Below are 144,179 nucleotides of genomic sequence, written 5' to 3'. Positions count from 1 at the left end.
TTCCATCTGTTGGGCATTCCGTCGGGGGCTGTGCGTCCGGTTTATGGGTCGTGCGTCGCTGCGAACGGGGGTAGCATGGGTATCGTGGGTCAGGTGGATGCTAAGATATCTATTGGGGATGTGTCGGCCTCGGGTGTTGTGTTGATATCGAGATCTTTGGCGGTTCCTTGTTTGTTAGGCACCGATTTTTTGGCTAAGATGCCCATTTTGATCAAAATCAATGAGAATTGTATTGAACTGCCGGGGGGCCGTCAAATCTCGTTTCTGCCGTCGCCCTGGGGGCGACCTGCTTCGGCCGTACAAGTGCAGGCGCTGTCCGTCGCATCTGTGGACATCCCACCTGGTACACAGATGCTTATACCCTTGCGGTATCGGAAGCCCCTGCCTGATCGGCTAGGAGCAGTAGGGGTCTTGTTGTCACCGTCCGCCACGATAACAACCGGGTTGGCGTTAGTGGGGGCACAGACCATCGTCCGGCCGGATCAATTACCGTTTTTACAGGTGCTTAATGCGGGGGGAGAAAACGTCCGTGTCCCGGCCGGTACGGTTGTGGCACATGCCACTACGGCGTTTGCGACCCATGATTGTCCACATAGCCGGGGAGTTGTTGCTGGGGTTTCCGAGCCAAGGAGTTCGGATGATCGTTGGGTTGCTCATTTATGTGACGAAAATTCTTCCCTGTCCATGGAGCAACGTGGTGCGCTGCGTAAATTGTTGTTGACATATTCCGATGTGTTCAGCTCCGATGATTTGGATTTGGGCCGCACTTCCTTGCTTTACCATCACATTGAGACGGGCGATGCTGCCCCTATTCAATTAAATTCGCATCGGATGAGTCCTGCGGAGCGAGAACACGTACGGGGGGCAGTGGAAGACATGTTGGCTGCGGACATTATATCGCCATCTAACAGCCCATGGGGCGCTCCAGTCGTCTTGGTTAAGAAGAAGGATGGCAAATTGCGATTTTGTGTTGATTTCCGCAAATTGAATAAGATATCGGTGGCAGATGCGTACCCCCTGCCGCGTATGGATGACTCCCTCGACGCATTGTCGGGGGCTAAGTTCTTTTCCACACTGGACCTCTCTTCGGGATTTTGGCAGCTTCCCCTTGACGAGTCCTCACGGGAGAAAACCGCATTCCGTACGCCGCAGGGGTTATTTCAATTCAACTGTCTCCCGATGGGATTGAATGCGGCCCCTGCTACATTTCAAAGATTGATGGAGCTCGTTTTGACGGGGTTGCAGTGGGAGACATGTCTTATATATTTGGACGATATCATTGTCTTCAGCCGCACATTCGATGAACATTTGACGCGGCTGGAGACAGTGTTCACGAGGATGCGTTCTGCCAAATTGAAATTCAAACCAAAGAAATGTCACCTACTGCAACGGTCCGTCCGCTATTTGGGGCACATTGTGAGCGCTGAGGGAGTGTCCACGGATCCGGAAAAGACGGCGTGCGTCCGGGATTGGCCGACTCCGGCCACCGTGGGGGATGTTCGGCGGTTTTTGGGATTTGCCTCGTATTACCGAAGATTTGTGCCGGGGTTTGCGACGATTGCGAGGCCTTTGCATCTCCTTACGGGTAAAGGACGGAAGTTTGTTTGGGGACAGCCGGAGGAGGCGGCCTTTCGGAGTCTGCGTGATCTATTGGCCACGGCCCCAACATTGGATTATCCCGATTTCGATCACCCATTCATTCTTGATACGGACGCGAGTGACACAGGTATTGGGGCGGTGTTATCACAGTCTAAAGGGGGTGTAGAGCGTGTCGTGGCATATGGTAGCCGAGTCTTGTCTCCTGCGGAAACCCGCTACTGTGTCACTCGCAGAGAACTATTGGCGGTTGTTTTTTTCCTACGGCAATTTCGACCATACCTCTACGGTCGTTCTTTTATTGTGCGTACGGATCATGCGGCCTTGCAATATGCCCTTAAAATTGACCAGCCATCCGGACAGTTGGCACGTTGGTTGGACACGCTACAGGAATTTTCCTTCCAAATTCAACATCGGAAGGGAGTGCGCCATGCGAACGCTGACGCACTTTCCAGATTACCGCGGCGCGCCCCTTGTAAATGTGAGTCGGGGACGCATAGGTGTTCGCCGATTCCAAACCCCCCTCAGCCGCTTACGTTGGCCGTCGAGAAGTCGGACACTCCGATGGAACCGGGACCGGCTGACGGGGTTTTGAATCTGCCGCGGTCTGTCTGGATCCGGGAACAGATGATGGATGAGTCATTGGTGTCCTTGCGGAAGCGGTCTGCTAAGGACAATGGGAGTCCGAGTACGGCTGTGGGGCCGCAAACCGCTCTCCGAGATGGTCTGCTTATGTGGCGGGAGGGGTTCCAGGAACGTTGGCGCCTGGTGGTACCAACGTCCTTGCGATTCGAGTTGATTAGAACCCTCCATTGTGACACTCTCTTACATTTAGGGGTGCAGAAGACCTTGTTGACGTTACAACGTCATTATTTTTGGCACGGCATGGCGACAGATGTCGTAGGGCACGTGCGCGCGTGCCCTGAATGCGCCCGGCGTAAGCCGCCTAAACATCCTTACGTGCCGCCTCTCCAGTCGATTCAGGTGTCTCGAGTCAATGAATTGGTGGCACTGGACATATTGGGACCCTTCCCACCATCGGCGAGGGGAAATAAATATTTGCTGGTAGGGGTTGAGTATCTCTCCCGTTGGCCGATGGCCTGGCCGTTGCCCGATCAGTCGGCCGCGGCCATCACCGACGCCTTTTTGTTTGGGTACATTATGGATAAGGGGGCGCCGGAGAGACTCCTCACGGACCAGGGCCGAAATTTCTCTTCTAAATTATTGGCTGAAGTGTGCGCAGGCCTTGGGACTAAGAAGATACGGACATCTCCATACCATCCGCAGACGGATGGTATGGTTGAGCGGCTGAACAGGACATTGTCTGCCATGCTTTGCCATACCGTGAGTGAACAACAATCAGATTGGGATCTGCACATCCCCGGAGTGCTTTCGGCGTACAGGATGACGCCCCATGCGGCTACAGGGTATTCGCCGTTTTACCTTATGTATGGTCGGGAAAACGTGCCTCCGGTGGATGTGCAATTGGGTACTGGGGTGAAGGGACCTCGTAAACCACTCCCTGAATACATTCAGGACACGGTTCGCCGGGTTACGGAGGCGCGGGAAAACGCCCGCGTGGCTACGGCCAAAGCCCAGGCCCGGAACGAGCGGTATGCTCGGCGGTCTGAGGGGGAGTGCCCCTGGAAGGTGGGAGACCTGGCCTGGCTCCATTGCCTGTAGGTGCGGCCGGGGACCTCTCCTAAATTGCACAAACCTTGGCATGGTCCTGTGCGCCTCATTGAGGTTCCCAATCCACAGTCGGCGCGCGTTCTGTTTGGTTCTCGCCGTTGGTTTGTTCATACGTCGCGGTTGAAACCATATGTTGCTCCCCTACGTGATGCGTCATCTCCCAATGTTGCCTTGCCGGGGTCTGTTGCTGCTGACTCTGACTCTTCCCCGCCTGCGTCCATTGATCTTGCTGGAGCGCCTGTCGTACCTGTTCCAGACAGGCCGACCGTGACACCGCGGGGGAGGAGTGGGCCTGTTCGGAGGGCGCCTGCCAAGGCTGCGGGACCTTCTAGCCCGGCGACCCTTCCGACCCCGCTGCAGGCGCATTCGCGGAATATGACCAAGACTGATTCGTCAGGGACACGAGATGTCGGTGGACTTCCAATCGCAGCAGGGGAATTACCCCCTGTCATTTCTCGTGTTCCATCGCGTCCCCGTTCTACAAGCGGGCCGCCGACCGTCCGGGACGGGCCGGCGACCCGCACTCGTTCCAAATCGCTTACGTTTCGTTGATTGTATGTTGTTATTGTTCTTGTTCTTGCCGTCGTATTTATCGCATGCTTCCGTACGTTCGTCGATGTTACTTGTGTGTTGTTCTTGTTGTTATATTGCATGCTTAGTGTCCTTTAAGGGGGAAGGTCGGTTCACCGCATTACGCTTTGGTGTTGTTCAGCCGAGGTCGGCTGGGTTTTTTCTATGGGGGAGGGTGGTGTAATGCGGGCGAAAGCGACCTTCCGGATGTGACGTCACGAGGAGGCGGAGCCAGGTGACGTGGGTGAAAGGTAGGGGGTCCTTAAGCGCGTAAACCGGAAGGAGGAGTCAGTCGGGGTGTGAGCGGAATAGAGTGAGGCCACGCGGGCGAGTGTGGAGAGGGGGGGCGCCGACGACCATCGGGAGCCAACCCCGAAGATAAGAGGAAGCTGCGGAGTGGTGTGCAGCTGCAGAGGAGACAGCCAGGAGGGCTGCGTGTTAGAGGCAGCGGTGTGGCTGCCAGGAGGAGCTGCGGAGAGAGAGAGAGAGGGGGCTGCTTGTTAGAGGCAGCGGTGTGGCTGCCAGGAGGAGCTGCGGAGAGAGAGAGAGAGAGAGCAAGAAGCTGTCAGAGCTGCGGAGGGAGAAGAGCAGCAGCGAGTACAGCCAAGGGGGGCTGTGTGAGAGAACAGCAGCGGAGCTGCTGTTGTGGATCGGGCCGACATTGGAGTCAGCACCGTGGAGAAGCTACAGAGTAAAGACAGCCGTGTGGGTGTACAGCACGAACCGAATAATAAAGGACACTGAGCCAGACATCGTGGTCCAGTCGTTTATTACACAAATAGCTGCGCATTCCCTCCCGCGTGCTTGTGACGGCGAGCGTCACAGGTCGCCACACTCCCCACGAGGTCGTCCCCTACACAAATATTTATCGCGACGTTTTCTCATTTTGGTACGGACGATTTTCTGGAACACTTGTGTTGTCCCGGATGACCTGTTTTTTTTTTGTGGAGTTGGTAACTTCAAAACATGCATCCTGACAAGACTGTGCGTGTGCTTGTATAGAGATCTAAATGTCCAAATGAAACGCTCTACAGCCGTATAAGAGCCCATTCAACATCTGTCCAATGTTGATATTATCAGCAAAATACTCTTCACATAAGATGTAGTACCTTCAAACCGATCAACCTATGGGCCTTACATACAAATAGTATCCAGCATGATAATTGTTTTTTTACCCTTTAATCTGACAACAAAACTGACACCTTTTTTACAAGGAGTCATGTTTGCATTGACCACAATACCTGCGGTCGGAATGCAAACAAAAAACACAACTCTGATAATGTATGCACTGTCCTTGAAATCGATTGGTCCACACCCGAGACAGCTTTTCTTATAGCCTAGTCTCACATGGTGTTGGACCAGATGACGCCAAAAAAAAGGTGTCAGTTTTGTTGCCAGATAAAAGGGTAAAAAAACAATTATCTTATTTTGCTACTGGCAAAGGAGGTTCCAATGGTGTAAAAGCATCCAGCATGATTTGTTTTATTAATCTCAGGAAAAGTTTCAACATTGCGATATTAGGATTCCACTGGAGCTAGGCACTTTTTAATCTAGATTGAAAACTAATTTATTTCTAACTGCTTGTTGTGTTTAGTGTTGTTGTATTTTCCCCACATCTCCGATTAGCGCGGTTGGCTAAGTACGATGCGAAAGAAATTCAAAGTACATACATACAACATTCTCACATTTCATCGGCACAGTGACGCCTGTTTGACACGTATTTCTGGCCTGCCGGATTATTTTAAGCAATCACGCTCAACAATAGCCCACGGGGGGTTTATTCAGCACGAGATAGCTGTGCTGTCGGTCATTTATATTTATTTCCATAGGGGAGAAAAAATAATCCAAATCGGAGGATAGATAAAAGGCTCAAGTCTTGAACAGTGGGCGACAAGGGAGGACAGGGTCACGGAGATCAACGGAACGCAACGTGAACTTCGTCACCGCCGCATCTCCTCCTGCTCGCTGGTCCTGTCGCTTGCGCCGCCGTTCCGTGACCTGTCTTGCCCATCGGCCCCCGTCACCTTCGTCGCGATGTGTCCGCCCCGAGCACGCTTTCCGTCGCGGTGGGCACGACGTCCCCTGTTGCGCGTTCGTTCCCCAAAGGAAGGGGCGGGTGTGCGGCAAACGAAACCGTTGCAATCCACGTCAAGAAATCGGACCCTGCTTGTAATTGCCGGCGAAACGTCGTACTCGAATTGTAAATGTTGTGTGTGTTTACTCTCCAATACACCGGTGTGCTGAACTAGTCACTAATCGGCACGTTTTGTTCACGTGACAACCCTTATTCATTGGCTGTGGCGGGTGGTGGCGGGTTTAACGACACATTGATATTTACGCGATCTAACCCCAAAAACCTCTATTAGAAATGCCATTGTTCGCTAAAGCCTATGTGTTTAACCAAATTTAAAACACGGAACATTTTACGAATAACTAATTTTTTTTTAAACTCCAACAAAAATCAAATAATAAAATAGACAACATTTAAAGTTGTCCTTCCCCCGCACCTCCGATTGGCGCGGTTGGTTTACATACGTTGCGAAAGAAGTTCAACATACATAGGTACATACATAGACACATTGTGCATTAGCTAGGCACACTTGACGCAAACATGTGTAACATATGCACTGTTAGCTGGTCCCAGAAACAAACTCTGCCCTCTCAACACGCTTTGAAAGTTTAACAATCGCAAAAAAATGTTCACCCTGGGTGTCAGACGGGGGGGAGATGAAACAGCAAAAATCTGACAGACGTTCCACCAAACAGGAGCAGAGTTGAAAGGCGAATCTGTCCTCATGCAGACAGCACCTGAGCATTGGATCCCGCAACGGAGGGGGTTGTGTGGAGGGGTGCCAAACGAGTTCCACAAAACGCAGCCGTCGCGAGGAAACTGCAGATCTCCCGAACCGCGCTCTGTGTGAACTTGTCTCATTGACACGTTCACAGGCAGTGACGGGACGGGGAAGCCGTTTAGATGTTGCCCACTGCTGGTGAGAAGTTGCTCACTGCTGGTGAGAAGTTGCCCCCTGTTGGTGAGAAGTTGCCCACTGCTGGTGAGAAGTTGCCCACTGCTGGTGAGAAGTTGCCCACTGCTGGTGAGAAGTTGCCCACTGCTGGTGAGAAGTTGCCCCCTGTTGCTGAGAAGTTGCCCACTGCTGGTGAGAAGTTGCCCACTGCTGGTGAGAAGTTGCCCACTGCTGGTGAGAAGTTGCCCACTGCTGGTGAGAAGTTGCCCACTGTTGCTGAGAAGTTGCCCACTGCTGGTGAGAAGTTGCCCACTGCTGCTGAGAAGTTGCCCACTGCTGGTGAGAAGTTGCCCACTGCTGGTGAGAAGTTGCCCACTGCTGCTGAGAAGTTGCCCACTGCTGCTGAGAAGTTGCCCACTGCTGGTGAGAAGTTGCCCACTGCTGGTTAGAAGTTACCCCCTGTTGGTGAGAAATTGCCCACTGCTGGTGAGAAATTGCCCCCTGTTGGTGAGAAGTTGCCCCCTGTTGGTGAGAAGTTGCCCCCTGTTGGTGAGAAGTTGCCCCCTGTTGGTGAGAAGTTGCCCCCTGTTGGTGAGAAGTTGCCCCCTGTTGGTGAGAAATTGCCCACTGCTGGTGAGAAGTTGCCCCCTGTTGGTGAGAAGTTGCCCCCTGTTGGTGAGAAGTTGCCCCCTGTTGGTGAGAAGTTGCCCCCTGTTGGTGAGAAGTTGCCCCCTGTTGGTAAGAAGTTGCCCACTGTTGGTAAGAAGTTGCCCACTGTTGGTAAGAAGTTGCCCACTGTTGGTGAGAAGTTGCCCACTGTTGGTAAGAAGTTGCCCACTGTTGGTAAGAAGTTGCCCACTGTTGGTAAGAAGTTGCCCACTGTTGGTGAGAAGTTGCCCACTGTTGGTAAGAAGTTGCCCACTGTTGGTAAGAAGTTGCCCACTGTTGGTAAGAAGTTGCCCACTGTTGGTAAGAAGTTGCCCCCTGTTGGTAAGAAGTTGCCCACTGTTGGTGAGAAGTTGCCCCCTGTTGGTAAGAAGTTGCCCACTGTTGGTAAGAAGTTGCCCACTGTTGGTAAGAAGTTGCCCACTGTTGGTGAGAAGTTGCCCACTGCTGCTGAGAAGTTGCCCCCTGTTGGTGAGAAGTTGCCCCCTGTTGGTAAGAAGTTGCCCCCTGTTGGTAAGAAGTTGCCCACTGTTGGTGAGAAGTTGCCCCCTGTTGGTAAGAAGTTGCCCACTGTTGGTGAGAAGTTGCCCCCTGTTGGTGAGAAGTTGCCCCCTGTTGGTAAGAAGTTGCCCCCTGTTGGTGAGAAGTTGCCCCCTGTTGGTGAGAAGTTGCCCCCTGTTGGTAAGAAGTTGCCCACTGTTGGTGAGAAGTTGCCCACTGTTGGTGAGAAGTTGCCCACTGTTGGTGAGAAGTTGCCCACTGCTGGTGAGAAATTGCCCACTGTTGGTGAGAAGTTGCTCACTGTTGGTAAGAAGTTGCCCACTGTTGGTGAGAAGTTGCTCACTGCTGGTCAGAAGTTGCCCACTGCTGCAGAGAAGTTGCCCACTGCTGGTGAGAAGTTGCCCACTGTTGCTGAGAAGTTTCCCACTGCTGCTGAGAAGTTGCCCACTGCTGGTGAGATATACGCTGCCAAGCTTGGTGGTGTTAATTCGGACGCTGTCTTTCCGACAGCCCTGTTCTTCACCTGAGGACGGTTGCTTGTGCTGGTGAGAAGTTGCTCGCTGTTGGCTGGATTTCGCTCACTTAACGAGTTTCTGTCCACAGAGCGTCACAATGAGTCGGTCGATCGCGCGTAGTGGGACTAAGTGTGCGTACTCTCATCTCTTCCACTGTGGCCAGATGTTGACTCTGCAGGAGGTCTTGGGTTCGATCCCGACCCTGGCTCCCGCTGTATATTTGGAGTGTGCGTGTCTCTCTCGCCGTTGATCTTGGGGATTTTTACGCGGATCCTCCGGGTTTTTACTACACATTTAGAATCAACATCGCGTGTCTCGAGTATTTGGCTGCTATGCATGTCCACACGGTAAGCCGCTTGGTTGAGCTATCATTTGTGGCCAACCTCCTGGTTACACCATCCCACAGGGGATTATTGTGTCCGTCGTGCAGGGAGGGGCTGAGTGGGGAGGGAGGGGCTGGGTGGGGAGGGTGGGGAGGGGCTGGGTGGGGAGGGTGAGGAGGGGCTGGGTGGGGAGGGTGGGGAGGGGCTGGGTGGGGAGGGTGGGGAGGGGCTGGGTGGGGAGGGGCTGGTCACCCCGTGGTGCCCTTATAAAACTCAACGTTTAACCTACTCACGCCGGCTTGTGCCCGCCCTCACAGTCGGGCATATTTGCGGAATACACCACGCCGCCGTTGACCCTGGCCATTGACCGAGCAACCCAACGTTCCAACCAGCTCTTTCCGCAAGAATTTGTGTTTTTATCTGGCCAGCGTGCAAATGCGCTCCAGAGAGACTCTCTCAGAGATCGAGCGGTAGGCCTCCCCGGAGGCAGTGGCACTAGCAAGCAATCGCAAGACCGCACCTTTACCACCCAACAGGAGGGGCTCAGGCCAACTCAGTGAAAGTGGCCAGCCATGAGTAACGAATTGGGGCCTGCTGGCCGACCTACGGAAACTGATGAGGTTGCCTTGGTGCTAGGACGGGGCTGCCATGGCCAAGGGACACCTTGGGTGCCGGCAGGGAGCCCGGCGTTAGGGCCAGCGGCATGCCGGTGCCTAGCCGAGGAGACGATGTATTGTGCGGGCACGGGGGGGGGGGGTGGAGAGAGAGAGCAGCGACGGCGGTGGCCATGAAGAAAAGGCAGACGGAGTGAGGAGAGGTGCGGAAGTGACAGCTTGGAGCTGTGTGCATTTTGGGAGGCTCGTGTATGATGGGGTGTGCGTACACACACGTTTGTGTGCGTGGGGGGGGGGGGAGCGGTAGCGTACGAGCCCGGCGACCCGAGTTTGATTCACCGTTCGCGGCCAACACCAGTGACAATTATCTGAAACGGCCCTGGGCCTTCCCTAGGTCGACTCGGCCTTAAATGAGTAGCCGGTGCGATGTGTAAACATCGCCACTGGGGAGACAAAGGCGGCCGGGCGTGGTACTAGCTACCCACCCCCTCGTGTGCCACAGTGCCGGCCTTCATAGATGCTCGCTAACAGCACTTGCCCCAACAGTCTGTTCAAGCTATACTGGGGATCTTTGTCTGTGTGTATATCGATCTAAAAGACTGACTCTCTTGTCTCATCCGTACTGCGATCAGTACGGATGAGACAAGGTGGCTCAGCGGTAGAGTGAGTGGCTCGAAATCGGAAGGTCGCGAGCTCAATTCGTGGTAGGAGGTTGACTCAGCACGGCAAAGTCACCGGGGTCAATGAAATGAGTACCGCTTCGTGGTGAAGTCAACAAAGTCATTGTCCTACGGAGAGACCAACCCCGTGCTGTGTGATTGTGGAATTTTCCATCATTGGCTCTGGGCTGTATACAGGAGACGAGCACCCTCTGGATGGACTCTCTAGAAGTATAGGGGCTCTCAAGAGCTTCCTCCAGTGGCTCTCTTGGGCTAGAGTTGCTCCATAGAGCGTTGTCCATTGGTTCTCTAAACCTAGAGGGGCTCTTAACAGCTTCCTCCATTGGTTCTCTAAACTAGAGGAGCTCTTGAGCTCCGGCTAGTGGCTATCTAGAACTAGAGTGGCTCTTTAGAGCTCCGTCTGGTGGAGGCCCTCTGCCAGCAGTGACGTGAGCAGGTAATTACATGGCAGTATATTTACCAATTATTGGTGATTATTGAGACCATCAATCTTCGGTAAAGTCACGTAGGTATAAAATAAAATAAATTAAAAAGAAAACAACTAAATTAAATCACGACGTCTTCTTGGTTCTTTCGGTAAAGTCACGTAGAAGGGAAATAATAAAATAATAAAAAACATTTCCCTTCTACGTGACTTTACCGAAAGAACCAAGAAGATGAATCCCTGCAGTCACGAAAGCTTTAAATCGAAATTTTTATCACGACGTTTCGAAGGCAACACAAGCCTTGCCTTCGAAACGTTGTGATTTAATTTAGTTGCTTCCTTTTTTAATTTATTACATTTTTTACCTACGTGACTTTACCGAAAAAAAACAAAGAGTATGGATCCTTGCAGTCACGAAAACTTAAAATCTAGAACCATAAATCTTGCTAAAATTCGGAATGTTTGTTCCTTGGAGTGGAGCCCAGGATGTGTATTCAATAGCTCAGGCATACTGGCTCAGCTTTCTGACAGAGCCATTTAGTGGTAAAGTTCAATGCTACTCAGCCACCTCACAATTGTGGAAAACTCTGGATCGGTTTGGACTTTCCGGATCGCATTGACATAGTCAGGCTTTTTCAACAACTGCTGATGGATTACTGGATCTGAATGCATTACTCGGTGCTTCCCATCCCAAAATAAATATAAACTTTTACTAACTAATTATTATTTTACTAGGTAAGGCCCACTGAGCTATGTAACTCTTTTTCAGAAGCAACATAGCCACAAATGATAGCTCAACGAAGTGGCTTATCGCGTGGAAATTTTACAGCAGCCAAATGCTCCAAACGCACGTTGATTCTGAATGTGGAGGGGAGGAAACCCGGAGGAGCCGGATAAATTTTCACACGACCACGGGGAGAACGTGCAATATTGTAACAACTTCAGAATTCATCATTCAATAAATATCTCGAGAAGAATGAACCCAAAAACGCGCAGGAGTCATGTAGGTTCGAGGCTGCGTGTGTGCACGCTTCATTAAGCATATGTCCTTTGCTGTTGGTTCACAATGGCACAACAAGTTAACTGTCAAAAGTTCCACCCCCTTTTCGGTACAAATCTTGACAGAGGCTATAGCAACATTTCAAACAAAACGGGCATTCATGTGTAGCGCCAAGAACACTAAACACTACGGGCAGTGCATTTTGTTACTGGAGCCGCAAATAAAACGGTTCTGACAATTCTGTGCTGTGGCACGAATAAAATGGCAGAAGGCATATAGTGCATAGGACATATTAAAAATAACATACTCTTTGTCACAGACATCTCTTAGACACACTTAAGCGGTTGTGCTTTCGCTACGTTGTCCCCACCTGAAGAAGGACGCTTATGTTGCGCCCGAAACGTCGTGATTTAATTTATTATTAGATTTTTTTTACCTACGTGACTTTACCGAAAAAACTAAAGAGTATGAATCCTTGCAGTCACGAAAGCTTCAAATCTAGAATATATAAAAAATAAACCCTCTTTAAAATAAAAACATGTCTTATTGTACATTGTAAAATTCATGTGGGTTTACTCTCCCACACGCAGGTGTGCTGAATTCGTTTTGATTACGTGACAAAACATACTAATTGGCTGTGTCGGTGTGGTGGCGGGTTTAACGACACATCTATATTTACGCGACATAAGCCAAAAATCTTCTATTATGGATAATATTGGTGGCTAAAGCCTACTACGTGTTAAACTAACATGGTATTCTTTCTGCGTTTATGTTTCAGTGTCTTAAAGAACGCTTCCATAGTTAACGTAACAAAAAAATCAGAGGCCCTCTGTTAGTTACACCCTACAATTGGTAACAAAACGGACCAACTACAGTAGATAAATAAAGATTGACCCTTGATAGTGAACACGTTCCTGCGGAGGGAGCTGGTAGGAACGTTGGGTTGCTCGGTCAATGGCCAGGGTCAACGGCGGCGTGGTGTATTACGCAAATATGGCCGACTGTGAGGGCGGGCACAAGCCGGCGTGAGTAGGTTAAACGTTGAGTTTTATAAAGGCACCACGGGGTGACCAGCCCCTCCCCATCCAGCCCCACCCCACCCACCCCCCACCCAGCCCCACCCCACCCTCCCCTCTCTATCCAGCCCCACCTCTCCCATTTATGGATCCACGATGGACGGACGGACACAATAATCCTGTGGGCTGGTAGAACCAAGTGGTTCCAACCAGTAAAAATGTTATTTTTGTCTCTCTCGTTTTCTCAAAGTTATGTTGAGCGAGGAGTTCACGCAATAACCCGGCGTCGATCGATGGTGTACGGTCAAGTGTGGACAAAGCTCCGTCTGATTGCCTCAGCTCAGAAGAAATTTGAGCGGCAATAATCCACACACAGAATTATCCCCCCACCCCCCCCCATTACAACCATCAAGGCAACGATATTGACTGCTACTTAATTACTCTTCTGTACACACTGAGAGTCATTTCATTGCAAACACGTACTAAAATCGATCGCTATTTTGAGCAACGAAAAAGGATTTTGCCAATGCGAGCATTATTATTACGGCGACGCAAAAAAGGGCAACGGTGGAAAACAAGTCAGCAGAAATTGCCGCATTCAATTACGTCCGTTACCCCGTGCATTAATCAACATCACATGGCGCACTACACCACGGTAATAGGAACATCTGCTCTCGAGTTGGTTGTGATGTGCGCCGACTATTGTGCGAGAATATTTGATGGCATTCGATTAGTTTAAAAAAAAAACATGCACAAACACACCCACAAAAGCAACGCGTTTAAGCAGCACTGCATGATGCGTTTATGCAAAATCTTCCGTTTCATCGTCTCACATTGGAAGCCACTGCTGCTCGACAGCAGCGTCAATGTTACGTCTCGACGCGGCGCTTTCATGCTGGACGGGACGGCACGTGTCAGGCGTAACCGCAACGCGTCTTTTACGTGTGCTGCTTAAACCCGAAATGGATAGGAATAGAGAGGCATTCTTTATTCAAGGCGACCCAGACTTGCAACGGGGCGTCTTGGTTTGTTTTTTTAAAGATGTGCTGTGACCTGCATTAACGAGATAAATATTCCACCGGGTGAAGTAAATCAACCGCAGCATGTAAATACATTTACTCCACGTACACACCGCTACCCGCTCGAATCAGCAAGCTGTTTAATGTGCTGTGTAGCGCACACAAAGACAAAAATCCCCCGTATCGCCTGAACAGACTGTTGGGGCAAGTGCTGTCAGCGAGCACCCATGAAGGCCAGCACGGCACACGAGGGGATGGGTGGCCAGCACCACGCCCGAACGCCTTTGTCTCCCCAGTGGCGATGTTTACACACCACACCAGGTACTCATCTGAGGCTGAGTCGACCTTGGAGAGGCTCATGATCCGTTAAGATAATCGTCACTGGTGTTGGCTTGGAGTGGAAATCGAACTCGGTTCGCCGGGTTCATTGCGCAGCGCGCTAACCGCTGCGCCACCGCTCCCCAATAGACTGTGAGGAGCACACGCACGCACACAGACACCGGTTTCTACTTTGTGCTTGAGTCTGTTGCGGATGAATGCTGTTCGTGGAGGGGCCACATATTCGTGCTATCACGGTGAGCGAGAAGGTCGGTGTGACCATTACAATTCCCAACCTCACTCTGCCACCTTGCTATGAAGTCGCACAAGCTCTTTATCGAACATATCCTAAAACCAAACTATTGTTTTTATTTTCGCAGGTAAGGCCCAACTGAGCAATACAGCTGTTTTCAGAGGCGACCTGGCCACAGATGATTGCTCAACCAAGTGGATTATCAAGTGTGAATTTATCGAAGCCAAATACTCTAGACCCGTGTTGATTCAAAATGTGGAGCAAAAAAAACTTGAGGACCCGGAGAGAAATCCACGCGACAACGGGGAGAGAGACATGCAACCTCCAAATATACAGCAGGCGTCAAGATGAGGATTGAACCCACGACCTCCTGCATACCAGGTGAGGTAGTTAACATCTACCCACCGTGACCTTCATGATGCTTGTAAGGCCGAATGGAGTGAATACGACGTCATGAGAATAAGCCTACAAATAAACGCCTCGTGAAAGACCCGACGACGCAGAAGATGCCCTATCTTTGGTCTTCTCGCGAAGCTTCTGGGCCACAGCCCCTAGACCGCATCCACTGCATAAACAACGGCGGCAGCAGATGCGGATCGCTGGAGCACAACGGAAAATGTTAAAACTCTCCAACCGTGGAAAACAATCCGACTCAATGCCCTCTTCAGAAATGCCATTAGCGTGCGCATATATGTTGAACTTCTTTCGTACCGTACGTAGCCAACTGTGCCAATCGGCGGTGTGCCACTCCACTACTCCTGACCCAATCGTTTGGCTCAACCACCTCAGTGTAAAATAATAAGTAATATTCAAAAAATAAATTAAACACGCTTTAATGAAATGTGCCGTACTCGTAATGGCAGAACTCCACGACTCCAGGAAGTGGCCGCAAACCTTGCCATAGCGTAAGGGGCCGTGGTGATTTACAGCCAACGTCAATTGAGCGTGGACAATTCGACCCAAGCCGAAACATAACATATAAAAAAGAATATTAAAAAAATTACATATTTTTTATAGAATATAGTATTGTCATCAGTATGACATAAGTATATCAAGTTTGCAGTCGATACCACATTGGGAAGTGTGTTAAAATTGAGTTACAAGATTTGAGGATACGACAACAACAACAGACAGATAGAGTTAATAGAAAGCGTCTAAAAATATCGTTTAAAAATTTGTATTTTATATTTTTTTATGATAGAATATAGTATTGTCATCAGTATGGCATAAGTATACCAAGTTTGCAGTCGATACCACATTGGGAAGTGGGGAAGTGAGTTAAAATTGAGTTACAAGATTTGAGGATACGACAACAACAATAGACAGATTGAGTTAAATAAAAGCGTGTAATCATAGCTGTTGCTCTACATCAACGTGAGCCTTACGCAGAAGAAGAAGAAGCTCACTCAACACGTCACATCAGTTTTGCCAACTAAGCGATGTCGTCACCAGATCTAGCGACGCCTTTTACGAGTGGCACGATGTTGCCAAAGCAACGAGCGACAAAATCCGGAGACATTTTTGGTCGACGGCATTGCGCAGATTCACTAGCGAGTCCGGGTGTGTGTTAAAGATGCCGTGTCAGTCCACTGTGTATAACCCTGAGCAAGGCCGTAGCCATGGAGTCAACATTGGGGGGGACCAAATCTTCTAGGGGGTCTGGGGGTCCCCCCCCAGAAACAAATATAAATTTGAAAACGAATTTCCTGCCATTTCCTGCCTAAAATATTAAAAAATTCACTAACACATGGGATGGACTTTTCTTAATTACAATAATGTCTAATAGTGTATTGTATTAAATTGCTCTGTTTAATCTTTTTTTACCTTTTCTTGTTTCATTGTATGTAATGGCAGAGATTAGGGATTAATAATGTACAACCATAACCACAATCATATAAACAGAAATCTATTTTATAGCAATATATTGGGGGGGACATTTTGAGCATCTTTGAATATTAGGGGGATGTGTCTGCGCAGGGATGTGTCCCCCCAAATATATATATTATAATTACGGCCTTGACCCTGAGTCCATTTATGAGTAGGACAATGGAAGAAAAATGTGTTCTTACAGCAGATTAAATACATTTACAAAAAAAACACATGGTATCGGGTTGCTGTTGTTGTTTTTTAAAGAAAATAAATTCCCAATGTTTCACTTGGTAGGCCACAGGCAGTCAATATCCTGATCAGAATCCGAATCTTTATTTATCCTGGAAAAATCCGATGAGCTCTTTTTCACAGATGTCCAGTAATAGAATGCAATCAAAACCTGTCCTCGTTATTGACTGCCCAGCCGAGTTTTACTAATCTTGTCGATCACGTCGCCGCGTTCGTGTCGCCGTGCCGCTTGTGTGGATATTGCGTCTGTGGCCAGAACTCTCTTGATGTCGCTCTCATCACATCACCCCTGTCTGGCGGTCTGCTCGCATTAACTCTTTGCTTGTTCCGAGATGTCTGCAAGTTGCAGGGTGGCGTGTCCCGTTCACCAGCTGAATCTCGGAACGCGCAAGCGGTTGGCGTTTACAGAGGCGTAGTAGCACCATTGTTTTTTAAGGAATTGTACTCACCGCAGAGATCTGTGGCGACACGATGATAGCTGGCGCAAAACTGTACCATACCCCCCCCCCTCCGCATGGCCTTCTGGGAGCCTCGGTACATCTTCCGACCTAAAGACTTACCAATAAAGTTATTTTAGTTTTTCTTCCGAGTCCGTTCCGATGGTGTACACGTACGTCATCGGAACGGAATCAATGACGTACACGTACATCATTGGAATGGGAAATGATTAAACTTCACATCGCCATGCAAATTGAACTTCCTCGCGAATCCGTTACACCCAGAACTTTGCCTCTTCGATCATACGCTTATTTTGTGTATACCATAGCAATATCCCTTGCCTGTCCTTCAAACAGATCACGAGATGAGCACCGATGAGGCACGGGTGCTCACATGCCGTTTACAGCCGTGAACCAGCGGTGGAAATGGCTCTTTCCTATTCGCAGGGGATCAATCTATCCATAAGACGATTGCTGTTGATGTCCCTACAAATTTGCACGGACGATGGGCTGAGTCAACCCCCCAACCTGGATGTGAACTCTCAAACTTCTGATTGTGAGCCGCCTGCTCTACCGCTGAGCCACTCGTACCAAGATTTATCCCAAATCACACTTCTCAAAGATATGTTAGCTATCCTAGTTGCAGCAGGCTAGTAAGGATGAGAGAAGCCTTCAGAAATAAGTTGTGTTCACCTTCACAAACACATTTCTGTCCACCTTTCATATTGGCACTGAGAGAAGATAAAAACAATATATAAACACACTTTAGAGGCAAAGGGGTTAATAGATGTTTACACTGTGTGATGTGTGTTCAAAGGCATCTCTGCAGGAAGCCGGGGTAGTAAATGACGTTTAAATGTCACTACGAGTTGCAGAGGGCAAACACTGCCTCTATTTCGTACTTCAGAACAACATATATATTTTTTCAAACTAAAACAGCAGTCTAGCGCTGAATAATGCACATAAAACATACATTATTCATCTCCTCGAGGCAAATAAAATATTTTTCTGGGAAACTTTCTTCGGAAGTTACGTTGTCCATTTCCAATGGACCCCTTGGATCATTCCAAATGGCAGACGAGTGAATATTTTAAAAGGCACAGGTTCAGTTCTACAATCGCTTGCTTTACCCCAACCTGCTGCTGGAAGGGCACTACAAACGGAGTAGAACACCTGTTATCTATGCCATTGTGTATGGAATCCTCTCGAAAATGGGTCATCAAATGTAACTTTGCAATATCCATGGGTCGAATCATTCGAGGGTCACACCACCTTTTCCACTGTAGAACAAACCTGGACGTATTCCTCGGTCAGCCTCCAGGGTCTATCAAAGGCCGTGCAGTTTACTGTGATACGGGTTCAACACTTTTACCGGTACCGGATCTATATTTTATTTTCCCATCGTTTTTCCAGACTTGTATAATTCTTCATGGCAGGTGCACAGCTAAATCAAGAGCATCGGCTTTAACATTAGGATTGCCACCTTTGAACCACTGCAGACCAAACCCCAGGCTTATTCCTCAGCCTAGGTCTATCCAAACTGCGCAGTACACTGTAATAGAGTTTAAGACAATTGTCAATAGCAGATCAAGGTGCAAATCAATGTCTGCCACCAGAACACAGACATCAATAACCCGAACTGTCCAGGTCAAACGCGGACAAGTGGCAACCCTAATTCATCCCCCTTACTTTCAATTCCATAATTACAATAAGCGCTTGTACGCACAACACAATACAGGAAAAATTACTGGAATATGGAGAGCAGGTGTGAACACAAGATTACCTGCAATGTCCTGCCAGGCTTATTCTATACACTAAGACGAAGATCCCCCGTTTCGACTTAACAGGCTGTTGGGGAAAGTGCTGTTAGGGAGCACCAATGAAGGCCTCCACGGCTCACGAGGGGGTGGGTGGCCAGCACCACGCCCGGCGACGTTTGTCTCCCAAGTGGCGATCTCTACACATCGCACTGGGTACTCATTTGTGGCTGAGTCGACCTAGGAGTGGCCCAAGACTGGGTTCAGAACATCGTCACCGGTGTTGGCCGTGAGCGGGAATCGAACTCGGGCCGTTGGCTTCGCAGCGCACAAACCGCTACGCTATACCGCTCCCCATCATTCTATACTCAACGTACGCACACATCACGATGCCGCGCGATGCAAGTGCCCCCGGGCTATCACAGCTGCAATGCTTCTGCTTCAGTATCTCGTCCGATAGAAAATGAAAAGCGAGTTGCGGTCTCAAGCGCCGTGCGAATTCCCATCCGAGTTTTTTTTTTTGCGCAGTCATCAGTGCACCAGGCCAAGGCTAGGAAACCCGCTCGCCCATAAAAGACCCCCCGCCTCCCTCCAACCGCCCCCACCAGCCACAAGAGACAGCGGCGTTCATTATTCACTTGTCTACCTCGAGGCTGGAGTCCAAAACGTTCTAAAAACGATTCTGGCCGAGAGCAACGACGCTGGACTGTACGAGCCCACCGCATGCCGGGCTTGTGCCCTGCAACTTGCTTTACGTTTCGATAAGTGGCTGCGATGGGCGGGGAGGCGGTTAGGTAGCCTTTCTCGCCGTAGCTCCACCTGTTTTAGATAAATAAACGTTTTCTTTTATTTTACCAGGTAAGGCCCACTGAGCTATCCAGCTGTTTTTTTTGTTCAGAAGCGATCTGACCATCACAAATGATAGCTCAACAAAGTGGGATTATCGCGTGGAAATGTATACCAACCAAATCCTCTGCTCGCGTGACGTTGATTCTAAACGTGGAGAGGAAAACTAGAGGACCTAGAGAAAATTCCACGCGACCACTGTGAGAGAGAGGGACATGCAAACTCCAAATTTACCGGCGTCAGGGTCAGGATCGAACCCAAGACCTCCGATATATCAGGCGAGGTAGTTAACATTTCGCCACCGTGGCACCCCATAAACATAATCGATTCCATCATGTAGGGGAAACGGACGTTTTTAATTCGCATTCATATGTGATCGAGAGAGCTAAACGCCAAAATCAAGGACCCTTGAAGGCCCAGAAACCGATCGGACGAGGTATTCGAGTGTACCAGCTAAACATTGAAGGACGGAGGAGAAACAGCAAAAAACCACACAAACTCTCTCCTGAAGCCCTCTCGTCGTGGCTATCAGACGTGGACATTGGCATCTAGCTCCCGAACATATTGCCACCATGGGAAAGAATAGAATAGTGGCTGCAATTCAATCACGTGCTTTCATGCGTGTGGCTCTGGGTTCCTGAATATCGTATGTGAAAGAAAAAACGCTGAGAGGTGTTAGCACCAACATGAGAATGCGTTTTTCAGCTTTTGAAACGCAAGGTCAATACGATGTCACGATAAGCAGGAATGCTGAACTGTGGCCTATCGTTGCTTATCGTAAAGTCTATCGACTAATGTGTGCACATAGCATTGTTACATCGTGATGAAATAATACTATTTACATGATAATATTAACGCTAAATTTCGATGTAAAGCTTTCCTGACTGCAGGGATTCATCTTCTTGGTTCTTTCAAGTATATTGATTACATTAATGTATTTTATATTTTAGTTTTAGTATCAGTTCACTATATGGTAGTCATTATATAGTGTAGCGTATAACCATTTACTTAATGTTAATAGCTCAGCTTATTGGATAGTATTTTGAGGACGTTGATTATATTGATGTAGTTTATATTTAGTTTTTTCACATAGGTGTATTATATGGTAGTAGGGCATTTGCAGTTTCTTTAGAATCTCCTTTTTTTCGGTTAAGTCACGTCTAAAGATAAAATAATTAATTAATAGCATATTACGACGTTTTGATTGCAACACATGCAATCATCATCAGGCATAAAAGAAATAGCAACAAAAATCTAACTAGAAAACTATAGACAGACATACAAGCAGACAGACATCACAAGGACACACAGAGAGAGAACACATCGGCACAAAGAGAGAGGTCGTTTCTGTGACGGTCCCTTAAATATAGAGAGGGGGGCGGGGGCGGAGAGAGGGAGGGGACAGAGAAAAAATTAGCATATCAATGAGTGGATGGCAACGTGATGCTGCAAGTAAGATGACGACGCGGCACGGCAACGCAAGCTTGAAAATCAGGAGAAAGACACACTAAAATTAAATAACCTAGTAAAATGTCGAAATATAATGTAATGCAACACAGAGAGTTGGTCAACACACAATTAACGCATAGCCCGGTTGATTACGTATTTCAAAGATTGCTAAGTTAAAATTGAAGTGTGAAAATTCCAAAGAGAGGACCCAGGTAGAGAGAACAGACAGCGGTAAGCAAGATGACGACGTGGTACGGTACGCAAGCTTGAAAATTATTTTATCTTTAGACGTGACTTAACTGAAAGAACCAAAGAATAATTCCTGCAGTCACAAAAGCTCCAAAATTAAGATTGAACCACTTCTACGGGGAAGTTTTAAGCTTATCTTTTTTCTCTCTCTCTGGCTATTTGTTCTCTCTGCCTGTGTCCTCTCTTTGGAATTTTCACACTTAAATTCTAACTTAGCAATCTTTGAAATACGTAATCAACCGGGCTATGCGTTAATTGTGTGTTGACCGACTCTCTGTGTTGCATTACATCACATTTCGATATTTTACTAGGTTATTTAATTTTAGTGTGTCTTTCTCCTGATTTTCAAGCTTGCGTTGCCGTGCCGCGTCGTCATCTTACTTGCAGCATCACGTTGCCGTCCACTCATTGATATGCAAATTTTTTCTCTATCCCCTCCCTCTCTCCGCCCCCCTCTCTATATTTAAGGGACCGTCACAGAAACGACCTCTCTCTTTGTGCCGATGTGTTCTCTCTCTCTCTGTGTTCTTGTGATGTCTGTCTGCTTGTATGTCTGTCTATAGTTTTCTAGTTAGATTTTTGTTGCTATTTCTTTTATGCCTGATGATGATTGCTTGTGTTGCAATCGAAACGTCGTAATATGCTATTAATTTATTATTTTATCTTTAGACGTGACTTAACCGAAAAAACCAAAGAATAATTCCTGCAGTCACGAAAGCTCCAAAATTAAGATTCCTCCTTTTTTGTTGCCCACACAATGCACGAGCTTGATACGCGGTGGTTTGGCTGCTGCAGCTCCTTACGATTAAATGTCCCTCCCTTTATCACTGCTAATCCTACATAATACACGAGCATAATATGACTTTGAGACCCCCCCCACCACCTACACATTCCACAAGGAGTGACTAATCCCATATCTGCATTTTCCATGAATATGCTTAATTCCGGTGTTGATATGTAAACTCCTTTGTCAAGGCGCTCTCCTCCACCGACACGCTGCCAAGCTTGGCGGTGTTCATTGGGACGCCGGCTTTCCGATAGCTCTGTTTCTTCACCTGAGGACGGCTGCTTGTGTTGTGGCCGAAAGGTTGTGAGAATTTTTATTTCATGATGTTTTATTTGTATTATTTCCCTTCTACGTGACTTTTCCGAAATAGCCAAGAAGAAGAATATTAACGTTATTTGTAAAATTGCAGACTGGTTGGATTTCGTTTAAACGGTGCTAGCTGAGCGGATCTCGGAAGCTAAGGCTGTGTTCAGGCTGCCACTTGACATAGAGCCACGTGTTGACATACCGAGGAGCACCCAACAAGCTGAAATAGAGGATGCATCGTATCATGGAGAACAAACGGTAATACCCTCAAGAACGTCAGTAAAATGCACACTAATCCATCGGGACTCAGATAGATGAATGTGCATATTTCATATGGAGTACCCTTGCCAATGACAGCCGGTAACCCGGCAGCATCTTTTGTTTGAAAATCTTTGACTCTGCTGGTGAAACCCGCTCACAGTTTGCTTCCTTCAATAAATTATACCGCTGGATAATATTAGTCTGGAAAGCAAATATGTATGGATGTTTAATTTATTTCGCATACCGGGGGAAGAATAACAAACTAAACACTAAAGGCTGATGAACGAAAACATTATTACGTGTGTAATGCGGGCGTAAGCGACCTTCCGGAGGTGACGTCACGGGGGGTGGAGTCATGTGACGTGGGGGGAAGGTTCGGGGCTTTAAGCGGGTAAACCGGAAGGGGAAGGCAGTCGGGGTGTGAGCGGAATAGAGTGAGGCCACGCGGGCAAGAGTGGAGAGGGGGGGGCGCCGACGGCCATCGGGAGCCAACCCCGAAGATAAGAGGAAGCTGCGGAGTGGTGTGCAGCTGGGGAGGAGACAGCCAGGAGGGCTGCGTGTTAGAGGCAGCGGTGTGGCTGCCAGGAGGAGCTGCGGAGAGAGAGAGAGAGGGGGCTGCTTGTTAGAGGCAGCGGTGTGGCTGCCAGGAGGAGCTGCGGAGAGAGAGAGAGAGAGCAAGAAGCTGGGAGAGCTGCGGAGGGAGAAGAGCAGCAGCGAGTACAGCCAAGGGGGGCTGTGTGAGAGAAACAGCAGCGGAGCTGCTGTTGTGGATCGGGCCAACATTGGAGTCAGCACTGTGGAGAAGCTACAGAGTAAAGACAGCCGTGTGGGTGTACAGCACGAACCGAATAATAAAGGACACTGAGCCAGACATCGTGGTCCAGTCGTTTATTACACTGGTGTCGGAAGTGCAACGGCATGTCGAAACAAGTGAGGAAGAAAGTTAATCCGGCGCCTGCATCGGCTTCTTCGTCCGACGACGACGAACTCCCCCCAACCACGGATCCTGTTGGGGTGGTGGAGGAGAGCCCGGCTGAGGCGACCACGGGAACGGGAGTGGAGGATGTTGGCGCGGTGGCGGGTCCGTCGACATCATCAGACGCGAATCAACGATGGCAAGCGATGGCGGTACAACTGGAGGCACTTAAGGACGTCCTGGCGCATCTATGCCATCTCGTCGCGCCAGGGACGATGGAGGATGCAAGTGGTGCTCCGCGGGCCGCCACGTTGCCTGTCCTGCCGCCGCCATTGCCCACGCGGCAAGAGGCCGCCATTTTGCGCGCTCCGTGGCGCCAAACCGCCATCTTGGCCACGCCGCGGGCCGACGCCATTTTGAATTTGCCATCACAACCACCACCATTGGAAGACGGCGGGAAGAGGAGTCGGAGTCGCCACCTTACAACGGTTAAAGAATTTTCCGTCGGTGGGGACTAGAGCGCGTTCGCCTGCCGCTTCTTGGCGGCGGTACGCACAGCAAGATGGACCGATGCGGAGGCTTTGGAGGTGTTGCCGACTCTCCTGGACGACGAATCTGTCCGATTCTTCCGTTCCATAGCGACCGATAAGAAGGCAACTTTACGTGGTGTTTTTCAAGAAATGGCCGATGCTTATGAGCCACCAGATGATGCGCATCGGCGATTCGCTCAACGACAACGAGCACCAGAGGAGTCGCCCGTGGCGTTCAGGGGTGCGGTGCTGGAGCTGGCCATGGCAGCTTATCCTGAGACGCCACAGGACCTGCTTGAGCCTCTCATATTAGGGAAAATGTTGGAGCTGTCTCGGGATCTAGGGATCCCCATGCCTGTGTGTGGGCATGAGAAGCTAACTTCCCGGATGGCTGCTAAGTGTCTCGATGCGCAATTCAACCTCCGTCGCTGGAAACAAGTGACGGCGTGGACGGGGGGGCCCGTCAAAGAAGGGGAGGCGCTGGGGTGGAACCCTGCGCAGGCCGTCTATGTTCCGGATGACCGGGGCCCTCAACAACTGACGGCCGCCTCCGCTCCATGGACGGGACGCGGCGGGCCGAGACCGCGCGCGGTGCTACCAGAATGGGGCCGTCAGGAGGCGAGGCCTGCGCTTCGGCGCAACGAGGCCGAATGTTTCCGCTGCGGGCGTAGGGGCCACTACGCCAGAGACTGCTGGGCCCGCTTCCCGGCTCCGCCGCAGCAGGAGGCCTCGGCACCGGTCAAGTCGGCTAAAGATCCTCCGAAACAGGCATGTCGGCACGCACCAGACACTCGGCAAGGCTTTCCACCTCACCCACCACCTGTGTTGCGCGATCCTATTGTTGTTGTTAAAGAAAGGCCATCGACGGGGCCTTTTCATTCAGTTACGCAGTGGCGCAAATTGGCACGGAGAGTTGTCGCGGCCGCTACGGGTTCGTCCACTGTACCGGGGTCCATACAAGGTGTGGACGTGCGCATTTTGGTTGACTCGGGGGCGTCTGCGACTATTATATCGGATGTCATTTTCCATCTGTTGGGCATTCCGTCGGGGGCTGTGCGTCCGGTTTATGGGTCGTGCGTCGCTGCGAACGGGGGTAGCATGGGTATCGTGGGTCAGGTGGATGCTAAGATATCTATTGGGGATGTGTCGGCCTCGGGTGTTGTGTTGATATCGAGATCTTTGGCGGTTCCTTGTTTGTTAGGCACCGATTTTTTGGCTAAGATGCCCATTTTGATCAAAATCAATGAGAATTGTATTGAACTGCCGGGGGGCCGTCAAATCTCGTTTCTGCCGTCGCCCTGGGGGCGACCTGCTTCGGCCGTACAAGTGCAGGCGCTGTCCGTCGCATCTGTGGACATCCCACCTGGTACACAGATGCTTATACCCTTGCGGTATCGGAAGCCCCTGCCTGATCGGCTAGGAGCAGTAGGGGTCTTGTTGTCACCGTCCGCCACGATAACAACCGGGTTGGCGTTAGTGGGGGCACAGACCATCGTCCGGCAGGATCAATTACCGTTTTTACAGGTGCTTAATGTGGGGGGAGAAAACGTCCGTGTCCCGGCCGGTACGGTTGTGGCACATGCCACTACGGCGTTTGCGACTCATGATTGTCCACATAGCCGGGGAGTTGTTGCTGGGGTTTCCGAGCCAAGGAGTTCGGATGATCGTTGGGTTGCTCATTTATGTGACGAAAATTCTTCCCTGTCCATGGAGCAACGTGGTGCGCTGCGTAAATTGTTGTTGACATATTCCGATGTGTTCAGCTCCGATGATTTGGATTTGGGCCGCACTTCCTTGCTTTACCATCACATTGAGACGGGCGATGCTGCCCCTATTCGATTAAATTCGCATCGGATGAGTCCTGCGGAGCGAGAACACGTACGGGGGGCAGTGGAAGACATGTTGGCTGCGGACATTATATCGCCATCTAACAGCCCATGGGGCGCTCCAGTCGTCTTGGTTAAGAAGAAGGATGGCAAATTGCGATTTTGTGTTGATTTCCGCAAATTGAATAAGATATCGGTGGCAGATGCGTACCCCCTGCCGCGTATGGATGACTCCCTCGACGCATTGTCGGGGGCTAAGTTCTTTTCCACACTGGACCTCTCTTCGGGATTTTGGCAGCTTCCCCTTGACGAGTCCTCACGGGAGAAAACCGCATTCCGTACGCCGCAGGGGTTATTTCAATTCAACTGTCTCCCGATGGGATTGAATGCGGCCCCTGCTACATTTCAAAGATTGATGGAGCTCGTTTTGACGGGGTTGCAGTGGGAGACATGTCTTATATATTTGGACGATATCATTGTCTTCAGCCGCACATTTGATGAACATTTGACGCGGCTGGAGACAGTGTTCACGAGGATGCGTTCTGCCAAATTGAAATTCAAACCAAAGAAATGTCACCTACTGCAACGGTCCGTCCGCTATTTGGGGCACATTGTGAGCGCTGAGGGAGTGTCCACGGATCCGGAAAAGACGGCGTGCGTCCGGGATTGGCCGACTCCGGCCACCGTGGGGGATGTTCGGCGGTTTTTGGGATTTGCCTCGTATTACCGAAGATTCGTGCCGGGTTTTGCGACGATTGCGAGGCCTTTGCATCTCCTTACGGGTAAAGGACGGAAGTTTGTTTGGGGACAGCCGGAGGAGGCGGCCTTTTGGAGTCTGCGTGATCTATTGGCCACGGCCCCAACATTGGATTATCCCGATTTCGATCACCCATTCATTCTTGATACGGACGCGAGTGACACAGGTATTGGGGCGGTGTTATCCCAGTCTAAAGGGGGTGTAGAGCGTGTCGTGGCGTATGGTAGCCGAGTCTTGTCTCCTGCGGAAACCCGCTACTGTGTCACTCGCAGAGAACTATTGGCGGTTGTTTTTTTCCTACGGCAATTTCGACCATACCTTTATGGTCGTTCTTTTATTGTGCGTACGGATCATGCGGCCTTGCAATATGCCCTTAAAATTGACCAGCCATCCGGACAGTTGGCACGTTGGTTGGACACGCTACAGGAATTTTCCTTCCAAATTCAACATCGGAAGGGAGTGCGCCATGCGAACGCGGACGCACTTTCCAGATTACCGCGGCGCGCCCCTTGTAAATGTGAGTCGGGGACGCATAGGTGTTCGCCGATTCCAAACCCCCCTCAGCCGCTCACGTTGGCCGTCGAGAAGTCGGACACTCCGATGGAACCGGGACCGGCTGACGGGGTTTTGAATCTGCCGCGGTCTGTCTGGATCCGGGAACAGATGATGGATGAGTCATTGGTGTCCTTGCGGAAGCGGTCTGCTAAGGACAATGGGAGTCCGAGTACGGCTGTGGGGCCGCAAACCGCTCTCCGAGATGGTCTGCTTATGTGGCGGGAGGGGTTCCAGGAACGTTGGCGCCTGGTGGTACCAACGTCCTTGCGGTTCGAGTTGATTAGAACCCTCCATTGTGACACTCTCTTACATTTAGGGGTGCAGAAGACCTTGTTGACGTTGCAACGTCATTATTTTTGGCACGGCATGGCGACAGATGTCGTAGGGCACGTGCGCGCGTGCCCTGCGTGTGCACAACGTAAGCCGCCGAAACATCCTTACGTGCCGCCTCTCCAGTCGATTCAGGTGTCTCGAGTCAATGAATTGGTGGCGCTGGACATATTGGGACCTTTTCCACCATCGGCGAGGGGTAATAAATATTTGCTGGTAGGGGTTGAGTACCTCTCCCGTTGGCCGATGGCCTGGCCGTTGCCCGATCAGTCGGACGCGGCCATTACCGACGCCTTTTTGTTTGGGTATATTATGGATAAGGGGGCGCCTGAGAGACTCCTCACGGACCAGGGCAGGAATTTCTCTTCTAAATTATTGGCGGAAGTGTGCGCGGGCCTTGGGACTAAGAAGGTACGGACATCCCCATACCATCCGCAGACGGATGGTATGGTTGAACGGCTGAACAGGACATTGTCTGCCATGCTTTGCCATACCGTGAGTGAACAACAATCAGATTGGGATCTGCACATCCCCGGGGTGCTTTCGGCGTACAGGATGACGCCTCATGCGGCTACAGGATATTCGCCGTTTTACCTTATGTATGGTCGGGAAAACGTGCCGCCGGTGGATGTGCAATTGGGAACTGGGGTGAAGGGACCTCGTAAACCACTTCCTGAATACATTCAGGACACGGTTCGCCGAGTCATGGAGGCGCGGGAGAATGCCCGCGTGGCTACGGCCAAAGCCCAGGCCCGGAACGAGCGATATGCGCGACGGTCTGAGGGGGAGTGCCCTTGGAAGGTTGGGGACCTAGCCTGGCTTCATTGTCCACAGGTACGTCCGGGGACCTCGCCGAAATTGCACAAACCCTGGCATGGTCCCGTACGCCTCATTGCGGTTCCCAACCCACAGTCAGCACGCGTCCAGATTGGGTCTCGTCGCTGGGTTGTGCATACGTCGCGCTTGAAACCATATGTTGCTCCCTTACATGATGCGTCATCCCCCAATGTTGCCTTGCCGGGGTCTGTTGCTGCTGACTCTCCCCTGCCTGCGTCCATTGATCTCGCTAGAGCGCCTGTCGTACCTGTTCCAGACAGGCCGGCCGTGACATTGCGGGGGACGAGGGGCCCTGCTCGGAGGACGCCTGCCAGGTCTGCGGGACCTTCGAGCCCTGCAGCTCTTCCGACCCAGCTGCGGGCACGGTCACAGGACAAGCCCAAGACTAACTCTTTAGAGACACGGGACGTCGGTGGACTTCCAGCTGCGACAGGGGGATTACCCCCTGTCATTCCTCGACTTTCATCGCGTTCCCGTTCTGCGAGTGGGCCGCCGACCGTCCGGGACGGGCCGGCGACCCGCACACGTTCCAAATCGCTTACGTTTCGTTGATTGTTGCTGTCTTGTTATTTTTTTCTTACAGTTGTATTTATTGCATGCTTTTGTACGTTCGTTGATGTGAATTGCGTTGTTGTTGTTCTTGCTGTTACATTATATGCTTAGTGTCCTTTAGGGGGGGAAGCTCGGTTCGCCGCATTACGATTTGCTATTGGTCAGCCGAGGTCGGCTGGGATTTTTCTACGGGGGAGGGTGGTGTAATGCGGGCGTAAGCGACCTTCCGGAGGTGACGTCACGGGGGGTGGAGTCATGTGACGTGGGGGGAAGGTTCGGGGCTTTAAGCGGGTAAACCGGAAGGGGAAGGCAGTCGGGGTGTGAGCGGAATAGAGTGAGGCCACGCGGGCAAGAGTGGAGAGGGGGGGGCGCCGACGGCCATCGGGAGCCAACCCCGAAGATAAGAGGAAGCTGCGGAGTGGTGTGCAGCTGGGGAGGAGACAGCCAGGAGGGCTGCGTGTTAGAGGCAGCGGTGTGGCTGCCAGGAGGAGCTGCGGAGAGAGAGAGAGAGGGGGCTGCTTGTTAGAGGCAGCGGTGTGGCTGCCAGGAGGAGCTGCGGAGAGAGAGAGAGAGAGCAAGAAGCTGGGAGAGCTGCGGAGGGAGAAGAGCAGCAGCGAGTACAGCCAAGGGGGGCTGTGTGAGAGAAACAGCAGCGGAGCTGCTGTTGTGGATCGGGCCGACATTGGAGTCAGCACTGTGGAGAAGCTACAGAGTAAAGACAGCCGTGTGGGTGTACAGCACGAACCGAATAATAAAGGACACTGAGCCAGACATCGTGGTCCAGTCGTTTATTACACGTGGATGCACAATGGATTATATTAACATTTGAATTTACCCGTAATGCTGCAGGGAAAGGCATAGTGAGTTGATATCAGAAAGTTCAGTGGTCTCAACGCTGCAACCCATGAAAAATACATTGTCATGGTTTTATTTTAATGTATTATTACCGGCATGTATGTTGGCTAGCATTACTTTTTGGGGCTAAACATATTTGAACATCTATCAGACAGTAGATAGAATATGAAATCTAAACTGAAGTGTACTATTGTAATATTTTTTAACATCCACAATAATGTGCTTGTAGCGTTTTCATATAGCTTTGCCATGTAACTAATGCAAATCCACCTCCAAGGGGTGGTCAGGGCTGACACCACTGAAATCCCTGGTTTATAATCCAGGCAGTGACTAAACTGGGTTCTCAAGCGTAGAGAGTTGACTTTCGCAGCCCACTCACCAATGAGAGAGAAAAAAATAAATAGAAAACAACACATTTCATTCTGCATTTAAATTTGGTTAAGTTACAGATATAAAAATGTAAAACATCCCTCATTGATCGTCATGCGACAGAGACAACTCTCTGGTGGCAAAGCGGGCAGAGAATTGCTGCCCTCTACCGTGTGGACCAGAGGTCAAACTATAAGGGATATCAGAGGCAACTCCGTGATATCAACTTCTGTGGGCCATTCTCCTACATGAAGGGTTGGCACTGCTCTGAGAAGAGTTCTCGCATGGGTGCTTCGTCTCTTGAACTGTAACCGAAAAACTAATCTCTTAAAATGTGTGCATAAATAAATACAAATAAATTCAACTCCCCTGTGTCCTTCCATAATTCATGCCCATTTGATTCCAGAATAAATTGTTCTAGTCTCATTCATATTGTATATTTAGTATTCTCTATTTAGCGTCCTCGTCTTCTTCAAGCCATTAGCCTCAAGGATAACGTTTTCATCAAATTTGCATAAATAGAAAATAATGTATTCTAACACACACACACACATCTCTGTAAGTATTGCAAGCTTAGGAATACATTTACCCTTAATCAAACCATTACATATGCAAAATAAATCGTCGTGAAGTAGTTGTTGGCAGCAGTTAAGCGATGTAACATTTATGTAATTTCATTTATAGATGCATTTATGTCCGACTGCGAGCACGATCTTTATTAACCAAATACAACATTACAGCTTTTGCATTCTTGCAAGAGTTTTTTGTTCAGCATTGCCTTGTGGTGATAATTCTTACTTATTTACGGACTACTTAGCTGCCGACACATTGAGAATTTAACTGACTATAATTGAACATAGTCATTAGCATAATTGATTATACATGGTGCGATGCTTTCAATTTGACAAGAACATATCAAAATGCTGTCATACGCATTAACGAATTACATGATAGACCATACAGGCAAGAGCAGTCATGGACAGTAATTGAGAAACGTTAGCTCATGTACATATAATTGGGTTGAGTGGTGGCAGAGTGGTTAGCGCACTGTGCAATGAATCTGAGGACCCAAGTTTTGATTCTAGATCACAGCTCACATCAGTGTGCACGCTTGCAATAATCGATTTTTGGGTTAGGAAACTTAATTATTCCACCAAATATGTGTCGTAGGAGCCTTAACAAACGTGACGCAACCAAATATTAAATTGTCACGTGCAAGAAGTGTCTTTAACACGCCAATTGCTATTGTTTTAGCTCGGCGGCAAGCTGGAGAGCAATTCTCAACTGTCTCTAAAACTCATAATACATGTTTCTTGGGTAATATCGCGTAATATTTATAAATATGTCGTTAAACCGGCCACCACCCGATTGTAAATGTTGTGGCTTTCCAACGAATTGGCACGTTCTGTTTACGTGACAAACCTTACTAGTTGGCTGTGTCAGGTGGTGGCGGGTTTAGCGACACATTCATATTTTTACGCGATCTAACCCGAAAAACCCGTATTATGGACGATATTGGTCGCGAAAGCCCACGTGTTGAACTGCCTCTAAAACTCTTGGAACGTCTCGTCCTGCCAACAATCAAAGACCACGTGACGAACTTCACCCCACAACGCCTGCCCTTTGCGATCTGCCTACTGCCATTGGTGACCCCGACTGAGACGGCACAAGTCAAGATCCTCGATGGCTCTCTGCCCCCTCATCGGATTCAGGCTCTCTCGTCGCTCTGGGCCGACCTCGACATCCTCCACTGCTTTCGACATCATCGGCCACGCAATGTTTACCTGCCCATTTGGATAGCGTCTCGTCTAGCTGGCAGACGCTCCTTCGCGGAGATTGGAAACTCGGCCATCCTCTTCTGCCTCCACATTGTGTGTGTGCGTGTTGAGGTTCTTTCGCACCGTACGTAGCCAACCGTTCTAATCGGAGGTGCGAAGCATTGGCCACTGGAGGACCGCAAGCGCAGGCTGAGTTTGACGTCTATATGTGCGTGCGTAGGGGTTCGCTTTGTCCCTCACATTAGGAATCGCGGGTAAATTTAATTCATTTATTTGCTTATTTCTAATCTTAATTGTAAACTACTCAGAATACATTTATGAAGATGCCCAGTTTGTGGGGGTCTTGCCCCCCTCACCCCCCGTGCCCCCCCCCCCCTCAAACTCTGCCTATGACCGCATGGCTCTGTTCTCATCCCCGTACTCTTGTCTGTGAATGTTTCACCACATCGGTCGCCTCATTGACAAATTCAATATCAGAAACTGCAACTTTGCCAAAGGTGTCCAGAATCTTACAGCCATAATTGCTGCTCGGAATGTACAGAAGCTGGGAGTTTGCACCTCTAACCTGGAGCAATCGTTCTGGTCGAATGATCTTCTTCTAAAAACTCATCTAAATCCAAAGTATTCTTAACGGGGACGAGGCAGCGATTCAATGCGGTCTTCGCTCATTTAGCAGCTTCACATTCCCTATTGCCGTACAAATACTGGAGGAAGGGCCTTTGCTATTGATGCCCCCAGGGTCTGGAATGCTGTTGCCAATAAACTGCAACTTGAATCACTACTTATGAGATCTTCACTCAAAACTGCTCTAGAGGAGTTGTACACCCTTAGCCAGAGGTGGGACAAAGTCATTGTTATGCAAGTCCAAGTCGAGTCGCAAGTCATCAAATTCATGACTCGAGTCTGACTCGAGTCCAAGTCACATGACTCGAGTCCACATCTCATAGGTGGGACAAAGTCATTGTTATGCAAGTCCAAGTCGAGTCGCAAGTCATCAAATTCATGACTCGAGTCTGACTCGAGTCCAAGTCACATGACTCGAGTCCACACCTCTGCCCTTAGCTGCCACTGCAATTTAGTGGCCTAAAATACAATGTTTCGCCCAGGATGATCGCTGCAAAGTATGCAAAGTATGCTCTGTGTTTTGATTTAGTGTGCTGATTTTAAAGGTGCATTGAGAAATGGTGATACTCCGACTGATGCTCCTACTGTTGTGGAGTGAGTCATGCAGCCAGCTATGGCTGCAGAGTTTGGTAGTACATGTTGTTTACGTCGTTTATTGTGAAAATTCGGTCACAGTTCCTATGACCACTGTTTCATTGCTTTTATGGCTTTATTTTGGTGATTTTCGAAAAGTTTTTTGGTTTGGCCATGTTTGTTTGTTGTAGTACAGAGTTAGACTGATGGCCTTAATCTAAGTTGTCTTGTGGTTGTTGTTGTTGATTGACTTGCATCCCACTGGGATATTTGCACAGGGTTGGTGTACGGTGATTTTTTCTGCAATATTTTGCTGTCTTTTCTTGGATTTTCTGTTTGCACATAGTCACTTTAAGATGTTTTCTTGTTTATGTTTTTTGTTTGTTGCGGTTGCACCCGATTCAAGAGCCGAATGGCTCACAGGGCTATACCTAATAAATGAACTTTGAACTTTGAACACTTCCTCAATTATTATCAATTTCTGACTCTACTATCAGTCATCCACCCTCTCTCAAACAACCTTGATGTGAAACTTGACCGACACTCAACATCATCTGGAACATACAGCCAATGTTTTTCCCTCCACATGTTGAATCAACATGCGTTTTCGAGTATTTGGCTGCTATACATTTCCACGTGATGAGACCACTTCATTGAGCTGTCAATTTATGGCTTCTGATGAAGAGCTATACAGCTCAGTGGACCTTAGCTGGTAAAATAACAATAGTTAGTCATATTCTTGGTTCTTTCGGTAAAGTCACGTAGAAGGGAAATAATAAAATTATAAAAATAAAATATTATTAAATTATCACAATTGTATTATGTTTTATTTGTATTATTATAAAATACAAATAAAACATTATAAAATTATCACAATTTAATTATGTTTAATTTGTATTCTTTTATTTCCCTTCAACGTGACTTTACCGAAAGAGCCAAGACTATGAATCCCTGCAGTCACGAAAGCTTTAAATCGAAATAGTTAGTCAGTTTATTGTTAATGGACCCTTCCCTCTGAAAAATCTGGCACAGCACATTCCTCAGTCTGCTTGTCGTGCCATGATGAAAAAATGTAGCCACCGATCGTCGCTCCTGTCATCTAGAATGCCGTCTCTTTTCTTTAGCGGCATCAGCAGCAGCGTGTAACGTCGCGTTCCACCTTCAGGGGGCACCGAGAGATGACGCGCCTTTGAGCAAAGCTCTGAGCTGGGCTCCACTGGGGCAACGACTGCACAAAAGACACAAAATGGCGAGGATCTCAACAGGCAAAATGAGTCGTGGCAAGATTCAGTAACGTCTGGAGAAGCAAGCAAATCAGCTGCAAGACCAAACTTAGCATCTTAAGAACATGCGTGTTCAGTACAGCTTTGTATGCCTGTGAGGCTTGGGAATTTGAAAAGACTGACAGAGATAAGATGTTGGCACTCGAAATGTATTGCCATAGCAGGATACTGCTGCATCTAAACTGGACCCAGAGAGTGACCAACGTAGAATAAAAAAGGTTGCGCACAGAAGAAGACAATCTGATGATGCAGGAAGTCGTGAGAAGGAAACTGGTACTATCTGGACACTTATGTAGGATGGACAACAACGGGAACATTTAAAGTGCGTTGTTCCGAAAAACGGAAGGAACTGGAAAGAGAGAAAGACGTAACAGAAAATGGCTTTACCATTGGAACCTCCTTTGCCAGTAGCAAAATATGATAATTGGTTTTTTACCCGTTTATCAGTTTTGTTGCCAGATAAAAGGGTTAAAAAAAACAATTATCATTATCAGAGAATGGCTTGATGACGACATCAGAGATTGGTCACAGAAAGATGTGCGCACTACTTGAGCATATTGCCACTACAAGACAGAGAGGAAAGTGGAAACGAATGACTAAATGTTGCAGTGGACACCTACGGGGCTATCTGCCCATGGGATGGTGATGATGATGATGAGCGGGGTCTCCGTACCTCTGACTCACACTCAAATTTGAGTCCATTCGAGGAATTGTATCCTTTCCAAAGTGTATGATTATTTTATTTTAAACTATTAACAGGCATTCACATTATATGAAGTACAATCATTGTCATTTCAATTAAATATTTTATATTTTTAATAACAACACACCATAAAACTGATGAATTGTAGTAGATGAGGTGGGAAACGCAGGGTTATTAAAATGCACAGTGACTCCCATAGTGTTACATTTAAATTGTGTAATTTAATTTACCGGCAAAGCAAGTAATATAAGTGCAATAACAACTTTAATAATGTCGACAAGGTTTGGCGGTAAAAGGCAATTGTATGTTCTACAGCTCAATGATAATACTCCATTCTCTTTATCTGAGTCTGTAAGATAAATGTTAAGTCAATTAAGATCTTCGCTCAGGGAAACCGGAGGTTTCAGCATCCAATATGTGTAGTGTATAATACGTGGGTGGCTTACCAATGTCCTGTGTATGTCCCATTATACTCCTCTTCCACTGGCATACACGAGCCGTGCCAACGCGGGGCCATCACAGCGCGCATGCTTTTCCACTGGCTATTTTCCTAGGTGAGCCAGAACCAAAACCGTGACGTACGCTGGCCTCACTAGACATCTGAATCTGGCTTGGAACGAAAAGTGGGAAAATCGCTATACGAGCACATTCGCTTAATATGCTCAAAGTGGTTCAAGAGAAACGACGTCATCCATCAGGGTTGAATTTAGTCACCGGTGATGAACCTTATTGGACACAATTTTATCGATACATTGCGAGGTAGAAATAATATCTTTGTAATCGTGACAATATTGTCCGGTGGTGGAATGTTAACGACGAGAATCTTGGAATAAAATTACCACATGGCCTCAAACTAAAAAACCAACACGGATCAAGCCTGCTGTTGCAAGGATTAGCACTCAACCTTTCCGACTAACCTTTCTCTGCTTTCCAGAATATCAACGACGACCTTTATCTGCAGTATTTACACCTGTCAATGATGTTTGGAGAGGGACAGGTTTTTTTTCCCATCAGAGCTTTTATGAAGGTGGCCGGCGGGAATATGTCGTAGGTAAATGTCGGCCATTTTTTTTCTACGTGAAATAACGCATCGAGAGGAAAACATCGACCGTCCAATCTCATCGGAGGCATCAGCGTTGATGTCCGACGTATAGGAACCAAAACGTCGATGTCTCCAATATAGCCATGCTCTTTTTAGCCCATCCCAAGGGTTAACTTCACCCACCGCCCCCCCACACACTCTTCCCCCTTCATCTAGTAAACGTGCCAACGTTGAGACAACGTTGGCATATGTGGTTGGAACCATTGGTACCAACATTTCTGTTTTTTGTTTACTCACTCGTGTATATCAATGATCGCCATTAGATATCGTATCTCGTGAATGGAGATGAGCATTGCCTTGAATTCCCACTCCCTACAACTCTCTTTTGTGCAGGGAGAAACTCCAGCTCTCCAACACGTGGGTTCGGTTCCTGCCACGCCTTGGCTCTTGCACGATGTTCCGACGCTTTAGTTGCTCCGTGCGCTGACTGCGAGAGATTATGTGACGCTCTCTCAAAACGGCAGCGCAATTGGTTTGGTTTCCACGTGCTGCTTCTTCCGTGACGACTTGCACTGTAACCATCCGCCGTGTGCATCTGTCATCGTGTTGTGCACTGTGTCACACAACACATGCGTAATGTGCTATTCAAGGAAAGCTCTGCAGCAGCCGCGTCTGTCACTGAGGTTAACTTCGGGCTATATTGAGCACTGCGTAAGGAGCTGCGAGTTACATGAACGTACGGGCAGTGAGTGTTTTCGACAACACAGAATCTAGGATCTTTATTTATACTGGAGGAATGCAATATGTGTATACAGTATGTGCAAGATAAAAACCTTCACCCAAAAACGATCTACGAAGAATTCAAATATAACTCAATCTCAACGATGGGATTGAAGCGGTGTCACAGGAGTGAGCACGCTGCCCTATGAACCCAGCGGCGACCTGATGAGTTTGATCCACAGCTAATATCTGAAGCTGTCTTGCCTCCTGCCCTTTACCAACCTGCACTGGCCAATGTGGTGAAGCAAGGTCAAACAACCCAAAGGACCGACACGGTATGGAGGAGACCATCATCCAGCAGTGGATTTACAGAGGACTGTATTTAGCTGTTTTGATTTTACAAAGTATTGTACGAAGGGAAAATATATCCTGGTGGAAAAGAATAACTAACATATTCCCCAGATTGTAAACTTCAATATTTGTTGTCAGTAACTGTTTAACAAGCATTTTTTAAGATATGCCAAAGTTGCACTAAAAGATAAGGGAGCCAGTGACACGCAAACTATAGTACACTGTCTACGGTTATTTCTACAGTATTTTTACCAGAGTACTTTTAAAAACATATTATGTACCTATATTGTGTTGCATAACCCTCGTGATTTACACAGCAATCTGACATTTTTTTGCTTTCGCAAGTACATTTATTATAGTATAAAAGCAATATAAAAAAATTCACTTGTTTCAATGGAATTACTGTATTAACAAAACCCATTAAGTAATTTATGTATACTCTATATTAAAAATATATCTTGGATTTTGATTTATCAGCCCTTTGTGAATCTACGACTGGATTCCTATGGAAATCCACCACTCTTGGTTTCCTTTCCTATACCTTGCACTCCGATCGTGTTTTGTATTGTTTGTTTGTTGTTGTTGTTGTCATAACTTTCTGGCCCACACCTACTGGACATGTGAGAAAATAAAAACTCCAAATCTCATTGGATTTTTCCAGGAATAAATAAAGATCCTGATTCTGGGTGCAGAAGGTCCTCACACAATCATGTACGGTCATAGACGTTGTTTGACCATACTTCACCAGTCTGGTCTCATGGGTTGGTGAAGAGGGGAAGATGTGCCATGGAGCGATTCGGATATGATGTCATTTGGTGCGAGTCATGGCCGGGAATCAAACTCAAGTAAAAAAACAATTCACCAAATACAAAACCCTTTTCACATTTTGATAGCGTTTCATTTTTGTGAGCGCTCAACGACGGAACTGTATAGTCTAACAAAAATCGGTGCTGTTCTCGAGAGAACTGATAGGTTTCTCTCAAATCAAACAGTGAGTAAAGAAAAACTAAATACCAAGGAGAAGGCTGCTTAACAAAATAGGAACATGAGACGAGAGAACATCGACCGTGTGTGGATTGATGCGCGGTGTTGAAAACATAATAACTACACGGCCAGCTATCTAGCATATACACATCTTTCATCATCGCCGGTATTAATAATCTCTGCGCCAGGTCACGCTGATGATGCACCTCCGACAAGTGGCACCACTGCATTTAGCCACGCGTGAAGTGTGCTGTAAATTGAGAGCCCCCTGCAGTTAAGTGGTTGTGGTTGTTGTACTTAAAGGTCCTCTGGATGCTACCTTAGATGGGCTTCCCCTCCCATTGGAAACGTGATAAGCTGGGCGAGTGTAAATATCACTGCGCGCTGGGAGCTGGGACGACGCAATACGGTGAGGCCCTGCAATTGCTTTTCTCACGTGTTCACCATAGGAGTGGGGGGGCTCCACAAGAGGGAGCTCTTGAGAGACACTTTTAAAGGTGTTTTTTTTTGGCCTACTCTTCCACGCTGGCCAGATGTCTTGGAAGAGGTGAGAGTTCCCGCGCTGTGCCCCACTGCACGTGACCTGCCGATGTTATTTAGTAAACCTGCACTGTTTTTCTTTTCAAATGCCACGTGCAGGGAGGCTCAAGCTGTCGACCCTCCGAATTGCAACTTTCAGTGTGCCGACGATTACGCCACGGTATTATCCTGGGTTGATTGTTAACAGCACCAAAATACAATGGTATACTGGTAGGAACCTCCTGGTTACACCAGCCCACAGGGGATTATTGTGTCCGTCCGTCCGTCGTGCAGGGAGGGGCTGGGTGGGGAGGGTGGGGCTGGGTGGGGAGGAGAGGGTGGGGAGGGGCTGGGTGGGGAGGGTGGGGCTGGGTGGGGAGGGGAGGGTGGAGAGGGGCTGGGTGGGGCTGGATGGGGAGGGGAGGGTGGGGTGGGGCTGGGTGGGGAGGGGCTGGTCACCCCGTGGTGCCCTTATAAAACTCAACGTTTAACCTACTCACGCCGGCTTGTGCCCGCCCTCAAAGTCGGCCATATTTGCGAAATACACCACGCCGCCGTTGACCCTGGCCATTGACCGAGCAACCCAACGTTCCTACCAGCTCCCTCCGCAGGAATGTGTTTTCGAGACGCAATGGAGAACTGTCTATATATATACATACTGAACCACACAATTGCATTGGCATTTCATTGTTCACGTTTCAAGTCGAAGTAGCAGCCATGCGCATGCAGGCACTGTAGAAGAGAGTGAAAACAAGTTTGAGTATAAGATACAATTATTGCACGAAGGCTATTTCGGATCCATCAAGTATCTTTACATGCCAGCAGTGAAATAAAATTAATTAAATTTCGCAGGTAATTAATGAGTTCAATTGAGTTTGCTTAACCAGGTGAGAACACTCGAGCCCAGAATGGTTCCAACTGCAAAAGTTACCCGGGTCACCAACAGGGCAAAGCAAAACAATACATCCGCACGAAAACAATTGTTTTGCCTCGCGAGGAACAGTAAATATTACAAACAGAATTCCCTGCTGTGCAATACCGGTGCGGGCAGATTAACCCCGGACTGAACATTAGCACAAATTACAAAACGAAGCAGCAGAAACATTCCAAAACAGATATAGGGTGACAATAATGTGCACGTGTAAACACATATATGTGCTGTCAAATGCGACTGCAGTTCTCATTTAAAAAAATAATCGGCAGCTCGGCATCAAATTGTGATTTAGGTGGGAGAGTGACCAAAGGCATTTGTGAAGAAATGGAATTCCAGGTGGTTGTGGCAATACCAGAGAGTGAGTGATAACCATATGAGTTTTTACGTCCACGGTAAAGTGATCTTTTAGTACTGGGCTACGCCTGAGATGTTGAGGTCCTTTGGTCCTGAATGAACACTGTGGATATGGTTAGGGACTACGTTCTGCGTGTATGCATTTAAGATTAACATGGCCCCAATGAATCTGCGTCCGAGTTGAAATAATCGGTGATATCCAGCCGCGGAGTAAAGGTCACGTTGGTGAGTGGGCAGTGGTGGCTCTGCACGTGACTTGTAGTAATCCAACACTGTGAAGGCGGCAGCAATGGATGGTGGGATCACACAAAGGTTTGTAGTACCGCTTCCCCTGAGGTGCCATATCCTGGCTTGCCAAGAGAAGGCAGTACAGCAAGTGGACTAATCGTCATCTGTTTCCATGTGTATGGAGATGGAGTGTTCAATAATAATAAAAATATGAAATAATTTATATTTTACCAAGAAAGGCCCACTGAGCTGTATAGCTCTTTTTCAGAAGCGACCTGGCCACAAATGATAGCTGGACGAAGTGGCTTATTATGTGGGAATGCATAGCAGCCAAATACTTTAAACATACGTTTCTAAATGCGGAGAAAAGACCGGAGGACCCAGAGAAACAGCCACACGTCCACGGGGTGAACATGCAAACTCCAAATATACAGGCATCAGGGTCAGGATCGAATGCACGACCTCCTGCATACAAGGCGAGGGAGTTAACATCTCGCCACCGTGCGCCCCTTCGCACGCATCAGTTTTCTCCAGTTGCTGCGGTTTCTTCCCATGCGTATGAACACTAATCGTTAATTGGCTGAAACAATCTCAATATAAAAAACCAATGCAGCCGCAGGACGCTCCTGAAAAAAAGTTAGACGATTCAGTGTGGCTCTCCTGGACAATAATAACGATTATTAGTAGTAATAGTATTGTACAGTGGAGTAGTTCGTTTTCAAGATACAGCATTAGGTAGATGTAAAGATAAGATGTCCTACATCAAAATGTAACTATATTGCAAAGCAACTATGTCGAAAAAGAATTGTGAATCCTGACAATAACCCAAAAAAATGCCACGCACTGGGTGGCACATTTACGATACAATACAGTTCTGATTTATATCGCGTCTAAATACAACCGCATCTCGGGACAATAAAGCACAAGGGGTGCAATTTACGTTATTTGGCAGCCTCCTCGCGGATCCAACAAAGCAAGTGGCTGATCTCCAGCCAGACTGCTCCATCCCATTCACGTCGTGGCTTGGGGGACACTTAGCAAGTCTGCCAAATATTCGCTAATGTATCCCCCCCCTACCCCCCACAAATAATCATGAGCCATGTGCTCGATAGCCCCCACAAGCAACACCGTCCCGATGCCGTCATGAGCCCGTCAAGGTGGCACACCGCACAGCGGCGGCGCTCACCAAAGTAGCTTCGTGGCTGGCTGCTGGCTGGGCTCCTTTCCGCCCTAACAAACAGGCTCAGACTGTGATTGCCTGCCCTGGAGCTCTGGCCACACTCTGTCACTCTCTCAGGCCCAGACTGTGATTGACTGCACTGCAGCTGGCCACACTCTGTCACTCTCTCAGGCTCAGACTGTGATTGCCTGCCCTGGAGCTCTGGTCACACTCTGTCACTCTCCCAGGCCCAGACTGTGATTGCCTGCACTGCAGCTGGGCACACTCTGTCTCTCTCCCAGGCTCAGACTGTGATTGCCTGCACTTGCAGCTGGCCATACTCTGTCACTCTCCCAGGCTCAGACTGTGATTGCCTGCACTGCAGCTGTGGCCACATTCTGTCACACTACCAGGCCCGGACTGGCCCATGGGGCAGCAGTCCATGGGGTAAATTCCCGGTGGGCCGGTCCATTCCAAGGGCCGGTGGGCCGATCTGTGTGGGGAATTTTCCAAATGTGATCAGAGTTAAAAATATATTTGAATATTTCATTACTGCTTATTTACGCTCTCAGCCGGTAATAAGTCTGCCATATTCGGCATCCCAAAAGATGATTCCTCACTGGCCCATTTGTTCTTTTGAGCCAGCCCAAATGGGCCACTGAGATCGCATGGCAACATCACGCGAATACGTCGTCACATCGCAGATCAGACTACCAGTCCCCAGTTTGTCGCACAACCCATTTGAAAAAGTAGCTTGAATTTGGGCCAGTGTGTTAACAAATGCCTGGGCCGATTTTTGTTGTCCCAGTCCGTCACTGCCAACGAGAACTCAATAGTTTAAATAAGTATTGTACATTTTCATGTAATATTGTAATGAATATTGTATAGTAAATAAAACATAAAATCAAGTAAGATGAATAGAAAAAAATCCGTTTATTTTCACTTATGTTGAGTCCCGATGCTGGATTGCTTGTCGGAAGGGGGGCAATGAGTCACCACATACATGGGGCAAGCGCGCACGCACACACACACAGACAAACACACACAGGCAGACACATACACAAACGACAACGATCCCTCGTGTATCCTTCACAGGCTGTTAAGACAGGTACTGTTAGCGAGCAGCGTCTATGAAGGCCGGCACGGCACACGAGGGGGTGGGTGGCCAGCACCACGCCCGACCGCCTTTGTCTCCCCAGTGGCGATATTTACTATATCCTACACCAGGGACTCATTTGAGCCTGAGTCGACCTAGGGGAAGCCCCGGACCCATTGAAAGAATCGTCAGTGGTGTTGACAGCTGTCTCCTATTTTGTGCTGCAGAGCAACGGATTCTCTACCAGTACGATGAATAAAATATATATTTTTAAAATTTATCCTTTTCAAGCCACGGTGTTTTGAACGAATGTGTTGAGTTTTGTTGTTGTTTGCACACCCTGCAAAAGCGGCAGCATCACCACCAAATCATTTGTCATACCGTCTCCACGTGTGTCTCTCTTCCGCTTCCTCCCGGTGTCTCTGTGTCGCTGCGTCTCTCCTCTCTCTCTGCCTCTGTCCATTTCTCGTCACACTCTGTGTGTGCCGCTTCTCTCTGTGCTTTCTCGTGTTTTGTGTTTAGCTTCATTGAGGCAACACATTTTCACAAATTATTCAAAAAACGAGAATCAATACGAAAGAGACAGTTAATAAGCAAAAAAAATTCCCGTGTTTTTGTGTTCCCCTTCCCCGATATATTGCACGGGTGATGTCCGCATCATACCAAGAGACGAATAACACATTCGAAATCTGAAATGAATCCATCTCTCTCATTAAGGTATATCCTGCATTTGTGAATCGCCAACAATCATCAACCTCCTATTTGCTGCTTTCATGCTTCCATCGCTTGCCATGTCGTCCTCAATCATGTTTGTGGTCGTGTTCTCTGGTTTTCCCCCACGTGTCACAATGTATTTCACTGTACGCATCGGAGGTGCGAATAATGGGCCATGGAAAGCATTTTTCTACTGGACTTCTGAAAAAAACACTTAGAGTGGCCTCCTTAAGCTTCACACAGGAAAGAGCGCACACTGAGAACGTCCCACGGCTCTCAGACCGATAATTTGAATTCTCAGAGCTGTGATTTAATCAAATAAATGTACTCAATTCAATGATGGCTTTTTTGGGCATCATTGGTGACCGGATAGAGTCTATTGACTCACTCTAATTGATGACCTGCTGCTTTATCACAGGCAGCTGCCCAGATTCCGACTCAGGAGCTCAGTGGTGCCAGCTCGGGTGCTCTGACCTCTTGACATCTGAGCCACCCACAGCTGCGCACGTATGGCAACACTGATTAGCAGCATTGGGTGAATCTTTAAACTTATTGGCTCAAATGTGTTTTTTGGGGTTTTTCGAATAGTTATCGAGGTACTTTTAAAAGAAAAGAAAAAATAATTTCAGCAAAAAATGTCACCAAGTGAACTCTTTCCGCGAGCCATCGAACCTTTTGGCAGGCCATCTAACAAAAACGGCCACTGCATCGAGCACTTTCGGATGCGCTTCTGCAGGCGTCTGGAACGCTCTTCCTACCGATATTAGGAAGCCACTGGAGCTATGCACTTGTAAATCATCTCGATTGAAAATGTATTTCTTTCAAACTGCTTTTTGTGTTTAGTTTGTTGTCCTTCCCCCCACCTCTGATGAACACGGTTGGCTACGTACGGTGCGAAATACATACAAAGTAATTTCCCATAATTATTTTAACTTAAAAGGGGCAATTAAACATTAATTCTAGATCGTTTAAACATGTGAAAAGTTTTTGAAATTTAAAGGCATAATTTTATAGTAGAAAAGGCAAAGTGATTTTAGGTCTGTTCAGACGTAAAACTATTAAAAGAAAGAAAATTCAAATTCATTTACAGAAATTATGTGTATAAATCTCAGCGACAGTATTTCCAGGGGAAATTGTCAATGAAAGTAAACCCTAAGGGAATTTCTGCTATTTCCATGACAGGAAAATCCGTAGAAAGGGTATTCCATGACATTGTATCATACAGCAGCAAATGTGAAGTCAATCTTGTGTCATGCAGGGTCTCATTAATCACTTCATTTTGACAGGAGACATATAAATCTGACAGCGGCATTAGGCCATGGCATTGTTGCTGCTTCACAATGGCCGTGGTGGGTGATGCTATTGCGATGCGATTTCACGCTTAGAAGTTTATATTCAGAAAATTCATAATGTGATCAAATTCACGAAAAATAAAAAATAAAACGCATGATAAATTACAACCGCACAATGTTCTGATGTCATTGTGTCACATTGTAGAATGTACAAATCAGAAGTTAGACGGTGCAAATTTCTCGCAGTCCTAATTACTTATATTTGTATTGTTCCATTTCATATGGCCTGCGAACTTTATGCAGCGAAGCCTATACTAGCAAAGTGGCTAGAGGTGGCAGTATGGTACAACAATAAATTATTGTATTCATCTGTGTGGCGCTTTTGAGCGCTTTTATTGTAAGTTATTTTCCAAAGATTCTGGTTTCCTTCCACTTGTGCAAAATACTCAAACGTGAATTAAACCCAGACATAAATTAAACGCAGACATTAATTGAACCCAGACATGAATTAAACCCAGACATTAATTGAACTCAAGCATTAATTAAACCCAGACATTAATTGGCTCAAACATGAATTAAACCCAGACATTAATTAAATCCAGACATTAATTAAACCCAGATATTAATTGAACTCAAACATTAATTAAACCCAGATATTAATTTAACTCAAAGATGAAATAAACGCAGACATGAATTAGACCCAGACATGAATTAATCCCAGACATGATTTAAACCCAGACATAAATTAAACCCAAACATGAATTTCAACTCAAACATGAAGTAAACTTAAACATCCAAATGCCATATCCTGCAGAAAAAGTCTTGAATTTTGCTTTCCTCGATGAAGGGCATTTCTATTACATGAACCGAGGTACTGTCTTGCTTAAAAGTGGACGCAATAGTTTTGGGTTTTAACACAGAATATTGCGCTTTAAAACATGGTGTTCATGATAAACATGTCATGGACAGACAAGTTACATATTCTATCGCAAATAGCAAGGTACAAACATAGTATTAAAAAAATATTTTGAGAAAGCCAAGTTATATATCTTGTGCATGTAATTAGAAACAAGAGACTGAATATAACATTGTGACCACATGAATTATAGGTGCAAGAAGCCGAGGAATAAAGTGAATTAAGTACATAAGAAATTTGAAAAATTAGATGCAACTGCGAGTATTGAATGCAAAGTTCTTGGAAGGCAATGATCGCTAACGTATTTGATGAAGAGCATGGCGCAGAGATAGGGATAGATTATTAATCACTGCCTTGGTAGCAGTGTGTGCCATAAACCACACGGATCCCCCACTCACTTACTGCAGGGTTTTCATTAAGCTATGCACACAGCTCGTTAATGTACTGTAGAATTATTATTATTATTATCAAACTCAGAATCGGTATTCAAGGCAGAAAAACAACAGCAAGTACAGTACCAGACTACACAAAGACAACACATGGTCCCTGAATAAAATTGAAGTTACAAATTATATGTATCACTTCGGTTGCATGTTTTTTTTTATAGATTTCCCTTCCATAGAGTTACGGGTGTGTCCGTGAAGCCGTCCAGTGCTACATTCTGATGTACTGTAAGTCATCACCATCAGCCATATTCTATTCACTGCTGGATGAAGATATCCCCATGCCATCACCATCTGTCATGGTCTTGGAGTGCAATAATCAATTTCTTTCCTACACAATAGCCGATTACACCTCTCCATAGGATGTATAATGGTTTACAATGATCACAGTGAACAGAACGATTGAATACATAGAGGCTAACCAAAAAAAAGAGCAATTTAAGTTTAGGAAAGGTTTCTCTACCATTGGCCGCATGCATTCTATCATGCAGATTTTGGAAAACGACTAATTAATATCAAATATCATTATGTCCAGCCTTTGTAGCCTCAGTGGAACTTGATGCAGTTCTACAATCTCTCACAAACCCAGACCAAAATAAATTATTTAGAAATAATAAAAGCCATTTCTAAAAATGGAACAGCTCACACAGAGACCACATGAATAAAATAGTCAGACAAGGAGATGCACTTTTTCCAACGTTATTCACATATTAAACTGACCGATTACAACAACCTCGTACAGAAAATGGCAGACGATCTTAATAAAGAACGCTATGAATCATTCAACTAAACAAGGCAGATGAGAGATGTTTAGGGTGATTTTGGAACAGTGAAGGACTGTAATTATGAAAATCTAAATAACAGTATACAAAAAGGAAGAAGGTTTACACAAGGTGAATTTTTCTAAGACATATGGATGAAACATGGACGTTGACAAAAGATTCGAGAAGCTATACCATGAACAGAGCATAGGAGTTCCACTGAGACAGGAAGATAAACACGTGGATAAAGTGAACATACAGCAATATCACAATCTAAATATATATATATATATTACCAAGTAAGGCCACTAAGCTATGTAGCTCTTTTCAGAAGTGACCCGGCTACAAATGGTAGCTAGACGAAGTGGATGATCATCATGTGGACATTTATAGCAGCCAAATACTCGAAACCAGCGGTCCCCAACCTTTTTGGCACCAGGGACCGGTTTCCTGGCAAATAAGTGTAGTTAAATCTTTTTTGCATGGTTAATCACATCTTCCCAATGATTACTCAGTTTGTAACCGTCATCACGGTTGAAATTATGTCTGTGTTTGTATATTTGTATGGCTTCGTGTACAAATCTTATTTGACAGACAACTATTACAGTTTTACCATGTTTAGTGGTTGTCTCCCTGTCACAGGTTGATTCACAAACCGTACCTCTCCATAACAAAGGCTCACCCTCTTAAGCCTCACCTTACCATATTAATAAAAAGTATGCGGCCCTTGCCCCACCACCTTCTCCAACCATTATATAAACGGAGTGGTAGCTCCTGCAATCTCTTATTTACTTGATACAGCTGTCGTGGCTGTGACGGTCCCACCTGAAGACGGAAGCTTGTGTTGCCTCCGAAACGTCGTGATTTTTATTTTATTTTACTTTTTTAATGTTTTACCTATGTGACTTTACCGAAAAAACCTAAGAATATGCAAATATACAGACATCGTCAGGGTCGGGATCGACCCCACAATCCCCTGAATTCCAGATAGGTAGTTAACATCATGCCACCATGGCATCCAATCCACCGGTTGGCAAAAGTAAGTGGGCTTGGGCTGGATGTGTCGCTGGCAGTTAGACTGAAACGGAATGGCAGCCAAAAGAGGGAAAGTGCCAGGACCATAGACAACTAACTGTGAGAGGTAAAAGAGCTGGTCCATTGTCCCATGACCCTGACAGAATCCACATTGTTCGTCCTGAATCTGAGGCTCAACCATCGGGTGCAGTCTCTCTTCCAGCACTCTGGCATAGGCTTTTCCTGGGACGCTGAGGAGTGTGATCCCTCTGTCGTTGGAATCCACCCTCTGGTCTCCTTTCTTTAAAATGGGGTCCACGATCCCAGTTTTCTGATCCAGAGGTAGTACCCACCTTACATGCGACATTGAAGAGGCGCTTTCAACAACTCTGGGTGTATATCGTCCACCCCAGCAGCTTTGCCGCTACTAAGGCCCTCGACTGGCACAGAAACTTCAGCAGCCGTGATGGATCCGACCCCCAAGCTGTTTTCAGGGCTGCCTCCTGAGAGGAGGGCATGCACACCGGGTTGAGGAACTTCTCAAAGTGTTCCTTCCACCTCCCGACTGTCTCCTTAGTTTAGTTAAATGTTACGCCACCCTTACTGAGAATTACCTGGACCATGTCCCGTTGAGCCCTCCTAAGACGTCGAATAGTTTGCCAGAGCATCTTTGAAGCTGCCTGGTAGTCCCACTCCATTGCCTCTCCAAACTCCTCCCACGCCTGGGTTTTTACTTCAGCGACTACTACTGCTATCGCCCCTCTGGGCAAGCCAGTACCTCTCAATCGGGAGACGTTTTCCGTGCATAGCTCAGAAAGCTTCCTTCTTCAACTTGACAACTTCCCTCACCACTGGTGTCCACCAGCATGTCCTAGGGTTGCCGCCATGACAGGCACCAACTGCTTTCACGCCACAGCTTTTCGCAGCTGCATCGATAATCGAGGTCCTCAACATCGTCCACGCGAACTCAATGTCCATAACTTCCCCTAGAGTATAGGATAAGTTTTCCCGGAGGTGGAACTTGAAATATTTCTGCGCAGGGGCTTCCACCAGACATTTCCCAGAAAACCCACACTATTGGTTTGGGCCTTCGACGTCTATCTGGTCAGTGCCCCAAGCGTCGGATCCAACTTACCACCAGGTGGTGATCAGTTGACAGCTCTTCCCCTCTCTTCACCCGAGTGTCCAGAACATACGGCCTGAGGTCCGATGATACTACAGTATAAACTCAATCATAGACCTTCAGTCCAAGGTGCTCTGGTACCAAGTACACTTATGAGCATCCTTGTGTTCGAACACGGTGTTTGTTATTGACATTCCGTGACTAGCACAGAATTCCAATAACATCTCACCATCTGAGCTCAGATCAGGGGGGGGGGCATTCCTCCCAATCACGCCTCTCCAGGTATCTCTATCATTTCCCACGTGAACAATGAAGTGGCCCAGTAAGACTATGGAGTTGGTAGGCGGCACTCTGTCGAGCAATGCACCCATCGTCTCCAAAAAAGGCCAAATACTCTGAACTGCTGTTTGGCACATAAGCGCAGACAACAGTCAGAGTGTTCCTTGCTGAGACCCGAAATCTCATTGAGGCAACATTCACGTCTACTGGGACAAACTCCGAATGAACAGCACCCAGCCAGGGGCATGTGAGTATCCCCACACCTGCACAGGGCCTCTCACCAGGGGTTACTCTGGAATAGAAGAGAGACCACCCCTGATCGAGAAATTTGCTTCCAGTGCCAATGCTGTGTGTGTAGATGAGACCGACTATATCCAGTCAATACCGTTCCACCTCCTCCACCAGCTCCAGCTCCTTCCCCCCCGTGACGTGACATTCCACGTCTCAATTGCGAGTGTCCATTGCCAAGGTCCAGTCTGTCCGAGACCATCCCTCTCCCTGCCATAGTGGCATCGCTCCCGCCCCTCATCGATCATCCTGATGGTGGGCCCACAGGACGGTGCCACGTAGCCATTTCGGGGCTGGGCTCGACCAGGTCACGTGGGGTCACCCGGCCACCAGGCACTTGCCGGCGAACACCACCCCCAGGTCTGGCTCCAGGGAGATGTCACGGTATACCTTGTCCGAATGAGGTTCTCAAATTGTTATATTTCAGAACAATTCATAAGGGGCTTTGTTTATACCGTTATTTGACTGGAACCTCCTCCCAGACCTGTTTGCCAAGGGAGACTATACCAGGAGTACAAGGCTCCAGGCGACATTGCTCTGAGGGTCATTGGAACACATAAACCCCGCCACCACGCAGTGCCGGATTACCCTAGTAGCAAAAGTAGCTACATATGCTACGGGCCCGCACTTTCAAGGGCCCCACGCGAAATGCTTTCAAGCTATCAATTCCAATTCAGTGATTCTGAACTTGCTCTATTACTATAGTACTATACTGCCTTCAACTATCATGAACCACTGGGTGTTATTTGGCTGTATAGCTAATGGAAAAATACAATTGCTTTACTATGCAAGTATAATATGTGTTTTTTATTGTTCAGGGCCCCTTTATAACATATGCTACAGGCCCCGCACTAGCTTAATCCGGCACTGCCACCACGATAAGGTTACGATCCTTCGGTGGGGCCGAAACGTCGCCTATTATTCGCGTCTTTCCTTTGAGGCCACAATGTTATCGAAGAATGCGTTGGGTTTGCGTTAATTCTGCTTGCGTGGGCTCTGCGCTCTCTCTCTCTTTGACTCGAGGCTCGTGACGTCGCCTCAGTGCAAGTTGGCAGCGCGCCAGATCGGTCATCATCATCTGGCACGTGCGGGAGAGAGAGGGGGGAGCGATCGAGGCGAGCGCTTATTCATGCGCGCACATTTGTCCCGCTTACAACATTGCATCATTACTCATGTGGTGTGGAAGGGTGTGCATTGGTTAGCGTGTGTGCGCCGGCGACCCGAGTTCTATTGCCGCTCACGGCCAACACCCAGTGACGATTATATGAAACGGTCCTGGGCCTCCTCTAGGTCGACTCAGTCTCAATGAGTACCAGGCGCGGTGTGTAAACATCGCTGATAGGGAGACAAAGGCGGCCGGGCTTGTTGCTGGCCACCCACCCTCTAGTGTGCCGTACCGGCTAAGGTCCTCGCTAACAGCACTTGCCTCAACAGTCTAGTAAGGGAGGCTATACGGGGGGTCTTTGTCTTTGGTGTGAAGCGTGTGGGTGAGTTGTGGGAGCGGTGGTGCACCGGTTAGCGTAGATGTATTCCAATTCACGACCCCAAAAATAGGTAATTTAAATTGAAACTCAGCCTGAAATGAGTGCTTGGCGAGGTGTGTAAACATCAGCACTGGAGACAAAGGCGATTGGACGTGGTGTTATTCAACCACCCCCCGTGTGCAATGTGCCGGCCTTCATAGGTGCTCGCTAACAGCACTTGCTCCCAATAGTCGGACGAGGGATGGACGGGTGATCTTCGTCTTTGTGGAGCGTGTAACAGAAAACATGCGTGATTCATAACTCTATTTCATAATAGTAGACTATCCATGTTTAGCGGTTTCATCATTTATACCTACCGCCTTCATCATTTCAATTACACATTATACAAAGGCACTAATAGGCCGCGCTCGATGCAATTTCTGACGAAAGGTTATAATTAGCGTAAAGTTGTATGTATATTTACATTCGTTAATTGGTGAATTCATTACAAGGGAAACCCTTTCTAGGATTGAGATACAGTACTCCTCCTGGACCGCATGTCTCCAATAGGTTTTAAACGGTTACGCCGTAAAATACCAATTTGTCTAACACTACACCACTCGCATTGACAAGCGTGGTGGTCAAACTCCCTCCCCCACCCATCCTCTCCATTGCCGGGGAGATGGAGTCGTCATCCAAAAGTGCATTACCAGAGACTTGTATCCATGCCTACAACGTGTGCATGAATACGAAAAGGCAGAATCACGCGTGTAGCCTCTGGCAGAGCAATTGCCATCGTAAACACGCAGCGCGACGTGACGGGCGCGGCCAACCAACGATGTTTGTCATTTTTGTTCACGTGGACATTGCATAGCTGGTGGTTTATTTTAGGCTGAGTCGACCTAAGAGAGGCACAGGAGAGATGCGCACGTAAACCATATGTGGGGGTTGGTAAGATCGAGGTGGGGTCGGTGGGCAGCACTGCTTCAGATATTAACTCGTGCCACGTTCAGCACCTCGACGCGAATGGAACTTTAATGGTAGGTTTTTACCCTTTTAACTGGTACAAAACTGACACCTTTATTCAAGGCATCATGTTTGCAATGACCACAACACAAGTAGTCAATAAAGCAAACAAAAAGAAGCAACTCTGATAAGGATAATAATATGCACTGTCCTTGAAGTTGATTGGCCCACACCCGAGACGGCTTTCTTTAGAGCCTAGTCCCCATTGGTGTAGGGCCAGATGACACCAGAAGGCGTACAACTCAAAAACAGTGCAATATCAGAGTATTGAGAGTTCGGGGTAAACATTTACACTATGAGATCTCTTTTACCAGTGGCAAAATATAATGGTAGGTTTTTACCCTTTTAACTGGTACAAAACTGACACCTTTATTCAAGGCATCATGTTTGCAATGACCACAACACAAGTAGTCTACTTGTGTTGTGGTCATTGCAAACATGATGCCTTGAATAAAGGTGTCAGTTTTGTACCAGTTAAAAGGGTAAAAACCTACCATTATATTTTGCCACTGGTAAAAGAGATCTCATAGTGTAAATGTTTACCCCGAACTCTCAATACTCTGATATTGCACTGTTTTTGAGTTGTACGCCTTCTGGTGTCATCTGGCCCTACACCAATGGGGACTAGGCTCTAAAGAAAGCCGTCTCGGGTGTGGGCCAATCAACTTCAAGGACAGTGCATATTATTATCCTTATCAGAGTTGCTTCTTTTTGTTTGCTTTATTGACTACTTGTGTTGTGGTCATTGCAAACATGATGCCTTGAATAAAGGTGTCAGTTTTGTACCAGTTAAAAGGGTAAAAACCTACCATTATATTTTGCCACTGGTAAAAGAGATCTCATAGTGTGAATGGAACTTTGTCAAGGTGCATTCTGGGTTCTTGGCGTAACGCGCTAACCGCTGCGCCACCGCTCTCCTCAGCAGGACACAAACATCATACCCAGTACAATACAAAAAAACAACATTGCTGCTTCGAATACTGGACTATTAGTGCAATAACGTTAATTTAAAACCGCATAATTGGAAGCGAAATGTATTTTGTCCGTCAGTAAGTTAGTTATGTTCGGTCATTTTATTTACACATTATACGTTACCAAACATAGTCAAATACTGTATACGCGAAACATTCTGTGTGTATACAGTGTGTATATATTTAGATATATAACAGCAGTGGTCCTAAGATAGACTGCCTCTCGCCATACGGATGTGGAATATCCACTGATGACTGCACCCCGATGACTCGAGACTCCTGAATGGCAAACAACAACGACACTGAGATTCGGGACGACGACGATGATGATGATGACGACGACGGCGATAAACTTCGACACTAACCGTAGCAGACAACGGCCACCACCGACCCAGCCTGTGCAGTCGCGTACCAATGTGAACAGATGACACACGACTGCCGCGGACACGCGTAACTCGTTTCAGACGATAAATAAAGGCCACCTTATTAGCCGTCCGGTTTCGCTCTTAGACTAAAAACCTCGTCTCACAGAAAGGAACGCGGTTGGTGGGGGTGGTGAGAGGAAGCGAAGTTTAACACGAGTAGGGCTTTCGCGAGCAATATCATTCACAATAAAGGTTTTTTTGGGTTAGACCGCGTAGATATGTGTCGTTAACCCACCACCACCACCCGCCACGAACAATTAGTAAGGTTTCTCACGCGAACACAAACGTGCTGATTAAGTCACTGGTTCAGCGCACCGGTTGTGCGTTGGAGAGTAAGACCCACACGCATTTACAATGCACCCACGTTTCCCCGGTGTATTGTCAACTCTGGCAAGATCGCTCGATGAAGCCCGCTGTAATCGCCAGCGAACACGTCGCGCTCTTAATTGTAAATGTCGTGGGTTTTACTCGACGCAGCACCCAGGCGGTGTGCTGAAGTCGAAACTAATGAGTTCAGTTTACGTGACAACCCCTTACTAATTGGTTGCATCGGTTGGGTTTGATGGGTTAACGACACATGTATATTTACGCGATCTAACAACACACATTTCTATTTACGCGATCCAACTCCACCGCCAAAAAAAACCCTCTGTATTATGGAAGCTAAGCTATTTCGAAGCTAGAGAGGAAATCTAACTCCCCCCGCCTCCCACCTCCCGTTAAATGTGGCATTAATCGGACACGCTCATCCCAAGAGTGGGGGTAGGGGGGGGGGCAGTTAGACGCAGCCTCGAATGCTCGCGCTGCCTACTCAGTCGGCTATAAACGCCGCTCATCTATCCCAGCGTTGCTCAAATTAGTTATCGCCCAGAGCTCCCCTCGCAACCCCATCCACGTAGACCCCCTCCCCCCCTTCTCTGGTTCATATCCCCTCGGTTCCATCCATCCAGCACCCCCCTCCTCCACCCACCCCGCCTCCCCCCCCCACAACCAACGCGCTAAAAGGACCACCCGACCATCACCAACCACGACCGCCCCAATACGATCGCGGCGCGGTTGATCTCAGCAGCTGTTGTGTACGGGGAAGAGGCTTTGGGTGGGCGCACGCTGCCCCTCGGCCGCAGTTTCCTCGTCTCCGTCTTTGTCTTCATTCTGTAATCATCACCCACCCGTCAACCCTTTCTCTCTTATCTCTCTCCCCGCCGCGGATTCAGGCTATTCACGTTTCCAAACGTCCGTGTGTATCTCTCTCCACGTCCCTCCCTCCCTCCCTCTCTGTCCACCCTTCCCGAACGTTAATCGTATTCATTCCTTAATGTCAACGGTTCAAAAATGTTCGTATAATCTGTGTCCACGTCTCTCTCTCTGTCTCTCTCGCTCATCCTTCCCCTTCATCTCTGGATGTCCACTGTCCCGAACGTCGCTGCGTCTCTCTCCCCTCTGCCTCTCTTTCCCCCTTCCAATCCGTGGCCCGCTGCTACTGCTGTGCTTGCGTCCCACTCTTAACACCACACAGTCGTCTTTGTTCAGATCCAGACTACCCCGCTCGCTTTCCTCTCCACACCGCTCTCGCCCCGTACCTTCGCGTCCTCTTCACCCTCCCCATCCTCCTCGCTCAAATCCTCTACTTTTAAAACCTATTTCTCCCCCCCACACACACTCTCTCCATCCCATCTCCCCACAGCCCGTCTGCCTGCCACTTGCGCGGCTCCGATCTGATGTCCGAGGCGCCCCAGACCCACAGCGCGCATCCGTCCGCCCCCCTCCTCCCTCCCCATCCCTCCCCAACCGCATAGTCAGACCCCCCCCCACCCACCACCAGCACCACTCCCTGCAGCGTAACCCCACTTACTCGCCCCGGTCATCCCCCGTAAGCGGCACTGTGATGCCTCCGTCTCCACTGGACGGACGCCTTCTGGTGGCCGCCTCTTCGTACAGCCGCTTTAGCAGCTTCATCAGCATCACCAGCAGCAGCGGCGGCGGGAGCGTGATCACAAGCAGCAGCAGCAGCAGGACAAGCAGCAGGAAAAGCAGCAGCGTCAACAGCAGAACCGTGCTCACATCTCAAACGCTGGCGACCCAGCAGCAGCTGAGATTCAAGCAAACGTCTCGTCGTCGCATCCTCGCGGTCCACTCGAACGCCACTACAGCAGCGGGAGCATCAATATCAGCAGCAGCAGCAGCAACTCCAGAAGCAACATCGTCACTATTAACAGCAGCAGCAGACATTCGCCGGCAACTCCAGGAGCTTGGCGATAGTTGTCCCACACCAGGTGACGAGCAGCGCTCCATCAACTCCACCGTCTTCTGCACCACCACCACAACCACCTCCACCACCACCACGGTCCACTGCCAGGCGAGGCAGATCAGCGTCAGCTACACGCGGTATATGCCCGCCACCAGGAGGGGAGGTCCCATTCGCTCGCTGTCCTGTGGATGCAGCGGCCCCAGCAGCTGTTGCGCCGGCAGCGGCAGCACCCCCAACGCGACGTCGTGCGTGGAGCGCTCAGCCAGTGCCGACGTAGCCGTGGTACCGTCCGGACGCCCGGGGCTGGGATTCCATCATCATCACCACCATCACCATCATCAGCAGCAGCAGCAACTTCAGCAGCAGCAGGATCACCACTATAACCATCGTCTCCAGCATCAGCACCTGTTTCAACACCACCAGCATCAGCAGCAGCAACAGCAGCAACACAATCATCTGCATTATCATCATCACCATCAACAGCAGCAGCAACAGCAGCCGGCCGTGTTGGCCTTCTTGCCGTCCACGAGTGGACACTATGGACCTGAGGGTGGTAGAGCATTGGGCCAGCAGCAGATCAACATCTGCCCGTCGTGCTCACGCCTCCTGCGGGACTCGCAGCAGCAGCAACAACAGCAACAACAGCAGCAGCAACAGCAGCAGCATGGCATCGGAGCCGCTCGAGTCGGGAGCTCGGTGGTCGGTGCCTCCAAAGGCTCGCTGTCTTCCACGCTGGCGCAGGACGGCAAGGGCACCAGCAGTACCAGCAGCAGCACCACCAGCAACGCGAGCGGGGCCATCTCCGACCATCAGCCGCCGCTCGCCCACCGCAATTCGTCCGCCTCGTCCGCGGCCGCGTCATCGGCGTCTTCGGCTTCGTCGTCGTCGACGACCACCCCGACCAAGACGTCGTCGACAGTGTCCTCGTCCTCCTCCTCCTCGTCCTCCCCCTCCTCCCAAGCGGAGCCGCCGGGAGCGTCGGCGGTGCGAACCATCTGGCCGAACGAACTAGCCAAGAGGATCGCGAGGGCCACGGCTTTGAACAGGCGGAGTCATCACCACCACCAGCACCAGCAGCAGCATCAGCAGGAGAAGCGCCGAGCGGGAGCCAGGCGCTTCGAGCAGACGCGGGGCGATGATGACGCGCCAGACGATGACGGCGTCGTCGAGGTCGGAGGAGCCGGTGGACCGGTGATCATCGACTGCAGGCCCTTCATCGAGTTCAACAAGAGCCACATCCGCGGCGCCGTGCACATCAACTGCACGGACAAGATCAGCAGGAGACGGCTGCAGCAGGGCAAGATCACGGTGCTGGACCTGCTGAGCGCGCGAGGCGGTGGCGGTGGAGGAGGAGGAGGCGCGCACTTCGGCAAGGAGCGGGGAGACATCGTGGTGTACGACGAGGCGACGAGCGAGCCCGCGTGCGTCCAGACCTCGCAGCCGCTCCACCTGGTGGTCGAGTCGCTCCGCAAGGAAGGCCGAGAGCCGCTCATACTCAAAGGTAAAGGAGAGACGGTGATTTTCGTGGGCGGGGGGGGGCTTCCCTTCTCGCTCGATATCATCCGGAACAGCGTTGCGTCGGATTCTCAGCGGATGAAATTGAGCACTGATTGTCGGTCGCTGATTGTTTTCGGTCGGAAGCCAAATCAACTCCACCACTCCCCCGGCCCCCCTTACTGAAAGTTGAGCCCCCCCCCACCAACCTTTTACATTGTCAAGTGAAAAGATGTTGGTGTTGTTGTTACAGCTTTTGGTCACACACACAGGAGGGTGGTGATCGCGGCGGCGGCAGCGTGCGTTAGAGACAAAGGCAGGTCGGATCATTATGCGGTCTGTTTCGCGTTTTAACCTTTACCGCAGCCTTGCGCCCCTTAATACACATGGGTTTGATGAAACAAAGTAAGTTGCTACTCACGTGCCCGTCCTTAATTTGTGTTTTCGACTATTTACCTTCGATAACAAAAAACCTGCCCATGTCTCGCACGCCCCAGAAAGGGCATCTTGCACCCCCCCCCCAGCGTGCACCCCAGGTTAAGAAGAAGAACCACTGCCCTAAGCATTTGTTTGAAGCTTGTTCATCACCGTGTCGTGCCCTCCCCGCCTACCCCTGAGTTATATGTTTTTGTTGCTATGCCTCCTCTACCCCTCCATCTCAACGACGCCTCGCACTTGCGGGGTGGGGTGCATGTGGCCGTTGTTGGGTCGACTGGACGTTCGGTCGGGTCACGTGTTCGCGCGCGTCACCTCAAACCGCCGTGCGCTTTATGCGTGCACGTTGTGCTGCTTACTTGAGAAATAATCGCTGCGTTCTTCTAACATTCACTTTCGCGGTTGTTGGAGGGTTTTTTTTTGGGGGGGGGGAGGGGGGGCTCTGAGACGTCTGTCTGTACCACCGGTATTGGACTTTTGTCCCCAAATTGGGGGGGCGGGGGAGGTCTGTGCAAGTCCACCACGACGACGATCATGAAGTCGGAAGTAGCTGTGTGGAGAGCCACTCGTGCTCCAACCCTCGTGTTTTTCTGATTAAAATAAAAACGTCAGTTCATCACAAACTAAAGACAAAGTACCGTAGTGCGATTGTGGCCATGCAACCAAAAGCTATGGCCAACATTTTTGTAAACCAAAACTCCACAGACTCTCTCCTGAAGTCATCGTGTGGCTCGCAGACCTCAGGATTAGCATTTAGCTTCTGAGCATATTGCCAGACGCAAGAACAGAATCCTGATAAAGGTCAGGCAGCCAAACCCTCCATTGTTTACCTCTCCGTGAGAAATATAAGCATCAACGTTTGCAATTATGTTTTAAATCGAATCCGGGAATGCTCACTGCGGCAATCACAGCACCCATATGAATTATATATTCAGTTGCATTGCATGGGGGGGTGGATTGTCTGAACATTCTGCGCTGAGCCAGTTTGCCTCACGAGGCAGCGGTTCCGATTCCAGTTACTCTCTGTGGGACATTAACACGAAAAAATCAACAAGGACATGGCATTATTGAAAAATGAGGCATCACCACAGCGAAAACCCACCAACTCCGCTTCTCCTGACGACATCATCTGGCTCATTCAGCTCACTGTAAAATTATAGTCGTTGTACATTAACAACAGCCATACGACGTAGAAGATTAACACAATTTCTCAGTGTTAGAGGGTACGTTAGAAGAGATAGCCACGCTCGAATTCGCATCTACAGCGAGCCCATCGTGCAGTAATATACACGCGCAGTGTCAATGAAATTGCAAAACGCGTCGTGAAAATGGATGTTGCTGTGCGTCAGTGGTTAACACATCCGGCAGTGTACACGGGAAACCCCACAGGCGATCTGCAGGTCAACTTGAGGCGGGGTATAGTGTGGGTATCCCCACCTCTTCAGCCAGCGTCGGAAGAGTCGGCCGAAACACCCTTCTTGGGTGGTCCTCGAAGTTGATGACTTTTTTCCTCCAAGCGGTGGTGTGAGAATGCACTTTCAGGGCTGCGCCTTTACCTTTGGCGTGATCTCTACACACAATCTAAACGCTCCAGTGTGTGTGTGTGTGTGGTGGCCTGGAGGTGAAGTGGGTTGACACGTACCAGAGCGCCACTTGCTAGTTTGCGCGAACTTGACGGTTCGAATTTACTTGGTGATCCCATCATTTATCTGCGGGGGGGGCGGGTTATTAAAATACGCTGTCAGCTGGAAAGTTAAATATCTCGCCCGGTATACAGGAGTTCGTGGGTTCGATCCCGACACTCTGACGCTTGTATATTTGAAGTTTGCATGTTCTCCCCGTGGTCACGTGGATTTTTATCCGGGTTCTCCGGTTTTTCCCTCCCCATTTAGCATCAACATCACACGTTTAGACAATTTGGCTGCTGTAAATGTTCCACGTGATCATCCATTTACAATTGAGCTATCATTTTGATGGCCAGCTCGCTTCTGAACAAGAGCTACATTGTAGCTCCGTGGGCCTTACCTGGTAAAACAAAACAAAATGTGTATAGTTTTTATTTCAGTGAAAGACTCAGCTCCCTCGTCCGCAAGAGGAAGACGCAGCGTGTTGGCCTCACCGCCGCACCGTTCCCAACGTTTGTAATTGCTGCAAGTGAATGTCAAATAAACTCGGTCTCATTAAAATAAAAATTCCCGCAAACCAAAAATAACTGCACTCCTCAAAAGATAATGCGATTCCAGTACCGTAATACGAATGGGCACCGGCTTGATGAATTAATGGAACACAGGCATCGCATGTCATTATGAATATTGCAGTTCATCTGCATAACGTTTCTAAACTGGTTAACTTGAGTGTCATTCCTTTAATTCTTAGAAATTGCCACTAAATCCTCCTATTCTTATGTGAGGCGTTATAAATATACGTTGCCGATATAAACTACAGTACGTTCATGTGCCTAAAGCATATTATATTGTGCAATAGCCATCAATGCCATGCCAAGCCCATATTTATGGGCAGTGGTGTTATCACCCATCACATTTTCTAACTCTTTTCGTTGAACAATAATCCACGCTCGTTACCAGAGCTGCCGGGGCTTATTTGTATTTCCCCGTCACCATCCCACATAGTCCAGTAGCCGTTGCCGTCCCTCTCACTCCTGCACGTGAACATATCTCAACGCTCCATCTCTGTGGTGGCCGGGCTCTTGGATTTGTTTCCCCCATTCGACGTCCGTTCCATCACCGGTCCTATCCATCGGCCGTCATCGTCGCTTACGAGGTCGCGCTCACTACACCTACAGTGCTTACCACAAATGAACCACAACACCTTGGCTGATCTCGTCAAGGAGTATAAACCATCACGTGAACTCCGGTCATCCTCGCAGAGGCTTTTGGCTGAGCCATCGAACAAAGACGGTCGCCGCGTCGCGCCGCTTTCATATACGCTTCTGCGGCCGTCTGGAACGTTCTTCCTTCCGATGTCAGGAAGCCACTGGAGCTATGCACTATTAAATCATCTAGATTGAAAACTGATATAAGAGCCCATTCAACATTTGTCAAATGTTGATTAAAGCAAAATACATCCGTCTCTTCGCATAATATTAAGTACCTTCAAACCGGTCAACGTATGGGCCTTGCATACAAATAGTATCCAGCATGATTTGTTTTATTAATCTCAAGAACAGTTTAAACATTCCGATATTGGAAGCAATTGGAGCTATGCACTTTTACATCTAGTTTGAAAATTCATTTCTTTCAAACTGCTTTTTGTGTTTAGATTGTTGTCCTTCCCCTGCATTTCCGATTAACACGGTTGGCTTAAGTACGGCGCGAAAGAAGTTCAACATCGTAGATACATACATCTCGTCTAAGTGCCGTGTCCTGCCCGAGCCCGTTGACACTGAATAACTGCCAATATGAGAGAGTATCTCTAATTTTTTTCTTCAATCTCTATGTAATTCCAAGGAAGCATCTCCTCAAGCATGCACCTCCCATTTAGTCGATACGAACAAATCAAATGCATATTCCACGTGCAGCGTTTGACAGTCTACAGCAATATATCCTAAATATCACACAAGATTAATTTAAAATGAAGGCCGCTCAAAATGGCAATCACTGCACAATTATTCCAGTGCCGTGGTTTACCAAGAGTATAACTCAGACAGGCAGATATATATTGATTATCATTTGACCTCATGCAGTCAATTTCTGAGTACTGCAGAGTCACGCGAGAGCCAGTTATCAGCCATAACAGCACCACGCGCAAATCACGTGATCGCACACAGAGTATCTTAGAACCGTGACAATGACAATTGACGTCCTTTTATCAGCCCACTGTTGGATGAAGGCCTGCCCGCACCACTGTCGTGGAGATTGTTTTGTAACGTCATCTTCACTACCACTGGTCAGTGCCAGTTCGTGAGAGAAGGACCCAGGACCGGTTCAGATATCACTCGCCACTGATCTTAGCCATGACCAGGTATTGAACCAAGGCCGGAATTAGAATATATATATTGAGGGGGACACATCCACCCCAATATTCAAATATGCTCAAAATGTCCCCCCCCCCTAATATATTGCTATAAAATAGATTCATGTTTATATTATTGTGCTTATGGTTGTACTTTATTAATCCCTAATCTCTGCCATTACACTATTAGACATTATTGTAACAACAAAAAATCCATCCTATGTGTTCGTGAATTTTTTTTATATTTTAGGCAGGAAATTAGTTTTCAAATTTAGATTTTTTTTCTGGGGGGGGACCCCCAGGCTACCTGGAAGATTTGCCCCCCCCCCCCAATGTTGACTCCGTGGCTACGGCCTTGTATTGAACTCAGGCGGTGGGGTTCCCATAGTGTAGTATGCCCCCACTCCCACTGCCCCCTCCCCCAGTGTTATACTCATCAATTTGTGTAGTTTTGCACTGTCCACGTGTGCAGTAAGTTAAGTAAAATCCAGACATTTACACGTTCCTTCGGAGTGGGCAGGTAGGAACTTGGTTGGACAGCGCATTCGTGCACGACAGAAAGCTCGTGGTCACGTGATGCACTTCAACCAATCCAGGAGCGTACATGTTTGGGAGGGGCTATGCACGACAGACAAATAATCCCTGGTGGGCAGTGTGGAACTGTAGTTCCTACCTGTAATATTTGGCCTTTGTACGAAGAGTAAGTGTGATAAACAACCAGAGAGTAGGATTATTTTTTTTATTAATTACACGCATAACAGGAAAGGTTCTTGTAGGTATGTGTCTGTCGATCTATGTAGCTGCAGGTATCGCCAGTAATAACATGTAGAGTTTGGCACCGTGTGTGTGTGGCTCCATGTCTTTATGTCTACCTCCGAGTGTATCTCCATACCTGTGTGTGTCCGTTTTGGTGTGTGTGTGGATGTCTCAATTATGCATTTGTGTCTCAATGTCTCTGTGTGTCTCCTTGTCTCTCTCCGTATCTCTGTGCATACCTGTGTATGTATTTACATCTTTCTCTGTGTGTGTCTATATCTCACATTTTGTATCTCTGCAGACACAATTATTTTATTTAGTTTTTGATGCTGAAAAGAGATTTTTGGCACCATTAAAATATTGCAAATGTCCTGCAGATAATGGGGCAAATATACGGTGCTACTCATTTTACCCTGAATGGATGGCAGATAATAAGAAAATAGGGCTGCGGGTAATTGGAGTTTATGTGCACCCTACAGCTCCCGTGAAATGCAGGTATGTGATTAGTACAGACATAAGTAATACTAATCACATACCTGCATTTCCCATAAATATGCTAAATTCCTCTTGATATGCAAATTATTTTGTCAAGGCGCCCTTTCCCCCCCCCCTTCCAACCCAGCTTATATATATGCTCCAAGCACGTGTGCTGTTTCATTCAGACGCTGTCGCCTCGACAGACCTGGTTTCACCTGAGGACGGCTGCTTGCGTTGTGGCCAAAACGTCGTGATAATTATTTTATTATGTTTTATTTTTATTATTTTATTACTTCCCTTCTACGTGACTTTACCGAAAGAACCAAGAAGATGGGTAATAGTGTTTTGGATCAGAGGGGAGATCTCTAAATGGGCCTTGCCAATTCCGAATTTTCATCAGTGCCATATAATTGTTGTTGTCCTCTCCCCGCCCGCACCTCCAATTAGCAAGGTTGGCTACGTACGGTGCAAAATAACTTCAACATACATAAATGTGGTGAAACTCCACATTGTGAAACAGTACTGGGATTGCTGATTTCCCACCAACTGGTATTCACAATATGGTACTTAATTTGCTAACCCCCTTTAAAGGATGATGTTTTACCACAGGCTCGCTTTGCTATTATTTTTCATGCGACAATTATGATCGGCTTGGTTTAAATTGGATCTGATACAATTCTATTTTTAAAAACTAAATTGGATAAGACCGACCACGCTTCCATCAGAATGTGACCCAATAGACAAGGTCAGGTTACGATTGGCTGATTGGACCGTGTCCATTTAGCCACTGGAGAAGAGCCAATTTAGACTTGTTTACTACAAAATTAACGTAATTTTTTAAATTAAATAACCCCCCCTAAACTCGAAATGGAACTTGTCCCTTGTGTATAAAACTGTCCCATTATTCTAACTCCTCCGCTCCAGGCTGTCCTGACAGACAGTAACTATATTTAACTCAATTAGCGTCACCGTTAATCATGTAGCTGAATTCTCAGTAAATTAAACTTTTTCAACTTGAATAATGAAAGAAAGTCCAGTAGTTAAACACACATTTCTGTTCTCTGCATTGTAACGTTGCACGGGATCATGCACAATTATTGATTTATGCCTAACCGAGTTTGAAATCTGATTGATCCTGCTCAGGATCGGATCAAGCCCCCATTTACCGATTGGATCCAAGCAATTGTGGGCGGTGACGCGGCCCAAGCGGAAAGGGCGTTCCCCGCCCGTTGCAGAGGGTCACAGGGTCGAATGCAGTGGCCGCCCTGGTTAATACTGCCAAGATGTAACAACCACTCTAATACAAGTCTCTCAGTTAACACTGACATTGGTTAACGGTTTTTTGATTAACGTTTCGCCTCCCATAGGACCTCCATGGTTTCTAACGTTAAAATTTGTGATTAACAGTATGCTTACGTTATGGACGCGGGCGGCAATTTCGGCCAATCCGAGCGCTCGTAAGTCGGGCTGAGCCATGCCCTCAGCCAATCAGTGACGCCCATTTATGAGCGTTTAGACCTCGAATGGCTTTGTTTACAGGTGGCAACTCTCGTTGGGATACGGCCCACGGCCCATAGATTCGCCACCACTGCTCTGGATATGCTCATACCTGCGTTCCACTTGCGGGCCTCTCCTTTGCCACCTTGTCGCTGAGGCCCTTAGGGTTTTAACTAAAGGGGTTAACGTAACCATTAAATATTTAGCTGCAGCTCATTGTAAACGTTCATCGAATGCCAGTCGCTCGCAGACACACATTTGATACACTTTCGTCCTAATGTGATTGAAATACGATGCATCATTTTACGTAAGAGTGTAACTCTGCGAGGGGAAAAAAGAAACAGCACACATTTAAAGTAACATAAATAGGTTATAATATTAATAACACTGATATTGACAGCTGGGTCTATGCATAATGACATTGAAATGGGATACACAGTGCATTACACACGCGATATTCATTGTATTTCAGTAGGCCAATTGCACTATGTCAATTGGGCATTTGGCATGGATTAACATACACATTTCATTATAACCGATTTCCCTGTAATGCAGTTGTGATGTGATAATCGCGTATGAATAAACCACGTAACGTACACGAGCAGCTGTCAGCTGAGATGTTTTTTGTTGAATTGGAGTGTGACGCAAAGTCGCACATTATATGCTTTCTCACTACACACCACATCAGGATTCATCCAATGCTGCAATAAACACAGATGAGCAAGTTCACGCATTGTACGCTTTAGTTTATGTTCATTTTACATATACAGGGTGTCTGGAATCATAGGAAAAACACAGCTCTGTGTTATTGGCTGATGGTCTGGATGCAGTCTGTTAAATTTAACAGCGACCTCCCTTCGAATCCGATTTCCTATGAGTAGAATTATGTGGACTCGTTCTTCATTACTCAGAGAAATCTTGGGCCTGCAGAAACAAACAAAAATTAGTTATTAAATCCTTTATTAAATCCTTTATATTAAGTTCGCTTGCTTGCTTGCGTGCTTGCGTGCTTGCGTGCTTGCTTGCTTACGACCGTGTAAATCTTTCGGTCGTTTTTTAACCCACTTCCCGTGATCCAATCGAGCTGACATTTTCCACACAGACTCGTTGTGTGTGACAATTAATTTTCGTGAAAAATGTTTTCCAAAATTTTACACTGTTTAGGGAAAACAAATTAAATATTTAATTACCAATTGCTTAATACTGGCAGACAATCATCTGACCCATAGGTGGCAGCCATCTCAAGCCAGAGGACGAGAAGACTCTAGCCGCCACGCATATAAAGGATTTATAGTGAAAAACTTTTTTTACGGGTTTACTTTTATTAAGTTCGCTTGCTTGCTTGCTTGCTTGCGTGCTTGCTTGCTTGCGTGCTTGCTTGCTTACGACCGTGTAAATCTTTCGGTCGTTTTTAACCCACTTCCAGTGATCCAATCGAGCTGATATTTTGCACACAGACTCGTTGTGCGAGACAATTAATGTTCGTGAAAAAAAATTCCCAAAATGTTACATTGTTTAGGCAAAAAAAAATTATTTTACATATATTCAAATAGAACTCATTCATGACTTTGGCTGAACGTCACAGTATAAGAGCCCAGAGCGTAACCCCTCCAAAGGCCGTGGCGGAGTAGCGCAGTTGGTAGCGCCCTCGCTTCCCATGCCAAAGGTCGCGGGATCGATCCCCGCGTCCTCCACAGGCGAATATATTTTTAAATCCTTTATATTAAGTTCGCTGCCACGCATATAAAGGATTTATAGTGAAAAACTTTGTTTTTACGGGTTATACTTATTTTTCCTATGATTCCAGACTTATGGGCCATACAGACTCCTCTACTTACGAACATTCGACTTACGAACTTTCAGAGATACTAACAAAACTATCCGTATGTCCAGTTGCCTGTTTGGACCGAAAGTCATAAGTTCAACCGCCGCGCAATAGATGGTGGTATTGGCATTTACATCTACAAGAGATTATACCACGTTTAAAGTCATTCAACGTGTTTAGTGTAGATACCGTACAACATGTTTTTAATTGACAGAAGTAAAGTTGGACTTACAAACGAATCGACTTACGAACAGGCCTCTGGAACCCAACTCGTTCGTAAGTAGAAGAGCCCCCATCCTCTATATCGAATAGAGTATCAGCAAGTGAAGCGAAAAAACATATCACAATCTGAAACTGCACCATCCTGCCCGTGTCTTTCCATTGGAGTTAATGGACAATCCGTTGCACTGCAAAGCACACGACAAAGAAAATAAAGATCTCAGGAGCCACTGGAGTTGAGCACCTTCTATTTGTTGCCACCCAGCTTGAGTTGAACAACTGTCCGAGGGTTCAGCAATGTAGCTGTGGCCCTCCCCCGAAACCACGGTTTAAATATCAACTTTTGAGATGACCTGGTGGCTGTGTGGAGGGAGGCGGAGGAGGGGGACCAATGCAATGCCCATGTTAAGGCACTGAGCCAGCAACTCTGAGACCCCGAGTTTGAGCCCCGGGTGCGATGGCAAAGTTGACAAACAAAAAACGCGGGTCTCAAATGCGACGCCAATTCTTGGCCTCCTTTGGCTCATGGGCGAGTGAACAACCAAAGCCATGTGGGGGTCAGCAGCTGTGCGGGGGCCATTCCTAATTATAGATGGGAGGGATGCACAGCCGCGCTCTCCAGTGGTAAACACTGCACCCAACACCTCCCAGTTGGGGGGGGCAGCCGCGGGAAGGGCCCGATGGTGGTGGTGGGGTGGGGCAGATGTGGAGCCAGGATTTTCCAACTGACCCGCCTTGCCTACGTCGGACAAGAGATATGCGGCTGCAATGGGTTGACATTGTAGCCTGGGGGGGGGGGGGTGCAGACGGTTTTTTTAAGCGTGGATTTTAAATCGGCTTAACTACATTATTGCACACTGTACATAAGACGGCCGCTGCATCGCACGCTTTCAAATGCGCTTCTGCGGCTGTCTGGAACGCTCTTCCTTCCGATATTAGGAAGCCACTGGAGTTTTGCACTTTTAAATCTATATTGAAAACTCATTTCTTTTAGAACTGACTTTTATATTTAGTTTGTCCTCCCCTGACACCTACGATTAGCACGGTTGGCTATGTACGGTGCGAAAGAAGTTCAACATATATACATACGTACTTGAGTTCCGTAATGTGACATTGTACGCTTGTCACCCGCTGCGCCTCTGAGTGGACTGACTGTACGCGCTTTCATTCTGCACCACAGTTTTGTTGTCAATGTTTTATTGTGCATTGATTGGCAGGGCCCTTTTGGCAGGGCCCTTTTGCAAATGCAGGTGAAGCGCGGGCAATGGCAGTTACGGGGAGTTATTTATTCACGCTGTATTTGCGAATGGCAGATGCGGATACACAATGCATAGATGGAAAATGGAAAAAAACTCCCCTCTGGTCGTGTGCCGTAGTCACCCAGAACAGAACCCATTGAACGTATAACGACTCAATTCCCGATTCACGAATACGAAAGGGGGGTGTCGTCACAGCGATACACTCCGCTACTCCTGATGCAATCATCATCTGCCTCAAGCACCTCAATGAGAAATTATAGCTGTTGCTCTGCATCAACATCAGCCATACGAAGGAGGGGGAGGAGGAGGGAGGACTGCATTTGCAAAATTGCTTTCGCGAATTAGATGTATAGCCATTTTGATTCACAGCAACACATAACAGCACATGGTCTACATCAGTAGAATTCCTCTTACGCACGGGCCCTATTACCAATGACTCATATTATCCGTGGGAGCTGTAGGGTGCGTAAAAAAAAAACCTATGATTACAGCATTTGCGGGGCACATGGCCGTGAAGAAAATGCGTTGAGTTGTGTAGACTGTGGAAATTGAGCGATGAAATCAATTAATTTGCTGGAGCGAGACCGGTTGTCACCTCCACGCCTTTACCGTCCCTATTTTTCATGCCCACAACATGGGGAAACTTTTATCCGGCAGTGGATTGACAATTAATCTATGATGATGATGGTAGTGCAAGCAATGATGATTATAATGGATGGTGGCGATGGTGATCGTGATGGCGATGATGGTATTTGTGTTGTCCACGTTCATCTATTATCCTTAAAATCCCAACACACTCATCAACAGCACTGTGGCCATATAAGAAGTATATATATACAAATAAAATCGGCGACGTTTCAGGCAAATACTCTTCTCGATAGCAGTCAACGAGGGAGGGGCCAGTGCGATTGCAATACTTCATGTGCTGCGAAGGGCCATTGCCCGAAACGTCACCGATTATTTTCTTGTTTTCCTTTTAAGGCCAAACAGTGTTATTGATGAGCGCGTCGAGTTATTTTTGTTCATTGTGTTTGTGCACCACTGCCAGTGCAGCAGCATCATTATCCACGTTCATCTCTTGTCCACGTTGATCTGCTATTCGCGTTTTTGTCTGCGGTGGCTTGAGAGCACCCGGGATAGGTCCTCTGAAGTCACGGCACGACTCCTGATCTCCGCGGCCGGTCGGTAGGTTAGAGGAGTTGAGCAGAAGTCGGGGAAAAGTTGCCCCCGTTATCCGTGTTCGTCTCTGAGCCGCCCACGTGGAAAGGAGGAGTATGTTTTGACAGATGCAGATTTACAACAACAAAAAAGACCCGCAAACGGTGGCAGCCATATTTTCCATACTATGCTCAACCACCACACTGCAGGTCATAACGTCACTTCTGCTTCTGTCCTTGCACTGCTGGACCTTGCATCTTTTTCCTATCATGAGGCACCACGGTGGCGAGATGTTAACTACCTCGCCTGGTATGCAGGTCGTAAGTTCAATCCTGACCCTGACGCCTGCTGTATATTTGGGGTCCGTGAGTTCTCCCCGCAGTCGTGTAGATTTTTCTCCGGGTCCTCCGGTTTTTCCCTTCACATTTAGAATCAATGTATGTCTAGAGTATTTAGCCGCTCTACATTTCCACGTGATAAGCCACTTCGTTGAGCTATTTGTGGCCAGGTCGCTTCTGAAAAAGAGCTACTTAGCTCAGTGGACCTCACCTGGATAAAATAAAATGTGTTTTATATTCTTTCCCCTGGTTCTTACAACCTCGCAAAAGACAATAAACATGGTTATTGTTTTGATTAAATCCTCAAGATTGCCGTTTGTTGCTGGCTGCAAGGGATTTGGGGCCTTTGGGCTATGTGCTCATAAACCGTAACAAAATAAAGGATGAGAGCTATTTTACTTCACCGTGCATCGTAGGCAAATACATCCCAAATATTTGACCGCTTTATATCGTTGTAATAGAGAGCCCTCCCCGTAGACTGTGGAGCCTCGATAAAGGGAGAGGAATTGTCAGAGCCTAGAGGCTCGTGATCCAAGCCAACATCTTCCTCATCCAGTCAAGAAGGATCTCCATCACCTGATCGAGAGTATGCAGCATGCACGCCAAGACAAACATAGCAATACTGTACTGTGCTTGCCGAAGTGAAAGCCGTTCAAATTAATAAGGCGTTACCAGGCAAAACCTCCTAACATTGTCTGGAATTGCAAGATGCAAACTACAGCCGTGTTTACTGCATTCACAACAACCGAAGCCGAAACATTTTCAAGTGTGACCTAACTCGTCCCTTGCTATATTGTTTTCTCTCTCCCTAATTGCTGTTTGGGAACTGCTAACGAGGAGCCTGGAAGAATATTCCAATGAACGTGGATTATTTACCCAGAGAAAGCCCCATTGAGTTGCAGGAGGGTTCCTGCATTGCATTGGGATGTATTTGCCAATATCGCGTGAGTGCATGCATTTATTGGAAGCTGGAGAAAAACCCACTACACACGAGGTAGCACTCGGTTACTGCCTTCTCCTGCCACACACCTCATAGCCCCACGTAAGTTGTTGAACTTCTTCCGCGCCGTACGTAGCCAACCGTGCTAATTGGAGGTGCGGAGGGAAGGACAACAAACCAAACACACAGATCGGTTCTGGAATAACACCTGGCAAGCTGTGGTGGTCACTCATCAAAGTACTCAACCAGGCCTGACGCGTGGGGGTGCATTCGGCGTGGTCTTAGCTATTGGGAAATTATATAGCACTGAACAAATATACAGCACTGTACAAATATGCGGTACTGTACACATACGCAGTACTGTACAAATATTCAGTACTGTACAAATATGCGGTTCTGTACAAATATATAGAAACGTACAAATATACGGCACTACAAACATACAGCAATGTGCAAATATACAGTACTGTACAAATATACCGTACTGTACAACTATACCGTACTGTACAACTATATCGTACTGTACGAATATACAGTCCTGTGTAAATACAGTAGTGTAAAAAAACGACAGTAGGGGCAGATCAGCCCCTTTAAATATCCAGCACTGTGGAGGCATCAGCGAGGGTTGCTGGATAACCACCGCACAAGCGACATCCCCTTCCCCTGTGCGGACTGATGCCGTCCGTGGTGGGATCGAGCGTTGCTCCCTCCCTTCGCGCGCTTGGGATTTCTCTCTGGGTGCTCAGGTGCCCCCACTCACTGATTGGCTGGAACGCGTCTCAATAGATAGAACTGCGGGGCAATTTGTTGGCACTGGCTCAGCCACCCGCATGGCAACCTCCGCAGCTTCTTCGGCTGTACCTCGGCAATTGCGCGATGCAATTTGCATCGGCGACGCTAAGCGTGAGCACGTTGCTACGGCCGTGTGTTTAAAAGCGAAACCACGTCGCTGGTCAAAAGCTCAAGAGAGACGCAGAGCGACGGCGTGTGGGGCCGTCCATAAATGACGTCACGCACCTAGTGGCGGGGGGGGGGGTCAGATATTTGTGACCATGTGACGAGGGGAGAGGGTTTGAGAAATGTGACGTCATATCAAAATGCGCAACTTTAAATAAATATAGACAACACGTTCTACTTAATTCAATATACTTTTTTATAAATGTTTTCTTCTACAACATCAGAGTGCAGCGCCACGTTAAATACGCACTACAATGACAATAGTTTAAAGCGATTTGAAGCATGTTTATATTTTTTTTTTGGGGGGGGGGGCAGAGATTTGTGACGTCATATTTGAGGGGGTGGGGTCTGACTTTTTGTGACGTCGTGTGACGAAGGAGAGGGGTCAAAAATTGTTAAAAATCGCGTGACGTCATTAATGGACGGCCTCTGTGTACGTGTTTTTTCATGACGGGCACATTCCCCTGGAGGTGGCACGCCACACACACACACCGGCACTCTCTGAAAGCCCCTTAGAAGTAGTTAGCAGCTCTGACCGAACGATCGATGCGGCCTCAAGCCACGTGTCAACCTTCATAAGTCACAGCACCCTGGGGATGGGAAGCATCTCCCCAGGCATGGTGCCGTTTCGGAACGCCTCTGGTCAAAGTCTGCACTCCGTATCCCAATGTAAAGGGCTTTGGGATATGTCTCTGTAATTGCGTGAACTTTAATGCAATTCACCAGAGCAAAGGGGTGAAAAGCATGATCAATTGTTGAATTGAATGCCGAGCCCGAATCGTGATTCTTTGTTTGAATCGTCATTCATGAATCGCTGCGCGCTTTAAATTGCTAAATAAATAAGCAGACAATGTATTTATAATTAGACGAATTCCTTACGCAGCCCATCGGCTGCACGGCATTTTGTGAGTGCATCATTTCGGCAGTGTTGGTTCAAGACAAGCAAACTCTGGACCGGTTTCGACACACAGCGTCTCAACATCAGTCAGACTTGCATGAATCAATGCTGGTGAACTGCTGATCGATCTTACAGGCATAAGTCCCTCTCTTTGCGAAATGGCTCCCATTTCCACGGGTAATAAATACTTTAATTTGTTTTACGTTGAAAGACAAGCTCTGTGGAGGATTTTGTTGTTCATATTCTAGACGACAAATGCTCACGATTATTTTTGCGTAAACCGAGAAGGTCGATCTTCTGGTTATCCACCGGAGTGCGGGGGGTGGACTTCGTAGATCCTGTTATCTGCTACGTTACCCACGAATTTCCTCCACTTCACTGCAGGGGGGGGGGGAAATCACGGATAATAGGAATGATATTGCCGAAGATATGTGAGGATCCTACAGCTCCCGTGGATTATATAAGAGCGGCAGGTGTGGTTGTTAAAACAAAATGCATTATACCGGTAGCCGAATGAAAATACGAAGCCAAATGTCTAGAGCAGTGGTTCTTAACCTTTACTGCAGCCCTGCACCCCTTTGGTTTTTAATAGTAAAAAAAAAAATCATGTTAATAAATACATAGAGGGTTTGATGAAACAAAGTAGTTGCACTTATGTGTCTGTGCTTCATTTGTGATTCGATTATTTATCTTCGGAAGAGATCTGGCCATGTCTCGCACCCCCAGAAAGGGCATCTGGCACCCCCAGGGGGTGCGTGCACCCCAGGTTAAAAACCGCTGGTCTAGAGCAATAAACACAGCAGTGTTACCTTTGTAGCTTAGAGACAGAGGGAGCTGCCATGTAGTGATAATGATGAGCACATTGGCCTAGCACACTGGCAGTCCGGAGGTAGGCTTAGAGTCAGTCTCCAAACACGGCAGTTGAAACGATGCTGCCGAGTTTCTTAAAAATTCCCCCGCATCTGTCCATCAAGCAGTATAATGGGTCCTCCACAGTAACTATATTGGCAGGTTCTATGCGGTGGGGTATACTGTGGATACACCCACTTCTACCAAACATTTGGTTAGCGTGGAGGACGAGATTAGATATCTTCTAGAGCTCCCTCTAGTGGAGGTCCTTCCACCACCAGTGACACGAGCGAGCAATTTCCCGGTAGAATCATGACCTTTCACCTCAACAACTGAGAAGCGAAACTGTACCACGCAAGGATTCGATTGGCTGCCGTAGGCGCAGGTGCTCTTGAGACGGCTGCCGCTGGCCAATCAGAGTCGCGCGTGCTGCGGTGTCTGTAGTTTCGCGCGTGCCGATTGGTGCGTTCATCTCGAACGTTCCGGGCAGGATCTGGTAACCGTTTCCTAACCTTTGAAAACCGGTCGTCGATAACATGAACCGTTTGCCAGGATACCGGTTGCCACTAAACAACTCAAGTGACTGCGGTACATATATCTTGTGTGTGGAGATGGAATCCTCTCTGTGCAGTGAAAGTTCTCGTCTGTGTGGAAAAACCCTCACGCCCTGCATGAATTTGAGACAGAAATAATCGATGCCAGTGAAGGAGTAGAGCCAGAGGCATTGCATCTTTTCTCTAATAATATGTGCTGAGAATTTAGTTTCTGTTTGGACGCCCAAATCAAAATGTCATCACAGCCAGAGCCATTGATGCCATCACAATTCGCCAATGATTTCTACCATCCACTATTTAATAAGAAGAATTACAGCTTATACAGCACCTTTCATAAAATCACAAGGTTCTTTACGTCAACAGCAATGGGAGAGGGGGATAAGTCAGAAGTGGCTGAGTTAAAATAGAAAATGCCTTCTGAAAGAGGAATTATTTTAGGTGGGACTTGAAGGTCCCAACTGAGTCGGACTTCCCGACTTCCTTCGGCAAAGAGTCCCACAGTCTGGGTGCCACAGAAGTGAAGGCTCAGAGAGTTCCAAATTCCGTTTGCCACGGAATGGAAGGCCCATAGATCGCTGTCCATGGACATGAGGTTCGTTCTGGGGATGCAGAGGAGATCTAATTACGCCAAACTCATAGTTCTTGTTGGAACGTATGGGGGCAGCAACTCCGCAATACATGGAGGTGCAAAATCATTCAGATTCTGCAGCTGCTGCACAGTATACACGTGACCTCCAATATCTGTTCTCACAGTATCTCACCAACTGGTCCAAGGTCCACTCTTACCCTTAATTGCCGGACTCGTGGGGACTCCAATGCATGTCTCGGTAATAGGCCCTCCTTCGTTCAGCGCACACATCCTACCCAGCACAATCTTTATTGCTTTCCTACATTACCACGGAATTCCTAGCGTCTGTCTTGGGCAGCTGTGCTCAAATGTCAACAGTTGGATTTCAAAGAATACCGAATTATGGAATTGATGTGTGGGTCTGTGAATAAACAATTCTATTGCACAGACATTTCCTTCGTGTTGTACACGAAGGCACGATACGATGCAATAGATATGATTAGATGAAGAAATGTTAAACTATTTAAAAACAAATGTTACAATTTTTATTTTACCAGGTAAGGTCCACTGAGCTATACAACTTTTTTTCAGAAGTGACCTGGCCACAAATGATAGCTCAACGCAGTGGCTTTACCTTGTGGAAATTTATAGCAGCCAAATACTCTAAACGCATGTTGATTCTAAATGTGGAGAGGGAAACCGGAGGACCAGGAGAAAAATACACGTGACCACAGGGAGAGGGACATGCAGATTCCAAATATACAGGCGTCATGGTCGGGATCAAAGCCACAACTTCCTGCACGCCAGGCGAGGGAGATAACATCTCGCCACCCCGGTGTCCCATATTGCGTCGGGCAGTGCGTGTTCAGAGTGGAGGAGGACCCATTATCCAAACAGGCATTGAAGTGAACTCCGAGTGTGGTGATCAAGAAAACACAGTTGGTGGGCCACTGTTCATGCAAATCTTAAAGGTCGCGCATCCTCTGTGCAACAGCTGCATGATCTGGCATGCCGTAGAAATTGTTGGCGAGGCGTGGTGGCATAAACTGCTCCGGCCGTGATGACGTCTTGATCTTGACACGTACAAACATAAACCAACACCTCGACACGTGACTACAAGATTCAATCCCTCTGGCTGTATGTGTAGGGGTGTTACGGAGGAGCTGTATGTATGGGATCACACGGGAAACTAGTGTAGGGGTGTTAGAGAGAGAGCCGTTATGCATGGCAGCTTATGGGAAACAAACACAGTGGGCGGGGCTACGTGAGTGCACGGGGGGGGGGGGGTGCTCTCAACGACGTCCGCACAGGCAGCCCGGGGCCCCACCCCTCAGCGGGGGTGGAGTATAAAGGGGGATGTGTCAGAGGGCTCGGGGCAGAATGTTTAAGCAAACTCTTGAAGACCGAAGACTGCCTAGCTAGAGCCCTGGACTCCCCTGGGACGCCGCCCATAGTCAGGGCCGCGCAGGACCGAGCCAGCGGCGTGGTCCCGTGAACCAGAGCCAGGACTCTGGGACTCCGGGTACCGTAGCCCGACTGACCAGTGTCGGGCCAGACAGCCTCCCCTAGCCCAGTATTTGGAGGATTAGGAGGCAGGCTAGGGGTAGCTAGCCGTGTGTTCCCAGCTATCCGGGTGAGGGGGCCGATACCCCCTCCAGTACTGTATGTCCCCAGTGACTGTTGTGAAATAAATACGTGTGCCTCTACTCCGGTGTCCACGCGTCCTCAACGGTACTACATATGTATCTCATCGCATTGGTTATTTCCATCTTTGGCCGTGACCACATCTTCACCTTGCCTCAGATTTGAAAGCAGCACCTTCACATTGTGCGTACACTGTCCTATACTAAAGCCAACCTTGGTGCCCATGTCGGCGGTGGCCCCGATAGCAAGCTGTGACAGAGCAAAGTCCGGCCTCGACAGTCTGGCTTTGACACGATAAGAGAAGCGCTGATTGGGTGGCATGCTGAAGGTCACGCCCAAGGTCGATCAGTAATAGCAAGGGCTCGATCCCCCCCCCCCGCAGCAACGTCGGGTGAGCAGGAACGGATCCAGGCTGCTCGTGTAACGCCGCTAAAATAGACCCGCGGGTGGCTGCCGGGCACTCTTGTGGCTGTTGTGGAGCAGCGAGCGAAGCCAACTTTTTGTCACACGCCGTCACTAAAACTACGTACGTGATAATCGGCGTCCAGTTATGGACGTCCTCATCGAAACCCCCGCCCCCCCATAATTCTATTTTTTGCGATTCTGTTGTTGTCAATGATCGTGTTTTCCAATGCATATGGCATAGCAGATATAACCTGGTTGAAAAGGTTCTTCTTTTAGGCACATTAATATTCACCTTTAACATTTTTAGAGCAATTAACTTTTTCAAAACTCACTCTAAACTGCTCTTGCCTGCCCGTGTTTTTCACGATCTTGATTCCAGCCTCAAATGGCTCAAGTCAAGTCAAAGTGATCTCCTTGCTCAAATGAGCGTCGGGGCAGTGCTCACTGCCTCCCGTTCACAGTCCTTAGCCAGTGGTGCAAATTCCACAGTCCTATAGCAGGTGAGGAGTCTCTCCACAAACCATCCAACGTTGACTTCTCCACAACGTGGTACTCGGTTTTTTTTACAACACAGGGATGATGATGATGATGATGATGCCAATGATGATGACGATTTTGACGATCCTGATGATGACGATGATGACAATGACGACGATGATGATGATGACGACGACAATGATGATGATGATGACGATAATGACAATGACGACGATGATGATGACGACGATGACAATGATGATGATGATGACGATTATGACAGTGACGACAATGACGATTATAACAATGACGACGACGATGACGACGAAGACGACGATGATGATAATGACGATGACGATGGCCCGAGACAACCCCCCAACCGTAATTTGAACTTGTGACGATTTCATCTGTGCAACAAAAAATATTTGCGCAGATGAAGTCAACCTCTCTGCTGGATTTATCCGAATTTAAATTTCTCCATTTACCACTTAGTTGTCCCCCACAGACACTAAACTATGCTCAGTCCCATGTTTTTGAATTTTAACAATTTTCTCACTTAAAAAAAAACGGAATTTTAGAAATGATTCGTGTTGCATATCTGCTCCAGCATTTTTCCACCCGCTGATATCAGAATGTTTGTTTTTCATCATCATCGTGGAAAGCAACAAAAAAATTGCCCAGACAGATCACCCTAATACAGAACACATACAGTATGTTTATCTTTGTTTACGCACATATCATCCCACGTGCCTTTACATGTCAGTATTCAAGAAACCTCTATTTCACAACCATTGCATCAACTGTAATGGTGCAGTTCATTGTGTAGCACACACATTAAATGGGCACTTTAAGGCTATGCTCGATTAAGTACAAAAAAACACGTTTAAACATATATATTGTGTGAAGTCATTTGGTGACTGGGGAGAGACTCCGTTTATGAGCCCTGGCCTCAAGGGTGCCAGAACAGAGCTCTGAAGAGGACATTTACCCAGAGTGCGTTTAAGCCATCTTGATATTATTTTTATTCAATTTCCAACCTTGTCTGTTCTAAGAATGAAAACAAATATATTCTCGTTGAAAGGAAAGCAAGCTTTGGTATAGTTTAACATGTAGGCTTTCGAGACCAATATCATTCATAATAGAGGCTTTTTGGGTTAGAACGCTATCTAACCAAAATAAACCTCTATTATGAATCTTTTGTATAATTACCCTCTATCTAGTATTCAACTAGCGAATCCTGAAATCAATGTGATGAACTGGTCTGTGCCCTTGTTATCTTGATTCGGAGATCTATTGAACATGCCGCTCAAATCTGCAGGACCTCCTACATGTACAGCGCTTTGTCAATCCACTGCTGTATGAGGGCCGTGCGGATCGTGGGGGTTATTCGACCATACTTCACCACGCTGGTCAGCGTGGGTTAAAGAGGACCTCCTACATCTCTCTACATAATATCTTCAGCATATAATACCTTTGGGCATCTCGATTACCCTTGCCCACCCGTACTTTTGTCACATTTTGCCTTGGCTATTGCAACTCTCTCCTCTTTGACCTTCCCAAATCACTCGCTGCCAATCTTAACGTGATCAATAATGCAGCAGCAGCAGCTGCAGCATTCATACCTGCACACACGACCAAGTCAACACCTCGATCCTGCAGTCCCTCTGGAGGCTTCACATCCAATTGTGGATTGACTACAACCCATCACCCGAAACATATTTAAACCCCCCCATGGGCTTGGCCCTTATCATATCTGTTTGTTCTCCTCCTCTTGCCCTGTTCTCCAGTAAAGAAGAAAGTCATCAGAATGGCACAGTATCTCTCTCCTATGGGTTGGGTGGATGCTGGGTTGCCGCGTTTCCTCTGCTGCCCACATCGTCTGGAATATACCCCTCCCCCCACCTGTCTTGTCAGATTAGCCAATGCCCTCCTCGTTTAAAATTGATTGCGTAATATACCTACGCTATTGGTCCGGAAGGTCCCTTGACTAACATTATTGCATGACACCTTCACGTCAGAAATTGAATGGGTATCTTCTTCGTTAGTTTACGTAACGCAGTCTTCAAGGCGGCACGCAACGATCTTGTAAACTGCTGCTGCTACTGAACACGACTTGGGAGCTCCACCGCGTCTCGTACGCACGCACGTTGAACTTCTTTCACACCTATATGTGGCCACACTAAACACTAAAACCCATTCGAATGAAAGGAGTTTTCAATCTAGTATAGTGGTGTAGTGTATAATAGTGTAGTTTGTAGTGTCACTAATATAGTGAGCCAAGAAGGTCTGTGTGTAACGCGCGTGACGTCACTCCACGTCGATCAGCCCCCCCTCATTAATAATCATGGACAGCTGGGGTGCTCCACATGGAACCCCCCCCCCCGTCATTAATAATCATGAACGGGTGACGTCACTCCGAATGAAGAAGGTGGAGCGGAAACAAAAATTTGTTTACGCAAATTAGCTTTCATTTTGACCTTTCTTTATGGAAAGTAAAGCTAATAAAGAAATCAACGCAGCAACTAATATAACGAGCCAAAACAAGGCTGTGTGTGTGTGTCCCGCGTGTGACGTCACTCCACATGCACCTCCCCCCCCCCTCATTATTATTCATGTGTGCCTGGATTTTTAGACTAACGGTAGAAGAAGGTTGAGCGGCTATGAACATTCATTTACACAAATTCACTTTCGATTTTACGTATCTTTATAGAAAGTGAAGGCAATAAAAAATGATGCGCCGCATCACAGCCGAAGAATGGCCTTTGCAATGGAACGTGTTTGATTGTCTAATCATGACAAAATAGCTTGACCACCGCAGATATTGTATCGGAATTCAACCGAGGCGAAATCGTCTTCATCACGAGACTCGACCTAGCCCCAAGTGATGTCACTCTTCCTTTCGTACTGAAACGGCGACAAATTCTGATAATTCCTGTGTATGCGATGACGATCAACAAGTCGCAGGGTGAGACTTTTTGAAAATGTGGGTATTTATCTCAATGGACCCGTATTTTCCCATGGCCAGTTGTACGTGGCTCTGTCTAGATTTAAATATCCTCAACGGATCAAAGTGTTCATCAAGGATAGCCAACAGCAGGGAAACCTTTTGAACAGTGATAAGAGATTCACACAAAATATCGTATACCGAGAAATATTCCAAAGTCCTTAATTAAATTTTTTAAGTTAAGAACATTTTCTTTAAGTGCTACATTTCATAATAAAATTAACAATCACACAATAAAACGTTAACTTACATCTTTAATATTACAGCTTCCGTCCGAGGACGGCCTAACAAGCTAGTATTGTGTAGTGTCTATTGTAGTGTATAGTGTACGTATATTGGACTTCTTTCGCACCGTACGTATAGCCAACCGTGCTGATCGGAGATGCGGGGGGGGGGTCAGGACAACTAAATTAAACACAACAAGCGAGTTCACAAGAGGACGTCGTCACGGCCATAGCCACCGATGGTGCTCCCACAACATCTCGCCGGCGCTCCCTGCTTCTCTGCCAGGGGCACAGCTGCTGCACAGTGGACGCAACGGTGGACCTCCAAGCTCAGCCCCCCCCCCGACACGGTCTCCTTGTGCGTGGCAATGTGTTCGGGAGCTGAATGCCAACTTGGAGATCTGCCAGCCGTGGCGGGGCTCCAGGAGAGAGTTTGTGTTATTTTGCGATGTATCCTTTGTAGGAGCGCAGACTGCAGTCACTTTGCTGCACTGTCCATAGTTTTTGGTTGCACGGCCATAATCGCGCTACTTCTGCGGCTTGCCTTTATTTTTTTTCCATTCACGAATGAGATGTTGCCCATCGACCTGATGATGCTCCGGTGCGGTTGACTGCAACCCATTTCCAAAACCCGCGGGGACCACTCCATCGCCTGTCTCTGTCACGTGGCTCTCCCCCATCCTAGCATGTGTGTGCGACATTTTTTTTGCATCATCATTTCTACAACATTTAGCTGTCGTATGCTATCTTCACGTTCTCTTTCTGAATAAAGCCACTATTTTACTTGGAATAAGATTTTGAAAAACGATCCCCCATATAGTCTTCATCAGACTGTTGGAACAAGTTGCAGTTAGTGCGCACTTATGAAAGGCAGCATGGCACGCAACGGGGTTGGTGGCCAGCGCCACTCCTGGCAGCCATTTTCACACACTGCACCAGACGTATTTAAGGCTGAGTCGACCTAGGGGAGGCCCAAGACCAGTTCAAATATTCACCACTGTTATTGGTCGCGGGTGAGAAACGAACTCGGGTCGCTGAGTTAGTGGCACCACGTCCTAACTACTCTGCGCCACTGCTCCCCACTTTGTATACGCGACAGATGCACGTACTTTACGAGTTCATTGAGCCACCCAGCCACCCCCATTACTGGCATCTTATAAATATATAACATATAAACCAAACACATCTAACACTACACTATTTATGTCACACACATTGTACTTTATTGTTAGTGTTGTTGTTGTTATATTCATGAATATATATTGTGTTGTATGTAATCCATGTTTCTCGAATATTTTGTCAGATGCCAGAAACACAAAAGTTTGACGTCTACAAATGGTCAAAATAGGGCTGGTAGCTTTAGCGCAGGCTAGAGGAATGTTTCCGAGATGATCAAAGTTATATTACAGAATTTGTTTTTACTAAATTCATTGTTACACAGTCTGCTTTGCCCAAATTGTCTTATTCATGGCTATGGTTCTGACATATCCCAGGTAGAATAACATAGTTGCGCAACCACTCTGTACCGTGTTGGACTAATTGTATCAACAATCTAAGGAAATAGAATGTGCTTGTTTTAAATTACATTATTCTTTCTACCCACTGGTATAATGATTGCAGTCATTAAGTTACAGCAGTTTGTGCTCATAGCGATAAAAATCTTGACAGTGTATAATATATATTTTTTCATTCCAAATATGAACACGATTATTTTTCATACTCAGGCCGTAACGTAGCCAAAAAACAACGATACGCGTACATGGAGAGCCATACCTATGGATGATTATCACATGGCGGGGGGGGGGAGACATTCATACGATATCTAGTTTCAAATTCTTACGTCGCCATTTCCCTCAATGCAACCGTGTCAACGGGTTTCTTTTTTGGCAGTGTACTGACTCGCTGTTTAGAATGACCATAAAAAGTAAAAAAAACTGTGGACATCTGAGTGATAAGTTGGTGACCAAAAACGGGAAACTTGAAAGGGCACGTTTTTTTGTGCGTTTTAATAATTATATTTTTTTTTATCCAAAACTACCATTTAACGGTTATCCGCGTACAGTGCGGAAAAGTTTGACATGCATACGTGCGTATAAAAACGTCAGCAGTTTGTTTTGTAAGCCCAAACACTCAGTGAAACATGTGTCACCAATCACGAACTCCTATTGTTCGTGTCGAGAGATCGTGTTTATTTTTGAGCCCGCTTTTGCTCGCTACAACAACATCGGTTTTGGTGGCAAAAAATATATTCAGACCAAATGTGGGTGTAACAAAACCCTCCCTATGTTAGAGGTCAGCCCTGCATCCATTCAGCAATCATGCCATCACAGATGGTGGAGAAGGGAGGCCCTCCAAAGGGCATTTTCTACTCTTGCATGCTGCCTATAAGTACACGCACACAGTGTTTTGCCAATCCACTGCTGGATGTGGATCTCTCTACGCTTTATATGGGTCCCGAGTGGTTTACTTGACAATGCCCCAACACACGTGGGCGGTGGGAGCGTAGTACAGTACAACAATTGACTCGCGTTGGATTCCCCTCTCGCCGCCCGAAAAGGTAACGTGTAACTGGAGACCCCCATCTCGTCCCCGAGTCGCCGGCGTCACGCAAGGAAGGCATCGAGAGAGCCGGCGATAAACCACGGTGGAGTTTTGTTAGCGCGCCCAACAGGAGCCTGCTCAGAGTGGAAGGCGAATCTCTCATCGAGTGCACTGCACGCCCAACACCCTTTGTCGTGCTAAGCTCGTCGAACAATTATCAATCATCCCAATTACCCGCAAATGATCACTTACACGGCACCAACGAATTATGAATAATGAAATTAATTAATAACAGGCACAAATGCTGTCTTTGTCACAGCTATGTTATAAGCTCTTATCCAATGTACGGCTCAGCCGCGCTTTGGCAATGCCCACACCTCTGGAGGCACGCTAGGTTGTGTTTTTTACACTTCAAAACCTAAGCCGTGCTGCGGTAACGAGATGTTAACTACCTCGCCTGGTATACAGGAGATTGTGGGTTTGATCCCGACTGTAACACCTGCTGTATATTTGGAGTTCTGCGTGTCTCTCTCTCTCCCCGTGGTCGTGTGGATTTTTCTCCGGGTCCTCCGGTTTTTCCATCCATATTTAGAATTAACATGCTTTTAGAGTATCTGGCTGCTATGTATTTCCACGAGATAAGCCACTTCGTTGACAAAGAGCTATATAGCTCATTGGACCTTACCTGGTAAAAAAAAGTTTTAATAGTTTTAAATGTCAAATATTATTTTGAAAAATAATGAATACTTCCTCTGGCCGTGTTCGACCAGAGGCTATTTTCAAATGTGTTCTTGTGAGGCCAGAGTTTCACAGTTTGGTTCCATCTCGGGCCCGGCAAAAGAGCAGTGGAAAGACCCCTCGTACTGTGAGGCTCCCAACGCTGACTCGGCTCGGATGTGCCGGCGGTATTACAGGGACTCCTCTACGTATGAACATTCGACTCGTGAATTTTCAGAGATATGAACAAATCTGTCTGTATGTCCAGTTGCCTGTTCGGACTGAGAGTCGTAAGTTAAATTGCTGCGCAATAGATGGCGGTGGTGGCATCCACTGATGCAGAACACGAAGAACCAGGAGATTGTACAATTTTTAAAACCATTCCCCGTGTTTAGTGTACGTGCCTTACAACATGTTTGGAATCGACAGGAGTAAAGTTGGGCTTACGAACAAATCGACTTACGAATAGACCTCTGGAACCTAACTCGTTCATAAGTAGAGAAGTCCTGCAGTCCTGGTGCATCAGGATCAGATCGTGTTCGTCCTTCAGCATTAGTTAAAACAAGTTTCCCAATTGCTGATCATATCAAGCACAAACATTTACAATTTTGGTTTGACATTTAATTCAGCTTAAAGCCACACTCAGTGCTTATAGAGTACGGACATATCCACAGAGGCCCAATTAAATATGATACGTGTAGCCAGAGGAGGACCCACTGCGCACAGGCAGATGGTGACCCATTCAATATAGCTAAGAGTACAATATTGTGGAGTTTTTGTTTTTTAAATCAGGGTTGCTGAGCAAAGGTCCAAAGGCCTAAAACGCCAAACGGTCAGCAACAAACAGCTCTATTCAAGGTGTCATTGATAAGAGTTTTTTGACTTGCCGGGTGTAATTTACAGTGAAACGTCATACAAAATGTTCAAACTGTTACTTGGTTTTCAACACTCCTCTCGGTTTTGCAACTAAACCAAATCAATTGCCATATTTGGCAATTACATACACGACTTAATTTCATTGGCTTTGGCATGTGGTGGATGGTTATAGTTAAAAATTACATTATACCAACGCGGTGATCTCACGCAAAATAAACGGATTATTGTGCGCTTTATTAATGTCTCTACATGGTTCATTATTAATCTTCATCGCATTTAATCATAGATACCTCATCCTGCGTTCAAAGACTCCGCAATAACCCATATGTATGTTCAAACACGTTTAATTTTAAATTACATGTACATCTCCCCCCCAATCCCCCCCTCAACATCTCCTCCACCACCCCCTCTTCCTCGAGTTATATAAATCCATGTAAGTGTTTATTGCTGCCATTGCATTGTATTTGCCAAGCTTTTACCACGGCAGGCAGGGCAGGGGCTAAAGCTGATTGACTCTTACAATGTCAATTGTCTCAGACAGCTCGACTCGACGGGAGACACCAATAACATTCCAACAAGCGGTGAGGCATGGGAACAGCCTGCAAGCAGTCGTAGTAGTAACCCGAGCGCATCACCTCGCTCTCTGGAAGCAATTTTCACGAGACAGAGAGAGAGACAGAAAAAAACAAGTGGCCTCAGGGTCTTCAAAACATTTTTATCTTCGTAACAAAATAAAGGGAAAGTTGATCGTGAATACAGTACGCACTGTACGTTGCAGGGCGAGTGGATTGCACGGCACTTAGGTAGGGGGCAAACGGTTTAGACCTCGTGACCCGAGTTCAAATTGCCGGCCACGGCTGACATCAGTGTCGAGTCAAGTCTAAACCACTGCTGGTTTAGATATATAAATAAATGGGAGTCTATTAACCTGGACTGGATCTCCTCCAGGTCAGCTTCGCTAAAAGCAACCCCTGGGGTGCTGTGCCAGTTTTAAGAGGAAATCACTCGGTCATAATTTAATTATTGGCATTTACGCCACATGGCAGGGCCCCGTGGCACTCCTGGTGGGAGGGGGGCTTAAGTGGTGACCATCTGTGGACCCTTTTCCACTGCTCAGTCAGCAGACCAGTCTCAAGAGTTATTTCCGCACCGTCCATTAACTGGTTAGGGCCCCTTGGAGACCCCACAAGCGCCTGCAACATCTTAATCCAGCGCTGGTGCTCGCTGACAGCAGATGCCCCGACGGACCGCGATGCACAACCGGGCGTCGTCGGATGCCAGATCTCATGCTTGTTTGTGTACAGTGCTGCACGTAAATTAGCACTGTTCAGAATAAACACCTAATTCTCGACCCAAACGTCACACCTCCCGGCTTTGAGATCCCTCCTCAGAAGATGCTGTGGTTGCTGTCACCATCGACCGCATGGGAACATCAACAGGCCCACCTCCATTATGAAATGGGACTTGAAATACAAGCCACAGTTGTGCCACTGTGGCTACGCAACCCAAACTTTGGTCCACATCGTAAACCCATAGAGATTCATAGAGACACATGGATATATATTAAAGACCGGTCATAGCGCCCCGGTGGCCATGTACCCCAAATTATTAAAAAATAACCACTGTAGCCTGCGCCCCATCACCAGAGGAGGTACAGCAAAACTACACGAACTCTCTCCTGAAGCCCTCTCATCGCGGAAAAGACCCGAACATTGGCATTTTACTCCTGTACATGCTGCCATACGCAATACTAGTACTGTACAGAATATATACTACACATTGGGTTTTTTTTCCCGTGGGTGTAATGGTTGGCTCACTGGAATCCAGAGGTTGTCGGTTTGATTCGTTCTCCCGGCGGCATTTGTGAACTCTGGCCACCCCACCTCTGTACATACATCGGTACCCCCAATCAGTTGAACGGCAGGCCATGTGTTGTGGGGTAAAATGTACGTATGTACGTCGAATTAATTTCGCGCCGTACGTAGCCAACCGCGCAAATCGGAGGTGCAAATCGTGGGGACTCCAACCTCTTCCAACTCGTTTGAGCGGCATGGAAGAGTTGGCCAAGATTACCTCGCGAGGAGGGGCTTTCTCGAGCTCAGTCTAGTGGAGGTCATTCTGCCTTGCAGTCCCATGAGCAAGCAATTGCAGAGCTGCACCTATAACCCTTTAAACCTTACGTGCATAGACGTCTTCGTTTCTACTGGTGGTGATTTAAAAAAAACACATGAAAACGAGCGCCATCGTGAAGTTCTTCTGGATAAGGAATTATTCTCAGACACCATTTTTTTTGCAAGGGCTCAACGGTTTTGCGGCCGGTCTGCAGACAGACACTTGTTAGGTATATAGATTGTTAGGCTGCTGTTATACATTTTCACACGATAAAAGCCACTTCAATAGCTCAGTGGCTTTACCTGGTAAACTAAAAAAAAATAGTTACGTTTTATTTTACGTATTTACTTTTCGTGATTTTCTTACCTTTCCTATACTCTGCACTCCTATCGTTGTTTTTATCGTTCATCGTTGTGACTTTTTGACCGCATGCCCCTACTGGAAACCTGTGAAAAACAGCTCCGCAGCCCGTCGGATTTCTCCAGGATCAACACAGATTGTGATTCAGAGGCATTGACAGGCGGTGTGCACGGGGCTTGGCATGCAGTAACCGTGCCTAGAAGAAAATCCCCGCTTGCTCCTCCTGAATTATGAACGAGTCTGCTTGCCTACGGCGTGGCCTGCTGTCGCCCTCTTGCCTGGTTGAACAAGAGGCAACCCCCCTCCCCACCTCCCGTTCGTTTTCAGCTTCTTTGCATTGTTTTCAGAGACGTTCATTTCGTGCTGCCGATTAGCACGACTGGCTACGTACGGTGTGAAAGAAGTTCAACATACATACAAGATAAATGTATTTCTGAACTTGGCATTGTGGGTAATTGGATATTTGGAATAAAAAAACATTAAACGATGGCACAGAAACCATACTGTTCTATTCCTTTTTTTGTATTTACATTAGAAAACATTTTTAAAATTAAATAACCCAGTACGGTGGGAATTTCAACAGCAGGGAAAAAAGTAAGGGTAACGTATAACAGACTAAACATTAGGCACGCTCAAAATTATTGAACGAACGATCGGGAACAGTGTATTTAAGGGGGGGGGGCGTGGGGGGAGAGGAAGAAAATGGGAGAAGGGGGGGGAGTAATGTAACCAAACAGAACCCAAAAATAAAATAACATTAACGCGATGTCCAAGTTTGTGGTTCTTGTTATCTCCCAGGAGCTACGACCGAGGAGGATGGTGTAGTATCCAATCAGTAATGTCCTATTCTTAAAAAATAATGTCACATTTTCAGGGTGGCCCAAAAGAGTCAGGACACATAGGGTTATTTAATTTATTTTTACCAAACGTTCAAACTGACTCACATTAACATTAATGCAGGCATTAATTCTCTTCCGAAATTAATTTGAGACATTTTACTTTGGATTCCAGCTGTAATTTTTTAACAATCATCAATTGTGTTTTGTGGTCTCAATTCAGTCAGGGTTCTTGGTCGAGTTTTGTAAACCACTGATTTGAGGTGACCCCCACAGGAAGAAGAAGAAAACAAATGATCATAGATAAAATATTGACTTAAAGAATACACAATATAACATGCTTAAATTTCCAGTGTTAAATAAAATAACAATATGTCCTGACTTTTGGGCCACCATGCATACAGCCCATGGACTTCTTGATTAAGGCCCATGGATGTTAATGTCCTCTTTATATTATATTGTGCTATGTTCTTGCACTTCATATGCCACAACACATAGCCCGGTGTCAATAGAAAGTAAATCATTGGCTTTATGTGAACAGGATCATCGGTGAGCATGATCAATGACCGCTGGGCTATTATTTAGCTGACCGAGTTATTCCCATCTCTCTTTCAGAACTGAACATTAATTTAAAGCAGGACCTCTATCCCAGAGGTTTTAAGGAAAAAAAGCACATCTACACTTACATGGCTTCTACTTTGATGGAATTGATGGAAAACTACCACACTGAACCCAGGAGCACACTGTCACATTTATTATTTGGGCCTAGGGGTGGCATGTAAAGGGGTCAGTGAGCACCTTGGGGATGTTTGCAGCATAAATACATTGAGAAGAACTCCACGGGAATTTATATTCTCAGAGAGAGAAACTGCTTCATATTTTGTTCAGAATGTATTTCACGATTTGTTTTATCTTGGGTATTCATAATATCCTTCAGGATTTATGGTAACGCATGAACTCAAGGCAGACGAAACCTCGGGGTTTCTTTGTCACCAAGGAGAATCAGACGTGTGCGGGAACTCTCACTCGTGTTGTAGCGCTGCGATGTCAACGCGGGTCACGCCGCGTGTCATTCGGCACGGTGTCCGACGTTGGGGGAGCTTCTTGGGGAACTTAATTGAGTGGCTACACTATAAACGCGTGCAGCTGTGCTGCATGACGAACCGAGCAACCCGAGTTAAATTCCCTTTCACTGCCAACATCAAGTGGCGAAAAACTGAACCGTCTGTGGGCCCTCCCCAATGTCGACCTAGCATTGAACGAATGCCTGGTGCAGTGTGTGTACACATCAGTACTGGGGAGACAAAGGCGGCCGAGGGTGGTGCGGGCCACGCCACTCCCTCGTGCACCATGCCGGTCTTCATAGGTTCCGCTCGCTAACGGCAATTGCCCCGACTGCCTGCGTGGGCTACACAGGGGACCTTTGTCTGTTATCGATTCCCATCAGAAAATCATCAATGTGTAGCCTATTTACCATGTCTGCCTATTTAGCACAGTCGCTCAGCTCTCTGTATACTGATGTCATAAAAGTTAGTGCAGGAAACAATATTGGCCTCAACCGCAGCCATGCTTGCAAAACCCCTCCCCAACATAAGCTTTCTATGGTCCTTAATCACATTGAATATGGAGCACCTCAAGGGACAAACTTAGTCTTATACACATTTTGTAAAGCTACGCTTAACCCAAGGCTACGTGTGAGGTTTATGTTTGTGAAAGCAGCGGCGATATCAATATAAACCTTCGTCATGAATTTGGTCCCTGGAAAAAAACACAAAACATGGGGCAGTTTAAGCAGTTTAGGCTTTTCCAGGGGAATTTTTCTTTATTAAATTCGAAATGTCAATAAAATGGACTGGCTGGCCTTGGCTGCCACCTGGTTAAATGGAGGACATTGATTGCTCGTCGTGCTTGCCAATTGAACACAGATTCAGTGGTCTGTGCAAGTGGCCTGCTGTTGTGAAAAAAGAGAGTACCACTGTGGACTAGTGTGAGCTCAGATTGCAAATTAGGAATTTACTTTTTGTCGGAAAAAATACTTTTTTTTTACTTTCAAATACCATGAAAAATGGGATGCTGCCTTGGTTTAATGAATGGTTAACATGATGATGGATGCTTGTGTTGCGCCCGAAACGTCGTGATTTATTTTATTTTATGCCTACGTGACTTTACTCGAACGGGAAAGGAGTTCCAGAGTTTAGGTGCCGCAATTGCAAAGGCACTGTCACCCCAAGTGTGTAGCCTTGTTAAGAGGGAGATATACGTGGACTCAAAAATAGCGCGATTTTTTTTAGTTTTCGAGCCATCGGTAAACAAATGGAGATGTCCGGATACCACGAGACACACACAGTAGCCCACACCCCTGGTCGAGAGAGAGGAAAGTGCAGGCGAGGCCTTAAGTCCATAATAGAGGTTTTTGGGTTAGATCGCGTAAATATAAATGGGTCGTTAAACCCGCCACCACCACCCGACACAGCCAATTAGTGAGGTTTGTCACGTAAACAAAACGTGCTAATTCATTACGAGTACAGCACACCGGGATGTTGTAACCCACAATTGTAACAAATTGACATGCTTTGTTTAGGTAACAAACCTCACTAATTGGCTGTGTCGAGTGGTGGTGGCGGGTTTAACGATACATTTATAGTTTACGTGATCTGAACACAAAAACCTTTATTATGGATAACATTGATCACGAAAGCCGACGTGTTAAACTGAGGCCTAAGGCGCTGCCTTTGCATCGACATCTGACCCGGCACCTTATTGCACCTTCACTCGTCTGTGACAAGGGACTGTTAGCTGGAGCATCAGGCTATTTCGGGATTCACGACACAAGAAAATGGACACACACATCAGTCGCTGAAACACATTCCTGCGGAGGGAGCTGGTAGGAACGTTGGGTTGCTCGGTCAATGGCCAGGGTCAACGGCGGCGTGGTGTATTCCGCAAATATCCCCGACTGTGAGGGTGGGCACAAGCCGGCGTGAGTAGGTTAAACGTTGAGTTTTATAAGGGCACCACGGGGTGACCAGCCCCCCCACCCAGCCCCACCCCTCCCACCCCCCACCCAACCCCACCCTCCCCACCCAGCCCCACCCTCCCCACCCAGCCCCTCCCCACCCTCCCCACCCAGCCCCTTCCCACCCTCCCCTCCCCACCCAGCCCTACCCACCCCATCCAGCCCCTCCCCACCCTCCCCTCCCCACCCAGCCCCTCCCTCCCCACCCAGCCCCTCCCTCCTCACCCAGCCCCTCCCTGCACGAAGGCGCTTGCCCCATCGCTATTTGAGATGCCAACGGACATCTCAGTCAGGCCGATTAAAATGATTCCAAGTGATGACTGGTCTCCCTTCCCGGTTCTGCCCTCAGTATTTTGCGGTATTATTTTCTCTTCTCTCACTATTTTGTACGACTTCTTAATGTTTTTTTTTATGTTGGCCTACTTTTTAAATCCTCCTGCTCCACATTTCACATTCTGCTTTCTCCTAGATTTAAATCTCCACATCTCAAAAACGCGCATACCGTCGTCATGCTCTAATCTTTATTTGAACACGCACTAATAGCTTCCTTAAATTCTTGCTCAACATTTGTTTTCCCTTAAACCTATTTTCTTTGCAATGTTTTAGGCCTTTTTTTTCATTTTTGTATAAATATATAAATACCCACTCTGCAAGAGCAGACCTTAGAGTATGACTGTGGACTGTGGAACTTAAAGGAATGGCAATGTACAGTGGCGCCAACGGAAATGGCCGCGTTGAGCTCTTGTGAGTTACCGATTCTAAACTAAAACTAAACTTTTTTACTTTACCAGGTAAGGCCCACTGAGCTCCTATATCGCTGTTTTTCAGAAGCGACCTGCTCCTCACAAATGATAGCTTAACAAAGTGGCTTATCACGCGGAAATTTATACCAGCCAAATACTCTTAAATGCATGCCGATTCTAAATGTGGAGGGAAAAACCGAAGGACCCGGAGAAAAATCCACGCGAACACGGGGAGAACATTCATCACACGTAGTCAGTGAAGGACCGTTGTGCCAAACGTGTGACCTCTTGTGACAGCATTTGCCTAAACTGCTCTTGCTGCCGTACACCTGCGTCTCGAGTGATTTGTTTGATCCACGGATCACGTGGCGGGGGGGGGAGTCGACACCGTTCCTTTGAGGGTCACAATCCACTTCGAATGCCAACCACCAACTGAAGTGAGTGCAATTTACGGGGAGAACATGCAGACGCCACATACACAGCAGGCATCAGGGGGTCGCGATCGAACCCACGACCACCTGCTGCATACCAGACGAGGTGGTTAACATCTCACGCGTCTTCAGTCTTGCCGGTCGCGGGCGACGACAGCCGCCACGCGTGACCCCCAAACTGATCCAATGTCGCTCCCCCCCCCCCCTCGGTGCCGGTGCGGTGCCCTGCGTGCAGGAGGCCTCAGCAGCTTCCGTCAGCAGCACGAGAGCCTGTGCGCCAGCTTCCTGCAGCCCGTGGACGGTTCCGGTGGCGGAGCAGCGGGGCCCCCGCTGCCCCCGCTGCCCTCCACCCCGGACATCGAGAATGCGGACATCTCCCCCATCCTGCCCTTCCTCTTCCTCGGCAACGAGCAGGTGAATTTTGATTTTGGAAAAAGTGGTTACATCGGTGCAGCCCGCTTGCGATTTCTCCCCGCTCGTGCCGCTGATGTTGCGGGTGGGGGGAGGTGCCTCCGCCGGTAAAGGGAGCTGCACAGGCCGTTTGGCCTACCACTGGGCATCTCTGAGAAAGAGCTTTATGGCTTATCGGATTCCTTCAATGTAAATGTTCTGATTCTGGTACTCTTCCACGCTGCCCAGATGTCTTGGAATGGGTAAGCGTAACCAGGCTGTTATCATAATATTTTACACGTACGGCATAAGGTTCTTGGGATTATCCTCGTTGAACCTGAGAGGCAAAGTCTCTGTAGTAGAGAGTGTAAATGTGGCAGCTGGATTGCTCACGCCACCGCTGCCAGAAGGTGCCACAACTGGAGGGAGCTCCAGAGAGCCTCTCTCTCTCAAGGCGATTTGACCTCTTCTTCAACGCTGCCCATACATCGTCGAAGAGGCGGGAAGTGTACCTGCCCGCTACCCCCGCTGAAATCCACTCACCGATCCACTTGCCGTGGTGCGCCCATTTGCTCTGCCGGGTGAAGCGACGCGAAAGAGGGGCAGGATTTGAAAATCTTGCCAATTGTTTTGACTGTCGCGCCGGGAGACCAAATTAAATTCCAGCGTGCAAACCATAACTTGGACGTCTGTGAAAAAATGAGATTCGGATTCCGCCAGTCTTCAGTAAAGATTCTGATACCACAGCAGGATCCATATTTCTCGTAAATACATCAAATGTAAATGACCTCGATATATTCGGGAATATCGTTCTCGTTTGTAATGTGCTCGGCAGTTGCGATCGGCTGAGAGAAGTCACTCTTCATCTTTTTTTAAGAGGAAAAAGTCATGCAAATTTCCGCAGCCGAATCTCGCGCATGCGTGCGGCTGCTTCACGTGCCTGGATATAAATCAGGAAGGTGATCTCGAGACACTCACTGCTGACTGACAAAATACCACACACAGGTGTTGGCAGTCATAATACTGCGCTTGCGACAGATCGAATGTTTTTTTAACCAGAGCCATAAAAAAAACGCCGGATTGTCTGCTTACTGCATTGTTTATATGTCCATCCATCTGTTAACAATACTTTGCCTACATATAGATATATCTAAATATCCATCTGTATGTAAGTGTATGTAAGCATATGTGTGGGGAGCGGTAGTGTGATGGTTAGCGTTCTGCACTTCGAACCTGGCGAACCGAGTTTGATTCCAGCTCACGGCCAACACCAGTGACGAATATATGAACCAGTCCCGGGCCTCCCCTAGGTCGACTCAGCCTCAAATGAGCACCTGGTGTGGTGTGTAAACATCACCACTGGGGAGACAAAGGCGACCGTGTGTGATATCGGCCACCCACCACCTCGTGTGCCATGGCAATCTTCATAGGTGCTCGTAAACAGCGCTTACCCCAACAGTCTGTTGAAGGCCATACGGGGGATGTTTGTCTTTCTAGGCGTATGCCCCAGTGTAAAATTCCTTCTGAATTGGTATACTCTCTTGATTTAAATATTTAAAATACACGCATTGCAGTTTACTTTACCTTATACATGAAGTGCGTAGTTCAGTTCGATTTTACATTAATTGTGCACTTGTTTGCAACTCGGTCTTTAGTACGACCATACAAACCTTTCCTTGTGCCGAGAATTCATCCCAAAATGTCACGGCGTCTTCAGCTGTTTAAAGGCACCCGATAAAATACCGCAACCAAACTTTCATTCGCAGACTTCTCTGCCTGCCGTTCCCCGTGCACTGCGAAGGGGGTGGGGGGGCCTTTTACGTGGTACACATTTACACGCGTGCCCTTTCAGTGAACCGCGGTTAAATCCGATGCCATTACAAGGATTATGGTGTTCAACAATATAAAAACAAATTCGAGGAAATGTATCAGATGAGCGACCGATGTGACCCTCTGCCGGCGAACGTGGAGACGCATCCCCCATTTCCTCTCCGGTGCAGCGGGGGATCACTCTTGTTTTCGCAATGAGTCGCGCCAGATGTGGTCAAAAGATTCACATCCACAAAACGATGTACGTCGTGCATCGAGCTCTTTCCACTGCCATGCATTTCCACTCGCAGATGTTGCTCTGTTACTCAATGGGAATTATACTGGTAGGAACCACCTGGTTCGACCAGCCCACAGGGGATTATTGTGTTCGTCCGTCCATTGTGCATCCAAAAATGGGAGGGGTCGGGCTGGGTGGAGAGGGGAGGGTGGGGAGGGGCTGGGTGGGGAGGGGAGGGTGGGGAGGGGTTGGGTGGGGAGGGTGGGGCTGGGTGGGGGGTGGGTGGGGTGGGGCTGGGTGGGGAGGGGCTGGTCACCCCGTGGTGCCCTTATAAAACTTAACGTTTAACCTACTCACGCCGGCTTGTGCCCGCCCTCACAGTCGGCCATATTTGCGGAATACACCACGCCGCCGTTGACCCTGGCCATTGACCGAGCAACCCAACGTTCCTACCAGCTCCCTCCGCAGCAGGAATGTGTTACGTAGCAATTTGCTTGCACCTTCTGGCAGACTAATGTCCGTTTTGCAGGCCGGGTGCTGAGTCACCTTTTGCCTGCAGGGAGATGAGCTGTGATGATGTAAAGTGCCCTGAGACGCCCTGGCATATACGGGGGGTGCTAATCATTGTCATTCAACAAATTATTATGTTGTGAACCTAGCATAGGATCTTTCAGTGTTATCAACATTTTACATAATTAGACCGTGCCCACCACGCATATATATAAGGCGTCGTGGTGGCGTGATGTTAACTACCTCACTCAGTATGAAGGAGGTCGTGAGTTCCATCCCCATTCCGACCCTGACGTCTGTATCTTTGGAGTTTGCACGTTCTCTCTCCCCGTGGTCACGTGGAATTTTCTCAGGGTTCCTCCCGGTTTTTCCCTCCACATTTACATTCAACGTGCATTTCGATTATTTGGCTGCTATACATTTCCACGTGATGAGCCACTTCGTTGAGCTATCGCTTGTGGCGAGGTCGCTTCTGAAAAAGATTGGGCCTCATCTGGTTAATAAATAAAATAGTTGTTCAGTTTACATAGCAGTACACACGACTGGGAACGACACTCTGCAGATATTCTTTGGTCCCCTGCTCTGAGCGCATTCCGTTGCTCTCATTGAGAGAGAGAGGATGCTGTCCATGGCGCAACGCTCAGCACACTGCGGTTTGCAACGCAGAGAGCGCCGGTCCGACGTCCCGGCACGGCAGTTGAAACAATGAAGTTTCTTGCATCTCAACCCCCGCCCCCCGCCTCTGTCCACCCAGCAGTATAAATAGGTACACCACAGTTAATCAGCAGGTCCGCGTGTGGTGGGGGTAAAGAGTCGGTACTCCTACCTCTTCCTAGATGTCTGCTTAGTGAGCAAGGGTAGAGCCAATGCCTCTGGAGGGGCTCTGCAGAGCTCCCTCTCGTCGAGGCCCTTTTGCCAGAAGTGGCACGAGGAAGAGATTGCAGGGCTGTATTGGATTCAATCCGGGGTACACACACACAAAGACAAAAATCCCCCATATAGCCTGCACAGACTTTTTGGGCAAGTGCAGTTAGCGAGCACCTATGAAGGCCGGCATGGCGGACGAGGGGGCGGGTGGCCAGCACCACGCCCGGCAGCCCTCATCTTTGCCATGGTGATGACGAGTACACATCGCACCAGGTACTCATTTGAGGCTGAGTCGACCTAGAGGAGGCCCAGGACCCCAACAGATTCTGCAAGCGGAAGACATACTGTCATTTTCTTCTCAACGGAAATTAAGGGAATTAATATTTCTTCTGGAAATTAACTAAATTTGAAATAGCTAAGCTTCATAATTTTCAACATAGCATAATTTACACAATTATATTATTGGGTCAGGCACTCAAATGTGAGCCAATTGGCATTGCCAGTAAATAATTAAGACGAGATGACGTGAATTATTAATGAACAGGCACTTTCCATTCATGGCAGTGTTAACGCAGCTGCTAATTCCCATTTAAGACTCTACCCATCAAGCTTATTAAAATGCATCACACCGTGCGTGGCAGACGTAGTAAGGATAAATAATGCAACCCATTAATATCTACGCTAATAGCATGATACAATTATTATTTTATTTATATAGCATCTCAAGATGCTGTATCGAACATGAGACATTTCTCTAATGCGGAGAAGGAGAATCAGTCAGACATAAGTAGTAGAGAAAAAAGTTAAATAGCTCCAGACAGTGGGGCCAGCAGAGGAGAATGAGCAACCTCCCACTAAGTCAAGGTTGACTGAGGACTTTGACAAAAAGCCTTGGATGTTGGAGTGGAGAGTGCGTGGCGGCGAATAGAGTGAGATGATAGGGGAGAGGTAGGGGAGTGCGTGGAGGGGAGTAGAGTGAAATGATAGGGGAGAGGTAGGAGAGTGTGTGGAGGGGAGTAGAGTGAGATGATAGGGGAGAGGTAGGAGAGTGTGTGGAGGAGAGTAGAGTGAGATGATAGGCGAGAGGTAGGAGAGTGTGTGGAGGGGAGTAGAGTGAGATGATAGGGGAGAGGTAGGAGAGTGTGTGGAGGAGAGTAGAGTGAGATGATAGGGGAGAGGTAGGGGAGTGTGTGGAGGGGAGTAGAGTGAGATGAGAGGGGAGAGGTAGGAGAGTGTGTGGAGGGGAGTAGAGTGATATAATAGGCGAGAGGTAGGAGAGTGCGTGGAGGGGAGTAGAGTGAGATGATAGGGGAGAGGTAGGGGAGTGTGTGGAGGGGAGTAGAGTGAGATGATAGGGGAGAGGTAGGGGAGTGTGTGGAGGGGAGTAGAGTGAGATGATAGGGGAGAGGTAGGAGAGTGTGTTTGAGGAGAGTAGAATGCGATGATAGGGGACAAGTAGGAGAGTGCGTGGAGGGGAGTAGAGTGAGATGAGAGGGAGAGGTAGGAGAGTGTGTGGAGGAGAGTAGAGTGAGATGATAGGGGAGAAGTAGGAGAGTGTGTTTGAGGAGAGTAGAATGCGATGATAGGGGAGAGGTAGGAGAGTGCGTGGAGGGGAGTAGAGTGAGATGAGGGGGAGAGGTAGGAGAGTGCGTGGAGGGGAGTAGAGTGAGATGAGAGGGGAGAGGAAGGAGAGTGTGTTTGAGGAGAGTAGAATGAGATGATAGGGGAGAGGCGGGAGAGTGCGTGGAGGGGAGTAGAGTAAGATGAGGGGGAGAGGTAGGAGAGTGCGTGGAGGGGAGTAGAGTTAGATGAGAGGGGAGAGGTAGGAGAGTGCGTGGAGGGGAGTAGAGTGAGAGGAGAGGAGAGAGGTAGGAGAGTGCGTGGAGGGGAGTAGATTGAGATGAGAGGGGAGAGGTAGGAGAGTACGTGGAGGGGAGTAGAGTGAGATGAGAGGGGAGAGGAAGGAGAGTGTGTTTGAGGAGAGTAGAATGAGATGATAGGGGAGAGGCGGGAGAGTGCGTGGAGGGGAGTAGAGTGAGATGAGGGGGAGAGGTAGGAGAGTGCGTGGACGAGAGTAGAGTTAGATGAGAGGGGAGAGGTAGGAGAGTGCGTGGAGGGGAGTAGAGTGAGATGAGAGGGGAGAGGTAGGAGAGTGCGTGGAGGGGAGTAGATTGAGATGAGAGGGGAGAGGTAGGAGAGTACGTGGAGGGGAGTATAGTGAGATGAGAGGTAGGAGAGTCGTGGAGGAGAGTAGAGTGAGATGAGAGGGGAGAGGTAGGAGAGTGCGTGGAGGGGAGTAGAGTGAGATGAAAGGGAGAAGTAGGAGAGTGTGTTGAGGGGAGTAGAATGAGATGATAGGGCAGAGGTAGGAGAGTGTTTGGAGGGGAGTAGTTATTCGAGATGTGGGAAGAGAAGAAGAGTCCTGGATCAGCGACGACTCCAAGGTTTCTAACGGCCTTTGCCAGTAGTATTGGCAGCATTTAGGAGACAGCGGGATACATATTTTTGTGAGCAGCCATTTAGGTTAAAAGTTAAACATGTTTCCACTTAGAAACTCTGTACGACAACAGAAGCAGCAGCAACAGCTCCCATTTGTATTGTGCCGTCATGTAACAAATGCCTCATAGTGTGGTTTTAAAGTAGCAGAACCCCTTGCCTTCTTGTAAAATACACTTTAATAAAATACACTTGAGGCAAAAGTGCAGACCTTAAATATTTGCAAGGCTTAATATTTTTTTTGTCCTTCCCCCCCCCCCCACCAACTCAGGCTAAGCGCGGTTGCCTACGCACGGTGTGAAAGAAGTCCAACACGATACATGCGTACATCTTGAAATAACAGCTCTCCGACGTCTTCTCAGGGTGTCGTTCGGAGCGACGTCCGACGTTTCGCTCCGTGTTGGGAGCCCCCTGGAAAAAGTGAATGGGTAGAGCGAGGCGCCGCCCGCGTCAAGGGAGTGGTTCCTCACTGCTCTTGTGCTGGGACCTCCTGCGTGATTCACTCACCCCTCTCTCTTGCTGTGGTCTGGAACTTGTTGCTGTTTGGGCTGCCGTGCCCAAACTTGCGTTTGGTTGTTTGCAAATCCGTGCTTGTGCACATTTGTACTTTTGTAATTTATTTGCAGTTGTTTGTTTCTTTATTTCCCTTGCTCTCACATTATTTGGTTCGCTATATATTTATACGCGATAAGTCCACTTTGTTGAGCAATCATTTGTGGCCAGGTCGCTTTTGAAAAATAATGGATAGCTCAGTGGGCTTTAAAAAATATCCGTAACAGAGGCTTTTTTGCATTAGAGCACATAAATATAAGTGTGTCCTTAAAGCTGCCACCACCGACACAACCAAATAGTCAGATTTGTCACGTAGACAAAACATGCCAATTAGATACTAGTTCAGCACACCGGTGTGGTGGAGAGTAAACCCATAACATTTACAATTCGAGTACGACATTTCGCCGGTAATTACAACCAACCTCGTCAGGTGACAGCCTAGAACTGTGGAGACTTTCTGTTATGGATAAAACCTACGTGTGAAACCAAAAAAAAAAACTTTTTTTTAGTTGATTTATTTTTATTGATTTGATTACCTTTCCTATACTTTGCAATCCTATCGGTGTTTTTGTATTGTTTGTTGATGTAACCTGCTGACCTGCCCCTCCTAGACATCTGTGAAAAAGAGCTTAATAGCTTCATCCGATTCCTCCTGTAGTATAAATAAAGATTCTGATCTGACGTTCAGGGGATTTCTCCGGCTACTCAGCTTTCTCTCTCAATCCAAAGATACTCAACAAACAGATTCGTCAAACATCCCAAGCAGGACGATGTTTGAAGCTCACTTCAAAACGAAACAAGGTTTTCCTGAAGCAATAAATAATGGTCATATTTTTTTATATGATCATCGACTTCACGCAATGTTTACTCTGCAAATCAGAATATGTTTTATACTGGAGGAATCTGATGAGCCATAAAGCTCTTTTTAAAGATCTCCATTAAATAATCTGCTCTCCACTCGTGCTAAATAAGACCTCAAAGCTGGGATTGGCCGATTTGAATAGTAAACCAAATACTACCAATGCTTAATTTCACACTGCATTTGATGACCAGGCGGACACCATGAAAATTGCTAAGCGTGGCGAGTTTATTTAATATCGCATGGGAGCCTGGGATAGAATCTACGGTCTTAATATTGCTGGGTAAGAGCCCCCCTAAGTAACCAGCTGCCAGCTATACGATCAAGCCCTTACATGAGAAATATTCACGGTGAATTGGCCAAAGATGGTTCATTATAAAGCAAATGTGTTTTCCATTGGCAATGGAACAATAATTAAATTATTTATTCAGGAAATCAACGATTAGGCCATTGAATTGGGTTTTTATTTTAAGACGTTTCTGGCACAATTTCTGGGTTGTTTTTACAAGTGGGAGGAAACTGCAGTGCCCACAGGAAAACCCACGCGTGCGAGGGAGCAACGCTTTATCCCCGCACGGGTGGAAACAGATGAAAATTATTTTTGGGACCTTTTTGCCAGTATCAAAATGATGAAAAGAAGAAGAGGCTTTACCCTTTCTGGCAATAACACAGGAGGTGTTAAGATGTTCAAACACCACATAGACACCTTTTGCAAGGCATCGAGTCTACATTAACCACGACGACGATGGAGGTGGTGGTGATGGTGAGGAATTCAGGAGGATGACTGCTCGGGAGATGCCGGTGTTTGTTAACAACGCCGCACAATTGTTATTATTTTAGCACTCTGGGGGAGCGCTCAACACAACACTTTCCCCGATTGCATTCGCGTTCTTTTTAATGGACCTCACAGTCGTTTCGTTTATACCAAAATGTACAAAGAAGTCGACTCTAAGTACGTATGAAATAAAAATGCACAATAGCGAGTTCAGAGCGCGATGACTGCGAGACTTGAGGGATAGGCGGGCAGCCTTATCCTCGCAGACCATTTCAAATGTAGCAACATTCTGCGCGCACCTCCCCGGCGTCGGTGGTCCGGCGCTACGCATGCTCACGAATACTGGAGTCCTGCGGGAACGAATAGAGATTTAGTGTACATTTAGTTTAACACGTAGGAGGCTTTCACTACCAATGTCATCCATGATACTGGTTTTTTTGGGTTAGATCGCGTAAATATCAATGTGTCGTTAAACCCGCCACCACCCGACACAGCCAATTAGTAAGGTTTGTCACGTAAACATAACGTAAACAGAACGTGCCGATTCGTTACTAGTTTTGCAACACCGGTGTGTTAAGAGAGAAAATCCACAACATTTACAATCTGAGTACGACGTTTCACCAGTAATTACAACTAGCTTCATCAAGCGGACAGCCAAATTTGTGGAGAAATCCTCCTGTTTCGCTCCTCGTGAGCCCCCTTCAAAGGTGAAGGGCTCACAAGTGACGTGATTACATCTATCCCTCTATTTAAGAACGAAACAGGAGGATTTCTCCACAAATCTGGCTCTCCGCCAGATGGACCTGGTTGTAATTACTGGTGAAATGATGTACTCAGATTGTAAATGTTGTGGATTTGCTCTCCAACACACCGGTGTTGCTGTACTACAGTCCCTCCAGAAAAACGCGATTATGCGATCGCAAGATTTCACGCTAAATCAGCCAAAGTCCGCATATTTATGCGGGGGGCGCGTTTTTTCAAATATGCCGCACTTTCGCCGCATAAATTGCAGATTTCCGCGCGCAAAATATGCGGGCTTGCATGATTTCATAATCCCCGCATTTTCGTTGCAAAAAGTCACATATATCTTAGCAGAAAGTTGAAAAATGTTGCGTTTACTTCACACAAGCGCAGCCATTTCCCCTGTTGCCATGGGAACGTTATGAAGTGACGTCACTCATTACGCGACATCATTGAAAAGCTGCAAACCCCGCGATGCCAATGAAACCATGATGAAGCCCGCAAATCTTTCTCATTTGCCAACAAACATAAGCGCAAAAGACCGCGCAAAGCAGTTCCCCAGTGTGTTACATGACAGTGGGGGCAAATTATTTTGCATAGCTACCTCTGTAAAACAGGAAGCACACATTTTATTTTTTAATATTTTATTTATTCATTTTTACAGAAGTTGTAGCATATTCATTTTGTAAAGCTACAGAACTTGTTCGACTCAATGTTTTGTAAGTTTGAGCCATCTGTTTGTTAATGTCTGAAATAAAACAAGATGAGAACTTAAATATTCCCAGCACTTTCTGTGATGTAGTATGCTTGCTTATCATAGGAAGTAATAAGAAATGACTCTTTACATTAAAGTAGTAGCCTAGTGAATAGGGTGTTGGCGGAATCACTTTTTTTTCTCTTTTTCATCAAACCGCAGTTTTTGCAAGTTCCCGCAATTGTTGCAAGTTCCCGCAATTTAATCGCATAAAATTGCATAAATATCCCGCATATTCCATCGCATGTTTTAAGAAAACGTGCCGCATAATCAACGATTTTTGCCCGCAACAATCACCAAAAAACTCCGCGTTTTTCTGGAGGGACTGGTACTAGTAACGAATTGGCACGTTCTGTTTACGTGACAAACCTTACTAATTGACTATGTCGGGGGGTGGTGGGTTTAACGACTCATTTATATTTACGCGATCTAAGCCAAAAAACCTGCATTAAGGGGGTACATTTAGTAACTCGCGTAATAAACAAAACTCGCAAATCCAGAACCCGCACATTGCGAGGGTTTGCTGTACGTTTCTATTACCTTTAAGGGCGAGCATTACTGATTAAATGTGTTGAGTCTTTATGAATGATGCATATAGGAATCAAGAGTGATGTTTGTATTACAATCAATGACGGAGGGATAAAAACCTGCACGGAAGATAAATCGCAATGGAGCGGGCGTAGTTGATTTATGTCCAGCCAGACGGGGCTGATAAGAACGTTACAACAACAACAACAAACAATACAAAAACATGACAGACATTTAAAAATAAAATCCCTGATCTCTGTCCGACCAGCAATAGAAATGGGTTCACCACAGTCGAATCAGTAGGTCACATGTGGTGGGGTAAAGTGTGGAAGAGGAGGTCAAACACCCTCTCGCTAGAGGTACCCTCTGGAGCCCCCTCTCGTGGAGGTCCTTATGTCGGGAATCTGTGAAAAGGAGCTTCATAGCTCATCGGATTCCTCCAGCATAAGTATATATTCTGATTCGAAATCAATGGCACGAGCAAGAAATTGCAGAGCTGCACCTTTACCTTCAGCTCAAACGTGAAGTTGTCCTTGTTTTGGCATTTCTGCCCATGTGACAACTGGATGTGATTGGCTCTGCTTGGTGGTGGGAGGGTTATACAAATTAAAATGACGTTAATACCCGCACAACGTACCCCAAAAAAAACTGATAAATAACGTAACAATAAATTGTGGGTTTCAATTGAATTCAACCTACGTAATTTAACCTGGCGACGGCCCAACGATGTTCACCGTCCCGTTTGCAACAAGCGAGGCCTGCAAGAGTTGCAGCTGGGAGTAGGGCACAAAGGCCGAATGCTGAAGATGTACGGAAAAAAAGTGTGAGCGGGCAATGCGACACAGCAAGCGCATGCGTTCTACCTGGCGACAACAATGACCCCGCCGCGCGCAACGCCCGATCTTGCAGAGCAGAAACGTTGGCCGGGGCCAATCGCGCAGTGAGGGCCCTTGTGAGCGAGCTGTCAGAGGTCATCACAAGGCCACAGGGAGTCGCCCACCTCCCCGCCACCCCCCTTCCACCCCACCGCCCCCCACCAGCCTCTGGGAGAGATTGGCCATTGCACGAGATTAATAAGCAATTAATTTGCCAATTTTTTTTTAATTTGTACGAGTTGCTGAAGCGGCAAGAAATTTCATAACGCGCCATGTGTCATCAAGGTTACGCGATGGTGATAGCTCATGTTGTTGATGCTGCCCCGTATGAGTATTTTACCACGGATTTCAGCTGATGCAATATACGAGGAGGGGGGAGAAGGCAGGCATTCTAGAGCATTAAGGGACACTTGAATACCTGAATATGCTCTGATAAAATAAACCCATTGTTGTTCTTCCAACTGCTTCTCAGCGCTGTATATTCCCATCCCATGTCATGTCAACAAAGACTCTGATGAAAAAAAATACAATTGGACTCCAAAACAGCCATGAATAACGGCAACCTTCACCTTTGTAGCATCCCCATCGCTCAAAAGCAGACGTTCCCGTAGGGGTTTTTCTCTTTGAAGAGAGGGAGCCGCCGCTGGGTGATCACTCTGGCCTCTTGAGATGGATGTTGTTGGACTATGCAATTCCATGCCAGTGGGGCCGTACACTTTGCAAGCCATGTCCAAGAGGGGGTGGGAACTATGGATGAGTTTTGGATTAGAAAGAAATCGATTTAGGGGATTTTAAGGACAATTTATTGTCTTTTTCAGATAAATTACGTCATGTGCTCATCTAGCGTGTCTTCGCACGAACAAAGGCGACGTCACCCGATGCCACGGGACGCCACGTTTGGTGGGAGAAATGTATGTTAAATTGAGCCCATCACCCATCACCGTCCTCCCACCAATCACGAGGAATCCTCGCCATTAAAAAATATATAATTTAAATGACATCGTTGATCACATATGGACCCATGCAATGGGTCCATAATGGATTTTTTTTTGGCCGTTAGAGAAACCCAAAATTGCTCCAGCTGGCTCTAAATCATGTGAGCAGCAGCAGGACCTTACGTGAAGATGGTTTTCTTCATACTGAGGAAAAGGTTAATTAGATATTTGATGCCAGACTCTGTGCCATGATTATGTCGGGCAGCACTGTAGAAAATGTGTTCAAACTCACAATTCTGCAGCTTATTAGCTCGCATCGTGGTCAGTGGCCCCATCGTGTCTCCCGGGTCAATAAAACGAGCACCACTTTGTAAGAAGTCTAAAGCAGCTGATACATAGAGACACGCTAACGTGACTTTGTTCGTAAGAGGGCAATCTGGTAAGAGGTGCTTTGTTTGTGAACACCGCATTGGTTCACACTTGAAAATATCCCTGTGTGTAAGAAAGCTTGAGTGTGCAATGCGACTGCAATTAGGGCTAACTAAGAGTGAACTAATATACCAGCCCAGTGGCTGAGCTCTAGAACGAATGGCTCGTCATCGGAAGGTTGCCCATTTCAAATTGGCTGTCGGTTTTCTCAACCCATAATTCCTCCCGGGGTCGATACAATGCATACCACTTTGTGGAGAAATCAACTTTGTTTGCCCAATTGATAGGTTCGCCTCCATCATGGGAATATGGAAATTCCACCACTGTTTTTCAGGCTGCTTCAGTTCTCATTTAAGTAACGAAGCTCATTTTTTTTACTTTAGAACTATGCTGGTTAGGTTTGTAGGTATGTAACGAAAAGAAACAAATTCGCCCATTTTCTCATTGAAAGTAGGTACATTTCAAAATATCACTGTCCTAATGACAAAAGAAAAGCTTGTGGGGAATAATAGCCATTTTCTATACTTTTTAGGCATAAGCAATTATGAAATAACACTTACTACCCAGTAACAAAAATTGTGTTACATAGTGCCATCAAAAACAGTTACCGCACCGCGCGCTGCCAGATGTGCTTTCTGTGGCCATCTGGGACGCCTTTCCTTCAGATATTAGGAAGTCACTGGAGCTATGCACTTTTAGGTATAGAATTAAAACTAATTTCTTTAGAACCGCTTTTTGATGTTTAGTTTGTTGTCCTTCCCCCGCTTAGCATGGTTGCCTACGTACGGTGCGAAACAAGTTCAACATTGACATGCGTACTCATTGTCATCGGCACTGTTTGTGTTTTTTTCACTACGGGAGTCCACAACCCACCTCACTGGCGTGTATCCCCCCCCTCTGCCCGTGCCATTGTGGGCGCGCTGCGGCCGTTCGCTCCACGCGTGCCACTCGATAGGACGCCCAGGACCTGAGCAAGCTGCAGCGGCTGGGCATCGGCCTGGTGCTAAACGTCACGGCGCACCTGCCCCTCTACCACTACGAGCGCGGCGGCCTGCACTACAAGCGCCTGCCGGCCAACGACAGCGACAAGCAGAACCTGCGCCAGTACTTCGAGGAGGCCTTCGAGTTTATCGGTCAGACGCTCGCCACCATAGTCACCACCACCATAACCACCACCGTAACCACCACCATAACTACTACCACCACGCTCTGCGGACACTTCCATTAATCGGGAAATACGGGCGTTCGTTATTCACACCTTACGATGAGAAGTTGAAAGCGTCAATTCGGCAGCCTCTGTCTGTACGGACGTCTGTCCTGTCGTCCGTCTGGCTGTAACGTGGAGGTAGGATAACTCTCGATAATATGATCTGAAATGAATGAAAATTGAATGTTGCTATTCGAAACTTGCCGTGCAGAAAACTGGTAACGTGGCTGAATGTCAGTCCATCCATAACGTGGGGTCACGATAATTTGCTTAATAGATAGTCCAATAGTAACACTTTTTTTGTAAACAGTTGTGTTGCTATTATCCAAGAGAAAACCACCAGATATATTGGTGAAAGAGTTCCCCAAAACTTGGGGATACCAACCGGAGCATAGAGGATTGTTTGCAAATACTGTGCGACTAAAAAAATAGGGAAACAAGTGTTGGAAAGAATTGCATAATTCTTGTGTACGCACGGTTACTCTTGTTTAAAGCAGTACTTTATTATTATTCGTAAGTAAATGTCAGATCTCACCACAACTAATCCAGAGTCCTGTGTGCAATGAAGGTAGTGGAGTGGTAGGGCTATGATTTTTGTGCTTTAGTGCCACAATTATTTAAAGGTGTTCCCTTGAGTTTCCTAGTTGTTGCTTTGCCATGTGCCGATAGCGATAACCACGGCCTCCGATTATATTTATCAGCATACAAATTCCAACACTGGTCAAGATCGACCAGTCGAGGCGCTTTAATAACACGAGCAGCAAATTTGTGGGGAAGTCAACAATCAATTATTGTACACATCTCAGGAATGTGGAGTGAGGTGTGTCCAAGTGACTCAGCTGGCCACCGTTATACCACCGGCAGAGGATGGAGCCAGCTGTGTTTCTGCAGGGCACATTCAAATCATGTCCTCATCTGCTGTTAAGAGGATGTCACATCAGGGTACAAGGGTAGAGGGATGCCTGTCAGTGTTATGGCCCCTATCCTTGGGTGTCATCACAGTCAGACAGCACTCGACTCACAGCCCCCAAAACGATGTCAGTTGAGATCCATGTCGGAGCACAAATGATGAGCCAGTTCACCCTCCAAGGGGGGTTGATGAGACGAGCCCAAATTGCGTGGGTTTTCGCTGCTGTGACGTACTGCTCTGCGATGCGTTTTCAGGCTGTACCATCGAGTGCTGTTCAGCACGATGTCTGACGTTTCGGCCACCCCCCCCCCCGAGCAACCCGCAGTACAACCAAAAACCCAACACTGGAACCGCCCATTGGCGCATCCCGAGCGGTGGTTCTATGCGGAAACCACAACTTGACCACTTTCGTTATAGCCGCCAATGAATATTATCACAACTTTGTGATTGGTAGAAGCAAGGAGACGCTTATCACTTTCGAATTGAAAACATTTCTAAGAATCAAACAAAAAATGAAATTGTCCGCCACTATACATGCATATGTATGCTGAACTTATTTCGCACCAAGGCCGTAATTATAATTAATACAATACAATAATCAAATGTGCTCAAAATATCCCCCCCCCCCCCCCCATATATTGCTATAAAAATATATTTTTTTAATAATTGCGATGCTATGTTAATAAAAACAACAATTTGATCAATCTTGGCCACAAAATCTGTCTTTATGTAATGCGAGCAAGGAAAGAGGGGGCGGAGTCTGGATCACGTGAGGAGAAGGAGGAGTCAGGGTCACGTGAGAGAGAGGATTTAGGGGGAGAACCGGAAGGGATATGGGAGTTGAGAAGGAGTGGAAACAGGAGGAGGCCACGCTGGGCAGTGGCGAGAGGGTGGCGTGACTGCCACGTGGTGGGAAGCCACGGCACCGTCGGCCAGCGGTGTATGTGGGGCACAGCAGAGCTAGTGGGCTAGAGTTAGTGGAGTAGAGCTAGCGGAGGAGAGCTAGTGGAGTGTGGGAAGCTAGCCGGGCGTGAAGAGCTAGCAGAGTGTGCGGGGCACACAGAGCAACAGTGTGGCTGCAGAGCGGAGCAGCGGTGTGGCTGCAGACGGAGCAGCGGTGTGGCTGCGGAGCGGAGCAGCGGTGTGGCTGCAGGGTGCACGGTGGAGGAGGTGCGGGTCTGAGCGAGGACGCCGTAGGGGAGAGAGAGACAAGAACCCGAATAAAGGACAACGGAGACCTACACAGTTTGAAGAGTCCTTTATTACATTGGTGTCGGAAGTGAAACGGCATGTCAAAACAGCTCAGAAGAAAGAACGTCCCTGCACCATCTTCTGCACCATCTTCTGAAGACCATCTTCCTCCGGCGGTGGCGCTACCGACGATGGAGGGAGGAGGCAACGCAGGGACGAGCGACGTGCCGGGGTTGCAGGACGTTGCCGGCTCAGCAGGTCCGTCCGCGTTGGTGGACGCCGACGAAGGATGACGACACGTGGCGGCCCAACTTGAGTCGCTGAAGGCTGTTATAATACAGTTATGCACCCTTGTGATGCCCACGACGAGTTCGGGGAGGCCAAGCAGGGACCATCCAACTGGGGCCTTGCCAACGCTGTCAGCCCTCTCCAACACGCGGCACGAAACCGCCATCTTGGGCGTGGCTGGGGAGGAACGGCGGGAAGCCGCCATCTTGCTGCCTCCACCGCGGGAAGCCGCCATCTTGCTGCCTCCACCGCGGGGAGCCGCCATTTTGAACACGTTGCGGAGTGACGCCATCTTGTCGCTGCCGCACAGATCACCATCGACGGAAGACGGCGGAGCAGGGACCCGCAGCCATCGTCTAACAACTGTGAAAGAGTTCTCCATCGGCGGAGATTGGAGCGCATTCGCCTGCCGTTTTCAAGCGGCTGTACGATCCGCGAAATGGACGGACGTGGAAGCCTTGGAGGTCCTGCCAACACTTCTTGATGACGAGTCCGTCAGGTTTTTCCGCTCCATCAAGGCCGAAAAGAAGAGGACGCTACAGGGGGTGTTTGAAGAAATGGCGGAGGCGTATGAGCCCCCGGACGATGCTCATTATAGGTTCGTGCAGCGGCAACGGGCACCTGAAGAATCGCCGGTGGCATTCCGGGGCGCCGTGATGGAGCTAGCTATGGCCGCGTATCCTGAGACGGAGCCCGATTTGTTGGAACCCCTGATATTGGGAAAGATGTTGGAGTTATCCAGGGACTTGAGCATCCCCATGCCGGTGTTAAGTTAACGTCCCGTGCGGCGGCTAAGTGCCTGGATGCCCAATTTAACCTTCGACGGTGGAAACAGGTGTCGGCTTGGACGGGGGGTCCCACCGTCAAAGGCGGTGCGACCGGGTGGGACCCGAAGAAGGCTGTCTAGGTTCGAGACGACAGGGGTCCTGAGGAGTTGACGGCAGCATCCACCCAGTGGCCTGCTCGAGGGGGAGCGGGGTTGCGCTCCGGACCGCCGGCGCGGGAGCGCCAAGACAGAGGGGGTGCTGCACGGCGAACCGACTTGGCGTGTTTCCGCTGCGGCCTTAAGGGCCACTTCGCCAGAGATTGTTGGGCTCGCATTCCGCGGCCGCCCCAGCAGGAGGCCTCGGCCACGGATGCGACGCGGCAGGACCATCCACGACAAGCAAGTCGGTACGCATCAGACATCCGGCAAGGCCTGTCATTTCATGCATCACCATCGCCGCGCGGTCCGTGTGCCATTAATAACAGGGGGGCGGTGATTGACCTGTGTCGTGGCGGAAATTGGCATGGAGGGTGGTGGCGGCCGCTACTGGGTCGTCCACTGTGCCTGGTTCGATCCAAGGGGTCGATGTGCGCATTTTGGTGGACTCAGGTGCGTCCGCGACTATTATCTCCGACGTGATTTTCCATCTCCTAGCCATTCCGCCGGGGAGGGTGCGACCGGTTTATGACTCTTGCATACCAGCGAACGGGGGAAGTATGGGCATTGTGGGCCATGTGGACGCCAGCATATCAATTGGGGGGGTGTCGGCTTCAGGGACCGTGTTGATTTCCAGGTCCCTCGCGGTGCCCTGTTTATTGGGGACCGATTTCCTGGCAAAAATGCCCATTCAAATAAGGGTGGATCACAATTGTATTGAATTACCGGGGGGTCGGAAAATTTCATTCTTGCCGTCGCCCTGAGGCCAGTCTGCTCCTGTCTGCCAGGTACAGGCGCTGTCCGAGGTATCTGTTGATATTCCACCTGGTTCGCAGATGCTTATTCCGTTGAGGTATCGTAAACCGGCGCCTGGCACTGAGGGAGCGGCGGATGTGTTGTTATCGCCATCCACGGCTATAACGGGTGGCTCGACACTGGTTGGGGCACAGACGATTGTCCGGCCGGGTCAGCCTCCGTTTTATTGAATGGAAGCGCGGATAATGTTAGTGTACCGGCCGGAACGGTTTTGGCTCACGCTACGATGGCTTTCACGGCCCATGATGACCGGGACTGCCGGGGCCTTGTAGGGGGGGTCTCGGCCTTCACGGCGCAGGATGATCAGTGGATTGCCGAGTTGTGCCGGGAAAATGCGTCTTTGACTGGGGACCAACAGTCCGCGCTTCGCGCGCTGTTGGAAAGGTATTCCGACTTTTTTAGTTCGGACGATTTCGACTTGGGACGCACCTCCTTGCTCTCCCACCATATTGATACGGGGGATGCCGCTCCGATTCGGATGAACCCGCATCAGTTGAGTCCGACGGAGCGGGATCATGTTCGCTGCGCAGTGGAGGATATGCTGGCTGCTGACATTATTTCCCCGTCCAACAGTCCGTGGGGTGCGCCGGTGGTCCTTGTGAAGAAAAAGGATGGGAAATTGAGATTTTGTGTAGATTTTCGCAAATTGAATAAAGTGTCGGTTGCAGACGCGTACCCCCTGCCGCGTATGGATGATTCCCTCGATGCCTTGTCTGGGGCGAAGTTTTTTTCTACGCTTGACCTCTCGTCGAGATTCTGGCAGCTTCCCCTGGACGAGTCCTCAAGGGAAAAGACGGCTTTCCGTACGCCGCAGGGCTTATTTCAGTTTAATTGTCTTCCAATGGGCTTGAATGCTGCCCCCGCCACTTTTCAGCGGCTGATGGAGCTTGTGTTAACGGGTCTGCAGTGGGAGACATGTTTGATATATTTAGATGATGTTATCATCTTCAGCCGCACGTTTGAGGAACATCTGCAGAGATTGGACGCGGTGATTGCTAGGATGCGCTCCGCCAATTTGAAATTTAAATCCAAGAAGTGTCACCTACTGCAATGATCCGTGCGCTATTTGGGCCACATAGTCAGTGCGGACGGGGTGGCCACGGACCCAGAGAAGACGGCGTGCGTTCGTAACTGGCCGACTCCGGCCACAGTTGGGGACGTACGTTGGTTCGTTGGGTTCGCTTCATATTATCGCAGGTTCGTTCCAAACTTTGCTACGATCACTAGGCCGTTGCACCTCCTTACGGCGAAGGGCCGGAGGTTCAGCTGGGGGCCGACGGAGGAAGCGGCGTTTGAGGGCCTACGCGATCGTTTGGCGACGTCACCGACGTTGGACTATCCGGATTTTGATCGGCCTTTTATTCTGGATACTGACACTAGTGACACCGGGATTGGAGGCGTTCTGTCACAGTCCAAGGGCGGCGTTGAACGCGTAGTAGCTTACAGTAGCCGCGTACTGTCTCCGGCAGAGACCCGCTACTGCGTTACTCGCCGCGAACTATTGGCTATTGTGCATTTTCTCCGCCACTATCGGCCGTATCTATACGGCCGTACGTTTGTTGTTCGCACGGACCATGCTGCTTTGCAATATGCCCTGAGAGTTGACCAACCGTCTGGCCAATTGGCACGATGGTTGGAAACCCTGCAGGAATTTTCGTTCGAAATTCAGTATCGGAAGGGGTCGCGTCACGCGAATGCGGACGCACTCTCCAGATTGCCGCAGGGATCCCCTTGCACTTGCGCTTCGGGTACGAATAGGTGTACGTGGGTTCCGCAACCCCCTCGTCCTGTTGTGTCAGCTGTCGAGGTGCCCGAGGCTCCCGTATGCCCAGGACTGGCTGATGGGGTTTTGAACCTGCTGCGCTTGGTATGGATTTGCGAGCAATTGCTTGATGAGTCGCTGGGGGCCTTGCGGGGTCGGGCTGCGAAAGGGACGGGGGGACCGCTGTCCGGTGGGACGCCGGGAGCCGCTCTCCGGGATGGGTTGCTGATGTGGAGGGAAGGGTTGCACGATCGCTGGCATCTGGTGGTGCCGTCGTCGTTACGGTACGAGTTGGTTCAGACTCTGCACTCCGAGACTTTGTTACATCTCGGGGTGCAGAAAACCTTGTTGACGTTGCAGCGGGACTACTTCTGGCACGGCATGATGACTGATGTCGTCGGACACATTCGGGCGTGTCCCGAATGTGCCCGGCGGAAGCCGCCTAAACACCCATATGTGCCGCCAGTGCAGTCCATACAGGTGTCTCGGATTAACGAGTTGGTGGCGTTGGATATTTTGGGGCCCTTCCCGCCATCCGCTAGGGGGAATACATTTTTGCTGGTCAGGGTGGAATATCTTTCCCGCTGGCCGATGGCTTGGCCCTTGCCCGACCAGTCGGCGGCGTCTATCACGGACCAAGGGCGAAATTTTTCTTCTAAATTGTTGGCTGAGGTGTGTGCTGCACTGGGAACCAAGAAGGTTCGGACGTCTCCCTACCACCCGCAAACAGATGGCATGGTGGAACGGCTTAATTGGACCCTGTCGGCCATGCTATGTCACACGGTTAGCGAAAAGCAGGCTGATTGGGATTTGCATATCCCTGGGGTACTCTCCGCATACCGGATGATGCATCATGCATCGACGGGGTACTCACCTTTTTTTTTTATGTACGGCCGCGAGAATGTGCAGCTGGGTACGGGGGCGAAGGGTCCTTTTAAGCCTCTCCCCGAGTACATTCAGGACGCTGTTCGTCGCGTGGCAGAGGCACGGGAGGGGGCCCGATTGGCTACGGCCAAGACCCAGGCCCGGAACGAACATTGCGCTCGGCGCTCGGATGGGAAATCCCCCTGGCGAGTGGGGGACATGGCCTGGCTGCACTGCCCGCAGGTGCGGGCGGGGACCTCCCCTAAGTTGCACAAACCATGGCAGGGGCCGGTTAAGCTTATTGAGGTTCCTAACCCGCAGTCCGCACGTGTTCGGTTCGGATCGCGGCGCTGGTACGTCCATACGTCTCGGTTGAAACCCTACGTGGTCCTGCAGACGGATGCGTCATCTCCTAATGTTGCCTTGCCGGTGTCTGTTGCATCCCACGCGCCTCTGACTTTGCCCGTTCAGCCTGCAAGCGTGCCTGTAGTGCCTTCTACAGACGAACCGGCCGTGACACAGGCGGATACAGCGAATTCTGCTCCGGGTGGGCCTACCACGGCGACGGGGACACTTGACCCCGCTGCCCCTCCAACCCCGCCATGGATGCGATTGCGGGAGACCCCGGCGACGGGTCTCTCTAGGGAACGAGACTTTGGTGTTGACGGGCCTTCAACAGCGGCGGGCGGTTCCGATCCCGCCGCTCTTAAAACCCTGTCGCGGTCGCGGTCTGTGGGGGGGCCGCCTCCCGTTCGGGACGGGCCGGCGACCCGCACGCGTTCCAAGTCCCTTTCCTTTTGTTAATTGTTGTTCTTGTTGTTGTTGTGTTGTTATAATCTCCGTTGTCTGGTGATGCCCGATGGTTGTAATTTGCTCGCATTATTTTGTTCTGTTGCAGCCGGGGATGGCTGGGTTTTTCATCAGGGGGGGGGGGGGGTCATGTATTGCGAGCAAGGAAAGAGGGGGCGGAGTCTGGATCACGTGAGGAGAAGGAGGAGTCAGGGTCACGTGAGAGAGAGGATTTAGGGGGAGAACCGGAGGGGATCTGGGAGTTGAGAAGGAGTGGAAACAGGAGGAGGCCACGCTGGGCAGTGGCAAGAGGGTGGCGCGACTGCCACGTGGTGGGAGGCCATAGCACCGTCGGCCAGCGGTGTACGTGGGGCACAGCAGAACTAGTGGGCTAGAGTTAGTGGAGTAGAGCTAGCGGAGGAGAGCTAGTGGAGTGTGGGAAGCTAGCCGGGCGGAGCAGCGGTGTGGCTGCAGACGGAGCAGCGGTGTGGCTGCGGAGCGGAGCAGCGGTGTGGCTACAGGGTGCACGGTGGAGGAGGTGCGGGTCTGAGCGAGGACGCCGTAGGGGAGAGAGAGACAAGAACCCGAATAAAGGACAACGGAGACCTACACTGTTTGAAGAGTCCTTTATTACATTTATATAACAATGCATAGATTTCTGTTCATATTATTGTGGTTATGGTTGTACTTTATGAATCCCTAATCTCTGCCATTACATACAATGAAACAAGAAAAGGTAAACAAGAAAACACAGAGCAATTTAATACAATACACTATTAGACATTATTGTAAAAAATATATAAAAAGTCCATCCCATGTGTTAGTAAAAAATATTTAATATTTTAGGCAGGAAATGGCAGGAAATTCGTTTCCAAATTTAGATATTTTTTTCTGGGGGGGGGACCCCAGACCCCCTGGAAGATTTGGTCCCCCCCAATGTTGACTCCATGGCTACGGCCTTGTTTCGCACTGTACGTAGCCAAGTGTGCTAATCGGAGGTGTGTGGACAACAGACTGGATGGATACCCAGTCCTTCCACGCCGTGTGTGACAGACTCTCTCACAGGACTGTCATCTAACGTGGAGCTAATTCACAGGCCCACTGGTTTGTCTCTCATGCCACCTGCTCTTTTTTTTTATTACGCACTTTTATTTAACTCACTCTGTCTGTTATCGTTATCGTTGTTGTATCCTCAAATTTTGTAACTCAATTTTAACCCACTTCCCAATGTTGGTATACTTATGTCATACTGATGACAATACTACATTCTCTTATATGTTATGTTTCGGCTTGGGTCTAATTGTCCACGGTCAACTGACATTGGCTGTAATTGCCCAAGGTCCCTTACATTATGCCCCACGCTTTTATTTTTAGTCAGTTACAACAACAGTATATTAAACATATATAATGCAAAGTACTTCAACGGAAACAATTATTTTTTACTTTTTAGTACATTTCATTAAAGCGTGTTTAAAAAAAAGTTGTTTTAAAATATATATTCTTATATTTGAGAACGTGGGACATTCTCCAACTCTGCAGTGGCGTAGCATATTTGTAAAATAACGTAACTCATTTACATTGTGCTGCATTTCCTATAAACGAGCGACCTAATAATGCCCAGTGTTTTCCAAGTGATAAATAATAACTACAAATTTAAATAAACATGAAGCAGTGCGTGAATAAAACATTATGACAGCACCATTAGTGTCTTCCCAGATTAACAAAGAACCCGTTGGCAATAAACTTCCAAGAATAACAACGCTCTGCTAGTTTAAATTATGTTTGCGCGTTTATTAATATACCAAAGTTGTTAAAAATGACGGGGTGACGACGAATAGAATGAAGCTGCGTTCTATTAGGGATAACACTGAGGGCGCGTAGTCACCCATCGACTTGCACACCACGTGACATCACACACGTTAGCTCCAGAGCCTTAAATGGCCCATCTCGAGACCTCGTCATGCTCTCTTAACACATTCCTGCGGAGGGAGCTGGTAGGAACGTTGGATTGCTCGGTCAATAGCCAGGGTCAACGTCGGCGTGGTGCATTCCGCAAATATGCCCGACTGTGAGGGCGGGCACAAGCCGGCGTGAGTAGGTTAAATGTTGAGTTTTATAAGGGCACCACGGAGTGACCAGCCCCTCCCCACACAGCCCCACCCCTCCCACCCCCCACCCAGCCCCACCCTCCCCACCCAGCCCCTCCCCACCCTCCCCTCCCCACCCAGCCCCTCCCTGCACGACGGACGGACGGACACACACCCCTGTGGGCTGGTGTAACCAGGGGGTTCCAACCAGTAAAACGATTTCATGACAAAAAAATGAACAAATACGCTGTCAGTGCCGAACCGAAGCAAAGCACAAGTCATCAGTGCACCACCCTCATCAGCGGCACCGCGTTAAAAACAAACACTATAATACAGCGTGCACTGGCCGTAGTTACAGGCAACGGCAACAACCATCAGAGGGGGGATGAATTTGCTGCGCGAGTTGACTTGTAGTTGCAAACTGGACGTTAAACGCGATGCCTGAAAAACAATGGGATATGAAACTGTTATCCATCAAACTAATCCATCAAACTACAGTATGTACGTGTGTGTGTATGTTGAACTTATTTCGCAACGTAGCCAACCCTGCTAATTGGAGGTGCGTGCTAATCGTAGCAAATGAAAACATATAGCAACAATTGAATGCCATTTAAACATGTACGTGTATTCATACGATCGTATGTATGTGTGTATATGTAATAAACGACTGGACCACGATGTCTGGCTCAGTGTCCTTTATTATTCGGTTCGTGCTGTACACCCACACGGCTGTCTTTACTCTGGAGCTTCTCCACGGTGCTGACTCCAATGTCGGCCCGATCCACAACAGCAGCTCCGCTGCTGTTTCTCTCACACAGCCCCCCTTGGCTGTACTCTCTGCTGCTCTTCTCCCTCCGCAGCTCTCACAGCTTCTTGCTCTCTCTCTCTCTCTCCGCAGCTCCTCCTGGCAGCCACACCGCTGCCTCTAACAAGCAGCCCCCTCTCTCTCTCTCTCCGCAGCTCCTCCTGGCAGCCACACCGCTGCCTCTAACACGCAGCCCTCCTGGCTGTCTCCTCCCCAGCTGCACACCACTCCGCAGCTTCCTCTTATCTTCAGGGTTGGCTCCCGATGGCCGTCGGCACCCCCCCTCTCCACACTTGCCCGCGTGGCCTCACTCTTTTCCGCTCACACCCCGACTGCCTTCCCCTTCCGGTTTACCCGCTTAAAGCCCCGAACCTTCCCCCCCACGTCACATGACTCCACCCCCCGTGACGTCACCTCCGGAAGGTCGCTTACGCCCGCATTACACCACCCTCCCCCGTAGAAAAATCCCAGCCGACCTCGGCTGACTAATAGCAAATCGTAATGCGGCGAACCGAGCTTCCCCCCCTAAAGGACACTAAGCATATAATGTAACAACAAGAACAACAACAACGCAATTAACATCAACGAACGTACAAAAGCATGCAATAAATACAACTGTAAGAAAAAAATAACAAGACAGCAACAATCAACGAAACGTAAGCGATTTGGAACGTGTGCGGGTCGCCGGCCCGTCCCGGACGGTCGGCGGCCCACTCGCAGAACGGGAACGCGATGAAAGTCGAGGAATGACAGGGGGTAATCCCCCTGTCGTAGCCGGAAGTCCACCGACGTCCCGTGTCCCTAAAGAGTTAGTCTTGGGCTTGTCCTGTGACCGTGCCCGCAGCTGGGTCGGAAGAGCTGCAGGGCTCGAAGGTCCCGCAGACCTGGCAGGCGTCCTCCGAGCAGGGCCCCTCGTCCCCCGCAATGTCACGGCCGGCCTGTCTGGAACAGGTACGACAGGCGCTCTAGCGAGATCAATGGACGCAGGCAGGGGAGAGTCAGCAGCAACAGACCCCGGCAAGGCAACATTGGGGGATGACGCATCATGTAAGGGAGCAACATATGGTTTCAAGCGCGACGTATGCACAACCCAGCGACGAGACCCAATCTGGACGCGTGCTGACTGTGGGTTGGGAACCGCAATGAGGCGTACGGGACCATGCCAGGGTTTGTGCAATTTCGGCGAGGTCCCCGGACGTACCTGTGGACAATGAAGCCAGGCTAGGTCCCCAACCTTCCAAGGGCACTCCCCCTCAGACCGTCGCGCATATCGCTCGTTCCGGGCCTGGGCTTTGGCCGTAGCCACGCGGGCATTCTCCCGCGCCTCCGTGACTCGGCGAACCGTGTCCTGAATGTATTCAGGAAGTGGTTTACGAGGTCCCTTCACCCCAGTTCCCAATTGCACATCCACCGGCGGCACGTTTTCCCGACCATACATAAGGTAAAACGGCGAATATCCTGTAGCCGCATGAGGCGTCATCCTGTATGCCGAAAGCACCCCGGGGATGTGCAGATCCCAATCTGATTGTTGTTCACTCACGGTATGGCAAAGCATGGCAGACAACGTCCTGTTCAGCCGTTCAACCATACCATCCGTCTGCGGATGGTATGGGGATGTCCGTACTTTCTTAGTCCCAAGGCCCGCGCACACTTCCGCCAATAATTTAGAAGAGAAATTCCTGCCCTGGTCCGTGAGGAGTCTCTCAGGCGCCCCCTTATCCATAATATACCCAAACAAAAAGGCGTCGGTAATGGCCGCGGCCGACTGATCGGGCAACGGCCAGGCCATCGGCCAACGGGAGAGGTACTCAACCCCTACCAGCAAATATTTATTACCCCTCGCCGATGGTGGAAAAGGTCCCAATATGTCCAGCGCCACCAATTCATTGACTCGAGACACCTGAATCGACTGGAGAGGCGGCACGTAAGGATGTTTCGGCGGCTTACGTTGTGCACACGCAGGGCACGCGCGCACGTGCCCTACGACATCTGTCGCCATGCCGTGCCAAAAATAATGACGTTGCAACGTCAACAAGGTCTTCTGCACCCCTAAATGTAAGAGAGTGTCACAATGGAGGGTTCTAATCAACTCGAACCGCAAGGACGTTGGTACCACCAGGCGCCAACGTTCCTGGAACCCCTCCCGCCACATAAGCAGACCATCTCGGAGAGCGGTTTGCGGCCCCACAGCCGTACTCGGACTCCCATTGTCCTTAGCAGACCGCTTCCGCAAGGACACCAATGACTCATCCATCATCTGTTCCCGGATCCAGACAGACCGCGGCAGATTCAAAACCCCGTCAGCCGGTCCCGGTTCCATCGGAGTGTCCGACTTCTCGACGGCCAACGTGAGCGGCTGAGGGGGGTTTGGAATCGGCGAACACCTATGCGTCCCCGACTCACATTTACAAGGGGCGCGCCGCGGTAATCTGGAAAGTGCGTCAGCGTTCGCATGGCGCACTCCCTTCCGATGTTGAATTTGGAAGGAAAATTCCTGTAGCGTGTCCAACCAACGTGCCAACTGTCCGGATGGCTGGTCAATTTTAAGGGCATATTGCAAGGCCGCATGATCCGTACGCACAATAAAAGAACGACCGTAGAGGTATGGTCGAAATTGCCGTAGGAAAAAAACAACCGCCAATAGTTCTCTGCGAGTGACACAGTAGCGGGTTTCCGCAGGAGACAAGACTCGGCTACCATACGCCACGACACGCTCTACACCCCCTTTAGACTGTGATAACACCGCCCCAATACCTGTGTCACTCGCGTCCGTATCAAGAATGAATGGGTGATCGAAATCGGGATAATCCAATGTTGGGGCCGTGGCCAATAGATCACGCAGACTCCGAAAGGCCGCCTCCTCCGGCTGTCCCCAAACAAACTTCCGTCCTTTACCCGTAAGGAGATGCAAAGGCCTCGCAATCGTCGCAAAACCCGGCACGAATCTTCGGTAATACGAGGCAAATCCCAAAAACCGCCGAACATCCCCCACGGTGGCCGGAGTCGGCCAATCCCGGACGCACGCCGTCTTTTCCGGATCCGTGGACACTCCCTCAGCGCTCACGATGTGCCCCAAATAGCGGACGGACCGTTGCAGTAGGTGACATTTCTTTGGTTTGAATTTCAATTTGGCAGAACGCATCCTCGTGAACACTGTCTCCAGCCGCGTCAAATGTTCATCGAATGTGCGGCTGAAGACAATGATATCGTCCAAATATATAAGACATGTCTCCCACTGCAACCCCGTCAAAACGAGCTCCATCAATCTTTGAAATGTAGCAGGGGCCGCATTCAATCCCATCGGGAGACAGTTGAATTGAAATAACCCCTGCGGCGTACGGAATGCGGTTTTCTCCCGTGAGGACTCGTCAAGGGGAAGCTGCCAAAATCCCGAAGAGAGGTCCAGTGTGGAAAAGAACTTAGCCCCCGACAATGCGTCGAGGGAGTCATCCATACGCGGCAGGGGGTACGCATCTGCCACCGATATCTTATTCAATTTGCGGAAATCAACACAAAATCGCAATTTGCCATCCTTCTTCTTAACCAAAACGACTGGAGCGCCCCATGGGCTGTTAGATGGCGATATAATGTCCGCAGCCAACATGTCTTCCACTGCCCCCCGTACGTGTTCTCGCTCCGCAGGACTCATCCGATGCGAATTTAATCGAATAGGGGCAGCATCGCCCGTCTCAATGTGATGGTAAAGCAAGGAAGTGCGGCCCAAATCCAAATCATCGGAGCTGAACACATCGGAATATGTCAACAACAATTTACGCAGCGCACCCCGTTGCTCCATGGACAGGGAAGAATTTTCGTCACATAAATGAGCAACCCAACGATCATCCGAACTCCTTGGCTCGGAAACCCCAGCAACAACTCCCCGGCTATGTGGACAATCATGGGTCGCAAACGCCGTAGTGGCATGTGCCACAACCGTACCGGCCGGGACACGGACGTTTTCTCCCCCCGCATTAAGCACCTGTAAAAACGGTAATTGATCCGGCCGGACGATGGTCTGTGCCCCCACTAACGCCAACCCGGTTGATATCGTGGCGGACGGTGACAACAAGACCCCTACTGCTCCTAGCCGATCAGGCAGGGGCTTCCGATACCGCAAGGGTATAAGCATCTGTGTACCAGGTGGGATGTCCACAGATGCGACGGACAGCGCCTGCACTTGTACGGCCGAAGCAGGTCGCCCCCAGGGCGACGGCAGGAACGAGATTTGACGGCCCCCCGGCAGTTCAATACAATTCTCATTGATTTTGATCAAAATGGGCATCTTAGCCAAAAAATCGGTGCCTAACAAACAAGGAACCGCCAAAGATCTCGATATCAACACAACACCCGAGGCCGACACATCCCCAATAGATATCTTAGCATCCACCTGACCCACGATACCCATGCTACCCCCGTTCGCAGCGACGCACGACCCATAAACCGGACGCACAGCCCCCGACGGAATGCCCAACAGATGGAAAATGACATCCGATATAATAGTCGCAGACGCCCCCGAGTCAACCAAAATGCGCACGTCCACACCTTGTATGGACCCCGGTACAGTGGACGAACCCGTAGCGGCCGCGACAACTCTCCGTGCCAATTTGCGCCACTGCGTAACTGAATGAAAAGGCCCCGTCGATGGCCTTTCTTTAACAACAACAATAGGATCGCGCAACACAGGTGGTGGGTGAGGTGGAAAGCCTTGCCGAGTGTCTGGTGCGTGCCGACATGCCTGTTTCGGAGGATCTTTAGCCGACTTGACCGGTGCCGAGGCCTCCTGCTGCGGCGGAGCCGGGAAGCGGGCCCAGCAGTCTCTGGCGTAGTGGCCCCTACGCCCGCAGCGGAAACATTCGGCCTCGTTGCGCCGAAGCGCAGGCCTCGCCTCCTGACGGCCCCGTTCTGGTAGCACCGCGCGCGGTCTCGGCCCGCCGCGTCCCGTCCATGGAGCGGAGGCGGCCGTCAGTTGTTGAGGGCCCCGGTCATCCGGAACATAGACGGCCTGCGCAGGGTTCCACCCCAACGCCTCCCCTTCTTTGACGGGCCCCCCCGTCCACGCCGTCACTTGTTTCCAGCGACGGAGGTTGAATTGCGCATCGAGACACTTAGCAGCCATCCGGGAAGTTAGCTTCTCATGCCCACACACAGGCATGGGGATCCCTAGATCCCGAGACAGCTCCAACATTTTCCCTAATATGAGAGGCTCAAGCAGGTCCTGTGGCGTCTCAGGATAAGCTGCCATGGCCAGCTCCAGCACCGCACCCCTGAACGCCACGGGCGACTCCTCTGGTGCTCGTTGTCGTTGAGCGAATCGCCGATGCGCATCATCTGGTGGCTCATAAGCATCGGCCATTTCTTGAAAAACACCACGTAAAGTTGCCTTCTTATCGGTCGCTATGGAACGGAAGAATCGGACAGATTCGTCGTCCAGGAGAGTCGGCAACACCTCCAAAGCCTCCGCATCGGTCCATCTTGCTGTGCGTACCGCCGCCAAGAAGCGGCAGGCGAACGCGCTCCAGTCCCCACCGACGGAAAATTCTTTAACTGTTGTAAGGTGGCGACTCCGACTCCTCTTCCCGCCGTCTTCCAATGGTGGTGGTTGTGATGGCAAATTCAAAATGGCGTCGGCCCGCGGCGTGGCCAAGATGGCGGTTTGGCGCCACGGAGCGCGCAAAATGGCGGCCTCTTGCCGCGTGGGCAATGGCGGCGGCAGGACAGGCAACGTGGCGGCCCGCGGAGCACCACTTGCATCATCCATCGTCCCTGGCGCGACGAGATGGCATAGATGCGCCAGGACGTCCTTAAGTGCCTCCAGTTGTACCGCCATCGCTTGCCATCGTTGATCCGCGTCTGATGATGTCGACGGACCCGCCACCGCGCCAACATCCTCCACTCCCGTTCCCGTGGTCGCCTCAGCCGGGCTCTCCTCCACCACCCCAACAGGATCCGCGGTTGGAGGGAGTTCGTCGTCGTCGGACGAAGAAGCCGATGCAGGCGCCGGATTAACTTTCTTCCTCACTTGTTTCGACATGCCGTTGCACTTCCGACACCAGTGTAATAAACGACTGGACCACGATGTCTGGCTCAGTGTCCTTTATTATTCGGTTCGTGCTGTACACCCACACGGCTGTCTTTACTCTGTAGCTTCTCCACGGTGCTGACTCCAATGTCGGCCCGATCCACAACAGCAGCTCCGCTGCTGTTTCTCTCACACAGCCCCCCTTGGCTGTACTCTCTGCTGCTCTTCTCCCTCCGCAGCTCTCACAGCTTCTTGCTCTCTCTCTCTCTCTCCGCAGCTCCTCCTGGCAGCCACACCGCTGCCTCTAACAAGCAGCCCCCTCTCTCTCTCTCTCCGCAGCTCCTCCTGGCAGCCACACCGCTGCCTCTAACACGCAGCCCTCCTGGCTGTCTCCTCCCCAGCTGCACACCACTCCGCAGCTTCCTCTTATCTTCGGGGTTGGCTCCCGATGGCCGTCGGCGCCCCCCCTCTCCACACTTGCCCGCGTGGCCTCACTCTTTTCCGCTCACACCCCGACTGCCTTCCCCTTCCGGTTTACCCGCTTAAAGCCCCGAACCTTCCCCCCCACGTCACATGACTCCACCCCCCGTGACGTCACCTCCGGAAGGTCGCTTACGCCCGCATTACATATATACAAACCAGGGATGTGCACTGATTCACCCATGATGACTTGGTATAGCTCGTTGACTTAGATTAAAGTCACAATTCCATTTGAGAAACTGAGTTCGCTCGTCAAACAATCGTTAAAGTATATATAATTGGCGACGTTTCACGCAATGACCATGGCCTGAAACGTCACGTATTTTTTTCTGAGGCCACAGTGTTGTTGACGTGTGTTGAGTTTGTGTATGTTCATTGTGCTTCAGCACCACTGCCAATGAATGCAGCATCAGAATATTCTTAGTTTAAATTATATTCAGGAATATTTGCAATATATACGTTTTGATTGTCTGGTTTTATTTGTACAGTTTTGGAATAGTGCCATGAACCGAACGTGGAAGTTTCAGTGGCCTAGCAAAGATTCAGGAAAGGCATTTCCGCCATTGAGCACACATGCAGACGATCAATCAAATCCTAAAAATAGAGGAACCAATATCAAATTGCATTACATTATGCCTGGAGCTTACCGATGATAAAAAAAAGCATTCTTTCAGTTCAGGGGAACCTTGAAGCAGCCATCATAACCTTAACATTTCTATACTCTTCGATTCTTTCGGTAAAGTCACGTAGGTAGAAAAATAATAGATCACGACGTTTCGATCGCAACACAAGCAGTCGTCATCAGGTGAGACAACCACAGCAAGAAAAAACTCACCTGATGACGATTGCTTATGTTGCGATCGAAACATCGTGATCTTTTATTTTTCTACCTACGTGACTTTACCGAAAGAGCCAAAGAGTATGGATTCCTACAGTCACGAAAGCCTCAAATCAAGATGTAACATTTGTACTTGATTTGTAGAAGTGGTATGTAATCAGTTCTCACGCACACAACTTGATTCCGGCATCGTAATAATGTATAAGTGTAAGAATCTATTTTAGTTCATGAATTGTGGCATCGTCATGTACCTGTTTAAGAATAGTTTATGCAACTAGTGACCCAGCTGGCACAATAGTATAAATATCCACATGATAAGCCACTCCGTTGCGCTATCATTTGTGGCCAGGTCGTTTCTGCCAAAGAGCTGTATATCTGAGTGGGCTTTACCTGGTTTTTATTTTTAACAACCTCAAAGCCAGTGATTAAATTGAACTCGCAACCTTCTGATTGCGAGTTCACATACTGGTTGCGGGTGGACTCAACCCATCAACCGGTCCAGGTCGATAAAAAAACGCACCACTTTGTGGGAAATTCAACAGACCCGGTCGTCCGATAGCTAAAACTCACCCGAGTCATCGGGAAGTGGAGTATTGATTGCTAGCTCGGGCCTGTAAACAGGAGATGAGCACCAAGGGCAACCAAAGCCGCAATGCCCATTTGAGCAAAGAATTCACCTTGACCTCGTGTTTATTTTCTTGAGGCACTGGATTCGAACCCAGGGTCCGGACAATTGCGGGCAGACGCAGAGCAAGCCCTCTTGAGCGACGCAACAACAGCCTCACAGCAAGTTATTTATACTTGCTGACACGAGGCATTATGTCTGCTGAGCGTAGAGAGCTCTGTTGGCTCGAGAGCAGGTTTCCCATATGGCCTCGAATATAGAAAGGATCCTCGTCTAATACCAGAAAAAATGCAATCAGAAAATGTGTTTGCTGTAAATTGCTTTACGTTATTGTTGCGGTTGGATACATTTCGCAGAAGATACCACATTTCCTCTAGACTTTGTGAACACAATTAACGAGCTAAACTCACTAAATAAGAACGCGACGTGGTGGTCGCTACGCTCAATAATCAGTCATTGCAGGGGTAATTACGGTTGTGTAATCTGTACAGGAGCGGGTATTTTTAGGGTAAACAGTAAACAACGTGTGTGTGTATGTGTCTAACAGTGTGGAGAGCGGTAGTGTAGTGGTTAGCGCGCTGCGCTCTGAACCTGGCGACCCGGTGTAACAGGCCGTAGTATACCCAGGGTTAAAACGGCCTAGGCTAGATTATACCCGGGTATATTATGGCCTAGGCCCATTTATACTCTGGGGTATATTATGGCCTAGGCCAAATTATACCCCTCTAGGCCAAATCATACCCCCATGATAGTAATAGTGTTGAGCGATATACACATGCATTTCTACATTTTTACAACATTTTATTTAAAACTGTTTTCACATAGACTTTGATTGCTTCAACCAGAAAAACTTTAATAATAACCCTAACCCTATCCCTAACCCTAACCCTATCCCTAACCCTAAAAATGCTTCAATTGATCAAATTGAGATTCTTACTTCCATTTATACGCTTTTTAGATATCTATTGAAGTTCGTTTGAACTTTCACATGGCGCATATTCTGGCCTTGGAGGGTATGGTCTGGCCCAGACTAGTTCAAACCCCCGGGGGGTATAGTTTAGCCAAGGACACTTTATCCCCCACGGGTATACTCTGGCCTGGGCCAAACTATACCCGGGTTTAATCGGGGCAGGGGTTATTTTAGCCTGTTACACCGGGTTTGATTCCCGCTCACGGCAAACACCAGTGACGATTATCTGAACTGGTCCAGGGCCTCCTCTAGGTCGACTCACCCTCAAATGAGTACCCGGTGCAATGTGTAAACATTGCCGCTAGGAAGACAAAGGCGGCCAGGCGTGGTGTTGGCCACCAACCCCCTCGTGTGCCGTGCCTTCCTTTATAGGTTCTCGCTAACCGCACTTGCTCCTACAGTCTGTTAAGGCTATATGGGGATCTTTGTCTTTATCTTTGTCTCATAGTGTGTGTGTGTGTGTATCTCACTGTGTGCATGTGTGTGTGAAACTGCACATTCAGTGACTTTAGAGCTATCGTTCTCACTTTACGAATGCACAATACCGCAGAGTGCAATTTGGTTTTAAATAGCCATGTCATGGATTGTCTCGCAATGATGCTCCTTGTAAAAAAAAAATGTCGGGCCCCCGTCCCCTCGGAAAAACCTGACAAGCAACCTGACAAGACAAATATCCCCGGTCCCCAGGGACTCATTCTGAGACTGAGTTGACGTCGGGGAGGCCCAGGGCCAATTCAGATATTCGTCAACTCGTGTTGACCGTGCGTGAGAATTGAACTCGGGCCGCAGGGCGCGCTAAATACTTCGCTGCCGTGCCAATCTGCGCCACCACCACTACCACCAGCACGCGCTACCAAATTGAGCTATTGTATCTTAATGCTGTCTCGTCAGGTTCTAAATAATGGAATTGATCGTTCAATCGATTGAAGTGTGGCCTCTGGAGTTTTGTGGAGGATTTGTTGTGGGTATAACATGCCGAAAGAGATTTGCCTGCTCCTTATTGGACATGCACGTATTACGATTGGATGGCATTCAGTACGTGGTTTTTACAAACACGATACAAATGGTGCATTGCAATTTGACGCAATTCGGTTTTATTCACTGCAGTATAAACGCATGTTGTACCGTTACAAAAGATTATTCTCGGGAGCTTCCACGGTGGTGTCATGGGGCGCACACTGGACTTGCAATTGAGAAGTCGCTGCTTCGATTACATCTTACCCAACGGTGTAAACGGAATACGCCATAGTTTGAAAAATAAGAATAGGTTTTAGAATTTATGACAACAAAACAGGTGTTAAGATATTTTAAACACCAAATAGACACCTTTTGCAAGGAACCAAGTCTGCATAAACCACACGCACTTGTGGTAAAACATGCAAACAAGTATGCTCTGATAATATATGCATTGCCTTTGAAACTGAATGGCCTATACCTATCTTGGAAAAGCTATCTATTTTGTGTTTGAACATCTTCACACCTATTTATTGCTAGAAATGGTAAAACCTATTCTTATTTTGAATGCTTTGCTATGAGCAAAAAAATGTCACATAGATATGCCATCGTTGTTTGATCGGCACGTGGCGTGTGGTTTGGGAAGGTGAAGTGTGGGGTGCGCCCACATCTTTCCAATACGTCAAGTTAATGTGGAAGAGTAGACCAAATACCACTCACTGCAGAGCTCCCTCTAGCGGAGGCCCCTTCCGCCAGCAGTGGCGTGAGCAAGCAATTGCAGGGCTGCACCTTTTTGCTCTCGATTACCACTGACAGTACGATTTAAGAAGTGAACAAAGATTAAAACATATATATGAACCATTAATATTTATCGTCTGCTTCACAGAGGACCTTGCAGATCCCGCGATGTGATCCGAAAAAGAGTAGGAAGCCACGTGTTCTGGCAACACGGTACATTTTTTGTAAATCACTTCTCAAATTACTTAGTTGGGTATAACCAAATAGCGGCATCGTCCCCTGTATGAAAGCGTATTTAACTTCTTTCGCACCGTACGTGGCCAACCGTGCTACTGGCAGACTATACTTGTCCGTGAAATGCAGTGCCTTCGTGATGGCCTTGGGCTATAAGATAACACAATTACCGAATGTGCTGATTACAGTGCTGGTTTGCCTTCACTTTACGCGGCAGTAGTAGATGCGTTCCGAAGAAAAGGCGCACAAAGCGAAGCCGCTCGAGACAGCGGCCTGCTAAATAGCAGGCACAGAACACACAGTGCAATGTTGTCCCACGTCCAACCACGTAGCCGCATATGAGTGAATTCAAACTACATAATACAGAGAATTTTGGGCAGAAATATGTTAGCCGCATTTACGCAAAATCACACAGACCGAACCCAAAAACCTTGATTATGAATAATACTGGTTGCGAAAGCTTACGTGTTAAAACAAACCAAACCCGCATACAATTATGGAAACATGTAATGTATTATAATAAAATTGGCTGTAAGCATGTGCAGTATTTTTTTATATCAGCTCAGAGTTTTTTCATAAAACCTGTGCTGTAAATCTCTTTTTATAACATTCGATATAACTTAAACTTCATTGACAGACTGTGAATTGCGAATGACAAAAATAATGGGTGATATTAAAAAAGCAATATTTATGGCAATGAATACTCTGGGGCATTTATTTAAGTCTTGTAGGCTCAATTAAAATATTATTACGTCGTTTAAAATGTGAATCTATAGTTGGATGTTTAGAGCTTTTATTGCAATCTATACAAGTTAATTGTAGAGAATTTTGACATGAAAATTTAGCATATCCAATCTTAGATTTATTCGAAATTACACCATTTCAACATTCATCATCTGTCAGACATGCGATAATTATTTCTGATTGTGATCTAGCATCACCGACGTTATGAACATTTATAACCTGAAAATATTTAATCATCCCCCACTCCCCACCCCCCAACTCCCCGACTCCCTTGACTTCGTACCTATCGCCAAGGTGACTGTGTGGGGTAACATTTATTTTGGCCAAAAATTGTTTCGTAATCCATGAACATACAGCTATAGTCATAAAATGTAATAAAAACTCAATTGAAACGTTGCCAAAGACTTCACTTTACTTCAACTAAAATAACCACATGCAGCTCTTTCATATACATTGTGACATCGCCATATAAATACCGCTCTCGCCGGGTCCATTTGTCTTTTAAAACTTATTCTATTCTAAGCTAATTCGGCTGTGACGGTCCCACCTGATGACGGAGACTTGTGTTGCCTCCGAAACGTCGTGATTTTTGTTTTTGTTTTTATTTTATTTTATTTTCATTAATTTTGATGTTTTACCTACGTGACTTTACCGAAAAAACCTAAGAATATGATTCCTTGCAGTCACGAAAGCTTCAAATCTAGTTTTAAAACTTAACCAAGAGCACCGAGATCTTCAGTTTCATTCTCGGGCCCTCGTTCGAAATCACGTTTTATCCGAATGTTGTGTCTTGCTTTGCCACAGAAATGGCTGTTTTTCCCCGACAAAAGTCTCAAAACTCAAAGCAGTAGCACGGTAGCAGTTCTTTTGGCGATGGAAGGATGCATCTGTCATTGTATTCTTTAAAATACAACATTTGAAAATCAATATGTCGTGCTATCAGGAGGACAGTGTGAGAAATTACCCAGTCTTTATAACTTCTCCTCCCTGCACTTTCCATTTGAATTATGCATTGAGTGAGTGTGTTGAAGCATCCCGAGAAAAAGTGAACTGCAGTCTAGTTTTTTCTAGAAAAAGAAAAAAAAACGATTTAAGCGTTAAATCTGAATGTGTGAAATTTTATAAATACATTTGGCACTGAATATGGTTATTTTTAAACGGGGAGGGAGGAGAAGGGGGAACGTTACCTACGGTCATAATTTTCTGAACAGAAACAAAGTAAATGTCAAGAGCCAAGCCGCCGTTTTCATCTGAGATTCAGCGCTTGCTGCCATTACGCAGATAGCACACAGCCGCAGCGTTAGCCTGCCTCAGAAGCATTCGCGACACAATTACCTACATTCGCAACCGCCCAATAGTGCGCGTGTTCCGCTTTACGTGGGGTTCATAAAATTCCAACGCATGTAGACGCGGGGTGTTTATATTATGCGTGGTGCATTTAAGAGGCCCGTATTTCGTGAGCGGTTTGTGGCGTTTGCTACCTGACCTCTGTAACATCCGCAGTAGGAAGTTAAATTCCATAGCTTTTCATTAGGAGTCTGAGAACAAATTCCACCGGCCTTTGTCACCAGTGCTGCCTAACAAAAGAGATGTGTTTATATTATGTGTGGTGCATTTAAGAGGCCGGTATTTCGTGAGCGGTTTGTGGTGTTTGCTAACTGACCTCTGTCATACCTGCAGTAGGAAGTAAAATTCCACGGCTTTTCATGAGGAGTCGAAGAATAACTTCCGCCAGCCTTTGTCATCAGTGCTGCCTAACAGCAGCAATGTTTATGAAGGTGATGCGCCAAACATCAGTGATGGCAGAGGGCCTTCCTAAGAGGTTTGGCGGTTTATTGTTAGTGCTTGCAAACCCAATGCCGGTTAAAGAGACCCAGCGCTGCTGTTATTATATGGCTCTATACTCATCTGGAATATGGAATTGTCACTAAAATGACCTACTTCTTGTGACATTACTGCCAAAAGTAGGTCATTGAGAGCCAATTGTTATCCAGTGCAATGTATACATGCATGAAATTAGCCGTAAATAAATACATCGAGTAATAATACGATGGCATTGCGAAAAGACATGGAGGATTATTGAATGGTTTCGCAATGGTTAGTCTTGCAAAATAAATACCACAATTTCAAATGTGTGAAAGCAAATTCATTTGTTATTTCGCAACCACAATAATACAAATCAAGCCATGTGTGTTAATCATCACAGCCGAAGCACCAAACAGCATTGATTTCGAGGTGGACATCACCAACATACTTTGGAAGACCGCTTCAATTCTCCCTGAATCAAATGCTTTTGAATAATCTACAACAGCCAGGGCAGAGTGACATTTGATATTCACGTGGCATTTTGAGAATCTAGTTGATTATTTCCCCACTCTGTTTATTTGGCCTCTTTATTCTTAATTATTAAGTCCTTCGTGATCTTAATACACAATTTGTTTACACGTGTAAAGCCGAAAACAAAGGAGCACTTCCCCGACATAGTACGCGTGCAAACGGACAGTTAGGAAGTGTGTCAAAGCCTCTGATTGGTGCAGGGAGGCCTCAAAAAGGATTGGCTAAGGACAGAGAATTGAAATCATTGGTGGAGAGAAATTCAAACGTAAAAGACGGGAAACGAGGGTGGACTGTCAGTGGGGGGGAACAGTTGACAACCGTTAGAGGAGGACGTGGATTGGCTGAGGGAAATGGGGTGAGCGAACCTTCCAGAAAGGGGGCTCGAGGAATATAAAAGGGGATAAGCACAAGGGGAAGAGAGGGTTGGAGAGTCGACAAAGTTGGAACCTGAAGAACTGAAGTCGAGGGCCTAGGAATAGCTGTTCGTGTCCACAATAACGGCTCTTAGTAAGGCAAGGATGTGTGTCGGCATCGTTACACAAGCAATGAGAGGATATTAGATCCATAACAATCTTATTTCAGTACAGCACAAAGGCCTTAAAAAACAAAAGTACTGTGTATATATAAATTACCAAAATCAATTGCGCTGATGGAACAGCTCCACTGATATTGCACGAAGGAAATAACACAATACGTATCGGAAAAGAGTCTGCCAAGGAGACGTGATCTCACCAAGGCTAATTAACAGAAGTATGAGAATATATTTTCTATAAAGAATGAGGTTTGAGAATTAAAGGCATGAGGATAAATGGAGCTGGTATTGACCATCAGAGAATTGCTGATAACAACGTCAAAAGTATAACCCAATGGACATCTTTTAAAAATATATGTATTTTTAAAAAATTATACAAAATGTAATGAGTAAAGAGTCCGCTTGGCAGACGTAAGCCTCGTTAATGTCGTTTATTTACCGATGGGCCTGGAAAAGTCGATTCGCACAGCTATATTATTGACAATAAACCACCCGAGGCTTTCCGTGTCCTGCGCTTCTAATAGAACGTGTTTGATGATGCAGCTCTCCAGCGGTATTGTCGTCAAGATAAATTTAAGTTAATTGCGGAGGGTCGAAACGAGCTTTGCGGGCAAATTAACCCGGTTTGCCTTTCGGGGGGGGGGGACGAGCGGCTTGGGCCGATCGATCGCCGCTACGCATACGACGTGCATCTTGAGGTGCGTGCGCAAGTCGCTGCCCTGTTTCACGGTGCGTTTACTGGTGCCTCTCTATCTACGATCCGCATCATCGGACACTTGACGACAAAAAAATATACAGCAAAAAGATTCTAAGAAATAGTGCAACGTGGAGGGATGCACGCTTGAAACGCATAGAGATGTATGTACATATGTACGTGTGTGTTGGACTTATTTTGCACCGTACATAGCCAACGGGAGTTGGATACATGCTGTATCCTTTGCATGGGATGCACGGATCAGGGAATAATTACTGATTGCGGTGTTGACTGTGGACATCGCATTGACTGCGGAGGGAAGTTAAGTGGGCTTGCGTTGGGTTCAGTGTGTTTGGTTATTTATAAATGAGAGGTGAAGGATACATTTATAAACAACAACAACATGTAACATTGTTTCCGAACTTACGAATATGAAAAAAATCTTACCAATATCACGTACTTTTGAAAGATGTAAGATTATACACATAGTTTTAGTGATCTGTGCCTAACGTCTACCTGAGTCAACCCCTTATCAGTGCCTACCTTATTCTTGGCTATTTCGGTAAAGTCACGTAGAAGGGAAATAATAAAATAATATTTATATAAAACAATACAAATTCACACGACGTTTCACGTACTTATCAGTGCCTACCTTATTACAGCCCAATTCAGACTTTATGGGTCACTCCGTGCTGTTATAAATCTCAGCGTTCATCCTACAAACTGCCAGCACAAGGGAGAAACACAAACAAATAGACAAAAAATGTGCCCGTATTGAAACGGTAGTACGCCGTATGGACCTAAACACTCAGTTTCCCTCTATGCGGGTAAACCTTATGGGTTGACAGGTCTGCTAACGTCTGAAAACTGTCTGCTGTGTGTAATGCTGGGTAGACTACGTGGATTTTCATGCGATTTTAAAAACTTCGTTTTTCATGGAAGGCAATTTACACCAAATGTGATTGTTATTTTTAGTAATTAAATAATTTCAATTCGACTTTTTCATTTAATTACATTTTTATTAACCCGTCATATGACAGGCCACTAAACTAGTATATTATTGTTTACAAAAATGCAATCTATGCACTTAAATCATCGCTATTTTTCGAGTACATTGTGATTGTGACTTGTCTTTTTTCATTGTGCTATGATTAATATGCTACGTTGTTCGATTCGAGGATTCGTGAAACTAATGTGGTGCCATGTTCTTGTGTATTTTTTCCAACACCGCCCGTTGTCTTGCCCACACTAAGACGTCTGTTAACACACACACATTACATGCGTGTGCTTGCACGAACGCTCACACATATGGCAATGCTTAACCACACATGCACACAAATATGTGTAAACACGCTTACACACACACACACACACCAACTCGCGTACACACAAATTATCTCGCACACACATGAACTCACACTCACTCATACACGAACGCACGCACTCACACGCGAACACTCACATACTCATGCATGACCACTCACATGCAAAGATTCACATACATATATACACCCTCACACATGAACACACACGCACGCACGCACTCCCTCACACACTCACATACATACTCACACACGAACACTCACATTCACATACATGCACACTCCCTCACACATGAACACACACGCACGCACTCCCTCACACACTCACACAGAGGACGCTCACCGCCGGGGCCAGGGCCTGCTGGTGCACTGCCAGGCCGGCGTGTCGCGCTCGGCCACCATCGTCATCGCGTACCTCATGAAGCACACGCGCATGACCATGACGGACGCCTACAAGTTCGTCAAGGGGAAGCGGCCCATCATCTCGCCTAACCTCAACTTCATGGGGCAGCTGCTGGAGTTCGAGGAGGACCTCAACAGTGGCGTGACCCCGCGCATCCTCAAGCCCAAGCTCCCGGGCCTGGAGACCGTTGTCTGACGCATGTCCCGCCGAAGCGGCAACGGCCGACGTTTCGCCACACGTTGCCATCACGGGGGCGATGTCATCGAGGGGAGGAATGACCTTGAGTGTAGCTTGGCTGCACCAGCACTCTCCGGCTGAGTCTACGGGGCCTGCACAGTGGCCAGCTACGTCTGAAGTCATCGCTTTGTCCTATTTGAGAAGTCTTCATTGTCGTCGCTGTCGTTAACTTCAATGTTATCCCGGGCCCGTTCATTCACTGTCACACGAAGCGATATCCAGTTGTGTCTTCTACACGTCTTCAAACCAAAGCCGCTCAGTTTAAAGACGATTCTACGGTCTTGAAACCATCTTCAGTGTGACATTTAGAAAATTTATATTTTTAAGTGTCGCGATTCTCTTTTGACGACCGTCAACGTAATCAACACAGCTTTATTGAGATTTACTATGAAATAGTAACTTCGGCAACATTTTACTGGCTTTTCCGCAAAGCCTGGATTGTCAGCTTTTTTTTTCAGACGTCCATCATGTGACATTCAAGATTACCGTCGATTCACACGCATCACGTTGTCAACTGTTTGAATTGTGGCTTTTTTTTTGGTAGGTCTCTGTCAACTGCTCCAACAAGAGGGCACTTGAACTGCCGCGTGAATCTTCACTCACCAACCGAGCAAGCTAATTACATTAAAAGCCCTCTTTAAATTAAAAATAAAACGATTGTAACCAACGTTACGTTCGACAATTGCTCATTGCACAACAATGTTAACCAACTTTACAATTCAATTCATTTAAAAAAATGTTAACACGTGTATCTACTACATAGGGTCCGAGCTGAGCAACCTCCAGCAATAAATACGCAACAGCGCAAACACAGAAATGGCTTCCCAGTCACGAGAGCAAAGGAAAAAAAACCCGAAGAGAAATAGCATAAATGGAATTACACTTAAATATTAAAGGCCATGCGTTGGCGAGGTATTAAACTAGGTCATGTCGACCACCTGTAGAATCGCAAACGCTGCAGGTTTTTACTGCTCAATGCTGCAAGTCGGGTCACTTTTTGGCATCCTCCTAATGGAATAAAAAATTGCCTGCAAGCCCGACTCACAAGTTACACAAAAATCCCTTCCCCCCCCTCCCCGTCCGCTCCCCACAGCGGAGGCTTCGTGAGCGGAGCGGCATTTTACTCAACCTTAGGAGAGTTCCGGCAAAGTTATGGAAGACAGATGTGGAACGTCGCCGATCGAGAAAAGTTGATGGCACTATTCATTAACCCGTGCCGCGTCGGCATCTTATGTCTCTTGTGTCTGTTACGTGATTCACGTCCGTTATGCCACTTTTGTTACGTCTGTTATGCCACTTTTGTCTCAGGCCCAAGTTGTGTGGCCACATCCCGAACATAATTAATCATCATATTGGGTGATGCTGACTTAGTTTATGTTGCACTATTACACGATTGGTATATTATATTATTATTATTGTTTAAGTCGCATAAAAACAGAAAACATACCGAGGGTATGTGAAGGTATTTTTTGTTTTTTGTTCATTAGCAAACTCCGGCATGAGTTGAAACTACAGCGAGTAAGAGAGAGCTGTTATTGCGCAGCGTACAGTTGCATTCAAAATGCGATGCAAACAAAAAAAACAGGCAACCAAGGCCAGAGAGAGATATTTTGTTTTTGTAATTTTGCACAAAACTTGTCCAAGGAAGTTCGTGAAGTCGCGTGTCGCGTGACGTTAAAGAACGCGGCCACTTCGATGTACCTTGCACAGGGTTCCGCGTGTAGCCGGGAAAGAGTTTGTCCTCGCTTCATCACTTATTTCGGCATCGGTCAATTCACATTTAAATTGCCTCGTTTCGCGATGGCTAAATTGATGGCGTCGTGGAAGTGGCCAAAAAGGAAGTCAAGCGGGGGGATTTTGTTTGCGTTGGGGCTGATTGCCAGAATCTCATCCACACAGCCGCCATCACCGTCAACGGACAGCATTGAGCATAAACAGATGCACACTTTGGCCACGGTGTTGCCAATACTGCCTACGGTGGCGTCGCGGTTAGCGCGCTGCACTACGAACCCGGTGACCCGAGTTCGAATTCCACTCACGGCCAACACCGGTGACGATTAATTATCTGAATCGATCCCGGGCTTCCGCTAGGTCGACTCAGCCTCAAATGAGTTCCTAGTGTGATGTGTATGTAAACATCGCCACTTGGAAGGAAAGCTGAAGACAAAGCTGGAGCTGCCCCCCCCCCCCCCCCCCCACTTGCTCGTGTGCAGTGCCGGCCGAAGTAAGTACACGTTAAAAGCACTTGCCCCAACAGTCCCTTAAGGCTATAGGGGGGATCTTTGTCTTTGGTTGTGCTGCACAACTCCCCAGTGTGTTTTCGTGGTGCACCGCATTTCGCTCGACTCAAGATGTCCGACATTTCTCACCACGTGCTTGGAAGCTTCTTCAGGAACTGAATACAAAGCTGCCCAGCACATGGAGCGAAACGCCGGACATCATTCCCGAACAACATTCGGTAACTTACCTGAAAAAAACATCGGCAAGCGATGCTGTAGCTCATGTTTCTTCTCCAAGAGTCATTTATTCTTCCTAGCCACAGCAGCCAGGTTCGCCTTGATGAGTATCTGAAGTGTCACATCTCGACGGATTGTAAGCTTGTCCAGACCACTGCCTTCGCAAACAGTCAGCAGTGACATTGCGCACTTTTCTTGCGATATTAAAATTAAATATAAATGTTTTTGTTTAAAGCATTGCTTGTGAGAAAAAAAACTGACGAAATTATTTGTATTTAACTTCTCAACGATTCATGTAAACCACCCTACTTCTACATGCCTGGAAAGGTGTGCTCTTCTAACTTATAACCTCTTTTCCACGACGCAACCGAACCATACGGGCGCCGTGCCAGGCCAACCCAGTGCAGCTCAGGCAGAACGAAGTTATTTTTTCCACTGCATCCGAGCCATGCCACTGATCGTACGCACAATAAACGAGTCAAGTCACAGGTAAATGTTGTGCTAATTGCTTTGTATCCTCACTGTGTACTTAACTTTGCCCCTGGCTCTGCCCCAAGCCAGATTCAGACATCTTGTGAGCCCAGCGAGAGGTTAATTACCTCGCCTGGTATGCAGGAGGCCATGGGTTTGATCCTGACCCTGACGCCTGTATATTTGGAGTTTGCATGTTCCCCCCTTGGTAGTGTGGATTTTTTTCTCCGGGTCCTCCCATTTTTCCCTCCAGATTTAGAAACATGCCTGTAGAGTATTTGGCTGCTCTAAATTTACACACCATGAGCCACTTCGCTTCTGGAAAATAGATATATAGCTCAGTGGGCCTTACCTAATAAATAAAAATAGTTTAATAAAAAAAATGGTTGAGTATCATGGTCTGGTTCCAGCTCGGCATAGCAAATAGCTAAATGGGAAACAACCCATAGAGTGAGGGTTCCGTGCTGGCTTGGCTCAGATGTGCCAGTGGAAAAGGGGAACTAGGGCTCATGTGGCAGGGAAAGGAGGGCATGTGAAGGTACCACGTAGCTCATGGAGATGAGACATGTTAAACCACGATGTTGATTGCCCTGGGCACTTTAAATATTTTGTTTTGTAGAAATGTGAATTTAAATCTCACGTCTGGACATGCTTGCTTTACAGGGACGAGCAAAGACTGTTTATGTTTGGTAAGTGAATAAGTGTTGGCAGAAGCCGATAAATCAGGTATCCGAGCAGCGTGACTGAAACAGCTGCTGTTAGCAGACCTAAACGCATGCTAAGTGGGTATGCGTCAAATACTGTCTGGTGTACGAGGCGATACCTGAGTGAAATGCAAAAGCACGTGAGTGAAGTTAAGAATGTCTACGATGATATTGCTGCTCTAAGAGTGATTTTGGTCGTCGTGAAGCCACCCTACCCCTACTTTCCCGACACAATTCTACTGCTGCACGCACACTCCCTCCCTTTCCACAGCCCTCACCACTACCCAAACCAGCCAAAGCCTTTGTCTGGGGGAAGGAGCGAGGCCTACATTGGAAGGTCTGGGGCCTATAGAGGAAGGGGTGGGGCCTATAGTCGGAGTTAAGTTAAGTTTATTTATTAGGTATAGCCCTGTGAGCCATGCGGCTCTTGAATCGGGTGCAACCGCAACAAACAAAAACGTGAACGAGGGGAGGGGTGGGGTCTATAGCGGAAGGGGCAAGGCCAACGGAAGTTGAACTTGCCTGTTGATTTCAGGTAAAATAACACTGGTCAACAAAAAAAAAAGTTTTTTTCTGGCCTGGACTTTTGCAGCTGTTTTAGACTAATTTCAGGGTGCTAATTCTAAATCTGTTCTCAGATTTGCTCTATCACATCTCATTATTATGCTATCGGCATACCCCATTTTCATTGATTTTACCCGAAATTAACTCTGTCACTTATGATTGCAAGTTGTTGCGAGTCAGTGACTGCTTTAGTGTTAAAATATGGTGCTTTTTTAGGATAGTGTGTTTATAATATAATTTTATGTAGATATCCACATTTATTTAATATTTTTCTTCCTCAGTTTTAATTGAAAATGCAATATTAGATATCTCAAAAACCTGATGTGATAAACAAAAACTGATGTCAGATTTGGAATCGGCACCCCAAAATTACCTTAAAACCGTTGGAATACCTTATGCCAGAAAAAGTGTGTTGACCAGTGTAATCGAATGCAGTTAGCAACGCATGCCTTTAATGCTGCAGATGTGGCCAAAGGCCAACTCGTTTAAGTTATTATTAGTGCCAAATTGTTAGAAATAAAGTAGACATGTGGATAGCATAACTTTTCTAAGACAAAAACAATGTCCAATTAAAAAAACATTTTAATATTTTTAAATGTTGTTTTTACTCCCAATGTTTTCCCCCCGAATTATATTCCAATGGCGCTATTAGCATCGTGTCACAAGACGAAGACTTTTCCATTTGTAACTCTGCAGCTAAAGCAGTGCAGCACTAACTTGTGTTTCGGAGAATTTGGAAAGCCGGCGTTTGCAGCATGCCACCGCGGAGCTACGTGTGCGGTTATTGAAAAAAAAATAACGTAAAAATGTCCTTCACTTGTCCCATACGCTGGGGTACAGGCAATAAACTGATGCGAGTTTGCAGGATCATATTCCAGTAAATGCCCAAAAGCAATAGTAACTCACCCACTTACTTCCCTCCCACCTTGCTACCATGACTCACTCGTTTTTTCTGTCAATTCTAAAGCATAACACTCTTCTCTATTTCAATAAAGAACGATCGTAACAGGCGAAGTTGAGTGTAAGTATTCAATTGGGGTTATTGCATGTGACGTGCCAGCCGAACTGCGGTGGAATTGTACAAGTCTCACTGTATTATGCACGACCTTGATGGCGGAAATCAGAACAATTACATGTTAGCGATAATGTGGGGCCATCATAGAACGATCATCTGCATTGTCACGGGAAAAATTGAAGAATTTTTTTCACCTGAGAGTTATCTTCCTGCTGTGACATGGGTGCAAGAAATGAAACGTGGTTGCCACCTATTCTAGCCAAACAGAAACAAGGCGTTTGTGTTAATTGTATACTTTGGCTTTCACATAGGAACTTGGATTTATCTTGGGTTTGATTGGCTTTGTCGGGTGGTGGAAGGTTTTAGGAAAAAAAAAGCATACCTACACGATCTAACCCAGTAGAAACGTAATTACAAATCAACGCTATTGTTTTTGCTTTATTCATGCCCACATGGTACAAAAATAAGTTAAGTGCAATAACACTTCTAAACAAATTTTGGTATATTTAAAATGTGTTCAACATTTTGACTTCATAAGCCTTAAAAACTAAAATCAAGAATGTTCTTTTTTCACACTTATTATATCAGATAAAGACTGAAGGTGTTTTTCAAAGTCTATTCACACCATGCTTAAGAGTAGACGGATACCCAACAAAGCTTCATTCGGCCACGGTAACTGCCAGTAATCCACGCAATCCCCGCAGCATAAACCAACTCCGCCAGCGTGACCAACTTGAAAATCCTGTCATGATAAGAGCTCTGTTTTCGGTGCATCATCACTGCCGCTGCTACACTTCAAGCGCCATGGTATTCATGCTGTCGTTTCACCAGTACGTAACTGTCGCCAGACTTGAAACTGCTGCATTACTTAATACGTTTCACTTGTCTTAACACCCAACAGCAATCACAAAAAAAAACAATGGCAGATTGCTGCTCATCTAATGTGCAAGTGTGCAAGAGCATTGCCTCGTTCGATGCGATACATAGAGTGGCAAAACAATACTCCCTGCGGTGGCAAAACCTGAAAAAAATGGCACGTGGGCTATGCCCCATTAACCTTCACATTTTACCAAAACCACAATGACATAAAATGACTGAAAGTCCAATTGCTTATTTTTCCTCATGCGTATTGGCGATGGTGGCTATTCACGCCTGTAATCCAGCACTGCGGAGGCAAGGGTTTATGGATCACAGACATATTGTGAAACTCTCTTCCTATGGGTGCCGAGCTGCCGTACCCTGGCTTGCCAGGAGAAGACAGTACAGCAAAGTGTGGACTCCACCTGTTCCATCTGCATTGGGATAGTGTAAATATAGAGGAAAATTGTTGACATCGTTTCATCACGTGGCTGCCTTGTTGATTGTGGTTCCTCGCGTCTCTGAGGCAATCTTTCTTCGAGACTGAATGAATATTGTGCGCGTTACAAGTTGGAATTAATATTTATATTTAAAACCTATATTATGGTGCATTTCTCACATCACATTTAGGGTTATATTACAGCATATCGACGAGGTACATGTTTAAACCCCAGAATGTTATTGGTAAAGTCAAACAGATATCCAGGCGCGTGACTTAAACTGTTTTATGGGGTGGCTGGATGGCACATGTGGCTAATGCTGAGTCTATTACACAATATTGATCAAACACTGCCCTTGGATCCTAAACTTCCACCCAAAATAAGTAAAAGTTCCCTTATGCAGCGAGTTGCATTGTCTCGGGCCTGACAGAGAAGAAAATTGTTGTAAGAATTGTATCCGTCTTCTTGGTTCTTTCGGTAAAGTCACGTAGAAGGGAAATAATAAAATAATAAAAATTAAACATAATAAAATAAAACAATACAATAATTTATTATGTTTTATTTTTATTATTTTATTATTTCCCTTCTACGTGACTTTACCGAAAGAACCAAGAAGATGAATCCCTGCAGTCACGAAAGCTTTAAATCGAAATTTTATCCGTGCCAGCCATGCGGACGTTTTGGGGGGCAGATCACATTTGGCACCAATGCAGAGGACCACAACTTTGCAGGACGAGTAGGAAAATGTAAAGGTATAAAGGAACGGCCTATGATGTAATTTTTAGGCCATTCTACTCGGTAATAAATGACTCTGTTGCCTCAAGGGGTTTGTGGCATATACATATTGTGCTCTGTGCCTTAATAATCAGAAACCTATTTAGACTTATATTCATACAAAGACAAAGATCCCCGTATAGCCTTAACATACTGTTGGGGCATGTACTGATTGGCGAGCACCTATGAAGGCTGGCACACACCATGCCCGGCTGCCTTTGTCTCCTCAGTGGCGATGTTTACAGATTGCACCAGGTACTTATTTTGAGACTGAGTCTACGTCGGGGAGGCCCAGGACCAACTCAGATAATCGTCACGAGGTGTTGGCTGCCGCGAGCGTGAATCGAACTCGAGGGTCACCGGGTTCATAGCGCAGTTAACCACTACACTCTCCCGCACACACCTGTGCTACAAACACTACCCCAAGGCGCCCTTCGCACATCTTCCACGGTTCGCCGCATTCAAACACTGAGGTGTGCTCTTTCCCATCAGCGAGAGATCGCATCGAAAAATGATTACGAAAAGCCGCGCTTTCTTGAGCCACAAATGAAAACTCGACATGTCCATGGGCACGTGTCCTATAATTTTGACGCAGATACTACAAGACACCTGCCACCGACAACACTCAGACTGATTGATGGGACTGTCAGGAGATAGCAATCCTCTATTTGCAATGTCTGAGATGCGAGCTTTTCGTACGGAACAACATTTTAGTGAGATGTGCTGTCATATGGGAACCTTTAGGTTGTGATATGGTTGGCACATTGGATTTGTGATCTAAAGGTAACCGGTTCGATTCGATCTCTTAGCCTCTTAGCTTGGCAACTGAATAAACAGTGCGAGTTTCTTAATCAAACCCCCACCACTGTCCCCCAAGCAATGTAAATGGGTACGCTGCAGTTAGTCGATCGACGGGTAAAATGTGGGCACTCTCACCTCCTTCAAGACGTCTGGTGAGTGTGGATGAGTCGGCCAAGTAACCTCTACAGGCGTTCTCTATAGCTCTCGCTCGTGGAGGCCTTTCTGCCAGCCGTGATGTGGCCGTGGTTGGCTACGTACGTTGTGTAAGAAGTTCAACACGATGAAATGTAACTAAAACTGAACTTTTTTTATTTTACCAGGTAAAGCCAACTGAGCTATATAGCTATTTTTCAGAAGTAACCTGGCTACCATAAATGGTAGCTCAACGAAGTGGCTGATCACGTGAAAATGTATAGCAGCCAAATACTCTAAATGCACGTTTATTCTACATGTGGAGTGAAACACCGGAAAGCCTGGAAAAAAGTCCACGCGACCACGGAGAGAACACGGGGAGAACACGGGGAGAAACACGGGGAGAACACGGGGAGAAACACGGGGAGAACACGGGGAGAACGCGGGGAGAACACGGGGAGAACACGGGGAGAAACACGGGGAGAACACGTGGAGAACACGGGGAGAAATACGGGGAGAACACGGGGAGAACACGTGGAGAACACGGGGAGAAACACGGGGAGAACACGGGGAGAACACGGGGAGAAACACGGGGAGAACACGGGGAGAACACGTGGAGAACACGGGGAGAAATACGGGGAGAACACGGGGAGAACACGTGGAGAACACGGGGAGAAATACGGGGAGAACACGGGGAGAACACGTGGAGAACACGGGGAGAACACGTGGAGAACCGGGGGAACACGTGGAGAACACGGGGAGAAACACGGGGAGAACACGGGGAGAAATACGGGGAGAACACGGGGAGAACACGTGGAGAACACGGGGGGAAACACGGGGAGAAACACGGGGAGAACACGGGGAGAACACGGGGAGAACACGTGGAGAACACGGGGAGAAACACGGGGAGAACACGGGGAGAACACGTGGAGAACACGGGGGGAACACGTGGAGAACACGGGGAGAAACACGGGGAGAACACGGGGAGAAATACGGGGAGAACACGGGGAGAACACGTGGAGAACACGGGGAGAAACACGGGGAGAACACGGAGAGAACACGTGGAGAACACGGGGAGAAATACGGGGAGAACACGGGGAGAACACGTGGAGAACACGGGGAGAACACGTGGAGAACACGGGGGGAACACGTGGAGAACACGGGGAGAAACACGGGGAGAACACGGGGAGAAATACGGGGAGAACACGGGGAGAACACGTGGAGAACACGGGGAGAAACACGGGGAGAAACACGGGGAGAACACGGGGAGAACACGTGGAGAACACGTGGAGAACACGGGGAGAAACACGGGGAGAACACGGGGAGAACACGTGGAGAACACGGGGAGAAACACGGGGAGAAACACGGGGAGAAACACGGGGAGAACGCGGGGAGAACACGGGGAGAAATACGGGGAGAACACGGGGAGAACACGTGGAGAACACGGGGAGAAACACGGGGAGAACACGGGGAGAACACGTGGAGAACACGGGGAGAAATACGGGGAGAACACGGGGAGAACACGTGGAGAACACGGGGAGAACACGTGGAGAACACGGGGGGAACACGTGGAGAACACGGGGAGAAACACGGGGAGAACACGGGGAGAAATACGGGGAGAACACGGGGAGAACACGTGGAGAACACGGGGAGAAACACGGGGAGAAACACGGGGAGAACACGGGGAGAACACGTGGAGAACACGTGGAGAACACGGGGAGAAACACGGGGAGAACACGGGGAGAACACGTGGAGAACACGGGGAGAAACACGGGGAGAAACACGGGGAGAAACACGGGGAGAACGCGGGGAGAACACGTGGAGAACACGTGGAGAACACGGGGAGAAACACGGGGAGAACACGGGGATAACACGGGGAGAACACGTGGAGAACACGGGGGGAACACGTGGAGAACACGTGGAGAACACGGGGAGAACACGGGGAGAACACGTGGAGAACACGTGGAGAACACGGGGAGAAACACGGGGAGAACACGGGGAGAACACGTGGAGAACACGGGGAGAAACACGGGGAGAAACACGGGGAGAACGCGGGGAGAACACGTGGAGAACACGTGGAGAACACGGGGAGAAACACGGGGAGAACACGGGGATAACACGGGGAGAACACGTGGAGAACACGGGGGGAACACGTGGAGAACACGGGGAGAAACACGGGGAGAACACGGGGAGAAACACGGGGAAACACGCAAACTCTAAATACACAGGCGTTAGGGTCTGGATCGAACCCACGATCAGCTACATAATAGGTGAGGCTGATAACATCTCGGCACCAGGGCGCTGCTACATGCGATGCAGAGCTGTGCCTTTACCTCGTGCTGTAATATCATTGTTGAAAAATCAACAGAGCTAACAACTTGGTCTGGAGGTATCCTAAAAAGATAGTCTCTAAAAGTAAACAATTAGAATACTGAACTGGGTAGACCATAGCATAGCGCTATATCAATTAAAAAATTGGGTTGGGCTCGTCATGAATAGAACATAAGTCATTTATAATAGCCTACTAATGTCAGAAGTTATTCCACATTCAAGTCTGAACACCACGCTAAATGAGAGTAAACGATGCAGCCCTGCCATGATTTGTTCATGCCACTCCTGGCAGAAGGACTTCCACTACAGGGAGCTCCAGATAGCCCTCCAAGATGGTATATCGACCTACTCTTCCACGCTGACCAGACATAAAAGAGATTGGAGTCGCCACACCACACTCCACCACATGCGACATTCCAATCAACTTCAAACAAGTAAAGTGACAAAATATTGGGCGATTGTATACACAAAAATCAACGTTGGCTTTTAGAGGAGTGTCCTATTTGCACGTTTAACTTTAGGCTGTTTAAAACATTGGCATGCATTTTAACGAACTCTTAGCAAAACCTGACGACGCTCTTAACTGCTGCTGATAACTATGCCCAAAACAGAGGCAGTAGCGTGGCCACGTAAATTATGGCCCGGCACTAACGCCGAGGTCTTGGCAGTCTGCTTCAGAAAGTCCTAAATTATTTGCGACACGTCAGATAACGAGACAATCACATCAACTGCAGCATCGCCAGTGTTGAGGGCAAGGGTGGGAGCCGAGGACAGAATACCAATGGGTGTCTGGATATTCGACATTGTTCACGTGCATGGAGGGAGGGTGTTTCGTTTGCACAGTGGTTCAGGCACCGCGCTATGAAGCTGGTCGCCCGAGTTTGATTCCCAGACACGACTCACATCAGTGCCGAGTGATTTCTGAACTTCTCCGAGGGGTAAGTCCATTTTTATTGTCCTTCCCTGCATCTCCGATTTGTTGTCTTTCCCCGCACCTCCGATTCGCACAGTTGGCTACTTAGGGTGCAGAAAAGAAGTTCAAGATACATTAATATTGGCACTGACCAGTGTAGTGAAATCTGATTTAAAAAACCGTATAACGGACAAGGTGCGGGACGACCATCATCCAGCAGTGGATTGACAAAGAGCTGGCATTTTATTATTATTAATTTCCATCAAATGGTGAAATAAATTTGCTGAATACACGTTTTTATCCATAATACAGTGTATGCCATAATATGCCCCTTAACTACAGTCCTAAAACCAACTACGCAATTCCAATCATTAAAGTTCCTTCTTTTAGTGTGTGGAAGTCTTCCAAGAT

General features: G+C 47.9%; 1 protein-coding gene across 1 annotated transcript; it reads left to right on the top strand.

Moving 5' to 3' along the window:
- The first annotated feature begins 54,776 nt into the window (after positions 1-54,776).
- Positions 54,777-135,251, top strand: LOC144727254 (uncharacterized). The gene is made up of 4 exons (XM_078605946.1): positions 54,777-56,702; positions 91,019-91,197; positions 104,497-104,674; positions 132,002-135,251. The coding sequence occupies exons 1-4, from the start codon at positions 54,839-54,841 to the stop codon at positions 132,265-132,267; spliced, it is 2,487 nt and encodes an 828-aa protein (XP_078462072.1). The 5' UTR covers positions 54,777-54,838; the 3' UTR covers positions 132,268-135,251.
- The last annotated feature ends 8,928 nt before the right edge of the window (positions 135,252-144,179 follow it).

This window comes from Lampetra planeri, chromosome 25 (genome assembly GCF_965212315.1).
Source record: "Lampetra planeri chromosome 25, kcLamPlan1.2.h2, whole genome shotgun sequence".
NCBI classification, from domain to species: Eukaryota; Metazoa; Chordata; class Hyperoartia; order Petromyzontiformes; family Petromyzontidae; genus Lampetra; species Lampetra planeri.
The sequence above is the reverse complement of the archived record's forward strand: the minus strand, read 5'-3'. Positions and strand labels throughout refer to the sequence as shown.

What these genes read in the sequence shown, in the direction of transcription:
- LOC144727254 (XM_078605946.1), top strand. Translation starts at nt 54,839, where the DNA reads ATGCCTCCGTCTCCACTGGACGGACGCCTTCTGGTGGCCGCCTCTTCG. An exon ending in AGAGCCGCTCATACTCAAAG is followed by an intron (nt 56,703 to 91,018) that starts GTAAAGGAGAGA and finishes CCCTGCGTGCAG; the next exon opens with GAGGCCTCAGCAGCTTCCGT. An exon ending in GGAGGCCTTCGAGTTTATCG is followed by an intron (nt 104,675 to 132,001) that starts GTCAGACGCTCG and finishes ACACTCACACAG; the next exon opens with AGGACGCTCACCGCCGGGGC.